This window comes from Lathyrus oleraceus, chromosome 4 (genome assembly GCF_024323335.1).
Source record: "Lathyrus oleraceus cultivar Zhongwan6 chromosome 4, CAAS_Psat_ZW6_1.0, whole genome shotgun sequence".
NCBI classification, from domain to species: Eukaryota; Viridiplantae; Streptophyta; class Magnoliopsida; order Fabales; family Fabaceae; genus Lathyrus; species Lathyrus oleraceus.
The window spans coordinates 346,170,628-346,314,806 of NC_066582.1; the positions used below are offsets into that span (position 1 = coordinate 346,170,628).

The 144,179-nt window shown below is 38.3% G+C and overlaps 4 protein-coding genes across 4 annotated transcripts; 3 read left to right on the top strand and 1 right to left on the bottom strand.

The window, feature by feature from the left end:
- The first annotated feature begins 21,626 nt into the window (after window positions 1-21,626).
- LOC127075405 (SNF2 domain-containing protein CLASSY 4) lies at window positions 21,627-25,957 on the top strand. Its single transcript, XM_051016876.1, has 3 exons — window positions 21,627-23,354; window positions 23,549-23,692; window positions 23,925-25,957. The coding sequence occupies exons 1-3, from the start codon at window positions 21,747-21,749 to the stop codon at window positions 25,866-25,868; spliced, it is 3,696 nt and encodes a 1,231-aa protein (XP_050872833.1). The 5' UTR covers window positions 21,627-21,746; the 3' UTR covers window positions 25,869-25,957.
- Window positions 25,958-35,988: 10,031 nt separating this feature from the next.
- Window positions 35,989-36,586, bottom strand: LOC127137370 (uncharacterized mitochondrial protein AtMg00820-like). The gene is made up of 2 exons (XM_051063839.1): window positions 36,501-36,586; window positions 35,989-36,340 (listed from the first exon to the last, which is right to left on the bottom strand). The coding sequence occupies exons 1-2, from the start codon at window positions 36,584-36,586 to the stop codon at window positions 35,989-35,991; spliced, it is 438 nt and encodes a 145-aa protein (XP_050919796.1).
- A 14,054-nt stretch (window positions 36,587-50,640) lies between these two features.
- LOC127137371 (uncharacterized) lies at window positions 50,641-51,627 on the top strand. Its single transcript, XM_051063840.1, has one exon. It carries the CDS (start codon window positions 50,641-50,643, stop codon window positions 51,625-51,627), a length of 987 nt encoding a protein of 328 aa, XP_050919797.1.
- Window positions 51,628-53,161: 1,534 nt separating this feature from the next.
- On the top strand, window positions 53,162-72,926 carry LOC127137372 (uncharacterized). The gene is made up of 2 exons (XM_051063841.1): window positions 53,162-53,393; window positions 71,866-72,926. Exons 1-2 carry the CDS (start codon window positions 53,162-53,164, stop codon window positions 72,924-72,926), a joined length of 1,293 nt encoding a protein of 430 aa, XP_050919798.1.
- Window positions 72,927-144,179: the final 71,253 nt, after the last annotated feature.

Consider the following 144,179-nt stretch of genomic DNA (forward strand, 5'->3'; position numbering starts at 1 on the left):
GACTGAGTGTGCCGAGAACCAGAAGGTCAGGTTCGGTACGCATATGCTGTCAGAAGAAGCTGATGATTGGTGGGTTGCTACCCGCACTGAGTTGGAAACTGCTGGGAATGCTGAAATCACTTGGGCTGTGTTCAGAGAGAGATTCCTGAGGAAGTACTTTCCAGAGGATGTCAGAGGAAAGAAAGAGATAGAGTTTTTGGAATTGAAGCAGGGTAACAAGTCTGTTACTGAATATGCTGCTAAGTTCACAGAGCTGTCGAAGTATTACACTCCCTATAATGAGGCTGCTGGAGAATTTTCGAAATGTGTGAAGTTTGAGAACGGGTTGCGTCCCGAGATCAAACAGGCTATTGGATATCAGCGGATCAGAGTGTTTTCTGACTTGGTTGACTGTTGCAGGATTTTTGAACAGGATTCCAAAGCCAGAGCAGAGAGCTATCAGCAAAGGGTTGATAGGAAAGGCAAGAATCAGAATGATCGTGGAAAACCGTATGTAGCTGGCAAAGGTTTTCAGAAGCAGAGTGGGATGAAGAGGCCTAGTGGGGGAGACTCTAGTGCCCCTGCTAAGTGTTATAGATGTGGTCGGGCTGGACATCGTGTCCATGAGTGTACCAGTGCTGAGATGAAGTGTTTCAAGTGTGGCAAAGGTGGTCATTTGGCTGCAGAGTGTCGGTTGAAGACTGTAACTTGTTTCAACTGTGGAGAGTTGGGTCATATCAGTCCACAGTGTCCTAAGCCGAAGAAAGAGAATCAGTCAGGAGGCAAGGTCTTTGCTTTATCGGGTTCTGAGACTTCTGCAGATGATCGTTTGATCAGAGGTACGTGTTATATTAATGGCTTTCCTCTTGTAGCTATTATTGACACAGGTGCTACTCATTCCTTTATATCTTTGGATTGTGCTGTGAAACTTAAGTTAGAGATATCTGAGATGCATGGAAGTATGGTGATTGATACTCCTGCGAAGGGTTCAGTGACTACTACTTCAGTTTGTTTGAATTGTCCTTTGAGTATTTTTGGTAGAGACTTTGGGATAGACCTTGTGTGTCTTCCACTAGTGCAGATTGATGTTATCTTGGGAATGAACTGGTTGGTGTTTAACCGAGTTTATATCAACTGTTTTGATAAGACTGTGATCTTTCCTGAGATTGAGGAAGGAAAGAGTTTGTTTCTATCAGCAAGGCAGGTGAATGAGGAAGTGGCAGATGGGGCAGAGTTGTTTATGCTGTTAGCGACCTTGGAGGCTAAAGATAAACTGGTGATTTGCGATCTAGCCGTGGTGTGTGATTTTCCTGATGTGTTTCCGGAAGAAGTGAATGAATTGCCGCCAGAACGTGAAGTTGAGTTCTCGATTGATTTGGTACCTGGTACTAGACCGATATCGATGGCTCCGTACCGTATGTTTGCTGTTGAGTTAACTGAATTGAAGAGTCAGTTGGAAGATCTGTTGGATAAGAAATTTATTCGTCCGAGTGTGTCACCGTGGGGTGCACCAGTGCTATTGGTTAAGAAGAAAGAAGGTACTATGAGGTTGTGTGTGGACTACAGGCAACTGAATAAAGTGACGATCAAGAATCGGTATCCTTTGCCGAGGATTGATGATTTGATGGATCAATTGGTTGGTGCGAGTGTGTTCAGCAAGATAGATTTGAGATCTGGGTATCATCAGATACGTGTGAAAACTGAGGATATTCAGAAGACTGCTTTCAGAACAAGGTATGGACATTATGAGTATTCTGTAATGCCTTTTGGCGTGACTAATGCGCCTGGAGTATTCATGGAGTATATGAATAGGATTTTCCATCCGTACCTAGACCAGTTTGTTGTGGTGTTTATTGATGACATTTTGGTGTATTCGAAATCTGAAGAAGAGCATGCTGAGCATTTGAGAGTGGTTTTAGAAGTTCTACGAGAAAAGAAGTTATTTGCTAAACTCTCTAAATGTGAATTTTGGTTAGAAGAGGTTAGTTTTCTTGGTCATGTGATTTCAAGAGGCGGTGTTGCTGTTGATCCTTCTAAGATAGAAGCGGTATCTAAGTGGGAAGCTCCGAAGTCAGTTTCTGAGATAAGGAGTTTTCTTGGACTTGCCGGTTATTATAGGAAGTTCATTGAGGGATTTTCTAAGTTGGCGTTACCGTTGACGATGTTGACCAGAAAAGGGCAAGCGTTTGTTTGGGACTCAAAATGTGAAGAAGGTTTCCAAGAGTTAAAGAGAAGGTTAACTATTGCTCCTATTCTGATATTACCGAGTCCGTCGGAATCATTTGAGGTTTACTGTGATGCTTCATTGTTGGGCTTGGGTGGTGTGTTGATGCAGAATAAGCAGGTTATAGCTTATGCTTCGAGACAGCTGAGGGTTCATGAGAAGAACTATCCGACACACGATTTAGAGTTAGCAGCTGTAGTGTTTGTTCTGAAGTTATGGAGGCATTACTTGTATGGATCAAGATTTGAGGTTTTCAGTGACCATAAAAGTTTAAAGTATTTGTTTGATCAGAAAGAGCTGAATATGAGACAGAGGAGATGGTTAGAGTTTCTGAAGGATTATGACTTTGGTTTGAATTACCATCCGGGTAGAGCAAACGTAGTGGCTGATGCATTGAGTCGGAAATCATTGCATATGTCTATGTTAATGGTTAAGGAATTGGATTTGATTGAGCAGTTTAGAGACTTGAGTTTGGTGTGTGAGAGTACTCACAAGAGTGTTAAATTGGGAATGTTGAAGTTGAAGAGTGGTATTCTGGATGAGATCAGAGAGGGTCAGAAATCCGATGTGTTTTTGGTTGATAAGTTGACTTTAGTGAATCAAGGCCAAGGTGGTGAATTCAGAGTTGATGAGAATGGTGTTTTGAAATTTGGTAATCGGGTGTGTATTCCGGATGTTACCGAACTTAAGAAGAGTATTCTGGAGGAAGGACATCGTAGTGGCTTGAGTATTCATCCTGGAGCTACGAAGATGTATCATGATTTGAAGAAGTTATTTTGGTGGCCGGGAATGAAAAGAGAAATTGCGAGTTTTATTTATTCCTGCTTGACTTGTCAGAAGTCAAAGATTGAGCATCAGAAGCCGTCTGGGCTAATGCAACCGTTGGCTATTCCAGAGTGGAAGTGGGATAGTATCAGTATGGATTTTGTTTCTGGTTTGCCGAGGACAAGTAAGAATTTTGAAGCTATTTGGGTGATTGTTGACAGATTGACAAAATCGGCTCATTTCATTCCGATCAGAATGGATTATCCGTTAGAGAGATTAGCCGAGTTGTATATTGAGAAGGTTGTAAGTTTGCATGGTATTCCGTCGAGTATTGTTTCGGACAGAGATCCTAGATTTACATCGAAGTTCTGGGAAGGTTTGCAGAGGGCTTTGGAAACTAAGCTGAGATTGAGTTCTGCATATCATCCGCAGACTGATGGTCAGACTGAGAGGACGATTCAGTCATTAGAGGATCTTTTGAGGGCTTGTGTTTTGGAAAAGGGAGGTGCTTGGGATTGTTATTTGCCTTTGATTGAGTTTACCTACAACAATAGTTTTCATTCGAGCATTGGTATGGCACCGTTTGAAGCTTTGTATGGTAGGAGATGTCGGACGCCTTTATGTTGGTATGAGTCCGGTGAGAGTGCTGTGGTTGGACCGGAGATTGTTCAACAAACTACGGAAAAGATTAAGATGATTCAGGAGAAGATGAGAATTGCTCAGAGTCGTCAGAAGAGTTATCATGATAAGAGGAGGAAGTCACTTGAGTTTCAAGAGGGAGATCATGTGTTTCTTCGTGTTACTCCGATAACTGGTGTTGGGCGAGCTTTGAAGTCGAAAAAGTTGACACCTCGATTTATTGGTCCTTATCAGATTTTGGAGAGGATAGGGGAGGTAGCCTATCGTATCGCTTTACCGCCGTCGCTTGCGAATTTGCATGAGGTTTTTCATGTGTCTCAGCTGAGGAGGTACATTCATGATCCGTCGCATGTAGTCCAAATAGATGATGTACAGGTGAGAGATAACCTGACTGTTGAAACATCACCTATGAGAATTGAGGATCGAGAGTTGAAGCAGTTGCGGGGTAAAGAGATTGCCTTGGTGAAGGTAGCTTGGGGAGGACCAGCAGGTGGCAATGTGACTTGGGAACTGGAGAGTAAGATGAAGGAGTCTTACCCAGAGTTGTTCGCTTGAGGTATGTTTTCGAGGACGAAAACTCTTTTAGTGGGGGAGAGTTGTAACACCCCGATAATAATATGATAATTATTTAAATTAAGTTAATAATATATTTATTAATTTAATTAGATAATTGGATTATTATTATTATTATTATTTTGGAATTATTGAATTATTATTATTATTGGAATAATAATATAATTTGGAAAATATATAAGTTGGAATAAGGAAAAGAGTTTCATTTGGAAAATAAGGTTTTCACGTGAAACTCAGAGAAGCGGCTGAAAGAGGAAAAGGGGCAAGAGGCAGAGCAAGAGGAAGAGGGTTGAAGAAGAGAAGAGCTTGGAGCTTAAAGATTCGCCGGATTAACTCAGGTAAGGGGGGTTTATCGTCGTTTAATGGGTATTATGGGTTAGCATGTAATGGGTAGTGATAAACCGTGAATTGACCCTAATTGGGATTTTGAAATGCTGAGAAATTTTGATGAATAAGTTGTGTTAGACTGTAATTGAATCTGTGTTTGGGTTAGTTGTAAATTCCCGAACGTATAGCTTTTTACGGAATTGGAATCGGAGGTCCGGAAGTCCTCCAATGGCGGAAAATGCGGAGGATTCTGCATTCTGCCTTGAGTTAGCGCAGGAACAGCTTCTGTCTTGCGTTAACCGGTTAACCCAGGGTGTTAACCGGTTAACACTGTTTTGAATTGTGAAAATGTGTTGTTTTGCTTGCGTTAACCGGTTAACCCAGGGCGTTAACCGGTTAACACTGTTGTGATTGCTGAAATATTGCTGTTTGTGCTGCGTTAACCGGTTAACCCAGGGTGTTAACCGGTTAACACTGTTAAGTTTTGGGACAGGAAGCGTGTTGTGCTGCGTTAACCGGTTAACCCAGGGCGTTAACCGGTTAACGCTGTTGCAGAGTGGAAAAAGTGTTAATTAAAATGTTGTGTGCCTAATTGGTGGTTGCCTATATCGGTGTGTGATATAGTAGGGATTATTTCCCGCTGTTTTGAGCAGTATAGGTATTAGTAGAGTGTGCTAATACTGTGTTTAATTATTTGACATGATATGATGTGTTGATACATGTGTTGATGATGTATGATGATATGCATAATGCTGTGAATGTATATATTATGCATGTATTTGTGAATGGACTGTTGTATGGCTTAGAGTGTGAGCATATGTCCATTGTGAATTGTTGTTGATGTTGCATTGCTAGATGATTAGCGTGCATAGCATAGCCTGTGGGGCTGTAGCTAATTCCCATGGTGAGGAATTAGTGAGTGAATCATTGTGAATTGTTGTTGATGTTGGCATACTAGGTGATTAGTGTGCATAGCATAGCCTTCGGGGCTGTAGCTAATTCCCATGGTGAGGAATTAGTGAGTGAGTCATTAGATCTCAAATGAGTGGGACTAGTGAGCTTAGTAGCCGTATCTGGATTGATCGGTGAGCTTGAACTATATGTTCAAGAATAGTCGGTACCGCATGTGTGGAGTCTCATTGCATAATGTATGTATGGCGTATAATATGAATGGATGTATTCCAATATTATACGTGTGGTTGTGTTGACATTGAGTATGAGTATGATTGAGTTGATGTTGCCGTTGCTGAATGTGTAATCTGATTGGGTGATGAAATGTGTTATTTACTTAACATGACATGAAAATTTATAATGCTTATTATATCGATTGAGGAACTCACCCTTACAACTATTTTTCAGGTAACGAGCAATGAGTTGAGTAGAAGCTAATACTTGGAGTCTAGTGTAGTCTCCTTAGTGGGTCATGCTCTGATAGATGTAACATCGGGATGGGATGTTTTGAATATTTTATTGATTGGTTGTGAACCATTTTACATGTAATATGTTACATGTTTTGAATGATAATTTGATCTCTATCCGCTGCGTATTATGCAACTGTTTTATTTGATAAATAAATGAGCATGACAAGCTACTTTGGTGAATAGTGTGGAATGTTGTGTGACACCCTTGGATGCATAATTACTCTGATTTATATATGTTGTTATTTTAATTAAATAATTGGGGTATTTTAGAAGGGTGTTACACCAAGTGGTCAGCCAAAATACTACCTTTAATAGCTTTCTGAGCTCGATACTCGATATCATATTCAGATAACAACATCTGCCAACGGGCAATCCTCCCAGTTAAAGCAGGCTTCTCGAAGATATACTTGATTGGATCCATTTTGGATATCAACTAAGTTGTATGATTCAACATGTACCGGCTTAAGCGCTTAGCAGCCCAAGCCAAAGCACATCATGTTTTCTCAAGCATTGAGTATCGAGACTCACAATCAGTGAACTTCTTACTCAAGTAGTAGATGGCATACTCTTTCTTCCCCGATTCATCTTGCTGACCTAGGACACAACCCATTGAGTCTTCAAGAACTGTTAGATACATAATCAATGGTCTTCCTTCTACAGGCGGAGACAGGATCGGAGGCTCAGACAAATATTCTTTAATAATGTCAAAAGTTTTCTGGCAATCCTCGGTCCAATCATGGGACTGATCTTTCCGGAGGATCTTGAATATCGGCGCACATGTGGCAGTCATGTGTGATATAAATCTAGAAATGTAATTCAAGCGGCCAAGGAAACCTCGGACTTGCTTCTAAGTTTTGGGCGTAGGCATCTCTTGTATTGCTTTGACCTTTGCAGGATCAACCTCAATACCTCTCTCGCTAACAATGAAGCCCAATAACTTGCCGGAACGGACTCCAAATGTAGACTTGTTGGGATTTAGACGAAGCTTGTACTTCCTCAGACGCCGAAAAAGCTTCAACAGGTGTTCTACATGTTCAACTTCCGTTCTCGACTTAGCAATCATATCATCGACATATACCTCGATCTCCTTATGCATCATATCATGAAACAAAGTAGTCATAGCTCGTTGATACGTGGCTCCGGCGTTCTTCAAACCGAATGGCATCACTCGATAACAGAAGTGAGATGAAGATTGGAAGTCAAGAAAATGAACAAAATATTTTTAGGCATTTTTAATATTCAAAATAAACTTGAATTAAAATAATAAAGAAAGGTCAAACTTCAAAATTACTTCAAATCAACCTTGAAAGGTCCAAGTGATTTATCCCAAGTTCAACAAGGTCAAACAAAGTTTGACAAAAAAATTCAGCATTTTTAAAAGTCAGAAACTATTTTTTATCAATTAAAAATGAATAAAAATAACCTAATTGAACTAAAATCTCAAATAAATCTCAAATCAGTTAAAAAATTGATGAGAATATTTTTCATAGATCCATCATCATTCAAATAGGTTGAGAAAATATTTTTGTATTTTTTGAATATCAGAAACTATTTAGAATGAATTAAAAATAGCCAGAAAAGAGAAAATTTACAAAAAATATCAAATGATAAAATCATCGACATATACCTCGATCTCCTTATGCATCATATCATGAAACAAAGTAGTCATAGCTCGTTGATACGTGGCTCCGGCGTTCTTCAAATTGAAGGGCATCACCTGATAACAGAATGTTCCCTAAGGTGTGATGAATGTTGTCTTCTCCATATCCTCGGGTGCCATTTTGATCTGATTATATCCGGAAAATCCGTCCATAAATGAGAAGACTTTGAATTTAGTTGTATTATCTACCAACATATCAATATGTGGTAGTGGAAAATCATCTTTCGGACTCGCTTTATTCAAGTCTCTATAGTCCACACACATCCGGACTTTTCCATCTTTCTTAGGCACGGGCACAATATTGGCCACCCATTGAGGATATGTAGAAGTCACCAGAAACCCCGCATCAATTTGCTTCTGAACTTCCTCCTTGATTTTTACTGTCATATCGGGATGAGTTCTTCTGAGCTTTTGCTTCACAGGCACGCACTCAGGCTTCAAAGGTAGGAAATGTTGCACGATATCAGTATCTAGACCAGGCATGTCTCATATGACCAGGAAAAGACGTCGACGTATTCTCGTAGCAACTCAATCAACCCCTTCTTAACAGACTCTTCCAGGAGTGCCCCAATCTTCACTTCTCACACACAATACTCAGACCCCAAATTGACTGTTTACAGATTCTCAAGATGCGGCTGAATGATCTTCTCTTCATGCTCAAGTAGACGGGTAATCTCGTCAGGAATCTCTTCAACATCATCTTCTTCCGCCTCAAATACAGGGAATTCAAAGTTGGGAGATGGTGTCGGATCAATATGTTCAATGGGTTTGATTAATCTGCATAATGATTTTGGATATAAAAGAGACTTTAGAATTCAAACAAGTAAATCATTATGCAGATGAAAAGATTGATTTTATTCTTATTTTTTAGGGTTTTTTTGTGATCACCAATTTCATGCAAAAAACGAAAAGGGAAAATAATCGGAAAAACAAACAGTTAACATGAATTTATTGGATGAAAACATCATTGTATTTATGCGTCGACAATGTTGTCACTTCTCCTTTTGGCATGGGAGAAGGGTTTTCAAACACAATGAACATTACTTTGACTTATGGATAACTGTCGGAATATCCACAACGACCCAATTATTGCAGACCCCTCCAGGGATGATGAAATTTCCAGAATCCTCTTCGTCCTCTTCCAAAATGGCAGCAACCTCTTTGCCTTGACCGGTGTGGATGAATCCTCCACTCTTGAACAAACCTTGCTTGTTGAAGACCCCAGAAGAGTAGCCTATGCCAGCCCGGGACTTGTTGTCTTCCAACTTGATCATTTGCCCCAAATCGGCAGTTGCACCATGCTCAATGGCCAACTTTGCATCTTTGTAGGAAGCAAATGAAGGAGTTCTCTTCTCAATAGGTTCAGCAATAGATAAAGCTTGGAACGGAGTTCCAACTTCATCCTCAGCATCTATATAAGAGAAGGAAGACAAATGGCTTACCAGGAGAGCCTTTTCTCCCCCTACCACCACCAGCTTCTTATTCTTTACAAATTTCAGTTTCTGGTGTAGGGTGGATGTCACAGCGCCAGCCTCGTGAATCGACGGTCTGCCTAAGAGACAACTATACGATGGGTGAATATCCATAACTTGGAAGGTAATCTGGAAATCACTTGGTCCGATTTTGACTGGGAGATCAACCTCTCCAATCACAGTTTTGCGAGACCCATCGAAAGCCTTCACAACTACTCCACTCTGCCTCATGGGAGGCCCCGGATATGACAACTTCACGAGAGTCGTCTTCGGCAATACATTTAATGATGACCCAGTGTCTACCAGCAGATTGGACATGGCGTCATCCTTGCAGCTCATAGATATATGTAATGCCAAGTTGTGGTCTCTTCCTTCCTCGGGGAGATCAGCATCACAAAAACTCAAGTTGTTACAAGCGGTGATGTTTGCAACAATACTTTCAAATTGTTCTATCGTGACGTCGTGATCCACATACGCCACATCCAACACCTTCTGTAGAGCTTCTCGGTGTGGTTCTGAATTTAATAGTAGTGATAACACAAATATTTTGGACGGTGTTTGTAGAAGCTGGTCTACAACATTGTACTCACTCCTTTTGATGAGTCTCAGCATCTCATCACAATCTTCTCTCGTATTGCCACTCGAGCCAGCAGAAGTAGGAGTTTTCAACATAGAGGAGGGTTTAGCAACAAGTGCCGGATTTGGAGTGCTCACAGCATTCCCAATCGGGCGTTCAACAAAATCAGTATCAACTTGAGGCTTCAACGGAGCTGAAAATACACGACCACTACGGGTCAAGCCACTAACGTCAGCAATATTAACGACGGATGAAGAGGGCAGGGACACTTCTTTCCCATTTTCTACTGCTACAGCATTGTAGCGATAAGGAACTGCTTTTTTGGAGGAGTACGGTACAGGGCCGGCTGGCTTGATGATGAGAGTATGAGAAACCTTTTGCTTGCTACCATCATACTTGATGACAACAGGCTCAGGTATCCGGAACATCGGAGAAATTACGTTGACTTCGAGAGCATCTTCGTCAACATTTCTGTTCTGAAGGATCTCAATGACTCCCTCATCCAGCATCTCTTGAACATCTCTGCGCACCTGGTGACATCCTCTCTGATTAACAGAGCATACTCGACATTTATCATGGTCATGCTCATAATGGCTATAATCACACAGCAGGCGATGCATCTCAACCAGTGATTATCGGATATGACTGACGTATTTAACTTTGTATTTGCCAGGACAGTCCTGGACCATATTAACAGACTTCCCATGCTCGGGCAATGGGTTCTTCTTCACATTCGGACCTACGTCCTCAAAAAACAAAATCCCGCTTCTTACAAGGTCTTGCACCTTGGTCTTCAAGGGATAACAATTCTCCACGTCATGTCCGGGAGCACCGGAATGATATACACAATGAAGTTCTGGCTTGTACCACCACTGGGGGTTAGTAGGCACAGCGGGAGGGTCTCGCGGAGTGATTAACTTTCTATCGATCAGAGATGGATAGAGTTCAGCATAAGTCATCGGAATTGGATCAAAGGTGACCCTCTTCCTCTCGTAGCTGGTACTGGCATTTTTGTTGTTATTTCGAGGCTGGTAGGCCTGCTGTTGTGGACGCTGTTGTTGTTGCTGATATTGCTGAATTTGTGGTTGTTGATAATGTTGGGCTTCCCTGAAAACCGGTGTTATATGAGCCACATGATGCTGGTTGTTGACTGGGCGAGCAGTCTTCCTCTTCACAGAGGGTCTTCTCTTGACATGGGAAGACACGGCATGTGCCTCTCCCTCTTTTTTCTTCGCAAAGCTTCCATATTTCTTTGCTGAAGAGCCTTCATCTCGAGTCAAACGTCCTTCACGGACCCCCTCTTCCAATCTCATTCCCATATTCACCATCTCGGTGAAGTCTGAGGGAGCACTGGCTATCATTCTCTCGTAGTAGAATGAACTCATGGTCTTTAAGAAGATCTTGGTCATCTCTTTCTCCTCAAGGGGTGGCACTACCTGAGCTGCCAATTCGCGCCACCTCTGGGCGTATTCTTTGAAGGTCTCTTTCTCTCTCTGAGACATTTCCCTCAGTTGGTCCCTATCAGGAGCCATATCCATATTGTATTTATATTGCTTGACGAAGGCCTCGCCAAGATCGTTGAAAGAGCGGATGTTCGACCCTTCCAGACCCATGTACCACCGGAGAGCGGCACCGGACAGACTGTCTTGGAAATAGTGGATGAGCAATTGATCATTATCAGTTTGTGTCGACATCTTGCGAGCGTACATCACAAGGTGGCTGAGAGGGCATGTGTTTCCCTTATACCTCTCAAAGTCAGGCACTTTGAATTTAATAGGGATCTTCACGTTGGGCACAAGGCACAACTCAGCAGCACTTTTACCAAAGAGGTCCTTCCCTCTTAGAGTCTTCAGTTCCTTGTGAATCTCAAGGAATTGGTCTTTCATGTCATCCATTTTCTCATAAACGTCTGGGCCCTCAGATGGCTCAGAATGATAGATGGTATCTTCAACCCTTGGCAATGTGTGCACGACGGGAGGTGGCACTGAAAGGACCGGGCTAGATGCCGGCAGAGAAGCAAGAGTTGGAGCAAAACCCTCTGGCATAAAGTTGGCGGGCATTCCCCAAGGGAAACCGGATGGCATAGATGGCACAAAGTGGGTTGTTGCAGCAGGCACAGTAGAAGTTACGACCTCAGAAATGACCATCCTCTGGGGAGGAGTTGCAGGTGTTGGAGAAGACTGGCTCTAAGCGGCCAAGAATGACTCCATTAGGGCAGTCAATCTGGCTACTTCCTCCTTCAGCTCGCGGTTCTCTTGTTCCAAATGATCCATCAGTCTTGAGGAGTTGGCTCTGGTGTAGTACCGGTGAGTCAGCTTGTCTTCAAAATAAATGAAGAACACAGAGTTAGACCACAGAACGAGAAGCCGGGAACAAAACCTGCTTATGCACATGATGCATGTAATGCTTGTGCATATGATTTGTTTTTTACATTTCTATTTGCCAATTTTGGGAAACATTATACTTTTATCACATATGGAAACATCTCATCAATAACATCTGGAAAATATCCTTTTTTTACACCAAAGGAGTACAACATTGGTAACCAAATACAAGAGAAAAGGAAAATAATCATCCTATGGATCCCTAGAAACAATCATCTAAAGCTCGAGACACAGGAAGAGAAGATGCGCGAAGCCTCTTCACCTCCTCCTCATAGGCTGCCTCCATATTTGCCTTCTCTTTGGCAAGTTGATCATACTTCCTCTTCCAAAACCTGGAAGACTGAGGAAGTAGAGAAGTCCATGCATCGCTAGGATCATCAATAACCTGATGCTCGAGAAACTCAATTAAAGCATCTTTCTCCTTAATCTGCTGAAGCAACTCTTCTCGTTCACGGATCCAAGCACGTGAGCGGTCTTCATCTCTCAACTCCTCTACTCCTTGGTCAGGGAGGGTTGAAGGCCCAGCCATAACCAAGGGTGTAGGTCTCGGATACTCGTACGGCATGAGGTACTCAGAAGCTCTCTTCCTAACCCAGGAAGTGTAAGGCTCCAAAGCGACACAATTCTTAGGTCCTAACTCCTTCCTTCCTTTCCTATGAATCTTGCGCCAAGCGCGGACCATCCTAGCTTTTAAGCCTTGGGGATCTTTACCCTCCTGAAAGAACACACCCTTTAACAGAATGTTATTGGGTTTATCCTTTAGGGGGAACCCAAGCTGACGACGTGCCAAAACAGGGTTGTAGCTAATCCCACCATATGTACCAAGAAGAGGTACATTGGAGAATTCACCACAAGAGTCGATAATTTGCACGCCATCATACACATGGTTGTACCAAGAGATATCATCATTAGTGAGAGACATAAGTCTCATGGACCACCGTCGACATCCCTTGTTTTCCTTGAAGGCGACCGTCTGTGGTAAGTGAGAAATAAACCACTTATACAACAGAGGCAAACAGCACACAATGGCACCACCACCCTTTGCATTCCTCATATGCAAAGAAAAGTAAGTGTCACCCAACAGAGTCGGAACGGGATTAAGAGTAGAGAATATCCGAATAGCGTTCACATCTACAAATTTGTCGATGTTGGGGAACAATACTAACCCATAGATGAGAAGTAGAAATATGGCCTCGAAGGCGTCCTCACTCATGGCCTTCCCATACAAAGTAGCTTGAGCAATGAGGAACTCAGAAGGGAGACCTTGAATTCCACCTTTGGTAGTCATATGAGCACCAACCAGAGATTCATCTATATGCAACATATCAGCTATCTCTCGAGAAGTAGGAATACTCTCCAAGGCACTGAACGGTAACTGATCTAGAATAGGTATACCCACAAGATAGGCATACTCCTCAAGTGTAGGCAAAAGCTGAAAATCCGGAAACGTGAAGCAACGGTACAAAGGATCATAAAACTGTACCAATACACTCATCAACCCTTCATCCACCTGAGTAGTCAGAAGAGGAAGAAGCTTCCCAAAACGAGCTTTAAAACCAAAAGGATCTAATACATAGGATGTCAAATTCCTTAGCTCTTTCAAGTCTGGTTGTCTGAAGCTGTACTTCTTTGTATTCCTTCTTTGTCTTTCCATGTCTGAAAATTTGCAAATAGACCTCTTAAGTTCCTTGAAGATTTTCTTATCATTTTGATGATATGGATGCAAATGGGTGCATGGATGCATGAATGCAACAATCACACTCAAGGATCAAGCAAAGCACACCAAACAAAGGTCATGGGATGGATCATATCATCCCTAATATCAATCATCCATTTTGGTGGATTATGGTTTACACCTTATCAACACCCAAGTTCCATTGATATTAAGGATACATGAACGGATCAACCACGAATCAACGGTTTGTTGCAAGTCATGAGCACGGAGTCTAGGTTTAGAACCACCTAAAGGGAGTGTACTAGGGTTTAAACCTGCCAAACATGTTCTACAAGAGGTTCCCATAGTCATAATCCCATCTTTCGGATATTATCGGAGAAACGACTACTCATATTCCAAAAATATTCTCAAGAGAGACTCTTATGAGTGTAGTATCACGTAATAATCGTATCAAATCTTACATTTGAGCGACTTTCGCACTACGTCCTAAGAATAGGCCAAGATGGGCTTGGTAAACTAAGGTCCTTGGCTTCTAAGGTCTATATTGGAAAGAGTAATGTCTAACCACAACTACTTGTGTGACATTATTGATCCCAACATGACCTCCACCAAGTGAATGGACTTGCAAGCCAACTTGTTAAGGAATAACTCCACACAAGTCAACAAGACTATGCCATTCTCCTATCCTAAGTGCACTCGAGTTCGGGTATAGAACTCATCTCACAAAGATCACGAAGCATACAAGGAATTAATATTCAAGCAATTCAATCATTACATACAATACAGTAATCCCAAATTGCACAAAAATATGTCACAAACAAGATACAACACAATACAACAAAATATGAAAAGTAGGCAAAACCCACTAGGCAAAATCACTCCCCAGCAGAGTCGCCACTTTTCTGTAGCGGGGTATTCGTTACCATTAGAGATATTGACTAAATTCAAGGTAAACCATACAAGTCGAGTCACCACCGCACTTCTATTTATCCAAAGGAATGGTTAGAAAGCGAACAAAAACCTAAAAGTTTTATCAAATCAAAAACTAGTAAAAATGTCAGAGATCTGGGTAAGGGGGTTGGTTATGCAATGGGAAGGTTTTAAGCACCCAAAACATCCTAGGTACTCCTAGGGAGCCCTTTTCACATTGGCTGTAAGGTTGGTATTTTGTGAAAAAATTGTTTGTGCAAACATGATTGAAGAGATGAGAAAAGAATGTACAAGTTTATTTATATTTTGTGTTTGGATGGATAAACCCATTGCCTACGTACCATCTTAAAAAGATTAGGATCAAAACCTCGTAGTTCGGGGTAAAAATCTCAAAATGAGTGGGTGAATTAATTTGTCCAAAAGCCTTAAGGTCTTTTGTTATCCAAGGGAGAAAACTCAACCTAAAACCACAAATCCACCATGTGAGGGTAGCTTCAACATGCTAGTGAGGGGTTAACCCTATAATAAGCATGGAAGACTCATTGTCCATCACTAAGGATATAGGTGAGTATTACATCTACCTCAAGGATAACTCAAACCTAACAGCTAAAGGTGATGAAAAATTTGATTAAAAAGGTGGCCATTGAAACCACAAAAAGACATTTGAATGGGTTATATTTACCAATGAGAAGTATTTACAAAAATATGGTCAAAGTGGATTTAAAGATTCAATTCGAAATAAGTGTTAAGAAAAGAAAGTTTGAAAATCAAAAGCATAAGGCTTAGGTTTCTAATGTTGAAAACAAGTGTTAAATGTTTGCACAAAAGTTTTGGCTTGGGTTAGAGTGGAGAGAAGAAGAAGAATGGCTAAAATCCTAATCATACAAGAGGTGAGGGATAAGAAGTAAAAACCACAAATGGAGTTCCTCTCTTGAGATCATATTGATGATCCAAGTAGCTCCCATCCTTTGGAATAAGCAATCACATAAGCATAAACTCAAGCAATCAACAATCAAATGAACTCTTGGAAAGCTCCTCAAGGTATCTTGGATCCCTCTCTCTTAGAAGCTCATGGTAATGGTTCCTCAATTTGGATCAATTTGAAATCCCTAGCACAAGAACACACACATTAAAAGATTCTAGCAAACAAACAAGGAATGGACAAGAAGAGTTTAGAAGTTGGTCCTTTCAAGGTCATCTTCAACATTAAGCATTCTAAAGGCCCAATGCCTATTTGCTCTTTGAATTTTATAGCACTCTAAAGGCCCAATGCCTAGTTGCTCTTTGACTCCAAATTTGCATAGGTAAAGTCCTAAAGTCTAAGTCCATTTTGTCCAATTCTTTGCATTGTGGTCAACAACAATCAAAACAAAACACAAGCATAAATGATATATACACAATTATATGTGCTCAAGTGAGCAAAAGGCAAATTGCATTAACATAAACATGTGCTCAAGTGAGCAAAGGAAAAAAGCAAATGAATAATATGTACAAGAATAGTAAATGGCATAAAAGTAAAATGCAAAAAAGGTAAATGTTAATGGTTAATGGTTAGTGTTAGTAGTTAGTGTGCCATTAGGCAAATTTAGCGCTATGTTAAGCAATCGTAATTGGACTTATGTAGAAGTCACAACTATCTGAGGCCGGTCAATAATAATGTAGGCAACAACACAAGTTAGAAGTCTTGATTAGTGAACCAAGTTCCAACAACTTGCCATGCCAAAAAGAAAAAAAAGAATTGATCTTGTATTGGTTTAAGTCCTTTGCATGATTTAGGAAGCAACCTATCCTTAATGCAAAGCCATTCATTTGATCAATTGATCAAGATGAATTAGATTTGAATCAAGGAAGATTAAGCCTCCCTAATCAATGCTAACTTATCAACCTTTAACTCATTGATCAAAAAGAAAGAAGAAGAAGAAGAAGGAGATGAAGAAGAATAATGGATAATGAAAATGGAAAGAAATAAGTGCATTAAATGAAATGGAATGTACCAATCATCAAGTATTGACCAATGACATTGAGGGTCATGGTCAAACAATCAAAAACAGAAGTGAGATGAAGATTGGAAGTCAAGAAAATGAACAAAATATTTTTAGGCATTTTTAATATTCAAAATAAACTTGAATTAAAATAATAAAGAAAGGTCAAACTTCAAAATCACTTCAAATCAACCTTGAAAGGTCCAAGTAATTTATCTCAAGTTCAACAAGGTCAAACAAAGTTTGACAAAAAATTTCAGCATTTTTAAAAGTCAGAAACTATTTTTTATGAATTAAAAATGAATAAAAATAACCTAATTGAACTAAAATCTCAAATAAATCTCAAATCAATTAAAAAATTGATGAGAATATTTTTCATAGATCCATCATCATTCAAATAGGTTGAGAAAATATTTTTGTATTTTTTTAATATCAGAAACTATTTAAAATGAATTAAAAATAGCCAGAAAAGAGAAAATTCACAAAAAATATCAACTGATAAAATAAAAAATATTAAAAATCATTTTTAGAAACTAGAATTAAAAGGAGAAATAATGCAATTGGTCCCATATTTTTTGGATTAAAAATGAAGAAGTTATGAATTTTTGAAATAAAAGGAAATTAAAGAAAATAAAAGAAATAAAAATCAGAAAAATGAAAAAGAGAAAAAGCGTGAGCCGTCTAATGGTGATTCATTATTTGACGTGGATCATCACACGGCTTGGAAGCGCGTGTTCACCATACACGCGGGTCAAACGCATCACACCATGCCAAATGAAAAGTCATAACAATGAACGCACGTGATTGCATCTGGGAAAATGAATGAACGATCCAAATTAAATCTGGATACCAGACGGTGGCCAGCGCCACCGTCTTCTCCGACCAAGCTCCGGCCACGTTCAAAAGTTGTAGAGCAATAAATGGCAACCAAATGGCACGATCCATACATCAAAATGAAGTTGGGGTGATGTACATCACCCATGTAACATTGAATTGTACTCAAACTTTCTATAGAATAAGAAATCTGAGTTGGAAAATTCAGGTACATAAACTGAAGTTCATCAAAACACAAAATCAAAGCCACCACTGGCTTGCCTCTCAAGTGAGGACTTCAAAAATGCAAATGGACACAAGCAACACACAATATTCAGTGAGATTCGAAGCAAAACAGTTGAGGTATAAACCTTTGTAGAGCAGCTTTCAACAGCACAATTCAACCAATCTTTTGCTTGCAGCTTGATCTGGATGCTTGGTAAGAGAGCTGGGCTTAGGAATAAGTATTGAAGATCAACTAATTTTGTTGAAATTCAAACTTGAAAATCAGAAGTAAAAATGAATATTCCTTTGGTGATGGCTAGGTTTTGATTTCTGCAGCATTTCAGGTTGATTCAGGGTCTCCAATTGAATGAGATGGTGCTTCTATTTATAGATGGAAAGGCAAGGCAAGGGTGATCAAATGCGTGTGCATGAAGTTGGGTCCTCCATGCATGGGCCTGTACAGGCGCATGTGAGGCCCGAGATCAAATGCAAATGCAAGCTGAGCTCATTCTGAAGTGAAATGGTCGTGCATTTTGAATGGCATTTGCTTGTGCATGAAGCTTCATCATGAATTGCATAATTGTGCCTAAAACTTCATCTCTTCGAAAATGCCAATTAGAAAATCCAAACATAAGCATGTGGGTAATGGTTGGAAAGGCCTTGACATAAGGAACAAATGTTATGTTGAACAAAAACTCATTTGAGATGTGGAAATTTATGAAAACAGGCCATGAAGTTCATAGTGTAAAACATGCCTTTGAGAATTTTGTCAAATTGAACCAACTTCAAGCCCTTCTGTTTTGATGATGCAAGCCTCAATTGGAAAAACCTCCAACATCAAAAGTGTAGATATTTTCAAGACAATCAAAATGGACTTAAATTTTGCATCATTTGGATTTTTGATGAAGACGTTATGGGCACTTGAAGTTGGACTTTTTTGCCTTTCAATGCATTTGGTCCAAAGTGACCTATAATGTTTTGCATTATCACATGTATTTCTTTTGACATTTTGAAATTTTGTTCAAAATAACATTTGAAGTAGACATCTTAAGATTTCCAATGCATTTGATCCCACCTAAAACTCATGAAAAATTAATGAGTTATGTTCTTGGGAAGTTGACCCAAAATTAGGGTTTCAGTCAAAATGACCTATAATGTTTTGGAATGGGAGATGACCTTCCAAGCTTCAAATCAAATTTTGATGAACATGAAAGTTGTTCATATTATCCTCAAGAACATTTTTTCTATTGGGATAATCTCCATTTGACAAACACATAAAAAGTTAGGTCTCAGTGCATTTCAAAATAGTTAGATGAATTGACTGATCAACTTCTCAAGTCCACAACTGATATCTTGATGAATTGATGATTGAGGACACTCAAATAAGTTCAAATATGCATGAAATGATGAATTAAAGAACTTCCCTTGATTGTATTTGGCCATGGGTTGGGGTTGTTTCATGAGCAAGGCATTGTGGATGATCAGATGAATTAGGGTTTCCTTGGGACACAAACCTCAAACCCTTTGACTTGTTTTGATCAAAATGATGAATTGAGATACTAGGGAGGCATATTTGATGGATGAGAGCTTTGGGGACCATTGTAATGCTTGCTTTCACCTTCTCTTGGCCATATCTTTGTACAGAGGATCACCTAGAAGCTTTTTGACCTTGTGATTGCTCAAGCTACAAACAAGAAATGTTAGTGACATATTTTTGTGCTTTTGGTTAGTAAATAAAATGAGAAAAGCAATGATACATAATTCAAGCATGCTTGGTGATCTCAAACCACTCACAAGAGGTCCCACCCAAAGGCAAAGGGAACCAAGATGCTTATGATCCTTGAGGCTTTGCAGATGAAATGCTATGATGCCATGAGGGATCTTAGGGTCAAAATTGGGGTCTTACAGCTGTCAAAATATGTTAGCCTGTTGTTTAAGTTAGCATGTCAAATTTGGCCAGTTTGTTGGGCCAATTGTTTAGTATGTTAGTTGAAAGCTAGGGTTTAGCTTTCTTATAAATAACATCTTAATAATCACTTCTCCATCAATCCATGATAATTCTAATCAGAAAGAGAAAATGGCGTGGTTGACATTCGATTGTAAACATTGTTCCTTAATGTGTAATTGAATCAAGAATATAGTTTTTTAACCACTTTGAATTGTCTTTCTTTTTTCTTTTACTCTGTGATTTTCTTGTTAATCAAGAAATCAATCATACTCTGTTTTATGGGCATTGCTTTCACAACAGTTTAAAATATCAATTTTTAGTATGATTAACGTCGTTGTTTTGATTTCATCACTGTAATTCTGATTTGCATGAAACCAACGTCAAAATGATCGGGTAAACATAACTGACATTTTACTCAAATTTAATTCCTGTTTTGGAGTAAGTTTATTTTACCTAATTCAAAATTGGTAATTTTTGTGTATTTTAATATTCTATTTTTAATTTTTATTCATAAACATCCAAAACGAAACGGGGGGAGTATGAAGAGTCAAGAGAGCGAAAATCTGGCATTCGAACTCAAATTAGCATGTGGAAACATGATAAAAATAATATCTTGTTCATTGTGACATTTAAATGTGGTTTGGAAGCAAAACACACAATGTAAGGAAACTTTTCCATATTGATTTTAACGAGACTAATAGTTATATATTATAGAATAAAAAAATATAATACATAATTATTCTAAACAGAAAAGAGAATTAAAGTATAGTTTTATTCGATAAATTTCAATCTTTGTTAAAAATATAAATGCTAGTTTTATATACAATATTTTTGGGTATGATGATGTGATGTAGATGAAATGATGATGTGATGTAGATGAAATGATGATGTGATGTAGATGAACTGTTCTAATTAAAAATTTATTAAAATTGATTAAAATTGATTATGTTTGGAGATGGATGATTTTGTGAAATAAAATTTAAAATGATGTATTTTAATGAGAGTTTGTGGAAGGTATATCATTGTATTTCATGGCATATGCATATCTATCCTATGTGGCGGGTTGCCAATGTGACAAGCTTCATGTGTGGCCGATATTTTCCCATTGGTATCGAAGTATTTTGTATGGAAGTTGTTTGTATTGCAGTTTTATATCCGGATCATTTAGATTTAAGAGCATGCATATTTACACCTAAAAATATTTGTAAAATAATAACTTTTTGTAGATTTGATTTCTCTTAAAATGTTATGTTTTGTTTGATTTGATATGGATGATGGAAGATTGACTTCTAACCAATAATATATTAGATATTAATGAGTTCAAGATGTGAAGATACAAGGATAAAATATTTTCCGGAATTAGGGATTTAATAAAGAGTTTTGATCTTTATAATTTTATTTATAAAAAAATATCATTTTATTATCAAAATTTATATTATCAAAATTTTAGAAAGAATTTGTAATGTCTTAAATAGTTATTTTAATAATTTTTATTAAATTATAATTTTTAGGAATTATTATAAATGATTATTTTATTTAAATACAACAAATGTTCACATGTATTTTTTTTTAGAACGTAGTAAAGGTGCAAAATTTTATGAAGATTGACCCTTAAAAAATTTACAAATATATTTCTGAGTTCGTTTCTTTTGGGCTTTTTAGTTTGTTATTGTATGTAAAAAGAAGTTGTATATTTTTATATCATTCTTATATTTATTTATATTCAAATATTTTTATATCTTTCCTACTTTTATTAATATTCAAATATTTATAAACTTACTTATATAATCTTGATTATTAAATATCATTAAATGTATTAAGATGATATATCTATTAATATCTTATATATATATATATATATATATATATATATATATATATATATATATATATATATATATTTGACCTATGAAAATCTTTTCTTGTTTGGCGCCAATTCTTGTGTGCCGTCTTCACCTAATATCTCTCCCTCTGTCTTGCACACCAACGTGCGATTCTTGTTCTGTCTTGCACACCAACGTGCGATTCTTGTTCTGTCTTGCACACCAACGTGCGATTCTTGTTCCTTTCAATTTAATAACACTTTTTCTCCCCTAACGCACAACGATTTTTCTATATTTTGTTTGTTGATCTTGTTCTTTTGTCTGTAATAATGGCTGGTGGTGTTTCGAGTCGAACTCGTAGCAAGAATGTTCAGTTGTTCAAAAGTCTTTCCCTTGATGGATCATCTTCTTCTAAATTAAAGCGTAGTAGAATGAATTATGAAGATGAAACAGGTTTTGACCCTGCTTCTTGTTCTAAAAAAACTAGGGTAAAAGAAAGGCCTTTTGTCTTGTCTCAAAATATTAAGGTTATTTGCATTGATGATGATGATGAGAAGATGTTTGAGGGTGGCGGTGATGTCAAAAGAAAATTAGGGAGTGATGAAAGTGGAAGAATTGATGGGTTTGATGCTAAAAAAAAAGTAGAGAGTGTTGGAGGAAGTCATGATGACTCTGTTGATAAAGATGAAAACCTTGTTGATGAAAACTGTGATTGGACATCTGAAAACCCGATTACAAATTCAGATGATGAATCTGAATCTGATGAAGATGAAGATGAAAGTGAGACTAGTGATGAAGAATTTCAAGTTAATGAAGTGCTTGAAGTTTCTGATAGTGATAATATCAATTCTTCTTCTTATGACAATGATGATGATGAAGAGGAGGAGGAGGAGGAGAAAGAAGAGAAGAAAAATGTTTGGAGAAAATACTTCAGTGTGGTGGAGGAGCTGGTGAGAGAGGTGAAAGATGAAAAAAGTGGAGTGAAAGGTGGGGAAAGTGGAATTTCGGAGAGCAATAGTATTGAGGAGGTAGAGATTGAGAATAGTTCTTCTTCTGTACACAATCAAGAATCGGAGAGTGCATATTATGGTAGTGTAACAACCTCTAGTGCCTTAGAGAAGAAGGGTTCTTTTGATCCTATGAAAGCTTGTTGTTCTTCAAGCCTGAATGAAGCTTTCTCAGAGACAACAAAATCAAAAAGTGTGGAAAATGTCTCTCTTGTTGATGATGATGATGTTAATGAAAGTGTGAATGTTGATGATTATGATGAAGGAAAAGAGCAATGTGTCCGAGGATTAGGTGTTGAAAGAGTTTCTTTATTTCAAACGAAGCAAGAAAAGCTGGGGGATTCAGATAAGCACACAATCATGGAGAGCAAAGAAAGGGAACATGAAGGTAGAGCTAACATATGTAATGATGAGAAGACGGAGAACAAAGAAAGGGATCATGGAGGTAGAGTTAACATCTGTAATGGTGAGAAAAAGGAACCCATGGAGAACAAAGAAAGGGATCATGGAGGTAGTGTTAACATCTGTAATGGTGAGAAAAAGGAATTCATGGAGAGCAAAGAAAGGGATCATGAAGGTAGAGTTAACATATGTAATGGTGAGAAGAAGGAATCCATGGATAACAATGGTTTGATGAATCAAAGGGATAAAAGCACACTTTTTCTGCCAAAGGAGTTGCGTTTAACTAAACGCCTTGCTGAATTCTACTGGGGCAACAAGACTACAGTGAAGAATGATGATTTCATTGTGATGGAGGTGAAGGGTGATGTGGTTGATCAGCAGCCACCACTGGTTTCTGTTGAGACGCATCCATTGATATGGAGCCTTAAGAAGGTGAAAAAAATCCAAAAGACCAAAGAGGAGGAGGAGGAGCAAGTGTTATGGGATGAAATGAATGCATCACTTAGAGAAGAAGAAGCTGAATCTATGGTAATCCACCTCTTTAACAACATTTTAATATCAATTTGTCAACTATAGGTTTAGTACATAAGCTGATTTTGATTTTAAATTTAAATTGTTTATATGCTTAAACTTTGGTCTAAATGATATCTATAAGAAACTCAATGAAAACTGTAAGGAGAAATCTGTGACAGTGATTAATTTAAGTGTGTTACAATCTGCAGATTGGAAATTTAGGGGAAAATGGAAAAATGGCAAGTCCATATTCTCTCTGTGAACATAATACTTTTCTCGACGAAGAGATTGGTGTATATTGCAAATTGTGTGGTTTTGTTGTCACTGATATCAAACATGTGTCACCACCAGTGGTAAGCATGGTTTTATGTCGATTTATATATAAACTAACTTGCTTAATATTTTCATCTTGATTTTGATTAAAAAAATTTGAACACTTTGATATGCGATTTAGTACAAAGGGTTGTTTAATTGTGGCAATAGCACTCTAGCATAGTGGAGTTTAAACAATAGAGATTGTTTTTTCACTGAGATATGTTGATAAGATGCACTGAGTTTTACATACTTGTATTGCACATGACACAGGTTGATAGATTTCCCAACGAAGGTTCGGGAAAAAGAGCTTCGATTGATAATTCAGTAAATGTCTCACGCTTTGATGGATCTCAGTTCAATGTTTCTGATGGCGGTGACTCAGAGGCTAATCATTTCTCTCATGATAAAGGCACAGTTTGGGACCTAATTCCTGATGTGAAACAAACTTTATATCCTCACCAACAAGAAGGATTTGAGTTCATTTGGAAAAACTTGGCAGGAAACATCAATCTTCCCGAGTTGAAGTACGCCGATCCTCACAGAGAGGGTGGCTGTATTATTTCACATGCTCCCGGAACTGGAAAGACAAGGTTGACCATAGTGTTTCTCATGGCTTATTTGAAACTTTTCCCCGACTGTCATCCTGTTATTGTTGCTCCTGCGAGTTTGTTACTTACTTGGGAAGATGAGTTCAAAAAATGGGACATTGGGGTTCCATTTCACAATTTTAACAATCTTGAATTATCTGATAAAGAGTATGAAGATGCTGTTAATGCAGATAATTGGTATAATTTACCTCATAGTAAAGATGCAACCCGAAAGGCGAAACTGATTTCATGGTTTAAAGAAAAGAGCATTATGGGAATCAGTTACAATTTATACGAGAAGCTAGCCGGAGGAGGAGGAGAATCCGAAGATAAGAAAAAGAAAAAATATGCAAGTGTGGAGAAGAGAAAAGAAAACAGTGATATCGGAAAGGTTCTACGCGAAATTCCTGGTTTGTTGGTGTTAGATGAAGGACACACACCAAGAAATCAAAGAAGTCGTATTTGGAAGGTATTGTCGAAGATTCAAACAAAGAAGCGAATTATACTTTCTGGAACTCCTTTCCAAAACAATTTCTATGAACTTTACAACACTTTGAGCTTAGTGAAGCCTTCTTTTCCTAACACCATACCGCGTGAGCTGAAGAAGTTTTGCCAGAAGCAGGAAACTAAAAAAAGGTCGAAAGAATGGAGCTGGGAACCAATTTATGGCAACACAACAGAAAATCCTTGTGACAATAAGATCATGCAATTGAAGTTTCTAATGGATCCCTTTGTTCATGTTCACAAAGGCGCGATCCTTCAAAAGAAGCTTCCTGGACTAAGAGATTGTGTGGTGGCTTTGAAGCCGGACCCTTTGCAGAAACAAATTCTTGAGAGCATTCGAAGTTGTCAAAACACATTGATCTTCGAGCATAAACTGACAATGGCATCTGTCCATCCATCTCTTTTGCTCGAATGCGGTCTTTTGGAAGAAGAGGAATCTGTTATTGACAAGAAGCGGTTAGAAAAGCTTAGATTGAACCCCTACGAAGGCGTGAAAACAAAGTTTTTGGTGGAGTTTGTGAGACTTTGTGATGCTGTTAATGAGAAAGTTCTTGTGTTCAGCCAATATATCCGTCCTTTAAGCTTAATTAAAGACCAATTAAACATGGCTTTTAATTGGAGCGAGGGGAAGGAAATGCTGTACATGGACGGAAAGGTTGATCTAAAGGACAAACAATCCTTAATCCATAGCTTCAATGATGAAAATTGCCAAGCAAAGATTCTCCTTGCATCGACAAAAGCTTGCTCCGAGGGAATTAGCTTAGTTGGAGCTTCAAGGGTGGTGCTACTTGATGTTGTATGGAATCCGTCTGTAGAACGACAGGCTATAAGCAGAGCATATAGGATTGGACAGAAGAAGGTTGTATACACTTACCATCTGCTCACTCAAGGGACTACTGAATACCTAAAATATTGCAAGCAGGCGGAAAAGGATTGGTTATCTCAACTTGTTTTTTCAACTAAAAATACTGATAACGATGAGTTAAAGAGCTGTGCAGTGGAGTTTGAAGATAGAGTTCTTGATCAAATGAAACACCATGAAAAGCTCAAACACATGTTTGGTGAGTGTGTGCTACAGCCCAAGGAGCGCGATTTTGTTCACAGTTTCGGCCGTTCATTATGATGAATGTAATTTTTTTTTTTATCAATCCACTTATTTTTTTATGTATAGGACAAGAAATAATTTCAGAGGTAAGATTATTCATGCTTCTAGGATTTTTTTTTCTTAACTCTTCTTAGTATACACGATGAATCAATAATTTATTTTGACATAAGGATTATTGAAACAAAAAACATACATGTTCTTATTTCTACCTTTTTTTTATTAGCTTTATTTCTCACTATTTGTTTTATTCAATTCATGCTTCTAATTAACTCCTTATTTGGTTTTACAGTTTCTTTAACATAGTAATATAGTAATATGTATCACTAACAAAATTCTGTTTAGCGAAAATAGGATGCTTATTCTCTTAGGCCATTGTCTAATATATAAATTACAAGCTAATCACAGGTCCTAAAATACAACTGTCTAATTAAGTATATTAACATAAATCCCAAAATATTGAGTCTCTTAATTGCCAAATCACATGTATTAAACATCTCTCTCTCTCTCTCTCTCTCTCTCTCTCTCTCTCTCTCTCTCCCTCCCTCCCTCCCTCCCTCCCTCCCTCCCTCCCTCCCTCCCTCCCCGGAATTGATGTTGTCCCAAAGCTTTGATAAAAATATCTACTAACTGTATATGTGTAGAAACATTCGATGTCTGAATATTATCGTAAAGTAACTCATTTTTTATAAAGTGGCAACCCACTTCGATATGCTTCGTACGCTCGTGAAAAACTGGATTTTTGGCAATGTGCATAGCTGCCTGGTTGTCACAGCTGAGTCGCGTAGGTCCTTTATGCAAAATCCCAAGATCAAAAAGTAAACTTTTAAGCCATTTTAGTTCACAAGTGATTGTAGCCATAGCGCTCCAGCCGAGGAACGTAAGACGGTGTGTTGTTCCTTAGTTTTCCAGGATATGGGGGAATGTCACGAAAACACAAACTAGTCAGTAGTTGAGCATCGAGTTAGGGGGAAGCCTGCCCAATCAGAATCACACCATCCATGCAACTGGAAGTTAGATGTCTTGCTAAGTCGTATACCTTAGTCGGAGTTTCCTTTAAGATATTTGACAATGTGAAGCACTGCATTCCAATGATCCATATGAGGTTGTTGTATGAATTGAGACAAGGTGTGAACACATTAAGATATCTCGGGTCTGGTAAATCACAAGAAGATGAGACGTCCAACTAACCGTCGATAGCGTTCGGGTTGGTCAAGGGGACTCCCGTTGCGAGACCAAGCTGATGATTTTGCTCAAGGGGTGTTGATATAGGTTTGGCACCAAGTAAACATGTTTCTTGAATTATATCCAAGGCATATTTGCGTTGACATAAGAATATCCCGCTTGAGTTCCTTGCAACCTCTGTAACACCCCAATCAAACTAAGCTAATTATTTAATTTAAATTAATATTTTATTTATTAATTTAATTGAATAATTGGAATTTTTGGATTATTATTATTTTATTATTATTTTGGAATAATAATTATTGGAATAATATTATTGGAGTATATAAGTTGGAATAATAAAAAGTCCCAATTTTTGGAAAAAAGATTTCACGTGAAAAGGGAAAAGAGGCAGAAAGGGCAAAAAGCAAAAGAACGAAGGTTGAAGGAAGGGAAAGCTTGGAGCTCAGAGACTGCCGGATTTACTCAGGTAAGGGGGGTTTATCGTCGATTAATGGGTATTTTGGGATAATATGTCATGGGTAGTGATAAGCCGTTAATTTGACCCTAATTGGGATTTGTAAATGTTGAAATGATGTTGGATGAACTGTGCTGAAAGTTGAAATTAAATCGGTATTTGTGTGAGTAATGATTTTCCGATCGTATAGCTTTTTACGGAATCGGAATCGGAGGTCCGGAAGTCCTCCAACGGCGGAATTCTGCATTCTGCCGTGTGTTAGCGCAGGAATTGTTGTTTGGTCTGCGTTAACCGGTTAACCCAGGGTGTTAACCGGTTAACATTGTATTGAAATGTGAAAATATTGAGTTTTGCCTGCGTTAACCGGTTAACCCAGGGCGTTAACCGGTTAACACTGTTGCGTGTTGCCAGAAAGTGAGTTTTGCCTGCGTTAACCGGTTAACCCAGGGCGTTAACCGGTTAACACTGTTGCAGAAGTGAAAAATTGTTGTTTTAATTGTTGTGTACCTAATTGAGGGTTGGCCTATGTTGCCTATGGTGTAATAGGGATAAATTCCCGCTGTTTTGAGCAGTATGTGCAATATTGAAATGTACTAATATTGTGGTTGTTGTTTGGCATAATCTGACATGCTTATGTGATGAAATATTGCTGATGTATAATGATGTATATGATGCGGTGAATGTATATATATTATGCATGATGTTGTGAATGTATGCAGTTGTGAATAGACTATTCGATGGCGTAGAGTGCGAGCATGTGTCTGTTCTTGAGTTGTTGTTGATGTTGTATTGCTAGGTGATTAGCATGCGTAGTTTAGCCTTTGGGGCTGTAGCTGATTCCCATGGTGAGGAATTAGTGAGTTGTGAATTGTTGTTGAGGTTTGCATACTAGATGATTAGTGTGCATAGTCTAGCCTTTGGGGCTGTAGCTAATTCCCATGGTGAGGAATTAGTGAGTGAGGCATTAGATCTCAATGAGTGGGACTAGTGAGCTTAGTAGCCGTATCTGGATTTGATCGGTGAGCTTGAACTATATGTTCGAGAAGAGTCGGTACCGCATTTCATGGAGTCTCATTGCATAATGAATGCATGGCATAGCCTGTGGGGCTGTAGCTAATTCCCATTGTGAGGAATTAGTGAGTAAATCGTTGTGTTGTGTTGTTGGTGTTGAATATGGTTTGAGGATTATACATATGATATATATTATTGTTGAATATGATGTTTGGACGGATATTGCCGTTGCTGAATGCGTAGTCTGGTTAGGGTGAATTGATGTGTTATTTACTTAGCATTACATGTTGTTCTATAATGCTTATTATATTGATTGAGGAACTCACCCTTACAACCTATTTTTCAGGTAACGAGAAATGAGTTGAATAGAAGCTAACGCTTGGAGTCTATAGTAGTGTCCTATGGGTCATGCTCTGGTAGATGTAACATCGGGAGGGAACCTTTTCATTGTATTGTTGGAAATTGTTGAATTAGTTTACATGTATGGTGTTACATGTCTCATGCTGATGTTGAATTCTATTCCGCTGCGTATTATGCAACTGTTTTATTTGATAAATAAATGAGCATGACAGGATGTTTTGATAAATGTTGTGAAATGATTGTGTGACACCCTTCGGGGCATAATTACTCTTATTGATAGGTTATTATTTTAAATTAAATATTTTGGGGTATTTAGAAGGGTGTTACATTAGTGGTATCAGAGCATAGTCGGTCGAGTCGAGTCGTAATTATTCTGTTTCCCCTGTACGGTATAGGTGTTGTGTAACCCTATCAGTACTCATTGTTTTAGTTTGTTGGGTTTTCAGAATAGAGATGGCTGGAAGAGGTAGAGATGATGCTGCAATTGCTGAGGCTCTGGGTAAGCTAGCTGGAGTACTTGGAGGAAATCCGAATGTTGTGGGAATGGGAGCTGCTCGTCAGTTGAGTGAGTTCCAGAAGAACAATCCTCCAATGTTCAAAGGAGCATACGATCCAGATGGTGCTCAGAAGTGGTTGAAGGAGATAGAGAGGATCTTCAGAGTAACTGAGTGTGCTGATAACCAGAAGGTCAGGTTCGGTACACATATGCTGTCAGAGGAAGCTGATGATTGGTGGGTTGCTACCCGCACTGAGTTGGAATCTGCTGGGAATACTGAGATCACTTGGGCTGTGTTCAAGGAAAGGTTCCTGAGAAAGTATTTTCCAGAAGATGTCAGAGGAAAGAAAGAGATAGAGTTTTTGGAATTGAAGCAGGGTAACAGGTCGGTTACTGAGTATGCTGCGAAGTTCACCGAGCTGTCAAAGTACTATACTCCCTATAATGAGGCTGCTGGAGAATTTTCGAAATGTGTGAAGTTTGAGAACGGGTTGCGTCCTGAGATCAAACAAGCTATTGGATATCAGAGGATCAGGGTGTTTTCTGACTTGGTTGACTGTTGCAGAATTTTTGAACAGGATTCCAAGGCTAGAGCAGAGAGCTATCAGCAGAGGGTTGATAGGAAGGGTAAGAATCAGATGGATCGTGGAAAACCGTATGCAGCTGGCAAAGGTTTTCAGAAGCAGAGTGGGATGAAGAGGCCTGGTGGGGGGGACTCTAGTGCTCCTGCTAAGTGTTATAGATGTGGTCGGGCTGGACATCGTGTTCATGAGTGTACCAGTGCTGAGATGAAGTGTTTCAAGTGTGGCAAAGGTGGTCATTTGGCTGCAGAGTGCCGGCTGAAGACTGTAACTTGTTTCAACTGTGGAGAGTTGGGTCATATTAGTCCACAGTGTCCTAAGCCGAAGAAAGAGAATCAGCCAGGAGGCAAGGTCTTTGCTTTATCGGGTTCTGAGACTTCTGCAGATGATCGTTTGATCCGAGGTACGTGTTATATTAATGGCTTTCCTCTTGTAGCTATTATTGACACCGGTGCTACTCATTCCTTTATATCTTTGGATTGTGCTGTGAAACTTAAGTTAAAAATATCTGAGATGCGTGGAAGTATGGTGATTGATACTCCTGCGAAGGGTTCAGTGACCACTACTTCGGTTTGTTTGAGTTGTCCTTTGAGTATTTTTGGTAGAGACTTTGGGATAGACCTTGTGTGTCTTCCACTAGTGCAGATCGATGTTATCCTGGGCATGAACTGGTTGGTGTTTAACCGAGTTTCTATCAATTGTTTTGATAAGACTGTGATATTTCCTGAGGTTGAGGAAGGAAAGAGTTTGTTTCTATCAGCGAGGCAGGTGAATGAGGAAGTAGCAGATGGGGCAGAGTTGTTTATGCTGTTAGCGACTTTGGAAGCTAAAGATAAACTGGTGATTTGTGATCTGGCTGTGGTGTGTGATTTTCCTGATGTGTTTCCGGAAGAGGTGAATGAATTGCCGCCAGAGCGTGAAGTTGAGTTCTCGATTGATTTAGTACCTGGTACTAGACCGATATCGATGGCTCCGTATCGTATGTCTGCTGTTGAGTTAGCTGAATTGAAGAGTCAGTTGGAAGATCTGTTGGATAAGAAATTTATTCGTCCGAGTGTGTCACCGTGGGGTGCACCAGTGTTATTGGTTAAGAAGAAAGAAGGTACTATGAGGTTGTGTGTGGACTACAGGCAACTGAATAAAGTGACGATCAAGAATCGGTATCCTTTGCCGAGGATTGATGATTTAATGGATCAGTTGGTTGGTGCGAGGGTGTTCAGCAAGATAGACTTGAGATCTGGATATCATCAGATACGTGTGAAAACTGAAGATATTCAGAAGACTGCTTTCAGAACGAGGTATGGACATTATGAGTATTCTGTAATGCCTTTTGGTGTGACTAATGCGCCTGGAGTATTTATGGAGTATATGAATAGGATTTTTCATCCGTATCTAGATCAGTTTGTCGTGGTGTTTATTGATGACATTTTGGTGTATTCGAAATCTGAAGAAGAGCATGCTGAACATTTGAGAGTGGTGTTGGAAGTTCTACGAGAAAAGAAGTTATTTGCTAAACTGTCAAAGTGTGAATTTTGGTTAGAAGAGGTTAGTTTTCTTGGTCATGTGATTTCAAGAGGTGGTGTTGCTGTTGATCCTTCTAAGATAGAAGCGGTATCTAAGTGGGAAGCTCCGAAGTCTGTTGCCGAGATTCGAAGTTTCCTTGGTTTGGCTGGTTACTATAGGAAGTTTATTGAGGGATTTTCTAAGTTGGCGTTACCGTTGACGATGTTGACTAGAAAGGGACAAGCGTTTGTTTGGGACTCAAAATGTGAAGAAGGTTTCCAAGAGTTAAAGAGAAGGTTGACTACTGCTCCTATTTTGACGTTACCGAGTTCGTCGGAATCATTTGAGGTTTACTGTGATGCTTCATTGTTGGGTTTGGGTGGTGTGTTGATGCAGAATAAGCAGGTTATAGCTTATGCTTCGAGACAGCTGAGGGTTCATGAGAGGAACTATCCGACACACGATTTAGAGTTGGCAGCTGTGGTGTTTGTTCTGAAGTTGTGGAGGCATTATTTGTACGGATCAAGATTTGAGGTTTTCAGTGATCATAAAAGTTTGAAGTATTTGTTTGATCAGAAAGAGCTAAATATGAGACAGAGGAGATGGTTAGAATTTCTGAAGGATTATGATTTTGGTTTGAATTACCATCCGGGTAAAGCAAATGTAGTGGCTGACGCATTGAGTAGGAAATCATTGCATATGTCTATGTTAATGGTTAAAGAATTGGATTTAATTGAGCAGTTTAGAGATTTGAGTTTGGTGTGTGAAAGTACTCACAATAGTGTTAAATTGGGAATGTTGAAGCTAACGAGTGGTATTCTGGATGAGATCAGAGAGGGTCAGAAATCTGATATGCTTTTGGTTGATAAGTTGACTTTAGTGAATCAAGGTCAAGGTGGTGAATTCAGAGTTGATGAGAATGGTGTTTTGAGATTTGGTAATCGGGTGTGTATTCCGGATGTTACTGAGCTTAAGAAGAGCATTCTTGAGGAAGGACATCGTAGTGGTTTGAGTATTCATCCTGGAGCTACGAAGATGTATCATGATTTGAAAAAGTTATTTTGGTGGCCGGGAATGAAGAAAGAAATTGCGAGTTTTGTTTATTCCTGTTTAACTTGTCAGAAGTCGAAGATTGAGCATCAGAAGCCGTCTGGGCTAATGCAACCGTTGGCTATTCCAGAGTGGAAGTGGGATAGTATCAGTATGGATTTTGTTTCTGGTTTGCCGAGGACAAATAAGAATTTTGAGGCTATTTGGGTGATTGTTGATAGATTGACGAAGTCGGCTCATTTCATTCCGATCAGAATGGATTATCCGTTAGAGAGGCTAGCCGAGTTGTATATTGAGAAGATTGTAAGTTTGCATGGTATTCCGTCGAGTATTGTTTCGGACAGAGATCCTAGATTTACATCAAAGTTCTGGGAAGGTTTGCAGAGGGCTTTGGGAACTAAGCTGAGGTTGAGTTCTGCATATCATCCGCAGACTGATGGTCAGACTGAGAGGACGATTCAGTCATTAGAAGATCTTTTGAGAGCTTGTGTTTTGGAAAAGGGAGGTGCTTGGGATTGTTATTTACCTTTGATTGAGTTTACCTACAACAATAGTTTTCATTCGAGTATTGGTATGGCACCGTTTGAAGCTTTGTATGGTAGGAGATGTCGGACACCTTTATGTTGGTATGAGTCCGGTGAGAGTGCTGTGGTTGGACCGGAGATTGTTCAACAAACTACGGAAAAGATTAAGATGATTCAGGATAAGATGAGAATTGCTCAGAGTCGTCAGAAGAGTTATCATGATAAAAGGAGGAAGTCACTTGAGTTCCAAGAGGGAGATCATGTGTTTCTTCGTGTTACTCAGATAACCGGTGTTGGTCGAGCTTTGAAGTCGAAGAAGTTGACACCTCGATTTATTGGTCCTTATCAGATTTTGGAGAGGATAGGAGAAGTAGCCTATCGTATCGCTTTACCGCCGTCGCTTGCGAATTTGCATGATGTTTTTCATGTGTCTCAGTTGAGGAGATACATTCATGATCCGTCGCATGTTGTCCAAGTAGATGATGTACAGGTGAGAGATAACCTGACTGTTGAAACATCACCTATGAGGATTGAGGATCGAGAGTTGAAGCAGTTGCGGGGTAAAGAGATTGCCTTGGTGAAGGTAGCTTGGGGAGGACCAGCAGGTGGCAATGTGACTTGGGAACTTGAGAGTCAGATGAAGGAGTCTTATCCTGAGTTATTCGATTGAGGTATGTTTTCGAGGACGAAAACTCTTTTAGTGGGGGAGAGTTGTAACACCCCAATCAAACTAAGCTAATTATTTAATTTAAATTAATATTTTATTTATTAATTTAATTGAATAATTGGAATTTTTGGATTATTATTATTTTATTATTATTTTGGAATAATAATTATTGGAATAATATTATAGGAGTATATAAGTTGGAATAATAAAAAGTCCCAATTTTTGGAAAAAAGATTTCACGTGAAAAGGGAAAAGAGGCAGAAAGGGCAAAAAGCAAAAGAACGAAGGTTGAAGGAAGGGAAAGCTTGGAGCTCAGAGACTGCCGGATTTACTCAGGTAAGGGGGGTTTATCGTCGATTAATGGGTATTTTGGGATAATATGTCATGGGTAGTGATAAGCCGTTAATTTGACCCTAATTGGGATTTGTAAATGTTGAAATGATGTTGGATGAACTGTGCTGAAAGTTGAAATTAAATCGGTATTTGTGTGAGTAATGATTTTCCGATCGTATAGCTTTTTACGGAATCGGAATCGGAGGTCCGGAAGTCCTCCAACGGCGGAATTCTGCATTCTGCCGTGTGTTAGCGCAGGAATTGTTGTTTGGTCTGCGTTAACCGGTTAACCCAGGGTGTTAACCGGTTAACATTGTATTGAAATGTGAAAATATTGAGTTTTGCCTGCGTTAACCGGTTAACCCAGGGCGTTAACCGGTTAACACTGTTGCGTGTTGCCAGAAAGTGAGTTTTGCCTGCGTTAACCAGTTAACCCAGGGCGTTAACCGGTTAACACTGTTGCAGAAGTGAAAAATTGTTGTTTTAATTGTTGTGTACCTAATTGAGGGTTGGCCTATGTTGCCTATGGTGTAATAGGGATAAATTCCCGCTGTTTTGAGCAGTATGTGCAATATTGAAATGTACTAATATTGTGGTTGTTGTTTGGCATAATCTGACATGCTTATGTGATGAAATATTGCTGATGTATAATGATGTATATGATGCGGTGAATGTATATATATTATGCATGATGTTGTGAATGTATGCAGTTGTGAATAGACTATTCGATGGCGTAGAGTGCGAGCATGTGTCTGTTCTTGAGTTGTTGTTGATGTTGTATTGCTAGGTGATTAGCATGCGTAGTTTAGCCTTTGGGGCTGTAGCTGATTCCCATGGTGAGGAATTAGTGAGTTGTGAATTGTTGTTGAGGTTTGCATACTAGATGATTAGTGTGCATAGTCTAGCCTTTGGGCTGTAGCTAATTCCCATGGTGAGGAATTAGTGAGTGAGGCATTAGATCTCAATGAGTGGGACTAGTGAGCTTAGTAGCCGTATCTGGATTTGATCGGTGAGCTTGAACTATATGTTCGAGAAGAGTCGGTACCGCATTTCATGGAGTCTCATTGCATAATGAATGCATGGCATAGCCTGTGGGGCTGTAGCTAATTCCCATTGTGAGGAATTAGTGAGTAAATCGTTGTGTTGTGTTGTTGGTGTTGAATATGGTTTGAGGATTATACATATGATATATATTATTGTTGAATATGATGTTTGGACGGATATTGCCGTTGCTGAATGCGTAGTCTGGTTAGGGTGAATTGATGTGTTATTTACTTAGCATTACATGTTGTTCTATAATGCTTATTATATTGATTGAGGAACTCACCCTTACAACCTATTTTTCAGGTAACGAGAAATGAGTTGAATAGAAGCTAACGCTTGGAGTCTATAGTAGTGTCCTATGGGTCATGCTCTGGTAGATGTAACATCGGGAGGGAACCTTTTCATTGTATTGTTGGAAATTGTTGAATTAGTTTACATGTATGGTGTTACATGTCTCATGCTGATGTTGAATTCTATTCCGCTGCGTATTATGCAACTGTTTTATTTGATAAATAAATGAGCATGACAGGATGTTTTGATAAATGTTGTGAAATGATTGTGTGACACCCTTCGGGGCATAATTACTCTGATTGATAGGTTATTATTTTAAATTAAATATTTTGGGGTATTTAGAAGGGTGTTACAACCTCCACGCCAAGAAAGTATTTTAAACTCCCTAAACCAAGAGTTGTACTCCATGAGTCATCAAGTTGAAGAGAGAGAGTAATCAGAACATGATTGCTAGAATCCAAATTTCAACAAAGCAGCGGATAGTTTAGCAAACCAACATGGAGGGGCTTGCTTCAACCCATATAGAGATGTGCACAACTTGCAAACTAATCCCGGTGAGGACATGTGAAAGCTTGGAGGTAATTTCATGTATAGATCTTCCTGATGATCGCCATGGAGGAACACATTGTGAACACCCATTTAATGAATTTCCCACTGCTTCGCGGCTGCCACAGCAAGAACAAGACGAACATTGACCATTTTGACAACAGGAGCGAATGTCTCACTATAGTAGATTCCTTCTACTTGATGATTCTCAAGAATGACCGGTCTTACCTTGTATCTTTCAATGGTGTCGTCTGAGTTATATTTAATTTTGTACACCCACTTGCAACCGAGAGGTTTCTTCCCAACCGGCAAAGGTTGTAAAATCCAGGTGCAATTTTCTTCCCAAGCTTGAAGCTCTTGCTGCATAGAGAATCTCCATTTACTGTCTTGTACGACTTCAGAAAAATGAACGGGCTCGTGTTCAACTGTAACAGCAACTATGAACCTGCAATGTTTTTGAGAAAAAATTGCATAATTTATGTAATGAGTTAGCCGCTAAGGTGCACCTGAAATATGCTACGAAGAGGGTGAAATGGGAGATGCGCTTAATCTCTGCGTAGTATGAGTCACACGAGCACACAGTCTAACTGAAAGCATCTTGATACAGTGACCTCTTCCCAAATCTTCCACAATCTCTGTTAATTGATTCCAAAACTATAAGGTTAAGATGAGAATTGGTAGATTCATCCATTGGAACCCGATATTGGGCCAGTTTGTTTTATCTTTAAAAAATGGATTTTTTCTTTGTATTTTTTAAAATGGATTTGATAAAATTATTTTTCAAAATATTACAAGTTTTTCTAAATTTATTGTTTATAAAGTAAATGATTGAATTGTTCATTGTATAACATAAATATACATTATTGAAGATCAAAACATAGTCAAAATCACAATTTAAAAAAAATGTATCTCAAAAATGATTTTTAGAAAAAGCTATTTGAAATAGCTTCAAAATTAAGTGATTTTTTGAAATTTTGATAATCAAAAAAAGTTTCGATAAAATGATAAAATACCTAAAATAACATTTTAAGAATAACTATTCAAACAAAAAATTTTTTTGAAGCTTTTATGAAAATTTTCTTTGTAAATTTTTTTTACACTAAAATATATAACACTATAAAAATCATTATTCTTTTGAAGCCTTTTTGTTATGACTTATACCAATCTACCTACTTGATTCGCTTGACCTAACTTGACTGTTCGCCTCACCATCATCATAAAAAAAATGGTTCATCATAAAAAAAATAATGGTTCCTCCACGGATGCATTATTCTCCTTTTCGTTTGTATTAGCATAAGTAAATTCAGACTCAGAGAATTTAACATCAGGTGATACAAAATAACATTGAGTGTCTAAATCAAACAATTTCTACATCTTTTTACCACAAGGATATCCAACAAAAATACATTTTCTGGTTCGACTAGCAAATTTATCACTTATTTTTCCTAAGTTGTGAGCATAACATAAGCAACCGAAAACCTTAAAATGATCATACGAGGGGCCCTGTCCATACAACATTTCACATGGTGTTTTTCCTTGCAACACTGGTCTAGGTGTGCAGTTAATTAAGTACCCAGTAGTTAAGACACACTCTCCCCAAAAAGAGATAGGGAGGTTACCTTGAATTCGTAGGGCGCGAACAATATTAAGGATATGTCAGTTTTTCCTTTCTACCCGTCTATTCTATTGTGGTGTTCCTGAACAAGAGGTTTGGAAGACGATTCCATGCTCACGAAAATAATTTTTCAAACATATGAGTTCAGTTCCATTATCACAACACATCATTTTAACCGCTTATCAAATTGTCTTTCAACCAAAGAAAAAAATTATTTCAATGCCAGTGACACTTTCCTTTTATCGATCAATAGATAAATCCATATGGCACGAGAAAAATCATCCATATTGTCAAAAATTATGATGCGCCACAAGAAGAGGGAGTTCAATAAGGCCCCTATAAATCACAGTGTATCAAATCAAAACTACTAACAGTATTATAAGTGTTTAATGGAAAAACATCTCTAGTTCGCTTAGCTCGAAAACATACATCACAAGCTTTATTTTCCAACTCACTTGTCTTATTCACTCGATTAGAAGCTAAATGAGTGATCTTTAAAGAAGGATGTCCCATGTGTTGATGCCACAAATTAAGATGACATATTCCACTAGTCTTATGTGTCTTTTCATGTCGAATACCTTTGAAGAAATACAACCCATCTATTTGCTCACATGCTCCGATCAACATCTTTGAAGTGTGGTCCTGAATTACACATAAGGTATCAGTGAAATGAACAACACATTTTATCTCAACAGTCAGCTGAGGAATAGATATCAAATTACAGCTAAATTTTGACACATAAACCACATTGTTGTTGAATTGTAATTCTTTATGTCGAAGCAGGTTGCTCGACAGAAGCAAGGAAGTGTCGAACCACCTAATGTGTTGAGTTGTGTTAGTGTGTCGAAGTGTCGAAGCATATTGCTTCATACAGGATTTCGACTTAGGCCTATTTTAGTAGTGTTAACTATTTTGGATTTTTATAATTTTGGGCTTTAGCTTGAGGTCCAAGTTAACCTAAATCTATAAATAGGGAGTAACCCTTATTCTTGTAATGAAGTGAATACAATATTCATAACCTTGTAATTCACATTATTTTACAGTTGCAAAGTGAATAAGAAGTTTTCCACAGTTTGTGGGCAGAGAGAAACTCTGCAGTATTTTTAATTCTTCTTCTCCTTCATCGTTCTTTACACTCTTTCTTTCTCCATTATTCTTTTCTTTTCATTGCTATTTTATGGGTAATAACAATCTTGTTCATCAAGATTGATTGAAATTCTCCATAGGTTTTGGGGGATTTCCAACATTTGGCATCAAGAGCTCTGGTTTAATCGATTTGTGGGAAGAAAATCACCATGGCAACGAATCATCCAAACGAGCATTTTCCAGCAAATCTTCCGATTCTCAAGAACAACAATTATGAGAATTGGTGCAAGCAGATAAAGGTTGTGTTCTGTTATCAAGATCTTTGGGATCTTGTGAAGGAAGGAGTAGCAACACTTGCAGAAGCCGCGACAGATCAAGAAAATGTTGCACATAAAGAATTGAAGAAGAAAGATTATAAAGCTCTCTTTATAATTCATCAATGTGTTGATACAGATAACTTCGAAAAGGTTAGTGATGCAGAGTCAGCGAAAGAAGCATGGGAAATTCTGGAGAAATTGTTTGGGGGCGCGGAGAAGGTGAAAGAGGTGAGGTTACAAAATCATAAAATGACGTATGAATTGTTTCAGATGGTAGACAATGAAAGCATAACTGATTTCTTCACCAAGGTTATGAAACTGGTGAATCAAATCAAGGTATGTGGAGAAGTGTTGACATTAAGATCTGTTGTTGGAAAGATCTTGAGGTCGTTGGCTCCAAAGTTCGACCGTGTGGTAGTAGCCATAGAAGAGTCGAAAGATTTGTCAAAATTGACAAAGGAAGAGCTTCAAGGGACACTTGAATCTCATGAACAAAGAATGGTTGAAAGAGCTGCAGGAAAGTCGAAAAGTGATATGGCTTTGCAGGCTCAATCAGCAAAAGAAAGAAAAGGCAAAGGAAACTGGAATGACAACAAAGGCATAGGAGGTTACAATAATTCGACTGGTCGAAATCAGCAAGAAGGAAACTTGAGAAAATCCTGGAACCAATGCATCCAAAGAGGTGGTGTTGTAGGTAGAGGAAGAGATGGTGGTCAAAATCCAGACAAGAGTCACATTCAGTGTTACAATTATCAAAGGTATGGTCACTATTCTAGTGATTGTCCATAAAAGCAGAAGAATCAAGAAAGTTATGCAAAGCTGGCGAAACATGAAGAAGAATAGACGTTGCTGATGGTTACAACAAGAGATGAAGAGAGATTCAAGGAACAGTGGTACTTGGATTCAGTATGCTCATCACACATGTATGGAAGGAAATATTGGTTTGTCAACATAAAGCCCTCAATGAAGAACATGGTTAAATTTGCAAATGACAACACTCTAGCAACTGAAGGTGTTGGTAATGTTCTGATTATGAGGAAAGATGGCAAGAGGTTAATAATTTCAAATGTGTTGTACATACCAGGCATGAAGAGAAATATGCTCAGATTATGGCAATTAGTCGAAAAGAACTACAAGGTGTCGATCGAAGATAAGATGATAAGAGTTCTCGAATCAAATGGAAGGTTGATCTTGAAGGCTCCAATGTCTCAAAATAAAACTGTAGATGTTTAATTGGCTGCATTGTATGGTAAAACACTAGCTGGATTCTAATGTCTTAACTGATGTCATGACATGCTGTGGAGGTGTTTCTTTGAATGCATTGTATGTTAGAATATCTAGATGTACTCTGATGTCTTGGCTAATGTCATGACATACTTGAGTAGTATACTGCAGGTTTAGCTAATACAGGATTTATTGAATGTCAAACTGGATGTTATGACATTCATCCCTGTCAGCAGATACTGAGGAATAGAACAGTTGGTGTTCTGTTAGAACTCAGTATTTATTTTCAGTCTGGTTATCAAGGAAATACCAGACCTGGCATAAGGCTTACTGTCTGAATGTCAAACTGGATGTTATGACATTCATCATTGACATCATATACTGAACAATAGGCAGAGTGGTTTTCTGCTACACTTCAGTATGTATCTCAGTCTGTCTTCAGGAGGATAACAGACCTGACATAAGGCTAATTGTGTAAATGTCAAATTGGATGTCTTGACATTTATTAATGTACGCTGATACTGAAGTATGGACAGATTGGTTCTGTACAGTACAACAATTTTGTACAGTCTGTTTTCAGGAAAAACAGACTTAGCATATGGTCCTTGATTTGGATGTCAAACTGAATGTTGTGACATTCATTCCTGACAGCGTATGCTATATTGTAGGTTGTTTAGTTTTTCTGTTTCAGCATTTTTCTCAGGCTATTCTTCAGGGATTCAACAGCCAAGAGAAAATCCAGGAAACCAACAACCAAGCTACAATTAATGAACCTAACAAATAGCCTATTTGTTAGTAACCTAGATGTGGAATTTAGGGGAACTCGCGTGACCTTAAATTCAGGAGAATACAAGTACAAGGCCCAAGTGCTGCAATATAAAAGGATGGCAATCCTTCTTTCAGAACTGGGGTTTTTGGCGTGAAGTTTTTATTTGTTCAATATACTTTCCTGCTGTATTTTTGTGTGTCTTGTATTAGACGTATCTTGTAAGCCAAGCTATTATCACATAGATGATTGCATTGGTATAGGGTGTTCATTGAGTTGTAAGTGTTGTATCACTCTAAGCTTTTAAGCGTGAGTGCTGTGTATCTTGATTAAAGCTGTTAAGCACAATCAAGAGTTTTTTGAAGTGTGACTTCACAAGTGTCTTTAATAGTAATTAAAGGTTGTAATCACTGAGGTGATTGAGGGGGAGTGAGTAGGAACTCTGATCTTAGTGTAAGATTGAAATTGCATTGGGTAGGTATTAAGTGATAGGGTTAAACAGTTGGTTTAAGGTCTGAATTAATACTACTAATAGTGGATTTCCTCCCTGGCTTGGTAGCCCCCAGACGTAGGTCATGTTGGACTGAACTGGGTAAACAATTACTTGTGTTATTTACTGCACTTACTTTTAAGTTCTGCATAATTCTTGTCTGCGCAGAATCGGATGTCATAACAACCCGTGTGACATCGAAAGTTTGATAACTAGAATTTCAAAAACCTTCAAGGTTGAGCTTAATGTGATGGAGCATAAGTGCCTTGCAACAGCAGCCAACAGAGATGAATGGATATGGCATTATAGACTTGGTCATCTCAATTTCAAAGACATCAGAGATTTGAAGAGAAGAAATATGGTTTCAGGATTACCAGAAATCGACATTCCAAACAAAGTGTGTGAAGAATGCATGCAGGCGAAGAAGCATAAGAACAACTTCAGTAAGGATGTAGGAAGCAGGTCGAAGGCAATTCTTGAAGTCATATACTCTGATGTATGTGTTCCTCTCCAGGTGGATTCGATTGGAGGTAACAAATACTTTATTACATTCATAGATGATTTCAGTCGAAAACTATGGTCTTACCTGATCCAGAAGAAAAGTGAAGTGATCGAGGTATTTGCCATGTTTAAACCTATGGTTGAAAGACAGAGCGGTCGAAAGATCAAGAGTTTGAGGACTGATGGTGGTGGAGAATATGTGTCAAAAGACTTCGATACATTATGTGTGAAAGAAGGGATTGTGCATGAGGTGGTATCACCATACACTCCATAGTTTAATGGGGTCGCAGAAAGGAAGAATATAACCATTATGAATATGGTTAGAAGTATGTTAAAAGACAAGCATCTACCCAAAGAATTATGGGGATAAGCTGTGTCGACTGCGACATATATCCTGAACAAATATTCGATGGAGAAGCTAGAAGGAATCACGCTAGAAGAATGTTGGTCTGGTGTCAAGCGTAGCTTGAGTCATATGAGGGTGTTGGATCTATAGCACATAGACATGTGCCAGATCAGTTGAGAAGAAAACTTGATGACAAGTCGAGTTAGATGATCCTGATGGGATATCATTCGACTGGAGGATACAAGTTGTTCGATTCAGTGAATAAGCAAGTGGTGATTAGAAGGGACATGATCATAGATGAGCTTAAGGAGTGGGATTGGACTGAGAATGTCAAGAAAGATTTAGTGAGAATCTTTTGTGATGAACTAGCTAGTGAAGTTGAAAAAGAAGTTCGACAGGAAGAAGTCAGAGGTGAAGCAGGCCCAAGCAGACCTCAGAGAACAAGACACATGACTGCAAGGTTGCAAGAATGTGTGATTACATCAGATGATGTGGTCAATGAAGAATGTGAGTTGGTAAACTATGCTTTCTACGCATATGTTGAACCATTCAATGCAGTTGAGGCATTGAAAGATTCGAAGTGGATGGAAGCAATGGACGAAGAACTGAAGTCAATTGAAGTCAACAACACTTGGTCACTTGTCGAATTGCCCCAAGACAAGAAGGAAATCGATGTGAAGTGGGTATACAAGGTGAAGTTGAATCCCATAGGAGAAGTGACTCGACATAAGGCGAGGATTGTGGCGAAAGGATTTCTTCAGAAAGAAGGAATCGACTTCGATGAAGTTTTTACACCTGTTGCTAGGATCGAAATAATCAATTTGGTTGTCGGTCTAGCAAACATGAAAAACTAGAAGATGTGTCAGATGGATGTGAAATATGCATTCCTTAATGGCCCCTTAGAAGAAAAAGTTTATGTTACACAACCAGCTGAGTTTGTGAAACAAGGCGAAGAAAGAAAAGTGTACAGGCTGCATAAAGCCCTGTACAGACTTAAACAAGCTCCAAGAGCTTGGAACAAGAAGGTATATGGCTTTCTAAGGGAGAAGGGATTTGTAAAGTTCACAAGTGAACATGGAGTATATATAAGATTTGGGTGACATTTCATATTTCCTTGGCATCGAATTCTACAAGAGTGGTAGAGGTTTGATGATGCATCAAAGAAGGTATGCGGGAGAAATACTCAAGATATTTGAGATGCAGGATTGCAACCCAACTTCGACTCCAGCTGAGCCCAAATTAAAATTGTCGAAAGATTCAGATTCAGATGATGTCGACCCAACCCAATATAGAAAACTTATTGGGTCACTTCAATACCTTTGTCACACAAGTCCCGACTTAGCATACAATGTAGGTATGGTGAGTAGGTTCATGCAAAAGCCAAAGGTATCACATCTAGCAGCGGCGAAGAGGATACTAAGGTATCTGAAAGGAACTCTCGACTATGGTATTTTGTTTCCTGCAACTGATGAAGGAAAAGAATGCAAATTAGTGGGATACACCGACTCAAGTTTGTTGTAGTGATGCTGAGGATCGAAAACCCACAGTTGGCTATGTGTTTATGCTAGGTGGTGCACCAGTTGCTTGGAGTTCGATAAAAGAGTCAATAGTGGCATTATCATTGTGCGAAGCAGAACATATAGCTACTTCTCTTTGTGCATGTCAAGAAACATGAATGGAGAATCTGGTCGAAGAGATAACAACAAAGAGTCATAGAGCAATTACCATGAAGATCGATAGCATGTTAGCTATCAATTTGGCGAAGAATCTGATAGCACATGGTCGAAGCAAATACATCGAGATGAGGTTTCATCATCTTCGAGAGCAAGTAGCAGATGGGAAGATGAATATGGAAAACTGCAGAATTAAGAATCAGATTACAGACATCATGACGAAGGGAGTCCAGGTCGAAGTGTTCAGAAGACTAAGAGTTATGATGAATGTAGATAGCTTAGACACAATGAATTAGGTGGTGTATTGAATTGTTATTCCTTGTGTCGAATCAGGTTGCTTGAAAGAAGCAAGGAAGTGTCGAACCACCTAGTGTATTGAGTTGTGTTAGTGTGTCGAAGTGTCGAAGCATGTTGCTTCACATAGGATTTCGACTTAGGCCTATTTTAATAGTGTTAGCTATTTTGGGCTTTTATAGTTTTGGGCTTTAGCTTGAGGTCCAAGTTAACCTAAATCTATAAATAGAGGGAGTAACCCTTATTCTTGTAATGAAGTGAATAAAGTATTCATAACATTGTAATTCACAGTATTTTGTAGTTGCAAATTGAATAAGAAGTTTTCCACAGTTTGTGGGCAGAGAGAAACTCTGCAGAATTTTTAATTCTTCTTCTCCTTCATCGTTCTTTACACCCTTTCTTTCTCCATTGTTATTTTCTTTTCATTGTTATTATGTGAGTAATAACAATCTTGTTTGTCAAGATTGATTGAAATTCTCCATTGGTTTTGGGGGATTTCCAACAACTATCAATTTTTAATCCCCCATTAAGGACCATATACCCTTCTTTAGTGGCTAATACTTGTTTTCCATATGGGAGTCCAACTCGGCAATCTGTTACCTCCCTTATCTCATGCAAGATTTTTATATTACCTATCATGTGGTTCATAACTTATCTCATGCAAGAGTTTTGTATTACCTGTCATGGGCAATCTGTTACCTCCCTTATCTCATGCAAGAGCTTCATAACTTATGACTGGGGCAATCCTTGCAGATTCTCACAGACGGGGGCATGACTAACTAATGAAAGAAGACCATTTGTGTATGTTGGAGTTTGTTCAAAGCAAGATCCACTATGCGTAAGAGACTTCTAAGTTCAAGACGAATGTCGGGGAGTCACGCTAGACACATCCCCTAAACCTTTCAATAGAAGTCCTTGATCCTAATTGATAAACCCAATGGTTGTCGGTACCCTCAGTTCTCTATCCTCCAGATATTTCCTACCATATCGTCTAACCAAAGCCTGACCGCGCATCAGCATCTTGCATAAGCTCTCGTCTCATTGCATCATGAAGCGCGTAGCATATTCCATTAAAATGGAGCATTACGCTAGACAAAATAATTGCATGAAATTCTTTCTCGAAGTATAAAAGAATCCTCCGTTGAGACATTCTTCCTCCCCAATGAAAAATCCTCATGAAACTCTCGAGCAGTATTCCTCGAATGTTTTCCCAAAATAATTCTCTTTTGTGTTGCCTTTTGCAAGTACCCTTATGAGTCTTCCATCAGTCACTTACCTTTTATAAGTCTCTTTTGGCCTCGTGCCAGTCCTCCTTGCCTTTCGCTTGGAGAAGATAATTGAGATAACTTACCTTTTCTGAGTTTATTTCGTTGTTGTATGCTCGAAATCACGTCTCCCTCTCGTTTCCTTTCGCACGAGTTGGGTACCTTTGTCAGATCTTTGCTTCCCGTTTGTTTAAACGAATGTTATAGGTTTGGTGAGTCCCGGGGTCGGGTAGCCATTATTTGAAAACGTCATCCCCGCCGTTGTGCCTGAGGGAAGATATGAGGTTTTCATGCCTATTTGCAAAGTTCCCCACCTGTCAGAGTGTGCTAAAGCCAAGATTCGTCTAGAAAATCCCCTGAGCCTAGGTTTGTACCTAGCAGGTCTTGTTTGATTGTCTTCCTTGTGCAGATGTCCATGACCTTTTCTACGGTTACTTACCTTTTGTAAGTACTCTCATGCCTTTTCTACGGTTACTTACCTTTTGTAAGTGTCCTTTGCCTTTTGCATTGGAAATTTTCTCTTGACAAGGAGTCGTTTCTACCTTTGGTATGAGATAACCAACCATTCCTTTCTTCTTAACCTTTCGTTGAGAAGTTTCTCACTACCTTTTGTATGAGAAACCATCCTTTCTTCTTAACCTTTCGTTAAGGAGTTCTCACTACCTTTTTTATGAGAAATCCAATCTTAACCTTTGGTTGAGAAGTTTCTCACTACCTTTCGTATGAGAAATCCCCTCTTTCTTCTTAACCTTTCGTTGAGAAGTTCTCACTACCTTTTGTGTGAGATCCCTAGTAGACCGTGTGTCTAAGAGCTCTCCGTTGAGAAGTATTTGGAAATTTCTATCCCTCTAGATTAGGAGTCGTTGCTACCTGGAGGTCTTTCTCTGTTGAGATGTCTTTGGAAATTTCTATCCCTCTTGATTAGGAGCCGTTGTTACCTACAGGTCGTTTCTCCATTGAGAAGTCTTTCGGAAATTTCCATCCCTCTTGATTAGGAACCGTTGCTACCTAGAGGTCGTTTCTCTATTGAGAAGTCTTTGGAAATTTCATTTCCTCTTGCTAGGGAGCCGTTGTTACCCGTTGCACGAGAAGGTCATTTCTCTGTTGAGAAGTCCGTATGCCTTTTTCCTTCATTGTGTTTGGAAATTTCTTTCTCTCTTGCTGAGGAGCCGTTGCTACCTGTCGCACGAGAAGATCATTTCTAAGTTGAGAAGTCTGGTCTATTTTTTTCCTTAACTGTGTCTAGAAATGCCCATCCCTTTTGATAAGGAGCCGTTGCTACCTATTGCACGAGGAGGTTATTTCTCAGTTGAGTTGTCCGTCCCTTTTTTGTAAGATGTCTCTCTGCCTATGGCAGAAGACCTTGTTCCTATTCCTTTTGTTCCGGCACTTGCATTGGCAAACACCTGATTCTATTACCTTCGTGGAATCCTGCAAGGATGTTGCAATCTTCGGCTATATACCAAAACTTGTTGGCGAAGGTAAGAATGGAAAAAATAATGAATGAAAAAAGAAAAGAATGAAAAATATAGAGAAAGACGAAAAAAGAGATCGAGCATACATTGCATACATAGCATAGTGCATACCTCACGCACATCTTCACAAAACATCCCTTTGTACAGATAACCCATTTCCCCCCACAGACATTTCAGCTGATCCCTAACGAATTACCATATACAGAGCCCGTGCACTATCTATTGAACAACTTTCCATAAATACCCTTACCTTGCATCTCACTCATTCCGTTCGTTCCCTTTGGTCAAATTTCTTGGTTATTCTAGTATTTAATCCTCTCTTACCATGTAGGTTTGAAAACCGTTGTTATTCATACCTCTAGGTTTGAGAAAATTAAATAGGGACAACTGTCATACCCCAAAATTTGCCCCCTATTTTTTGCTTTTTCTACCAAACCCGAGATTCTAACCTCATTCATGTCTCATTCATATTCATCATTCATTTATGATTAACATTTACTAACAAGCATCATAGACTCGAGGCTTGTGGCTGATAAAAAATAAGGTTTCTTGGCCTGATAAAAAATAACGTGGGTTGTAACCCTAATTCTTGATCTCAAAGGATTTTGTGGTTGGCTTGTGTAAAAGATCTAAACCGTGATTGATACTTATGGTTTGAGATGTTGTTGGTAGAGCTTTGTGCTTTATTTAAAACCCTAAACAGGGGTAAGTGGCGTTCAAACGCCTTGCTTGGAATACGCTTGGATTGGTGGTTGGTCAAAGGCCTAGTTGATGGATACTTGAGTCCTTGGAACTGGGATGTTGGAATTCAGTCCACCTAGAACCCTAGCTTGTTGGTTCATAAGGGTTGTGAGACTCCTTACTGATGTGTGCTTAAGACCTTGATCAAATGTACTTGAAGTTGTTGGTTTGGTTTGAGGATTGTATAGTCCTAGCATGGGACGAATCATTTGGTCATTACGATCTGCATCACGTCACTCATTAAGTCCATTAGAGGATCATGGTTTCACAGTGTCAATCATTCAAATCATCCATTTGATTCTTGACTTCAAATGTCTTGTTGCATTTATTCATCAGTGCATTCATACTTTCATTCATTTCCTTTGACCACTGTCCATTTTCAGTCAAGGTCATTTACCCATCATGGTGTGTATTATAATAGTCTCTGATTCTGGATATGTCATCATGTGCTTAAATCTAGATTTATTTCCATTTGAATTTCCATGTGAAATCATACTTGATCATTGCATACCGCCAAAGTGTCCAAAATCATTTACTCATTGTTTCAAGTTAATTTGGATAATTCAAGTTAATTTGGATAATTCATCTTGATTTGGGAAAATTCAAATTGATTTGGAAAATTCAAGTTGATTTGAATAATTCTAATTGATTTGGATAATTCAGGAAGATTTGGAAATTCAAGTTGATAATTCATGTTGATTTTGGAGTCAAACCGACTTTAGTAATTCGAGTTAAACTTGGAGACTCGAGTTGATTTTTTTGGAGTCATTTTTTGGGGCCATGAATGGTTATTCGATAGTTGACCCATCTCTCTCTATCACTTTTTATAGCATAAACAAGCTCTTAAGCCCATTCACTCCTTTTTTAAGCCCATTTGTCCTTTTTTAAAAATGTCCAACAATTACCCAATTTCCATATCATTTTGTAAATCCAGTTTTAAAACCAAACAAACCAAGTCCATTTATCCATTACCATATTCAATTAATCAATTTTCTAATCATTATCCATTAAACCATTTAATGTCCAATTTTAAACCAACTTCATATCATATCCATATCTAGATCCATTATCCACTTTTATAAAATTCATTTACCATTAACCATTATCCTCATTTACACCCATGATCACATAAACATTCCAATGCATAAGCCATATAAGAACCGCCACTCATCTATTACATCATGCACTACATGGCCATTTCCAACATGAAACTATACCAGTTCCTTTCCATATTTCAATCGCATGTTCATAGAAATCCATTATAATACATAGTCAAATCCCTTTTACAATCATAAAACCATTATCCAATAATGTGTTACATGCCCAATAAGAAAATGAAATGAAAAACAGTTGGAATTGAGAAAGGAGCATAGCAAGTTGCACAAGCCAAAAGCCAACGCACTCGCGTCCTAAACTGCGTCGCTTGTCACCCTACAGAATTAATAGATTGGGACAGCAGTTAATTGAAGCATACCATAATGAAAACCGAAGTCTGCATTAAAACATTATGACCATACATGTGACAAGCTGTGTCTGATGGCAATATTCCAACAACGAGAGACTGGATGGATAATGTATCGGTGAAGATGGTGTCGGTAACCGGAGAACCAATCCAGAGGTTAAGTGCTTACTTATTGGAAGGGCTTAGAGCAAGGTTAGAATCTTCTGGAATCCTGACCTATAAGGTTTTGAAATGTGAACAACCGAACCACCTGCAGTCAACGAAATCTGTTGCCACAACCGAGCTCGACGGTGCCGTATGCAGCAGGCCGACAACAGCAACACGGTTCACATTGGCAGTAGTAGGAGTCACCCTGCATAAGCAAACTGCACGATTAAGTCAAACCAATTCTAACTAGTTCATTCTAAGTTTCGCATATAACTCACAAACACTAACATCCAAAACAACCAAAACAGATCCCATGGAGTACCACGGATGTTAGGGGTGCTAAAACCTTCCCCTTGTATAACCGACTTCCTTACCCATTTCTCTTTCCCCTGGGTTTTATCGGTGTTTTCCCTTCCCTTTGGGGATAAATAAAGTTCGATGCCGACTCTGTTGTATCTTTGAGCATGCGATGGGCTCGAGTATAATTCGCGTAGCTTCAGTTGGCGACTCTGCTGGGGACCATTTCCTAAGCAAGTCAAGCCCATTTTTGTTTGCTTTCTTTGCGTGTTTGGGTGTTTACCTTCATTGCTTTACTCGCTTTATTTTTGTTATTTATTGCATTACTTTATTGCTTTCAATATTCATATGTTGTATTCTGGATATTATATGTCATATCTGTTGGGATGGGATGATACTATGTGAGAGAAGCTCTACACCCGAGCTTGAGTATGCATACAGGATAGATTCGTGGATAGTCGTGTCGGCCTGCGTTTTGCGCATTGGGTTGTCACGAGAACCACACTCAGACTAGACTCACTTGAAAATACTTTTGTCCTGTGAGAATTCACTACGGCAGGGTATTTTCATTTGACTCGATAACTCTAGGAGACCTTTTAGGGACCACCTTTGAGGACTAGTACACATCTGTGAGAGGGCTATTGGGTTTTTATGCAGGAAACCAAGACCCTTCATACCATTGATCTCTTATATACGTCGGACCTTTGATCATACATTGAGTTGCATGGACAAATTATTATCCAGGTTTCCCATATCACGTTAGACCTTTGATCCTATATTGAGTTACATGCACAGTTTATTATTCAGATTTCTCAGATCACATCAGATTATTGATCTTATGCTGAAGTTATCTAGACTGTCTAGGTCATGTCGGACCTTTGATCTTATATTGTGTGATATGGCCAGATCATCCAGAATATCCAGATTATACTGAACTGTTGAATCTATGATGCTTGCATATCATTACGTCATTTTGAAATTAATTTTTACATGTCCATTTCCATGGAATTCCAGAGACAAGTCTTTGTTTGAGTGATCATTAGAGAATGAATCCTATTAGAAGAGGTGTTTATAGCTACATGTTTGTGGAACCTTCTTTGAAGACATTGAGAGGATTAGGAGCTCGCCTGGTTCTCAACAACAAAGACAAGTTCAAAGATGCCTATGGGAATCTCCTAGGCATGCTTAACACTGAGGTCAACATTACAGCTCTTCACACTCTGGTGCAGTTTTACGACCCTCCTTTGAGATGCTTCATGTTTCAGGACTACCAATTGGCTCCTACTTTGGAGGAATACTCACACATTCTGGGAATTGAGATTAAGGATCAGGCTCCCTTTGTCCCTATAAAGGAACTTCCTAAGCCTCAACATCTAGCGGAAATCCTTCACATAGGGAAGAAGGAGGTGAAGCTCAATCTTAAACCTAAGGGTGGTACCCATGGGTTTGCCTTGAAGTTTCTGGTTGACAAGGCTATTGAATTTGCTGAAGCTGGGAGTTGGGATGCCTTCAACACTATCTTTGCTTTGATCATATATGGGATTGTGTTGTTCCAAAATATGGAAGACTTTGTTGACTTGGCTTCTATCTACCTCTTCATGGCCAAGAATCTCGTTCCTACTCTCCTTGCCGACACGTACTATTCCATCCACGTGAGGAATGAGAAGAAGAAGGGGATTATCGTGTGCTATACCCCGATGTTGTATAGATGGTTTACTTCACATCTACCCAGCAAGGGTCCTTTTGTTGATAACGAGGGAAATCTGAAATGGTCTCAAAGGATCATGTCCCTCACATCTGAAGACATCTCGTGGTATTCTAGAGTGTATGTCGTTATTAAGATCATCATGGATTGTGGTAATTTCCCCAATGTACCCCTTCTAGGTACAAAGGGAGGAACTAATTATAACCCAAGGATAGCGTTGCGCCAGTTGGGCTACCCGATGGTAGACAAACCAGATTCCGAGCTTCTAAAGGAGTTTTTTCTGTATGAAGGGGTTGACAACTCAGAGTTCCAGAAGAGGATTGTCTGAGCCTGGGGAGATATCCATCGCCATGGAAGGGCCGAATTGGGAAAGAAGAATTGTATTGCGAAGGAAGCCTACACTCTATGAGTTAAGAAGAGAGCCAAAGAGTTTTTATTGCCATTTCCACCTGAACCTTCCATGATCATTAAGCCAGTTGAGCTTGTTGTTGCTCCTAACTCAGAGGTTGACAAACTCAAGGGGATTATCGAAGCATTAGAGAAGGAGAATGTTGATCTCCGATCTAACCTAGGTAAGCTCACCTTGGAGAAAGAGAACCTGAAGTTTAAGCTCAACCAGAAAAGGGACCGAGCAGCTAAGACCGCCAAAGAGATCCAGGAAGAACAAAACAAAAGAAGGAAAGCAGGTGATGCTTTGAAGGGTTCCATCGAAAGCCTTTCTGTGAAGAAGAAACAACTTGCTGCAGCACAGTACAAAGTATGTAAAACTGAAATCAACTGCCAGGAGCAGCTCAAGAGGTTGCAAAGCCAGCTAGAGACTTGCCAGAAGGAGCTGAAAGAGGAGAAAAACCGGGCTAAGAAGCTAGAATTTTCTTTGTCTCAACATCAGTTTGACTTGGATAAGAGATTCGAAGAGATCCGTGACTTGAAGAGGCAAGCTCACAAGAACTTCGAAAGTACTAAGTTGCTCGATCAAGAGGTCACTCAGTGGGAGAGGAAGAGTTGTCATCTTCAGGTCCTTCTAGACCAGAAGGAGGATTTATTGCAGGATCTTCTGAATGGACCTAATCATACATTGATGCGTAACCTCGTCAAGGATGCGCAATACTGGAATGATAAGCATGCCCGTTTGGCTCAGTTTGTTGTTCATGCATTGGAAGATCTGCCCAAGCTGTTGGAAGATGCTTATGATGTTATATTTCCGCATGACACTCCCTGGGCTGTATTTCACTTTGTCTCTGTTTGTAGAGTTGTGTTAAAGAGGTTTTAGGACGATCTTGTTGTAGCTCATTGAGCAGATTATTGATTCGTATTATGTATCTGTTGTTGCTTCCTTATTGAATAAAAATGTGTTGTTTCCCTTTATTTGGGCATTATCTTCTATCTCTACTCTTATACTCTATGATCGCTCGTAAAAACAATGCTCGAGTCTCAAAGATTCCCTGGAAATAAAAAATGATAATAAAAACTTTTTGCATACATGCATCATTCATACATCATATTGCATTTCATAAATTCGAAACCAATAAACTCATCATCACTTGAACCTTCACAGACGAACCACTTCCATCAGAGCTGATTACCCAACAACTGTCTTGAACTAGAAGAATGTCAAAGATTACCATGGAAGAACTCAAGAGAAATCAGGAAGCGATGAAGTTTGAGATCAACCAGCTGAAGACTCAGATGGGTCTGATCATGGAGATCCTGCAGTCAATGATGAGGAAGGAAGGCAACTCCATGCCAACTGTTGTGCCAGATATGGTCACTCCGGTGAATGTGCCTAACCCACTCCACATCAGGAGCATCCTCGTGGATTTCGTCCACACCTTGGACCTCCAAGAGCTCTCTATCAGCAACTGATGTATGCTATTCCTACGGGTCCTCCACCGATGCAGTATCGACAGCCTTGCGCTCCGCAACGACAGAATCATTATCAACAGAAGTTGAAGAAGCATGAGAGGAGTTTTGATGTCCTTCCCATGTCGTACAGTCAGCTGCTTGCTCGCCTACTTCAAGACTCTTTGCTGCAATATAGAGAATTGGGACCTCCCCCAACACCTCTCCCTTCGGACTATGACGCCAATGCTAGATGTGAGTTTCCTTCTGGAGCGCCTGGACATATGGTCGAAAGTTGTAAAGCTCTGAAGCATAAGGTGCAAGATTTGATTGATTCGAAGGTCATCATGTTCACAACGCAAGGCCTGAACATAGTGCACATTCCTATGCCTCCATATGAGGGCCCATCTGCAATGTCGTGACCAGTGCAAGAATCTGCATCTATGGGAAGAGTTTAAGAAGGATCTCCTTGAATATTGCCATGTTGTTTTAGTCTGAGGATATGAAAATAAGGCCGATCATGCCAGCAGTTACTAGTTTTGTCCAATCATGTTCATGTGCAATTTTCTTGATTGTCATTTGTAACATTCATGTGTAATAAACTCATTTGTTTTTGAATAATAATGACTTTGAAATGAATATGCATATTTTTGAAGCGATCCATTCGTTTCACTCATACTTTATTTTGTCAGTATCTAACTTTTGTTTGAGCAAAATCAAAAGGAGGATGATGAAATTAAAAACACGAGATCAGTACTTGTATGCTTTTGAATAAAACCCTGCTGATGATGTAAGGCATTGTTTCAAATCCCAAACACCAGAGATATAAGGAAGATTATCCCTAGTCAACCCCTTTGGGCCTCGTAGTAGGAGTTTCTTTCGTTAACATATAAAACCCTCAATTTCAAGTCGGGGCAGGGTAGTCATCAGCTAATTTGACCATGCGTTCAAATTCCAAAGAAAAAGAGGAGTGTCCTATCTGAGGATCAACCACCTTTTATACCTCACAAAAGGTCATAAACCAATTTCCTAACGGTTATCCCTCGCCAACAGAGGAATGAGGCAATCACAACCCCTTCCAACCAATGGACAGATGTCACACGGTTTGTTTCAACAAAAGAGAAACAAGAGAATAAAGAACAAAAAGAAAGAAATCCCTCTAAGTCGAAAACTTGAGAACAAGTGACTTAGGTAAAAAAATTCCGGGCATCCCTGTGGATTGTAAATCTGAACCAATCCAGCAAAAATAGGGAAATGAAGAAAACACAACAGAAAAAGGAATCAAAAGGAAATCCTCAACAAGAACAAATTCGTGTGGCTACCAAACCAAACAAAGAAAGGTGACTGCCACACTGAAAACCTTGCTGGTTCATTAATCTCCACTTCAAAATCCCTTTTGGAAGATGAGCGTTTGCGTCGAACTAGCTGAACGTAGGACTGTTAAACATCGCGAAGAACGGGTGGGTTAGGATAGGTTTGAGCCTTAAATCCTTTCTTTCTGAAACCGTGAACCAGGTCACGTTACAACCTTCAAAAGACCTAATTGAAGCAGAGTTTATTTCGAAAGCATACAGTCGGTACGATCATGTTAAAACTGACTCTTTAATGATTCGCTCATCATTTGTGCTGATATTGATATGACATTCTAAAGTAGTGATATATTCATTGTATGTTATAATTCCAGTGAACATGCTTGGAGTTCAAAACAGCATAAACATGACATTGCCATTATCATTTTCAAAAATGAACATGTGTTACACGTGAGTAAGCACTTGACATCAAAAGGATTTCCATAATGAACGTGCATTGGAAAGCTTGAAGAGAAGGATGCCTAAAGACTTTGTTAAGCGGAGGCCAATTACTTCAACTTATTGAATTGTACGATAGAACACCTGAGAACTCCGTTGAGCAGAGACAAGTCGCCTTGATTTGACCGTACTCAGAGAGATAAATGCCTAAGACTCCATTGAGCAGCGCCAAATTATTTTTTGATCAATCACAACAAGTGATGAAAGCGTGAGACTCCGTTGAGTAGCGACCAGCCACTTCATGTGATTATATCAAGGAACAGAATGTCCGAGAACTCCGTTGAGTAGAAGGACAAGATGTTTCATTTTTTAATTAATCTGAGACAGTTATGTCAAGGAATTTCAACAAGATTCAATTAGTCTGAGACAGTTACGTCGAGATTCGGCGAATCTCTCCAAAGATCAGATATACAAGGGGTAAGTCACTCTAGTTGATCGCATCATAAGACCAAAGCATGAGACTCCGTTGCGCAGGGGCAAACTATTTTGATTGATCCTATCAAGTGCAGAACGCTTGAGACTCCGTTGAGCAAGGGCAAGCCATTTCATTAGATCATATCAAGAAGTAGAAAGTCTGAGAACTCTGTTGAGCAGAGAGACAAGACACTTCAATTTTCAGTCAATCTGAAGCAATCACGTCGATAAACCTCCCAAGATTCAGTTGATCTATGGAAGTTACGTCGAGATTCTACGAATCTCTATAAGGCATGTTAGTCGGGGGAATTCCCTTAGAGATCGGCCAACCAGAGGAAAGCTTATTTCAAGACTCATGCTAGGGCAAGCTACCCCAGGAACCAAAGAAGTCATTCTCTCCCAGATAGTTAATAAGAAGAATACAGTTCCAAGACACTGGGGCAAGTCAGATCCAGATAGTACTATGATAAAGCTGCTTCATAACTTGTGACAGGGGCAATCCTTGCAGATTCTCACAGACTGGGGCATGACTGACTAATGAAAGAAGATCATTTGTGTATGTTGGAGGTTGTTCAGAGCAAGATCCACTGTGCGTAAGAGACTTCTAAGTTCAAGAAGAATGTCGGGGAGTCACGCTAGACACATCCCCTAAACCTTTTAATAGAAGTCCATGATCCTAATTAATAAACCCAATGGTTATCGGTACCCTCAGTTCTCTATCCTCCAGATATTTCCTACCATATCGTCTAACCAAAGCCTGACCGCGCATCAGCATCTTGCATAAGCTCTTATCTCATTGCATCATGAAGCGCGTAGCATAATCCATTAAAATGGAGCATTACGCCAGACAAAATAATTACATGAAATTCTTTCTTGAAGTATAAAATAATCCTCCGTTGAGACATTCTTCCTCCCTAGTGAAAAATCCTCATGAAACTCTCGAGCAGTATTCCTCACAGGTTTTCCCAAAATAATTCTCTTTTGTGTTGCCTTTTGCAAGTACCCTTATGAGTCTTCCATCAGCCACTTACCTTTTGTAAGTCTCTTTTGGCCTCTTGTCAGTCCTCCTTGCCTTTCGCTTGGAGAAGATAATTGAGATAACTTACCTTTTGTGAGTTTATTTCGTTGATGTGTGCTCGAAATCACGTCTCCCCCTTGCTGCCTTTCACACGAGTAGGGTACCTTTGTCAGATATTTGCTTCCCGTTTGTTTAAACGACTGATATAGGTTTGGTGAGTCCCGGGGTTGGGTAGCCATTGTTTGAAAACGTCATCCCCGCCGTTGTGCCTGAGGGAAGATATGAGGTTTTCATGCCTATTTGCAAAGTTCCCCACCTGTCAGAGTGTGCTAAAGCCCATATTCGTCTGGAAAATCCCTTGAGCCTAGGTTTGTACCTAGCAGGTCTTCTTTGATTGTCTTCCTTGTGTAGATGTATGTGACCTTTTTCGACGGTTACTTACCTTTTGTAAGTACTCCCATGCCTTTCGCATAGGAGACGATCCCTTCTTGCTTACCTTTTGTAAGTGTCCTTTGCCTTTTGCATTGGAAATTTCTCTTGACAAGGAGTCTTTACTACCTTAGGTATGAGATAACCAAGCATTCCTTTCTTCTTAACCTTTCATTGAGAAGTTTCTCACTACCTTTTGTATGAGAAACCATCGTTTCTTCTTAACCTTTCGTTAAGGAGTTCTCACTACCTTTTGTATGAGAAATCCAATCTTAACCTTTCGTTGAGAAGTTTCTCACTACCTTTCGTATGAGAAATCCCCTCTTTCTTCTTAACCTTTCGTTGAGAAGTTCTCACTACCTTTTGTGTGAGATCCCCAGTAGATCGTGTGTCTAAGAGCTCTCCATTGAGAAGTATTTGGAAATTTCTATCCCTCTGGATTAGAAGCCGTTGCTACCTGGAGGTCGTTTCTCTATTGAGATGTCTTTGGAAATTTCTATCCCTCTTGATTAGGAGCCGTTGCTACCTAGAGGTCATTTCTCCGTTGAGAATTCTTTTGAAATTTCCATCCCTCTTGATTAGGAGTCGTTGCTACCTAGACGTCGTTTCTCCGTTGAGAAGTCTTTGGAAATTTCTATCCCCCTTGATTAGGAGTTGTTGCTACCTAGAGGTCGTTTCTTCGTTGAGAGGTCTTTCGAAGTTTCTATCCCTCTTGATTAGGAGCCGTTGCTACCTAGAAGTTGTTTCTCTGTTGAGAAGTCTTTGGAAATTTCATTTCCTCTTGCTAGGGAGTCGTTGCTACCCGTTTCACGAGGAGGTCATTTCTCTGTTGAGAAGTCCATCCACCTTTTTCCTTCACTGTGTTTGGAAATTTCTCTCTCTCTCTTGCTAAGGAGTCGTTGTTACCGGTCGCACGAGGAGATCATTTCTAAGCTGAGAAGTCTGGTCTTTTTTTTTCCTTAACTGTGTCTAGAAATGCCCATCCCTTTTGCTAAAGAGTTGTTGTTACCTATTGCACGAGGAGGTTATTTCTTAGTTGAGTTGTCTGTCCCTTTTTTGTAAGATGTCTCTCTGCCTAGGGCAGAAGACCTTGTTCCTATTCCTTTTGTACGGCCACTTGCATTGGTAAAAACCTGATTCTATTACCTTCGTGGAATCCTGTGTGGATGTTGCAATCTTCGGCTATATACGAGAACTTATTGGTGGAGGTAAGAATGGAAAAAAGAAAGAATGAAAAAAGAAAAGAATGAAAAATATAGAGAAAGATGAAAAAAGAGATCGAGCATACATTGCATACATAACATAGTCCATACGTCACACACAACTTCACAAAACATCCCTTTGTACAGATGACCCATTTTCCCCCCACAAACATTTCAGTTGATCCCTAACGAATTACCATATACAGAGCCCGTGCACTATCTATTGAACAACTTTCCATAAATACCCTTACCTTGCATCTCACTCATTCCGTTCGTTCCCTTTGGTCAAATTTCTTGGTTATTCTAGTATCTAATCCTCTCTTACGATGTAGGTTTGAAATCCGTTGTTATTCATACCTCCAGGTCTGAGAAGATTAAATAGGGGCAGCTGTCATACCCCAAAATTTGCCCCGCATTTTTTGCTTTTTCTACCAAACCCGTGATTCTAACCTCATTCATGTCTCATTCATATTCATCATTCATTCATTACTAACATTTACTAGCAAACATCATAGACTTGAGGCTTGTGGCTGATAAAAAATAAGGTTTCTTGGCCTGAAGATTTTGGTGTCGCTCATCACGTGGGTTGTAACCCTAATTCTTGATCTCAAAGGATTTTGTGGTTGGCTTGTGTAAAAGATCTAAACCCTGATTGATAGTTATGGTTTGAGATGTTGTTGGTAGAGCTTTGTGCTTTATTTAAAACCCTAAACAGGGGTAAATGGCGTTCAAACGCCTTTCTTAGCATACGCTCGGATTGGTGGTTGGTCAATGCCCTAGTTGATGGATACTTGAGACCTCGAAACTGGGATATTGGAATTCAGTCCACCTAGAACCCTAGCTTGTTGGTTCATAAGGGTTGTGAGCCTCATTACTGATGTGTGCTTAAGACCTTGATCAGATGTACTTGAAGTTGTTGGTTTGGTTTGAGGATTGTATAGTCCTAGCATGGGACGGATCATTTGGTCATTACGATCTGCATCATGTCACTCATTAAGTCCATTAGAGGATCATGGTTTCATAGTGTCAATCATTCAAATCATCCATTTGATTCTTGACTTCAAATGTCTTGTTGCATTTATTCATCAGTGCATTCATACTTCCATTCATTTCCTTTGACCACTGTCCATTTTCAGTCAGGGTCATTTACCCATCATGGTGTATATTACAATAGTCTCTGATTCTGGCTATGTCATCATGTGCTTAAATCTAGATTTATTTCCATTTGAATTTCCATGTGAAATTATACTTGATCATTGCATTCTGCATAAGTGTCCATAATCATTTACTCATTGTTTCAAGTTAATTTGGATAATTCATGTTGACTTGGGAAAATTCAAATTGATTTGGAAAAAATTGATTTGGATAATTCAGGTAGATTTGGAAATTCAAGTTGATAATTCATGTTGATTTTGGAGTCAAACCGACTTTAGTAATTCGAGTTAAACTTGGAGACTCGAGTTGATTTTTTTGGAGTCGTTTTTTTGGGCCATGAATGGTTATTCGATAGTTGACCCATCTCTCTCTATCACTTTTTATAGCATAAACAAGCTCTTAAGCCCATTCACTCCTTTTTTAAGCCCATTTGTCCTTTTATAAAAATGTCCAACAATTACCCAATTTCCATATCATTTTGTAAATCCAGTTTTAAAACCAAACAAACCAAGTCCATTTATCCATTACCATATTCAATTAATCAATTTTCTAATCATTATCCATTAAACCATTTAATGTCCAATTTTAAACCAACTTCATATCATATCCATATCTAGATCCATTATCCACTTTTATAAAATTCATTTACCATTAACCATTATCCTCATTTACACCCATGATCACGTAAACATTCCAATGCATAAGCCATAAAAGAACCGCCACTCATCTATTACATCATGCACTACATGGCCATTTCCAACATGAAACTATACCAGTTCCTTTCCAAATTTCAATCGCACGTTCATAGAAATCCATTATAATACATAGTCAAATCCCTTTTTCAATCATAAAACCATTATCCAATAATGTGTTACATGCCCAATAAGAAAATGAAATGAAAAACAGTTGGAATTGAGAAAGGAGCATAGCAAGTTGCACAAGCCAAAAGCCAACGCACTCGCATCCTAAACTGCGTCGCTTGTCACCCTGCAGAATTAATAGATTGGGACAACAGTTAATTGAAGTATACCATAATGAAAACCTGAAGTCTGCATCAAAACATTATGACCATACATATGACAAGCTGTGTCTGATGGAAATATTCCAACAACGAGAGACTGGATGGATAATGTATTGGTGAAGATGGTGTCGGTAACCGGAGAACCAATCCAGAGGTTAAGTGCTTACTTATTGGAAGGGCTTAGAGCAAGGTTGGAATCTTCTGGAATCCTGATCTATAAGGTTTTGAAATGTGAACAACCGAACCACCTGCAGTCATCAAAATCGGTTGCCACAACCGAGCTCAACGGTGTCGTATGCAGTAGGCCGACAACAGCAACACGGTTCACATTGGCAGTAGCAGGAGTCACCCTGTATAAGCAAACCGCACGATTAAGTCAAACCAATTCTAACTAGTTCATTCTAAGTTTCATATATAACTCACAAACATTAACATCCAAAACAGTCAAAACGGTTCCCATGGAGTACCATGGATGTTAGGGGTGTTAATACCTTCCCCTTGCATAACCGACTTCCTTACCCATTTCTCTTTCCCCTGGGTTTTATCGATATTTTCCCTTCCCTTAGGGGATAAATAAAGTTCGATGGCGACTCTGTTGTATCTTTGAGCGTGCGATGCGCTCGGGTATAATTTACGTAGCTTCAGGTGGCATACACTCTGTTCAATTTAGGTAAGGGGTCAGTTGCAACAATTAGAGTGCATCGTACCATAAATGACATCATCTAGGCCCATGAAGAATTGATTGACTTTCTCTTCTTCTTGTTATTTCTCCAATCTGCCTTTAACATCACACGTGCAACCTGCACATGTACATAGAGGGACTTACTGATAGTTTGCAAGCTCATCCTACAGTTTTTTTCAATTTTCTATAGTATGCTACCATGGTCATCCCGGTCTGCCAACACTCTGCAAAATCCATTTTTATTTGTTGAATACTAGGGTTGTTCGAAATATATAATTGTCCCTTAATGTTCTCCCATAATTTTTTCATGTTATGTTGATATGAAATGGTATATCGCAGATTTGGTTCTACCATGTTCAACACCCATAACACTAACATGAATTGCAGTGTCCACCAATCTTCCATGTTATAAGAACCTTCTTTTGGTTGTTTAATGGTTCCTTCGACATACCCTCATTTTTGTCGCGCACAGAGAGATGTACGTATGGCTCAGGACCATTCCTCATAATTCTCCCCTTTCAATTGAACCTGAGTAATCAGGCTTCCTGGATTATCATTAGAGTTCAAATCATAGGGAGGGGAGTCTTTTTGACAACCTGAACCTCTTCCTCTGATTTTTACCATAGTTTACCATAATTTAAAACAAACATTACATACAACATTGTCATACAACATTGTCATACAACATGATAGTACAAACCATAGTTTTAAAATATTTCTATACAACATTGATCCATTCATGATTATCGCGACACAAAAAATAACTGAGAGCATCGCACGCTTGAAGATACAACAGAGTTGTCACCGAAATTTATTTATTCCATAAAGGAAAGGGAAAATAATGATAAAACCCAATGGGAAGATAAAAAGGGTAAGGAAGTCGGTTATGCAAGGGGAAGGTATTAACACCCCTCACATTTGTTGTACTCAATGGGAACCATTTTGATTGTTCTTTGCACGAATGAGTGTTATTATCTAAAGGTTACTTGCGACAGAGGAAAAGTAATTTTATTAATTAGTGTGCTCACCAAGGATTTGCACCCTCGTGCCTACGTATTCTCATAGTGCAATGAGAAAATCAGAGCTTCGTAGTTCGTGGTAGAAAACTACAAATGTGTTGGTTGATTTTAGGGAACGATTATAATCATATCCTAGAAGTGTGTAAACGTTAGCTAATTCTGATCATTGTTCAGATGCTCTAAGCTTTTAGTCTGATTGTTAAGGAACACATTATAACGGTTCTTTTATGAAAAAGAAAGAAAATTGTCTTGAAAAGATTTGTGTGACAAGAGAAAATAAGAGTTGCTTGAATTGAATACAATAGAAATTGCTTAAATTGCAAAGGAGTTTGAAGTGTAAGAGGAAGAGTAGGAAAATGAGGAAAGTTTTGTTGAGGTGTGGTAAAAGTGTTGTTTGAACCAAAATTATGTTGTTTGAACCAAAATTATGTTGTTTGAACCCATGAATAGGTATAGCTGAACCAAAGAGTGTGGCATTAACCAATAGATGGTGTTGCCAATGCAAAGTTGTAGGATTTTGCATATATCCGGAAGATCAAGACCTACAAAAAAGGGGTTGCCAGAGAATGAAGCTCCATATGACAGTGCATGTTAGTTTCCAGAGCATGAGGCTCCATATGACAATGCATGAAGGTTTCCAGAGCATGAAGCTCCACAGGGTAATGCATAAGGGTTGCCAGAGTATGTGGTTCCAAAGGGTAATGCATGAGGTTTGCTAGAGCATGAGGCCCCATAGGGCAATGCATGAGGTTTTCCGAAGCATGAGGCTCCACAGGAAAATGCATGGTATTTTGGTTCAGAGATGGGTGTTTGAGCATGAGGTGCTTAACCCAAAGATGCATGGATGTCCAAAGAATGTAGTATTTGGTCCAAAGAGTAGTGTATTATTGATGAGTGTAATAGATGTTGATTGTTGAATTGTCTATCGAGAAGAAGACTTGAAAGTAATTTGACTTGAATTGCACTAAAGTTTATGAACGAAGGCGAATACTTTGAATAACTGGGGCCTACGTCCCGTACCCAAAGATACTCAGAACAAGGATATGAATAATCCCTCTCATTCTTTCCATTGCTTAAGGCTCGTAGCGCATAATTTATATCATAACTATCAAGTGTTGAAGATGAATTTTTTTGTTGTGCTTGATGTCTAGAGTCTTCAGCCTTGCATGATGATGTCTTGGGCTTATGTTTTACTTGAAGAATCAGGTGCAAGTGCCAATGTAAGGACTAATCCTATCAAATGATCAAAAGGCTTATGATCACTTGACTGGATAGGGGAAATAGATAAAATGTGAAGTGGTTAATTAATCAAAGATGACTTTGATCAATCAATCAGGCAATGGATCAAGATATCAAGCATATGGGTTTTCATTAAAGGACTAAAAGCATAAAGGAATTAAGATGCTAACCATACATATTAATTTCCGAAATTAAAACTAAAATGCTAATCAAAATCTAATATTACATGTGTATTAGTTCCTAAAAATCTAAATTGAAAATAACTTCTCAAACTAAAGATCTAATGTGGATTATCTTTTTTTATCTTCAAAGTAATTTTCTTTTAAGCAAAATAAAATGTGTTCTAAAGGCGTTAAACCGTGTATTTTTTCATAACAAAGTAAGATATATAAAAAATAAGAAAAATGTACTAATTAAGATGCAAAAATGTGATTTAAAAACTAAAACTAAAAATAAATGATTAAAAAGGAAGAAAAGAAAGAAAAAAAGCAAGGGGTGCAATGTGTAGACAAACAATGTGTAGTAAGCAATATGCTTGGATTGGGCTCAAAAAGCCCAAAGGAGTAAATGTAACAACCAAAGGGGTGCAAGGTTATGTAGGGTGCAATTACCAATTTCTGTGGGTCTGAGGGATTTAAGCCCAAACCATCATGCCAAGTGAAAGGGAGAAGAGTTCAGAAACTCATTTCCCATGTTTCATTCTTAAACACATCCATAGGCAAGCATCCTCGCCTGAGACCGATACCTCATCACGTCGGAAATCGCCTTAGGCGGCGGAGGTCTAAACACTTCCCAACATACCTCTAACCACTCATCCACCCTCCCTCTCTCTCATTCTCACATTAGAATCCCTGAATTCCTCACCAATATTTTGAATCGAAGCTAAGTAACTATGAACCCTAAGTGTTCAATTCAAAATTAAATGACCATTGCAGACGAATCGGAGCCCAAATTTTAGGGGTTTGGCTCTCCTGTTGATATGCTGCATCACAATGAATGCTTTAGTGAAAAACGAGGGAGAAGCGAGGGAGGGCTTACCTAACAAAGTAGCTCCGATGGCTCTTCTATATTGGCGTTTGTCAAAGAAATCCAAAGATCTTCTTCTCTAGGTATCGTGCTATTGATTTCTTTGCTTAAACTGTGAGTTGTATATTAATCTTTAATCTTCTTCTTCTCTGATGTGTAGTCTGTAGGTGTGTTATTATTGTTGCTCTATCTGCTTGAGAGTGAGGGGTCGGGGGGTAGAGTTCAGAGAGAACTCAAAAAGAGTGTATTGAGAGAGAGAAAGAGCAGAGAGAATTGAGAGTATTTTTAGTGGAATGTGGTGGTGATTGTGATTGTTTTTGAATTTGAGAGTGATGAGGAATTATATAGAGGATGATGATGTAACTGATTTGGGCAGGTTGGGCAGAGGTGTTAACAAAGTTATGGCACAGTTAAGTCTAAGTTGGATTGAGTAAAAAGTTTTTTAGATGTTAGGGTTATGTTAATTTCTGTTAAATGTTAATAAGATGAATCTAGTTAGTGAAGTATTAGTAGTGATTTGAATCAGATTATAAGTGAGTTAATTAGTCATGTGGGATTGCTTGAATTTGAATTGCCATGGACTGATTTTGGATCAATGGGCCTTTTTAGAAGTGATCTCAGTTATGAAGTTTGTTAGTTATATCAGTTAGAACATGTTAATGATGTGGTTACATTCCTTGATTTTTTGATGCAGAACCTACTGTCAGAAATTAAATGAAATGCTTAGAACTTGCTGAATATTGAGATGTCATGCTAATTAGTATGCTAGGACTATTAGACTATGATTCTTGGTTTAGATATATGCTTATTGTGACACTAAGTGATATGCTTGACTGTAACTGACTTGTTCTTCTATGTATTAAACTTCATTGGTCTGAACGATGTACATATGGAAATGAATACATGCTTTTTGTTAGTGACTTATATTGGAATTGAGTTGAGATAAGTTTGTCATACCCCAAAATTTGCCCCCCAATTTTGCTTTTTTACCTAACCCGTGATTCTAATCTCACTCATATCTCATTCATGTTCATCATTCATTCATGGTTAACATTGACTAACAAACATTATAGATTCAAGGTTCATGGTTGACAAAATCAGGGATTTGGCTGGAAGATCATGGTATTGTTCATCATGGGGGTTGTAACCCTAATCTTTGACCTTGATCTTATGAAAGCCTATGGTTGAAGGAGCTTTGCGGTTTGACAGGAAACCTTAATACTTGATCCTGAAGTTGGTAACCCTAGTGGTTTATTCTGAGGATCAAAAACATTAAATTAGTTCATGGCACTGATGGATTGTTGGGTTTGATATTCTTGGTTATTGCCTGACATTTGACCTTTAACCTAACTAAACCCTTACTACATGGTTTGATTTGGTTGGTTCCAAGCATGTATGCATTTGTATTCCACTATATCCCATTTGACCCCAAGTCACCTCAACCATTAATTCCATTTGATTTTCATTGATCCAAAGTTCATTGGTTCATTTTGATCAAGTCATGGCATGATCATTAGGTCTTGCTATCATCCATTCACAAGATACGTTGGTTCTAATAGGGTCACGAGCATGCATTCTTAACCAGAGGAGTCCAGTTCATCATCCTCTTGCATCAGTTGACTTCTGGTCAACTGTTGACTTTTTGGTCAACCAATTGACCAAAGTCAACTTATCATACTTGACCATGGCATTTGGCATAAGTATTAACGAACATTTCACATTGTTTCAAATTGTTTTTAGAAATTCAAATTAATTTTACAGTTCAAATCAATCTTTTAGATTCACATTTTGATAAAGGGGCATGGTTGTGTTATTTGGAAGTGAGCCCATTTGTTCTTCACTCTTTATTTTTAAAACAAAATTCAACATAAAAATTTGCAACAAAAATCCATATTATATCCAATAATAATCATGTTATCCATTTTTCAAATCCATCTCATTTGTCCAAATTATCCAATTCCAACATTTACCGATACCCAAACTTAAACCCATTTTACAAATTCTTAAGCCCATTTTTATTTTCCAAATCCATTCATTAATCCAACCTAACATTCATTTAGTTAACCCAATTTCAAAATCCAAAACCTATCCCAGGGCCATTCTTTTACACACTTGAAGGAAAATCTTATCACTACTTTAAAATGCAAGATGGGATTGTTCACGTATATCCAATTATAGATTTAAAATAAGAACTTTTTCCTGATGCCGATGCAACAACCTTTTTCACTGACTTCAAACCATATTACAATTTCATTACTAATCCAATTACAAATTCACACACATCTTACATAAACCATTACAACACACTATTCAAAATCCCATTAAAATTCCAATCAAATTACGGGCAAGTTTGTTTTATCTTTAAAAAAATGAATTTTTTCTTTGTATTTTTGAAAATGAATTCTACAAAAATATTTTTTAAAATATAAAAGTTTTTTTAAATTTATTTTTTGTAAATTAAAAGATTGAATTGCTCATTCAATAACATAAATATACATTATTGAAGATCAAAACACAGTCAAAATCATAATTTTTTCAAAAAATTGTATCTCAAAAATGATTTTTATGAAAAGCTATTTGAAATAGCTTCAAATATTAAGTGATTTTTTGAAATTTTGATATCCAAAAATAGTTTCGATAAAATGATGAAATAACTAAAATAACATTTTAAGAATAACTATTCAAACCAAATTTTCATTTGAAGCTTTTATGAAAAGTTTCTTTGTAAATTTTTTTTACATTAAAATCTGTAACACTATAAAAATCATTTTTAAAAAAAGCCAAAACAAACGGACCCTACATCTAGCCATACATTCCAATTTCCAGCATAAATCCAAATTTACACATTTCAACCACAAGCCATGCAGTGTTTTAAATCTGAAATTCCAAAATTACAAAACCCACCAAATTACAACCAAATGCAAAAATCCAAACATTTCCAATAACTCTTCATGAATCTCACCCTTCCATTTACACATAAATAGAAAATAATAATGAAATTAGTAAAGGCGGAGAATTGAAGTGAGCCTTCTGGACAAGTTCCCACCTGTTCCACATCTCAAATCTTTCTTGAAGGATTCTAGGAAAGTCGCATCCTCCATTCCGGGAAGGTCCTAATAAGGCGGGGCGAGCATCGTATCTAGCTGCAAGAAAGGAGCAGTCTGCACTCAAGGCGGTGATTAGATGCATAGAAGAATACAAACTTGAGGCTGAATTGTCTGTCGAGAGTTTGAAGAAGCGACTTGAATAGTTGGAGAAGGTCAAGCCTGAGAAAGGAGGCAAGTTGTTGTCCCTGCACAAATCATTCACAAATTAACTCCACATTCAATTTCTAACTTACTGTCATGCTAACATTGAATAATAGTAATTTTACATTTCATTTCACTTGAATTTCGATTAAACTTGGCTCCAATTAACTTTTAAATCTCTAACTATAATGTGAATCTATGGGGGAATGAACATTTCAAACCAACTAACTATCACCTAACTGCAGGACTAAACAGATACATAATTCCATTTAACTAGAATTTCATTTCACTTGAATTTGACACTTCATTTCATTGTAACTAATCTAACCAACTTTAGAATTTCTAACTAATAACTGAATTTCATTTTGAATTTCATGTGAATTTAAGAACAGAATCAAGCCTTATATAAGAGTCCTCACCTATCTTCAACGGAGAGTTTTTCTTTTTCTTCATTTTCTGCAAATTCTCTCCATTCCGCAATCACTTCTCTCTACACCAATTGCTCCTAATCATCGGCCATGCAATCCCTCGACATCTCTTTCTCCCTCTTGAAAATTGTGTGGTGCTGCAACAATAGCCATAACAGGATCAATCTCTTAACAGAAGCACATATTTTTCAACACAGAAGTTTCAGAATCGATTTCAACACACACACGCTTCCGAAATCAAAGGAAATTCACACTCTCTCATCAAAGAGAAGAGTCCAGAATTGCAACAAGAATTTGTAAAGAAAAAAACATACACAAATCTCGCACACAAGGATTCACATCAAATCAGATTAACAGAAGGAGAAGAAGAAGAATCAATTGGAACTCAAACGGAAAACATCATACCTGTTCAATCTGGTACGTATTTCGATTAGTTTTCAATACTGCTTCTTTCTGTTAGCGCGCATGATTACAAAGCGACTAGAGTTGCGAGTTTTCAAATCTTCGAGCGAGAGGAACGACGCGAATCACGGAGTGCTACGGATAGGCGAATCTTCGAATCTGCAACGAAGCGGAACGCTATGTTGCGAATCGATGCAAGGAAGTTTGAGTTGTCGCACCATGACTCAAACGCGCGGTCGTGAGGATAAACACGCAACGTTTACAAGACTTCAACGATGAATCCGGTTTAGGCTTCTTGATCTGAAGTTATGTTGTTCTTTGTTTCTTCGATCGTACTATTGAAATCGAAAGGGGAGAAGAACTTGTATCATGTTTTTTATTCCGCGTCAGATCGATTATGAAGGCATTTGGCGCCGTGTTGCCGAGTTCGCGTGGGTTGGGATTAGGGATCCATTTCTTGATCGTCTGAAGTTTGATTCTGTTTGGGCCTGGGGCCCAAACGATTTCCTATACACACCTCATACACAGGCCTGCACATCCAACAAGTTCTTGGCCCAATCCCTTCCTTTTTTTTTGTTAATTAATTAGAAGATTTAGGTTAATTAGGATCTTTAGGGATAATTATAGCTTTAGTGTAATTAGCTTAATGTTAGAATTTAATTTTAGAAAACACAATAGTTTAGAATTTACCATTGATTTTTAATTAGAATTTACCATTGATTAGAATCTTAATTCAATAACCATATTTGTGAATAATGATTGTTTTGCCCCTAGGTTAGAAATAGCCCATTTTTGCATGTTCCCCCAGTTTTAGGCATTGTGAAAATAATTTCAAACAAACACTAACCCTTTAGGTAGTTGTACACTTCATTCAACTAATTTTTTCCCACCAATTAAGTTGATAAAAGTACGCTTTGATTGACTAAATCCTTTAACTGTGCTTAATTTCCCAAGCTTAGTCAAGTGATCAAAAGACCCTTGATCACTTGATAAAGCAAGTCCTTATGATCAAGATGTTGGATACTGGATCTCCAAGTTCAATCAAGATACAAAGATCAAGATCGAGAGTTCAAGCAATTCAAATCAATACAAGACAGGACTACTATTCAAGCACTACAAAGATCAAAACTCCCCGCTTGTTAATCATGATCCATGTTGTGTGTCATGAGTCTTAAGTAATAGAGAAGGAATGAGACTAGAGAATTCCTACCCCCATTCTGAGTATCTTTAGGTGCGGGACGAATGACCCGTTCGCTCATTGTATTCACCTCTATTCATAGGCTTTAGCACAACTCGATTCAAGTTGATTAACTAGCCTCTTCATCATTCAAAGACTACCCTTCATCGTGGGAAGCTGCAAGGAAATTCAAATTCAACACTCATCGATTGTGATGCAAATTGCATGTCATAAGCTTTAAGTAGTAGAGAAGGAATGGGACTGGAGAATTCCTACCCCCATTCTGAATATCTTTGGGTATGAAATGAATGGCCCAATGCTCACTGTATTCGCCTCTATTCATAGACTTTAGTGCAATTTAAATCGAATAATTGATAAGTCTTTCTACACAGACGTGAAGCACAGATTGAAGATCAAACTGAAGATCAGAACCAAGGATCAGACTTCCACCGTTAAGGGTTTCTCTTTCTATCCTTTTGTTCTCCCATTAAAACTAAAACCATTTTGTGAATAAACTCAAAAACAATTAACCCTACGATTATGATTATACGACACGAGCCTTAAGCAATGAAGAAGGAATGGGACTGGAGAATTCCTACCCCCATTCTGAATATCTTTGGGTGCAGGACGAATCACCCAATTGCTCACTGTATTCATCTCCATTCATAGACTTTAGTGCGATTCGAATCATGACTCCAATTTCATAATAAAAGCAAACCCACCTCATCAAACTCAGTTTTTCCTTTGGGATTCTTCTTCTGTTTAAAACCTTTTCAGAAAGGACATGTTACTTCCGTTCTACCGTGAACGACGCTTAAGCCTCCATGTGCGAGCAAATAATTTTTAACTGCTAGAGTCTGATCCGAGTTCATCCATTCTACCGCAAACAGACAGACGCTTAAAGCTCTCATGCTCGAGCATACAATCAATACTGTCCACTAAAAACAATTAACACATCCGTCCTAGTTCCACGAACTACGAAGCTCTGATTTCCTCATTACATGAATGAGGATACGTAGGCACGAGGGCCCAAATCCTTAGAGAGCACAATTATTTATGACCTTCATTTTTTACAATTATCTATTGACCCCCATTCCCTTTTCGCGAGTAATCGTCAAATAATAACACCTATTCTTGCAAAGAACATTGGATGTTATGGGTGTTAATACCTTCCCCTTGCATAACCGACTTCCTTACCCATTTCTCTTTCCCCCGGGTTTTATCGATGTTTTCCCTTTCCTTCTGGAAATAAATAAAGTTCGATGGCGACTCTATTGTATATTTAAGCGTGCGATGCGCTCGGGTATAATTTGCATAGCTTCAGCTGGCGACTCTGTTGGGGACCCTTTCCTAAGCAAGTCGAGCCCAATTTTGTTTGCTTTCTTTGTGTGGTTATGTGCTTATCTTTATTACTTTACTCGCTTTATTTATGTTATTTACCACATTACTTTATTGCTTTAAATATTCATATGTTGTATTCTGGATATTATCTGTCATATTACCTATTGGGATGGGATGGGATGATACTATGTGAGAGAAGCTCTACACCCGAGCTTGAGTATACACACAGGATAGATTCGTGGATATTCGTGTCGCCCTGTGTTTTACGCCTTGGGTTGTCACGAGAGCCACACCCAGACTAGACTCACTTGAAAGTACTTTTGTCCTGTGAGAGTTCACTATGGTAGGGTATTTTCATTTGACTCAATGACTCTAGGAGACCTTTTAGGGACCACCTTTGAGGACTAGTACACACCTCTGAGAGGGCTATTGGTTTTTATCCAGGAAACCAAGACCCTTCATACCATTGATCTCTTACATACGTCGGACCTTTGATCCTATATTGAGTTACATGGACAAATTATTATTCAGATCTTTCAGATCACATTAGATTATTGATCCTATGATGAAGTTATCTAGACTGTCTAGGTCATGTCGAACCTTTGATCTTATATTATGTGATATGGCCAGATTATCCAGAATATCCAGATTATACTGAATTGTTGAATTTATGATGCTTGCATATCATTACATCATTTTGAAATTAATTTTTGCATGTACATTTCCAGGGAATTTAAGAGACGAGTCTTTGTTTGAGTGATCATTAGAGAATGGATCCTACTATAAGAGGTGTTTATAGCTACAAGTTTATGGTACCTTTTTTGAAGACATTGAGAGGATTGGGAGCTCGCCTGGTTTTCAATAACAAAGACAAGTTCAAGGATGCCTATGGGAATCTCCTAGGCATGCTTAACACCGAGGTCAACATTACAACTCTTCACACTCTAGTTCAGTTCTACGACCCTCCTTTGAGATGCTTCACATTCCAAGATTACCAGTTGGCTCCTACTTTGGAGGAATATTCACACATTCTAGGGATTGAGATTAAGGATCAGGCTCCCTTTGTCCCTACGAGGAACTTCCTAAGTCTCAACATCTAGCTGAAATCCTTCACATAGGGAAGAAGGAGGTGGAGGTCAATCTTAAACCTAAGGGTGGGACCCATGGGTTTGCCTTGAAGTTTCTGGTTGACAAGGCTATTACATTTGCTGAAGCTGAAAGTTGGGATGCCTTCAACATTATCTTTGCTTTGATCATGTATGGGATCGTGTTGTTCCCAAACATGGAAGACTTTATTGACTTGGCTTCGATCTACCTCTTCATGGCCAAGAATCTCGTTCCTACTCTTCTTGCAGACACATATTATTCCATCCACGTGAGGAATGAGAAGAAGAAGGGGACTATTGTGTGTTGTACCCCTCTGCTGTATAGATGGTTTATTTCGCATCTACCCAGCAAGGGTTCTTTTGTTGACAACAAGGGGAATCTGAAATGGTCTCAAAGGATCATGTCCCTCACAGCTGAAGACATCTCCTGGTATTCTAGAGTTTACGACGGTGTTGAGATCATCATGGATTGTGGTAATTTCCCCAATGTACCCCTTCTAGGTACAAAGGGTGGAATTAACTATAACCCGAGGATAGCATTGTGTCAGTTGGGCTACCCGATGGTAAACAAGCCAGATTCTAAGATGCTAGAGGAGTTTGTTTTGTATGAAGGGGTTGACAACTCAAAGTTCCAGAAGAGGATTATCCAAGCATGGGGATATATCCATCGACATGGAAGGGCCGAATTGGGAAAGAAGAACTGTATTACGAAGGAAGCCTGCACTCAGTGGGTTAAGGAGAGAGTCAAAGAGTTTTTATTGCCATTTCCGCTTGAACCTTCCATGATCATCAAGCCGGTTAAGCCTGTTGTTACTCCTATTTTAGAGGTTGACAAACTCAAGGGGGCTATCAAAGCGTTAGAGAAAGAGAATTCCCATCTCCGATCTAACCTAGGTAAGCTCACCTTAGAGAAAGAGAACCTGAAGTCTAATCTCAACCAAAAAAGGGACCGAGCAGCTAAGACCTCCAAAGAGATCCAGGAAGAACAACACAAAAGAAGAAAAGTAAGTGATGCTTTGAAGGGTACTATCGAAAGCCTTTTTGTAAAGAGGAAGCAACTTGTTGCATCATAGTACAAGGTATGCAAAATCGAGATCAACTGCCTGGATCAGATCAAGAGGCTACAAAGCCAACTAGAGACTTGCCAGAAGGAGCTGAAAGAGGAGCAAGACCAGGCTAAGAAGTTAGAAATTTCGCTGTCTCAGCATCAGTTCGACTTGGACAAGAAATTCGAAGAGATTCGGGAGCTAAAGAGTCAAGCTCACAAGAACTTTGAAAGTACCAAGTTGCTCGATCAAGAGATCACTCAGTGGGAAATAAAGAGTCATCATCTTCAAGTCCTTCTAGACCAGAAGGAAGCTTTCTTGTGGGATCTTCTGTACCTGTTATTTCCTTAATCTTGAATAAAATGTGTTGTTTCCCTTTATTTGGGCATTATTTTATATCTCTACTCTTATACTCGATGATTGCTCGTAAAAATAATAGACGAATCTCGAAGATTCCCTGGAAATAATAAAATAAAATAACAGTAAAAAGAACTTCTTGCATACATGCATCATTCATACATCATATTGCCTTTCATGAATCTAAAACCAATGAACTCATCTTCACTTAAACCTTCACAGACGAACCACTTCCATTAGAGTTGATTACCCGACAACTGTCCTGAACTAGAAGCATGTCATAGGTTACTATGGAAGAACTCAGAAGAAATCAGGAAGCAATGAAGGTTGAGATCAACCAGCTGAAGACTCAGGTGAGTTTGATCATGGAGATCCTGCAGTCAATGATGAGGAAGGAAGGAAACTCCACGCCAACTGTTGTATCAGAAGTGGTCACTCAGGTGAACATGCCTGACCCCACTCCGCATCAGGGGAAGCCTCGTGGATTTCATCCATAATTCGGACCTCCAAGAGCTCTCTATCATCAACAGATGTATGTTATTCCTATGAGTCCTCCACCGATGCAGTATCGACAACCTTACGCTCCATAGCGACAAAATCATTATCAGCAGAAGTTGAAGAAGCATGAGAGAAGTTTTGATGTTATTCCCATGTCGTACAGTCAATTGCTTACTCTCTTACTTCAAGACTCATTGCTGCAATATAGAGAATTGGGACCTCCCCCAACACCTCTCCCTTCGGGCTATGATGTCAATGCTAGATGTGAGTTTCATTCTAGAGCGCCTAGATATACGGTCGAAAGTTGTAGAGCGCTGAAGCATAAGGTGCAGAATTTGATTGATTCGAAGTCGTCGTGTTCACACCGCAAGGCTTGAATATAGTGAACATTCCCATGCCTCCAAATGAGGGCACATCTGCAATATCGTGATCAGTGCAAGTGGAAGCAAGGGTAGATATGAAGAGTCTACATCTGTGGGAAAAGTTTGAGAAGGATCTCCTTGAAGATCATCATGTTAATCTGTTACCAACTTTATAATTTCTAGTCTGAGGATCTAAAGATAAGGTCGATTATGCCAGCAGTTACTAGTTTTGTTCAATCATATTCATCTGTAATTTCCTTGATTGTCATTTGTAGCATTCATGTGTAATAAACTCGTTTGTTTTTGAATAATAATGACATTGAAATGAATATGCATATTTTTGAAGCAATCCATTCGCGTTCACTCATACTCTATTTTGTCAATATCTAACTTTTGTTTGAGCAAAATCAAAAGGAGGATGATGAAATTAAAAACACGAGATCGACACACATATGCTTCTGAATAAGACCCGGTTGATGATGTAAGGCATTGTTTCAAATCCCAAATATCGGAGTTATAAGGAAGTTAATCCCTAGTCAACCACTTTGGGCCTTGTAGTAGGAGTTTCTTTCTGAACATAAAACCCTCAATTTTAAACCGGGGCAGGGTAGTCGTCATCTAATTTGGCCGTTCATTCAAATTCCAAACAAAAAGAGGAGTGTCCTATCTGAGGATCAACCACATTTTACCCCTCAAGAGAGGTCGGAAACACCAAATTCCTAATGGTTGTCCCTCACCAACAGAGGAACGAGGCAGTCACAACCCTTTCAAACCAAACAAACAGATGTCACACGATTTGTTTCAACGAGAAAAGAAACACGAAAAAAAAAGCCCGCTAAGTCAAAAACTCGAAAATGAGTGACTTAGGAAGAAATTAGGGCATCGCCGTGGATTGAAAATCTGATTCAATCCAGCAAAAGTAGAGAAATGAAAAAAAAAACAGAGAGAGGAATCAAAAGAAAATCCTCAGCAAGAACAAATTCGTGTGGCTACCAAACCGAATAGAGGAAGGGTGACTGCCACACCAAAAACCTCATTGAATCACTAATCATTACTTTAAAATCCCCTTTTGGAAGATGAGCATTATGTCGAAATAGCTGAACGTAGGACTGAAGAACATCACGAAGAACGGGTGGGTTAGGATAGGTTTGAGCCTTATATCCTTTCTTTCTAAACCCATGAACCAGGCCATGTTACAACCCTCAAAACACCTAATTGAAGCAGAGTTTATTTCGAAAGCATACAGTCAGTACGATCGTGTTAAAACTGACCCCTTGATGATTCACTCATCATTTGTGTTGATATTGATATGACATTCTTAATCAGTGATGCATTCATTGTATGTCATAATTCCAGTGAACAGGCTTGGACTTCAAAACTGTATAAACGTGACATTGTTATTATCATCTTTACAAATGAACATTTGTTACTCATGAGTAAGCATTTGACATCAAGAAGATTTCCATAATGAATGTGAATTGGAAAGCTTGATTATTACACCATAAGAGAAGGGTGCCTAAAGACTTTGTCAAGAAGAGGCAAAATTATTTCAACTAATTGGATCATAAGATAAAATACCTGAGAACTCCATTGAGCAGAGACAGGTCACCTTGATTTGATTGTCCTCCGAGAGACAAACGCCTGAGACTCTGTCGAGCAGGGACAAATTATTTTGATTAGTCATACCAAGTGTTGAACACATGAGTCTCCGTTGAGCAACAACCAACCACTTCATGTGATTATATCAAGGAACATAACATCCGAGAACTCCGTTGAGCAGAAGGACAAGATGTTTCAAGATTCTGTCAATTTGAGACTGTCATGTCAAGAAATTTCAACAAGATTCAGTTAGTCTGAGACAGTTACGTCGAGATTCGACGAATCTCTCCAAAGATCAGATATTTAGGAGGTAAACCACTCCAGTTGATCGCATCAGAAGACCAAACGCCTGAGACTCTGTTGAGAAGTGGCAAACTATTTTGACTGATCATATCAAGTGCAGAACGCCCGAGTCTTCGTCAAGTAGGGGAAAGCCATGTCATTGGATCATATCGAGAAGAAAAATGTCTAAGAACTTCGTTGAGCAGAAAGACAAGACACTTCAATTTTCAGTCAATCTGAAGCAATCACGTCGATAAATCTCTCAAGATTCAGTTAATCTAAGGAAGTTACGTCGGGATTCGATGAATCTCTATAAGACATGTTAGTCAGGGGCATTCCCTTAGAGATCGGCCGCTCAGAGGCAAGATTTTTCCAAGACTTGTACTGGGGAAAGCTACCTCAGAAACCCAATAAGTCGTTCTCTTCCAGATAGTCAATAAGAGGAATACAACTTCAAGATACTAGGGTAGATTAGATCGAGATAGTACTTCATAACTTATGACTGGGGCATTCCATGCAGATTCCCAACAGGCTGGGGCATGACTGGCTATGAAGGAAGATCTTTTCCATACTTGTGAGACTGTTCAGAGCAAGATCCACTGTGCATAAGAGACTTCTAAGTTCAAGATGAATGTCGGGGAGTCACGCTAAACGCATCCCCTAACCTTTCAACAGAGAACCCGATCCTAATTGATAAACTTAGTGGTTACTAGTACCCAATGTTCTCTATCTCCAAACATTTCCTGTCATACCGTCTAACCAAAATCCTGACCACGCATCAGCATCTGACATAAGCAACCATGCATTACATACCATTGCATCTTGAAGCGCGTACCATATTCCATCAAAATAGAGCATTACGCCTTGCAAAATAAACATATGCATAACTTCATGAAAGTCTTTCTCGAAGTATAAAAGAATCCTCCATCATACATTCTTCCTCCATAGTAAGAACATCATCATGATACTCTTGAGTAGTATTCCTTGCAGGTTTTCCCGAATTAGTTCTCATTTGTGTTGCCTTTTGCAAGTACCCGTGTGAGTGTTCCGAGTCTCTTTCGGCCTCGTGCCAGTCCTCCTTGCCTTTCGCTTGGAGAAGATAATTGAGATAACTTACCTTTTGTGGGTTTATTTCGTTGCTTTATGCTTGAAATCACGTCTCCCCATTGTTGCCTTTTGCACGAGCAGGGTACCTTTGTCAGATCTTTGCTTCCTGTTTGTTTAAACGCTTGATATAGGTTTGGTGAATCTTGGGGCCGGGTAGCCATTGTATGAAAACGCCATCCCCGCCGTTGTTCCTGAGGGACGATATGAGATTTTTGCACCTATTTGCAAAGTTCCCCACCTGTCAGAGTATGCTAAAGCCCAGATTCGTCTGGAAAATCCCTTGAGCCTAAGGTTTGTACCTAGAGGGTCTTATTTATTGTTCTGCCTTGTGCAGATGTCTGTGACCTTTTTGACGGTTACTTATCTTTTGTATGAGAAATCCCCAACTTTCTTCTTAACCTTTCATTGAGAAGTTTCTCACTACCTTTCGTATGAGAAATCCCCTCTTTCTTCTTAACCTTTCATTGAGAAGTTCTCGATACGTTTTGTGTGAGATCCCCGGTAGACCTTGTGTCTAAGAGCTCTCATAGCATATTGCACGAGAACCTCATTCCCATCTTCTTCTTAACCTTTCGTTAAGGAGTTCTCATCACCTTTCGTGTGAGAAGTTCGACTATCTTCCTTCCTAAACCTTTATTTGGAAGCCCCCATTTTCCCTTGCTAAGGAGTCGTTGCTACCTGTTGCATGATGAGGTCCTTTCTCCGTTGAGAAGTTTGCCCGCCTTTGGAAATTTTTACCCCTCTTGCTAAGGAGTCGTTGCTACCTGTTGCACGAGGAGGTCGTTTCTCCGTTGAGAAGTCTGTTCACTTTTTTCCTTAATTGTGCTTAGAAATTCCCATTCCTCTTCCTAAGGAGCCGTTGATACCTATTTCACGAGGAGATCGTTTCTCAGTTGAGTTGTCCGTCCTTTTTTGCAAGACGTCTATCTGTCTATGGCAGAAGATCTTGTTCCTATTCTTTTTGTTCGAGTACTTGCCGTTGCAACCACACATTTCTTTTACCTTCGGGGAATCCTGCATGGATATTTTAATCCTGGGTTACAAGCCAAGAACTTGTTAGTGGAGGTAAGAATGAAAAAGGAAAAAAGAATGAAAGAAAAGAATGAAAGAAAATAATAAAATAGGGAAAAGAATGAAAAAGAAGAGAATGAGAAAATATAGAGAAAGACGAAAAGAAGAAATCGATCATACATAGCATATTGCATACTTCATGTATACCCTTACAAAGCATCCCTATGTATAGCTGACTCATCTTCCCCACGGACATGTCAGCTGATCCCTAACGAATAACCATATACGAAAGCCTATACGCCATCCATTGAATAACTTTCCATAAATACCCTTACCTTACATCTCACTCATTTCATTCGATCCCTGCAGGAAAATCTCTTGGTTATTCTAGTATTTAATCCTTTCCTACCATGTATGTTTGAAAGCCGTTGCTATTCATACCTTCAGGTATGAGAAGATTAAATAGGGGCGACTGTTATACCCCAAAATTTGCCCCCCATTTTTGCTTTTTTACCTAACCCGTGATTCTAACCTCACTCATGTTTCATTCATGTTCATCATTCATTCATGGTTAACATTGACTAACAAACATCATAGATTTAAGGTTCACGGTTGACAAAATCAGGGATTTGGCTGGAAGATCATGGTATTGTTCATCATGGGGGTTGTAACCCTAATCTTTGACCCTGATCTTATGAAAGCCTATGGTTCGAGGAGCTTTGTGGTTTGACAGGAAACCCTAATACTTGATCATGGAGTTGGTAACCCTAGTGGTTTATTTTGAGGATCAAAAACATTAAATTGGTTCATGGCACTGATGGATTGTTGGGTTTGATATTCTTGGTCATTGCCTGACATTTGACCTTTGACCTAACTAAACCCTTACTACATGGTTTGATTTGGTTGGTTCCAAGTATGTCTGCATTCGTATTCCACTGTATCCCATTTGACCCCAAGTCACCTCATCCATTAATTCCATTTGATTTTCATTGATCCAAAGTTCATTGGTTTATTTTGATCAAGTCATGGCATGATCATTAGGTCTCGCTATCATCCATTCACAAGATACGTTTGTTCTAATAGGGTCACGAACATGCATTATAATCCAGAGGAGTCCAGTTCATCATCCTCTTGCATCAATTGACTTCTGGTCAATTATTGACTTTTTGATCAACCAATTGACCAAAGTCAACTTATCATACTTGACCACGGCATTTGGCATAAGTATTAACGAACATTTCACATTGTTTCAAATTGTTTTTAGAAATTCAAATTAATTTTAGAGTTCAAATCAATCTTTTAGATTCACATTTTGATAAAGGGGCATGGTTGTGTTATTTGGAAGTGAGCTCATTTGTTCTTCACTCTTTATTTTTAAAACAAAATTCAACATAAAAATTTGCAACAAATATCCATATTATATCCAATAATAATTATGTTATCCATTTTTCAAATCCATCTCATTTGTCCAAATTATCCAATTCCAACATTTACCTATACCCAAACTTAAACCCATTTTACAAATTCTTAAGCCCATTTTTATTTTCCAAATCCATTCATTAATCCAACCTAACATTCATTTAGTTAACCCAATTTCAAAATCCAAAACCTAACCAGAGCCATTCTTTTACACACTTGAAGGAAAATATGATCACTAGTTTAAAATGCAAGATGGGATTGTTCACGTATATCCAATTATAGATTTAAAACAAGAACTTTTTCCTGATGCCTATGCAACAAGCTATTTCACTGACTTCAAACCATATTACAATTTCATTACTAATCCAATTACAAATTCACACACATCTTACATAAACCATTACAACACACTATTCAAAATCCAATTAAAATTCCAATCAAATTACATCTAGCCATACATTCCAATTTCAAACATAGCTCCAAATTTACACATTTCAACCACAAGCCATGCCGAGTTTTAAATCTGAAATTCCGAAATTACAAAACCTACCAAATTACAACCAAATGCAAAAATCCAAACATTTCCAATAACTCTTCATGAGTCTCACCCTTCCATTTACACATAAAAAAAATCTAATGAAATTAGTAATGGCGGAGACTTGAAGTGAGCCTTGTGGACAAGTTCCCACCTGTTCCACTTCTCAAATCTTTCTTGAAAGATTCTAGGAAAGTCGCGGCCTCTATTCCGGGAAGGTCCTAATAAGGCGGGGCGAGCATCGTATCTAGTTGCAAGAAAGGAGCAGTATGCACTCAAGGCGGTGATTAAATGCATAGAAGAATACAAACTTGAGGCTGAATTGCCTGCCGAGAGTTTGAAGAAGCGACTTGAACAGTTGGAGAAGGTCAAGCCTAAGAAAGGAAGCAAGTTGTTTTCCCTGCACAAATCATTCACAAATTAACTCCACATTCAATTTCTAACTTATTGTCATGCTAACAGGACTGATAATTGAATAATAGTAATTTTACATTTCATTTCAATTGAATTTCGATTGAACTTGGCTCCAATTAACTTATAAATCTCTAACTGTAATGTGAATCTATGGGGGAATGAACATTTCAAACCAACTAACTATCACCTAACTGCAGGACTAAACAGATACATAATTCCATTTAACTAGAAGTTCATTTCACTTGAATTTGACACTTCATTTCATTGTAACTAATCTAACCAACTTTAGAATTTCTAACTAACAACTGAATTTCATTTTGAATTTCATGTGAATTTAAGAACAGAATCAAGCCCTATATAAGAGTCCTTACCTATCTTCAATGGGGAGTTTTTCTTTTTCTTCATTTTCTGCAAATTCTCTCCATTCCGCAATCACTTCTCTCTGCACCAATTGCTCCTAATCATGGGCCACGCAAAAGCACAAATTTTTCAACACAAAAGTTTCAGAACCGATTTCGACACACATAGGCTTCCGAAATCAAAGGAAATTCACACTCTCGCATCAAAGAGAAGAGTCCAGAACTGCAACAAGAATTTGTAAAATAAAATACACAAATATTGCACGCAAGGATTCACATCAAATCAGATTAATAGAAGGAGAAGAAGAAGAATCAATTGGAACTCAAACGAAAAAATTCATACATGTTCAATCCGGTACGTATTCCGATTGGTTTTCGACACTAGTTCTTTCTGTTAGCACGCACGATTACAAAGCAACTAGAGTTGCGAGTTTTCAAATCTTCAAGCGAGAGGAACGACGCGAATCACGGAGTGCTATGGATTAGGGGTGGCAAAATGGATGGATTGGATGGATATGGATTGGATCGTCAATGGATGGATCAAAACAATCCATTATCCATTAACAATCCACTAAAAGTTTTTTAAAAATATCCAATCAAATCCATCCATTAAGAATAAAAATCCATCCAATCCATCCATTATCATATTTTTAGTGGATGGATATCCATCCATCCATTTCTTTTTCCTTTAAAATTTTTCTTTTTTGAAAAAAATCACTTATTTTTTTGAAAAATTTATTTATTTTTTATTTTTTTAATAAAACAATATCAGCTTTTTTCGAGAAAAATCATTTTTTTCAAAAAAAAATATATTTTTGTATTTTCGAAAAAAATAATTTAAAAATTGTTTTTTTTCGAAAAAAAATATTTTTTTTATATTCGTAAAAAAATAAATTTTTCGAAAATAAAATCAAAATTTGGTATTTTTCAAAATTATTTTTAAATTTTTGAAAAAAATGATTTTTTGTATTTTCAAAAAAAAAAATTTTTTTTCGAAAAAAATAAATTTATATTTATTTTAAAAAAAAAATATTTTTTTTCGAAAAAAATAATTATTTTTTATTTTTCAAAAAAAAGAATTAATATTTGAAAAAAGTTATTTTTTTAAAATTAGATAAAAAAATCCATTGGATCATTAAAATGTGTTGGATGGATTGGATCAATCCATGCTTATAATGGATGGATTGGATCAATCCATTAACTTAATTTTTTATGTAGTGGATGGATTGGATGAATTTTTTGATGGATGGATTGGATGGATTTTCTCTAAATGGATCCAATTGTCACCCCTACTATGGATAGGAGAATCTTCGAATCCGCAACGAAGCGGAACGCGACGCTGCGAATCGATGCAAGGAAGTTCGAGTTGCCGCACCATGACTCAAACGCGAGGTTGTGGGGATAAACGCGCAACGTTTACAAGACGTCATCGATGAATCCGGTTTAGGCTTCTTGATTTGAAGTTATGTTGTTCTTTGTTTCTTCGATCGTACTATTGAAATCGAAAGGGGAGAATAACTCATATCGTGTTTTTTCTTCCGCGTCGGATCGATTATGAAGGCATTCGGCGCCGTGTTGCTTAGTTCGCGTGGGTTGGGATTAGGGATCCATTCCTAGATCATCTGAAGTTTGACTCTGTTTGGGCTTGGGGCCCAAACGATTTCCTATACACACCTCATACACAGGCCTGCACATCCAACAGGTTCTTGGCCCAATTCCTTACTTTTTTGTTGGTTTTTTTTGTTTGTTAATTAATTAGAAGATTTAGGTTAATTAGGATCTTTAGGGATAATTAGAGCTTTAGTGTAATTAGCTTAATTAGATTTAGTTAGAAATACTAGATTTAGATTAATATGGTAGTTAATTAGTTTAATTAGGACTTAATAGATCTTTAGAAATTAGTTAGAAATAAAGATTTAGAATTTTATAGTTTAATTAGAAATGTTATATTAGATTAGAAATTTTAGAAATTAGATTTAAATAGAATGTTTAGGAATATTAACCTTGATTAGAAGTCGGATTAACTTTAGAATTAGAATAATTAGGATTTCAAGAAATGAGTAGAATATACTTAGAATTTAATAGATTTTAGAAATATTAACTTTGGTTAGAAATTGGACTAATGTTAGAATTTAATTTTAGAAAACAGAATAGTTTAGAATTCACCATTGATTTTTAATTAGAATTTCCATAGTTAAAACCTTAATTCAATAACCATAATTGTGAATAATGACTGTTTTGCCCCTAGGTTAGAAATAACCCATTTTTGCATGTTCCCCCAGTTTTAGGCATTGTGAAAATAATTCCAAACAAACACTAACCCTTTAGGTAGTTGTACACTTCATTCAACTAATTTTTCCCACCGATTAAGTTGATCAAAGTACACTTTGATTAACTAAATCCTTTTAATGTGCTTAATTTCCCAAGCTTAGTCAAGTGATCAAAAGACCCTTGATCACTTGATAAAGCAAGTCCTTGTGATCAAGATGCCGGATACAAGATCTCCAAGTTCAATCAAGATACAAAGATCAAGATCGAGAGTTAAAGCAATTCAAAACAGTAAAAGACAAGACTATTATTCAAGCACTACAAAGTTCAAAATTCCCCACTTGTTAATCATGATCCAAGTTGTGTGCCATGAGTCTTAACTAATAGAGAAGGAATGGGACTAGAGAATTCCTACCCCCATTCTGAATATCTTTGGGTGCGGGACCAATGACTCGTTTGCTCATTGTATTCGCCTATATTCATAGGCTTTAGCACAACTCGATTCAAGTTGATTAACAAGCCTCTTCATCATTCAAAGATTACCCTTCATCATGGGAAGCTGCAAGGAAATTCAAATTCAACACTCATCGATTGTGATGCAAATTGCACGTCATGAGGCTTAAGTAGTAGAGAAGGATTAGGACTGGAGAATTCCTACCCCCATTCTGAATATCTTTGGGCATGGAACGAATGACCCAGCGCTCACTGTATTCGCCTCTATTCATAGACTTTAGTGCAATTTAAATCGAATAATTGATAAGTCTTTCTACACAGACGTGAAACACATATTGAAGATCAAATTGAAGATCAGAACCGAGGATTAGACTTTCACCGTTCAGGGTTTCTCTTTATATCCTTTTGTTCTCCCAGTAAAAACTAAAACCATTTTATGAATAAACTCAAAAACAATTAACCCTACGATTAGGATTGTACAACACGAGCTTTAAGCAATGAAGAAGAAATGGGACTGGAGAATTCCTACCCCCATTCTGAATATCTTTGGGTACGGGACGAACGACTCAGTTGCTCACTGTATTCATCTCCATTCATAGACTTTAGTGCGATTCGAATCATGACTCTCATTTCACAATAAAAGAAAACCCACCTCATCAAACTTAGTTTTGCCTTTGGGCTTTTTTTCTGTTTAAAACCTTTTCAGAAAGGACGTGTTACTTCTGTTCTACCGTGAACGATGTTTAAGCCTCCATGTGGGAGTAAATAATGTTTAACTGCTAGAGTGCGATCTGAGTTCATCCATTCTACCGCAAACAGACAAACACTTAAAGCTCCCATGCACGAGCATACAAGCCAGTCGATAGTAGAACGCGAACGTTAATATTATCCACTAAAAACAACTAACGCATTTGTCCTAGTTCCACGAACTACGGAGCTCTGATTTCCTCATTGCACGAATGAGGATACGTAGGCTCGAGGGCCCAAATCCTTGGCGAGCACAATTATTTATGACCTTCATTTTCTACAATTATCTATTGACCCCCGTTCCCTTTTCGCGAGTAATCTTCAGATAATAACACTTATTCTTGCAAAGAACATTCAAAATGGTTCCATGGAGTACCATGGATGTTAGGGGTGCTAATACCTTCCCCTTGCATAACCGACTTCCTTACCCATTTCTCTTTCCCTCGGGTTTTATCGATATTTTCCCTTTCCTTCTGGAATAAATAAAGTTCGATGGCGACTCTATTGTATCTTTGAGCGTGCGATGCACTCGGGTATAATTCGCGTAACTTCAAGGTTATGTTAGGATTTGTAGGTTATGCATGTTAACTATTAATATGAGTTTACGGGATGTTGAAAACATAGAAAATGAGTTAATTTTTACATCATGTTGTACATTTCTTACATGTTGGAATTTATTCTTGCAGAGTTGGTGTATGCTTGGCTTGGGCATGGTGGTGGCAAGGTTTGAAGAGTTAGGCATGGCATATCATGTATTACTTGGCCATGAAGAAAAATCGGGTTTGAAAAAAAATCAATGGAAGAGTGAATACCAAAGTGAAGTTGAAGTGGAGTTAGGTTTTAGGGTCAATGTTAGGGTTAGGTTGACTTTGGTCAATTGTTTGACCAAAATTCAACTATAGGTCAAACTTAGGTTTTTTGTGAAATTTTGATTTAGACTCTTTGTGTAATATGATTTGATATTTATGTAATGGAAATGTCTTCTTTTTTTAAAATGAACTGTAACTTATGCTTCAAGTAACCATGCTTTTCCCTCCATAATTTGGATTTGAAAACTTTGAATTTTTCTTAAATATAAACTTGAATGAATCTTGGATTTGATTTACCTTGAATAACCTTCTCTTTATTGTATCCCCTTGACTAAAAACCATGCAAAGAATCCCACAATAGTCAATAGTAATCACTAAGTAGGCTTTTAATGAAAATGATCACCAAAGGCCAATCTTGACAATGACTTCCAAAAGAAATTGTCCATAGTGCAATCCAAAGTCCATGGTCTAAGAATTAGAGTTTCACAAGAGTTAATCCACAAAGAATGAGCCTAACACCATTGTTATGCCAAAACAGTCAAGGCATAACATAAGCTTAATTCACTAGCTTTGATCAACAACTTTGTATCATAAATAACAAGACCCTTTGAATCAATGATGTTATTCAAAACATGTAATTGTAAATAAATGTCTTATGATGGATGATCGGGGCATGTGAATATGCAGCTAAAATGAGCCATGGGCCAGATGTAAAGTGAAAAAAGCATGGCAAATTTTGGGGTATGACAATGACATTACAAACAAATTTTAAAAATATAGGTGATACAACACCAAGTAATCCTGACCCTACATAGACAAAATACAACACTAAGATGATACAATACCAAAAATAGGCCATAACTCATGACAACACATAGATAAAATATTGATATAAGACCTTGCAAATTACATAGAAAAAAGTATATCATAATTCATGACAATACATAGAACATACTCCAATATGTGTCTAGCATAATCTTCATTAAAATAATTGGAGCTTATAAATTGGAGCTTATAATTGCATCATTGTATCTTATCTCCAAAAATATTAATTATATGAACAAAATACATTTAAAGTACCTAAATTCTTAATTGTAATATATCATTCTATTATCTAGTTCGAAACTTGCAATTCCATTTTTCATTAGTCATTATGTTGAAAAGGGAGGTGTTTTGAATTGGAACCAAAATTAGGTGGAGACTGATGAAACAAAGATATGATGTGGTGGAGTGAGCTTCCCGTATGGTGGAGCAGGGGTGAACCTTGAAGGTTAGAACTCCAATGATAAAGTCAGTGACTGAGCGAGGAAGTATTTTGAAGGTATGAATGAGAGAGCACCTAAAAATGGTGTGTGTTAGGCTTTATATACCGCGAGCGGTTAAAACCATCCCCATGTGATTTAAAACCTTACACGTGGGACTGTTTGGTTGTATCTAATGGTGGACAATCCTTTGAGGGTGGGATCAAGTACAGGTCCCCTGGTTGCGAGTATTCTGAGCCGTTAACATCTTGGTAAGCATGCTCTTGGACTAGGATTCATCATGATTGGGCTTTCCTATCCTTGGTCATGTGGCCAACTCGAAACAGTTGCCCCTAAGATCTATTATTGCACAAATATGGAAACACCTTTTAGAGTACCATATTATCATCCTCGTCGACTATGGTATTTGTGACAGATTCTTAACTTAAAGACGTGGAAACATTTTGAGAGTGAGAGCAGTTAACCTTGGGAACAAGTACATTAAATGCAAGTCTTCTAACTAAAAAAAATTCATGATCATTTTAACATGTCTCCCTATATCTCCAGGGTAAGGTGTGAAACTGCGCTTTAGGGTGCTCAAGTGTCGTTATGATCTTGATATAACTTGTTCGGTGATTTGTCTACTTCAATCCATTATATAAACGAAAATCCTCCTTAGAGGTTACGTTTCACCCTTTATGCAAACTTTATCTCTCTCTCTCTCTCTCTCTCTCTCTCTCTCTCTCTCTCTCCCTCTCTCTCTCTGCCAATTCCAATCATCCTTCCCTGAGCTCCGATAACATCTTGCTTTGTCTTTTTTTTTCCATTTCAAATTTCATAACCCATTTGATCTCTCACATTTTGAGCGGTTTTTCATTGTATCTTAACCTTAACATATCTTGTTTTTTCCAAGTACCATTTACTATTGTCGCTTCCTACTTTTTATTTTTTGCAATGGCCAATTTAGGTGATGAAGTTTCAAACATTATTTATAGACATACCCAATGACGATGACATTAGTGACGCCATATCTCGCACACAAGTGGTAAGCCAAAAAATACAAGTTATTGCTCTTTTGACATTTATTCACCCTTTTTCCAATCTCACAGTCCTTAGTGACAATTTTGAGTTCAGGGAGAGTTATATCGAAAGTGGTAGTGAACCCGTGAATCTCCACTTTTATGGAAACACAAATAATCCTTTAGGAGAAGTTAAAGGGGTGATCTTGAATTGTCCCTTTAACGGAGAAGTCGGGCATGGTCCCTCCTCTCCTGTGTTTCCTATAGCAAATTTTTGAGCTTGTTGAGGCGTATCGGGATGATCTAAGGGCTCATTCCTACATTAAAGTCTTTAGGTTTTTGATTTCCTAGAACTTAGCTTTAAGGAAGTTAGGGAGAATCTTAATTTTCTGGGGTTGGTGTAAGTCTGAGAGACCAATAGTTTTATTAGAATTTGATACTTGTATCAAATATCTATTAATAATAAAACATTAATTTATTTTGTTTGTTTGTCCGTTTAATGAAGCATTAAGTTGACATAATTTTGAGACCTCATTAAACATAAAGATAGTATTCTTAAAGTATATATAGTCAAGTATTATTGTGAAGTGGGATAACAATAAAACATTGAGATTGTTATGTGGATCGACTACTGATCACATCTTACATATCATGGATAAAGAGTTGTCAAGTTTTCACATACGTATAAATATTAGGAGTAATATTTGTACTTGATTGATCCATCATGAAAATACTAAATAGAATGATATGCGAGCTTCATAAGTTATTCTCAAGGTGATAATGGTATCCCTTCGACCTGAACCTAGGGACCCTTGATGCGAAGTTGTGTAATTTATTTCTGATTAAAATATTTTCGTAACAAGATGACCATAAAGATGATTGATGGATACTCCACAAATCATGTTGAAGGACATGAGTGACCTAAATGTAATTTGTCTATTTTATATAACATGATAAATATCTAAGGGCCCAAATATTGAACTGGACAAGGGTCACACGCCCTTTAATAGAAATAGGCACGTGGGTAAAAAGGTATTGTTCCAGGCCAACCATATTGATCCTCGACAAACCACTCTAAAGAAGTTGTGATCCTTATACAACCTTCTTATCACAAGAGAGATATCCTAAAGATAAATACAGGGGATCCAAATCACTGATACATCTAACGGATCTCCGCTACTCACTATCATACCCCCAAATCTGCCCTCCCCTTTCTTCTTTTCATCTAACTTTTGGCTAGAGATTCGTCTTTACTTATTTATGCCTTATTCATGTGCATCATTCATTCATGTTAACACTTACTAATAATCATCATAGATTCAAAGTTTGTGGTTTACAAGATCTAGGGTTTGCTTGAGGATTAAGCCCCAGAGTTGTGATATTGCTCATCATTTGGGATCATTGGGGTGAAACCATAATTTCATGATCTTTGGGACCTTGGTTCGTGGAGATCAAAACATGGTATTCATTTGCGCATCAAAGTTCTTATTTTGGACTTTGCACCTATGGATCTTGTGATTGACCTTTTGAGCATTGATTTGACCATTAAACCCTAATCACGGGCCCATGTCTTGGGATGTGTTTATGGAGCTTTGTGCTTGGTTTGAAGACCTTGATTAGATGGTGTGCATCATGAAACTATAATCAGGGATGCTTGGTACTTATGTGCCATTTTGATTTGACTATTAACCATGAGATTAACTGAAACCCTAATTCATGAGGAGGGGGGTTTTAAGCATCATGTCATGGATCATCTGTAACATCATAATTTTTCATACCTTAAATAATATATCTAATTACATTTGAGATTTTAACATCGCTAATTATTACAAACTAAACATTGAAACTAGCAGCTATAATAAATTTATCAATTAATTACTCTTTATTTTATTATTAATATTATTATTCGATTTGAATATCATCGTTTTATTTTACAAACTAAACTTTGAAATTATTACTTTAAATACTTAATTTTAAGTTAATTAACTATCCTTATTATTTTTATTATTATTACTTTTGTTGTTTTTGTTATTATATTATTTGATATTATTTTATTTGAATATCGCCATTTTACTCTACAAACTAATCTTAAAAAAAATAGTAAATAAAATAACCTTAAGTTAATAAATGTATTAAATAATTATCCTTGTTGTTGTTATTATTATTATTATTATTATTATTATTATTATTATTATTATTATTATTATTATTATTATTATTATTATTATTACTATTATACTTATCATTTCATTTTATAAAAGAAATATATATTTTATTTTTTCTATTAATATTTTACATGATCTTATGTCATGAAATAGTAGGAATTCAAACTTCCATACATTTCTCACCAACTATTTTCACAAAGTCATATTAGAACATATATGGAAACTACTCATGTAAGACTTATACATATTTGATAAGGATATATTTACTAGCAAGAGTTGAAAAGTTAGAAAGGTTGGGCAAAAGGAGATAAATTTATATTATTTTAATATCTTACAACTAGTATAAATAGGGGTCTTTCTCACCCCATTTGCATTCATTCATTCACAAATCGTCTTTCTTACCTCTCTATGTCTTTCCTTCTCTAGTTTCTCATATAGAAATATTAGTTTTAGTTGTCGAAGTTCTCACGGTGTCCGTTTGTAGCTTTTAGAGTTATTTTGGGGTCAAAGTTCTTCTAAAGTTTTAAAGAAGTTTTATACGTCAAAGTTCTGCTCAAATCATTTTCATAAGTAACCGGTAAGCCGTTATAATGTCCATTTTATTTTAAATATATTATTTTAATTATGTTATTTATATAAAGGTTATTTTAAGATTTCGATTTAAATTTTCGTTCAGACGTCGAGATATTGAACTTATAAAGTCCAAGATAAATTTTACCATTTTAAGTTGTTATAATGCCCAAGTATTATTATAAAATTAAAATATTATTAGGAATATACTCTTGATAATTTTCTAAAACAAACAAATGCAAACGTAAGTATATTCTAATTTATATTTGAATTTAATAATTATTTAAATATAGTGAAGGTTATTATTAAATATTTATAAATAATTAAATATTTTAATCTGTAACGGGATTATGTTTAGTTAACCGTAAATTATATTATAATTATTTTATAAATTTCGTATAATTCAACGGTTATTGTAAATTATGTTCTGGGCAAACATCGAAGAAAACGCTTGTGGACCTTCAACAACGCTCAACAACATAAGGTGGGAGCAAGGTCTTGTATACGTTGGGACGCTTAGCGTAAAAAAGATTAATATATATGTGTGTAGTGGTGACGCAAGCCCTACTAGCGATAAATAAGTAAGAAGAGCCTATTCTCGAATAATGATTTTCCCAAATCACTAAGCGAGGATACGTCGACCTTTATTATTTATCTTAAGAATGATCTATGACAATTTGAGGTTGTATTGTGCTCGTATTGTTTGATTAATTGTCTAATTGATTATTTTATTTATACTTGAATGCTTGTGATTGATAGACTAAGAAAATGATCTATTAAGGAGAGAAACAACAACATTTATTAGATATTAAGTGTTAGATCCCCAATAAAAGAAGGGAAGTTTGATACATTGAGTAGTTGTATTCGGTTGGGTTCTGGCTAAGGAAAATACTTGGTCGACTATGTCCTTTATGGTCCACCTCTCTTACCTGCTTACGCAACCTGAAAAATACAGTGCGCGAAAAAAACAACCGGCGAAAGAAAATGACAGAAGAGTCGCCACCGTGCGTTATTCATCCCAAAGGAGGGAAAGGAAACGCTCGAAGTAAACCTGAAAAAGGAAAGGACAAGACGGGGTCTCGCAACCAAATCTTGGGTTCGGGAGTCGGTTATGCGAAGGGAAGGTATTAGCACCCCTACGCATCCGTAGTACTCTACGGGATCCACTTTTGTAGTTCTTGTCTAAAGGGTGTGAGTTTATCTTGTGCTGTTTACCAAAAAAAAAAGGGTTAAATGAAAATGACTCGCGCGGATGTCGCATCCACTGCATACGTATCTCATCTGAATATGAGAATCAGAGTCTTCGTAGCTCGGATACCTATGGGTTGGGGGGATGTGTGCTCGCTAAGACATCGCGTCTTATGCCTACGTATCTCATCTGGCCTGAGAATCAGAGTAAAACGTAGTTCGGCTAACTATGGGGTTATGGATTGGGTTTTGGACGAACGACGTCACTACGCAATCTACCGGATGCTCGACCTTTGGAGACTTACTCGCCTGTAGTAGAAGGAGTTAACGTGTTGCTTTGGGTTTTAGGGTTTGGGATGCTCAAGGGCAAAAAGGCAGTCCTTGATGAAGGAACCGCGTTACCTGCAGGGATACGAACACATACAAAACAAACATGTATAAAGTAAATGTGCCAACAAGGGGCTCAGAAGTAAATAAAAAAAAGAAAACAAATGCCTCCTATCGAGGTCTTCCAGCTAAGAAGGCGATAAAATGCGGAAAAGAGGTAAAAGTACCACACAGATGAAGATCCGAAGTAACAACAATTAAAGGAGTAAGAAACCCAGGGACCTCCCAAGCTAATGCCATCAAAGAAAAGTGAGTCAGTACAGGTAATCGGAATGAACCTCCAGGGGGTATCCCACAAATAAAGTGGGAAAACCACGCAAACCATCTCTGCAAGAGTCTGTGAGCCCTCACAAAAACTCAACAAAAGGGTTAGTGAAACACGATAAGCATTTTTTTCATGAATAACAGTATGGTTTCAGAAACCTCAAACCCTGTGGCACACATTTCAGAAATCATGTGATTAAACATTCAAGGCATAGGTTTCACCCATTCATGCATAATTAAACCCGTGGGCAAAAACATAATGAAATTCATCCATCATACCTCATACATTCAGATGATCCAAATTAAGAGCATAAAATCATGGGAATGAGGCAAACCTGATGGGAGAGACCGGTTGAAATCAAATGGCATGGCTGGGTTTGCAAGGCAATGAAAGTGTGTGAGTCAGATTGAATTTTTCAGAGCTGCCTGGGGGTTACTCTGAGTTCTCTGTCAGGTTTCTCTCCAGGTTTTGTCAAGGATTTTGTTTCAAGGAAACCTCAGAGTATTTTGCTTCTCTTCCTTTTTCTCAAGTGAAGCCTTGGTATTTATAGACTGAATTTCATGGTTTTGTGGGCTCAAATGAGAGAGACCCAAGTCCAAAATTTTATTTATTTATTTATTATTATTTTTATTTTATTTTATTTTTATTATTTTTTTTTTATTTCGTTTTATTTTTCATTTTTTTTTCCATTTTTTTTTTCGGATCTAATTCTGATTGACATGATGAAATGCAATATGAAATGCTAAATGAATGCATGAATGAGGAGGGCAAATTTTGGGGTGTTACACCTGGGAAGCCAACCATACATTATTCACTGTATAAATTGAACTGATTATATAGAGATAATGATCAAGCCAAGAAGAAATAGACAAGACATTTAATGGATTTGGAACTCAACCGAAGTATCTAGATAATAAGTATGACATGAAAGGTTGATACGATATTTCCCAAATATTAACTTAATACTTATGGTTGAGAGTTACTACAAGATGATTGAGTGATCATATAGACTTGCATTGAGGAGTGTGTAAGTCTACTGTCGTGCGATATGAGGAAGAAAGATTTCTACTCTGCTGAAGGGAAGAGAGGTGACTCTCAACAAGCAATCCACTTGGTAGGATAAACCACAAGGGGTTCCGGAGGGAGGAGATACAGTCATGCCAGGAATATGGACAAAAATCTTACCCTTTTGGGGATCGTACCACCCTTGGGAGAGCACTGAGAATCTCCTAAGTATCCTTTCATCATTGTGAATGTTCACTTTGTTTAAAAACAAATTATAAAAAAATTGATCATTTAAAACAATGATATTTTCTTAATCAAAACATGCAAAACATTTGTTGAATAGAAACAGATAAGAGTGCCAATAATTGGATAAAAGGCTCAAATTTATTTGATAGAATGGTAGTCTGCGAATGGCAAGACTCCATAGATCTTTACAAATTTGAAACTGGTGATATATATTGGAAAAGGGCTACGTTGAACATAATGACCATTCCTCCACCAATTCTGAATCCGATGTATTTGAAGCTTTGGCTGATAATGAGCAAGGATCTCTGACGGACGACAGTTGTAGAACAAAGTCTTGTCAGGATGCAGTTACTTGCCAAATCCCTAATTTTTGCCTAGATTGCCCCAGGACGAGGTACTCAATCTAGCGGGATACATATATCATTATTATATATTTTTTGTGTCTCTAACTTTTGCCTGGATCGCCCTTTCGGGTTTTCAATCCACCGAGACGCTCATTTTTGCCTAAGCCGCCCTTTCGGGTTTTCAACTTAGCGAGCTATTTAGTTTTTATTTTTTTAGGCGAAGTATTTCTTGACTGCATCTGAATTCACAGGACGAGTGAAATCCTCCCCATCCATAGTTGTAAGTATCAAAGCACTGCCTGAAAAGGCTCTCTTAACAACATACGGACCTTCATAGTTTGGAGTCCACTTGCCCCTGGAATCGGGCGCGAAAGACAAGACTTTCTTGAGCACAAGGTCACCTTCTCGGAACATACGAGGCTTGACCTTCTTATCAAAAGCTTTCTTCATCCTCTGCTGATATAACTGACCATGGCACATGGCAGTCAATCTCTTCTCTTCAATAAAATTCAGCTGGTCATAACGACTCTAAACCCATTCAGCATCAGTCAACTTGGCTTCCATCAAGACTCTCTTTGATGGGATCTCCACCTCTACAGGGAGTACAACCTCCGATCAAACCGAAGGGCATCACTCGATAACAGAATGTTCCCCAAGGTGTGATGAATGTTGTCTTCTCCATATCCTTGGGTGCCATTTTAATCCGATTATATCCGTAAAATCCGTCCATAAATGAGAAGACCTTGAATTTAGCTGTATTATCTACCAACATATCAATATGTGGTAGAGGGAAATCATCTTTCGGACTAGCTTTATTCAAGTCTCTATAGTCCACACACATCCGGACTTTTTCATCTTTCTTAGGCACGGGCACAATATTGGCCACCCATTGAGGATATGTAGAAGTCACCAGAAACCCCGCATCAATTTGCTTATGAACTTCCTCTTTAATCTTCATTGCCATATCAGGATGAGTTCTTCTGAGCTTCTGCTTTACAGGCACGCACTCAGGCTTTAAAGGTAGGAAATGTTGCACAATATCAGTATCTAGACCTGGAATGTCTTCATACGACCAAGCGAAGATGTCGACATATTTTCGTAGCAACTTAATCAACCCCTTCTTAACAGATTCTTCCAGAAGTGCCCCAATCTTCACCTCTCGCACACAATCTTCAGACACCAAGTTGACTGTTTCTAGATTCTCAAGATGCGGCTGAATGATCTTCTCTTCATGCTCAAGTAGCCGGGTGATCTCATCAGGAATCTCTTCAACATCATCTTCCTCTGCCTCAATTACAGGGAATTCAAAATTGGGAGATGGTGTTGGGTCATTATGTTCAATGGGTTTAGAAATCAACCTGCATAATGATTTTGGATATAAAAAGCTTTTAGAAATCAAACAAGGCAAATCATTATGCAGATGAGAAGATTGATTTTATTCCATTTTGAGGTTTTATGTGATCACCAATTTCATGCAAAAACAAAAAGGGAAAATAAATGGGAAAAACAAACATTTAACATGAATTTATTGAATGAAAATATCATTGTATTTATGTTGCCAACAATGTTATCACTCCTCCTTTTGGCATGGGAGAAGGGTTTTTAAACGAAGTGATCATTACGTTGACTTATGGACAACTGTTGGAATATCCACAGCGACCCAATTGTTGCAGACCCCTCCAGGGATGATAAAATTGCCAGAATCCTCTGCATCTTCTTCTAAAACGGAAGCATCCTCCTCATCTAGACCAGTGTGGATGAAACCTCCACTCTTGAATAACCATTGCTTGTTGAAAGTACCAGAAGAAAAACCTATGCCAGCCCGGGACTCGTTGTCTTCTAACTCAATCATTTTTCCTAAACCAGTGGTTGCACCACGCTCAATAGCCAGCTTTGCATCTTTGTAGGAAGTAAATGAAGGAGTTCTCTTCTCAATAGGCTCAGCAATAGATAAAGCTTGGAAAGGAGTTCCAACTTCAACCTCAGCATCTATATAAGAGAAGGAAGACAAATGGCTAACCAGGAGAGCCCTTTCTCCCCCTACCACCAGCAGCTTCTTGTTTTTCACGAATTTCAATTTCTGGTGTAAGGTGGATGTCACAGCGCCTGCCTCGTGAATCCATGGTCTGCCCAAAAGACAACTATACGATGGGTGAATGTCCATAACCTGGAAGGTAATCTGGAAATCACTTGGTCCGATCTTGATTGGGAGATCAACTTCCCCAATCACAGTTTTGCGAGACCCATCGAAAGCCTTCACAACTACTCCACTCTGCCTCATGGGAGGCCCTTGATATGATAACTTTGAGAGAGTGGACTTTGGCAATACGTTCAATGATGACCCGGTGTCCACCAGTACATTGGACATGGCGTCGTCTCTACAACCCATAGATATATGTAATGCCAGGTTGTGATCTCTTCCCTCCTCAGGGAGATCAGAGTCACAAAAGCTCAGGTTGTTACAAGCAGTAATGTTTGCAACAATGCTATCGAATTGCTCCAAAGTGACATCGTGATCCACATATGCCAGATCCAACACCTTCTGCAGAGCCTCTCGGTGTGGTTCTGAATTTAAGAGTAACGATAACACAGATATTTTGGATGGCGTTTGTAGAAGTTGGTCTACAACATTGTACTCGCTCCTTTTGATGAGTCTTAGCATCTCATCACAGTCTTCTTTCACATTGCCACTCGGGCCAACAGAAGTAGGAGTTTTCAGTACGGAGGAGGGCTTAACAGCAAGTGCCGGATTCGGAGAATTCACAGCGTTCCCGATCGGGCGTTCAACAAAATCAGCATTAATTTGAGGCTTCGGCGGTGCTGAAAATACACGGCCACTACGGGTCAAACCGCTAAAATCGGCAATATTCATAACAGAAGAAGAGGGCAAGGACACCTCTTTCCCATTCTCTACTGCTACGACGTTGTAGCGATAGGGAACTGCCTTTTCAGAGGAGTAAGGCACAGGACCAGCAGGCTTAATGATCAGAGCGGGAGAAGCCTTCTGCTTGCTACCATTGTACTTGATGATAACAGGCTCGGGTATCCGGAACACTGGGGAGATCACATTGACCTCAGGCTCATTTTCATCAACATTCCTGTTTTGAAGGATCTCAATGACTCCTTCGTCCAGCATTTCCTGAACATCCTTACGCACCTGGCAACAACCCAATCGGTTAACAGAGCAGACTCGGCATCTATCATGGTCATGCTCATAATGACTGTAGTTACATAACAAACGGTGCATCTCGACCAGCGATTGTTGAATATGACTGACATATTTGACCTTGTATTTGCCAGGGCAGCCCTGGACCATGTTAACAAATTTCCCATGCTCGGGAAATGAGTTCTTCTTCACATTAGGACCTACGTCCTCAAAACATAGAATACCACACCTCACAAGGTCTTGAACCTTGGTCTTCAAAGGGTAACAATTCTCCACATCGTGGCCGGGAGCACCAGAATGGTAAACACAATGTAACTCAGGCTTATACCACCACTGGGGGTTAGCAGGTATAGTCGGTGGGTCTCTCGGAGTAATCAACTTCCTTTCTATCAAAGAGGGATATAACTCTGCGTATGTCATAGGAATAGAATCGAAGGTGACCCTTTTCCTCTCGTAACTCGTGCTAGTTTGATTACTGTTTCGAGGCTGGTAGGCCTGCTGCTGCGGTCGGTGCTGTTGTTGCTGATATTGCGGATGTGGTTGCTGATTGTTACTATGTTGCTGATACTGTTGATTGTCTCTGAAAACAGGTGCTATATGAGCCACCTGGTGCTGGTTACTGGCGGGACGCACAGTCTTCCTCCTCACAGAGGGTCTTCTTGGTTTCTCATGGGAGATCACAGCATGTGCCTCTCCATCTTTCTTCTTTGCAAATGCCCCATAACATTTGGCAGAAGAGCCTTCTTCTCTGGTTAACCGTCCTTCACGGACCCCTTCTTCTAGACGCATCCCCATATTCACCATCTCGGTGAAGTCAGAAGGAGCGCTAGCAATCATCCGCTCATAATAAAAAGAACTTAAAGTCTTCAAAAAGATCTTAGTCATCTCTTTCTCTTCTAGCGGAGGCACGATCTGTGCTGCCACCTCTCGCCACCTCTGGGCGTACTCCTTAAATGTTTCTTTGTCCTTCTGGGACATGGCTCTCAATTGATCCCTATTGGGAGCCATATCCATATTGTACTTGTACTGCTTGACGAAGGCCTCGCCAAGATCATTGAAAGATCGGATGTTCGTACTATCTAAACCCATGTACCAACGCAGAGCGGCACCGGACAGACTATCCTGAAAGTAGTGGATGAGCAACTGGTCGTTGTCGGTCTGAGTCGACATCTTCCTGGCATACATGACTAGGTGGCTGAGAGGGCAGGTATTTCCTTTGTATTTTTCAAAATCAGGGACCTTGAATTTCATAGGGATCTTCACATTTGGAACCAAGCAGAGTTCGGCAGCAGACTTGCCGAAAATATCCTTCCCTCTGAGAGTTTTTAATTCCTTGGGAAGCTCAAGAAATTGATCATTCATAGCATCCATCTTCTCATAAACATTTGGACCCTCAGACGGCTCAGAATGATAGATGGTGTCGTCTACCCTGGGTAAAGTATGCACGACAGAAGGAGGAAGGGCAAGGACCGGGCTAGATGCCGGAAGAGAAGCAAAGGTAGGAACAGGACCCTCAGGCATGAAATTGGGAGGCATCCCCCACAGGAACCCGGTTGGCATGGCTGTTGGAGCAAACTGTGCACTGGCAGCGGGCACAGTAGAGGAGACAATCTCGGAGATAACTGTCCTCTGGGGAGGAGTTGAAGGTGTCGGAGAAGACTTGCTCTGGGCAGCCATGAGTGACTCCATTAGGGCAGTCAATCTGGCCACTTCCTCTTTCAGCTCACGGTTCTCTTGTTCTAAGTGATCCATAAGTCTTGAAATGTTGGCTCTAGTGTAGTACCGGTGAGTCAGCTTGTCTTCAAAATAAATGAAGGACACATAGTTAGACCACAGGGCAAGGGACCGGAAACAAAACCTGCTTATGCATATGATGCATGCAATGCTTGTGCATATGATTTGTTTTTTATTTCAAAGGAACTTTAGAGTTTTATTTGCAAATTTTGGAAATATTAAGCATTTTAGCACATACGGAAATATCTCATCAAATAATATCAGGGAAATGAAGTGCAGCATCGTCAATCATATACAAGAGAAAAGGAAAATAATCGTCTTATGGATCCCTAGAAACAATCATCTAAAGCTCGGGACACAGGAAGATAAGATGCGTGAAGCCTCTTCACCTCCTTCTCGTAGGCTGCCTCCATATCGGCCTTCTCTTTGGCGAGTCGATCGTACTTCCTCTTCCAGAACTTAGAAGACTGAGGAAGTAGAGAAGTCCATACATCATCAGGGTCATCAATAACCTGATGCTCAAGAAACTCAATCAACGCATCTTTCTCCTTAATCTGCTGAAGCAACTCTTCACGTTCACGGATCCAGGCACGTGAACGGTCTTCGTCTCTCAACTCCTCTACTCCTTGATTAGGGAGGGTTGAAGGCCCATCCATAATCATAGGTGTAGGTCTCGGATACTCGTAAGGCATGAGATACTCAGACGCCCTCTTCCTAACCCAAACAGTGTAAGGCTCCAAAGCGATGCAATTCTTAGGACCCAACTCTTTCCTTCCTTTCCTATGAATCTTGCGCCAAGCGCGGACCATCCTAGCTTTCAAGCCTTGGGGATCTTTACCATCCTGAAAGAATACACCCTCTAACAGAATGTTATTGGGTTTATCCTTTAAGGGGAACCCAAGCTACCGACGTGCCAAAACAAGATTGTAGTTAATCCCACCACATGTACCAAGAAGAGGTACATTGGAGAATTCGCCACAAGAGTCAATAATCTGCACACCATCATACACATGGTTATACCAAGAGATATCATCATTAGTGAGAGACATAAGTCTCGTGGACCACCGTAGACATTCCTTGTTCTCCTTGAAAGCGACCGTCCGAGGTAAGTGAGAAATAAACCACTTATACAACAGAGGCAACAGAGGCAATAATAATAATAATTCAATAAAAACCTAACAATCGAAGTAACAGAGTATATCGATTCTCGGAAGGCACGCATTTTCCATTTACAACTAAATTGACTTTCAAGTGTACAAACAATATGGCAGAATATGAAGCTTGCACTATAGGGCTTAAAGAGGCCATTGATCTCATAATCAAGTACTTGGATGTCTATGGAGCTTTAGCTTTGGTGGTGAATCAAATTAAAGGTGAACGGGAGACGAATCAACCTGATTTGATACCATATAGAGATTATGCGAGGAGGAATTTAACTTTCTTTACAAAGGTTGAGTTTCATCATATCCCTCGAGATGAAAACCGGATGGCAGATGCTCTTACAATGTTGGCTTCCATGATTGTAGTGAAATATTGGAATGAAGTTCCCAATTTAACTGTGATGCATCTTGATAGGCCAACTCATGTGTTTGCTGCTAAAGAGGTCAAAGATGAAAAGCTGTGGTATTATGAAATCAAGTGTTTCCTCCAAAGTCAGGTTTACCCATCTGGGGAATCTTTGAAAGATAATAAGACTTTGAGAAGATTATCCGGCAATTTCTACTAAAATGGTGATGTTTTGTATAAAAGAAACTTCGATATGGTTCTGCTTAGATGTGTGGATAGACACGAGGCAGACTTATTGATGGCTGAAATCCATGAAGGTTCCTTTGGTACTCATTCCAATGGACATGCAATGGAGAAGAAGAAGTTGCGAGCAGGTTACTATTGGCTGACAATGGAATCTGACTTTTGCAAGTTTATGAAGGAATTCCACAAGTGTCAAATATATGCGGATAAGATTCATGTTCCTCCAACACTATTGAACGTCATTTCCTCCCCCATGGCCCTTCTCCATGTGGGGAATTGATATGATTAGCATGATTGAGCCCAAGTTTCGTACATACATCGTTTCATTTTGGTGGCAATTGATTACTTCACAAAGTGGGTTGAAGCGACATCATATGCGAATGTGACCAAGAAAGTTGTTGTGAGGTTTATCAAGAATCAGATCATACGCCGTTATGGTGTGCCAAGTGTCGCAACCCGAAAAATACGGTGTGCGAAAAAAACAACCGGCGAGAAAGAAATGACAGAAGAGTCGCCACCGTGCGTTATTTATCCCAAAGGAGGGAAAGGAAACGCTCGAAGTAAACCTGGAGAAAGGAAAGGAAAAGACAAGGTCTCGCAACCAAATCTTGGGTTCGGGAGTCGATTATGCGAAGGGAAGGTATTAGCACCCCTACGCATCCGTAGTACTCTACGGGATCCACTCTTGTTGTTCTTGTCTAAAGGGTGTATGTTTATCTAATGTACTATTTACTAAAAGAAGGGGTCAAAGAAAAAATGACTCGCACGGATGTCGCATCCACTGCATACGTATCTCATCTGAATATGAGAATCAGAGTCTTCGTAGCTCGGCTACCTATGGGTTAAGGGTAAGTGTGCTCGCTAAGACATCGCGTCTTATGCCTACGTATCTCATCTGGAATGAGAATCAGAGCAAAACGTAGTTCAACCTAACTACGGGAATAAGGGTCTCGATTGCAACTAGGGCAAGAGAAAAGGAAAGTCTCGATCGCAACGAGGGCGAGAGAAAGGATCGCAACGAGGGCGAAAGAAAACAAGGATTAGTTGTTAGTCGTTAGTCAAACTCGGCAAGACATCGCATCTTGTGCCTACGTATCTCATCTGAACATGAGAATCAGAGTTGCCGTAGTTCGGCTCACGCACGCCAAACAAACAAACACACAAGCAGGCAAACATGGAGCCTGAGTGCCAATCACTGGACTTACATCAGCATCCGAACCAAAACACACACAAAAAGGCAAACGTGGAGCCCGAACGCCAATCACTGGACTTACATCGGCATCCGAACCAAAACACACACAAAAAGAAAAAGAAAGGTGCCCGGAGTGGTCTCGCACGACCACCTGCCTACATACCTCGTCTGGAACAAGGATCAGGGCGATGTAGTTCCCCTACATAGGGGTTGCCATCTGAATATGGACTTACAAAGGAGGACACCAGTTGTGTCAAAGGAGAGTGGGCAATGTGTTCACGTCCTGGCAGTAGGTGTCGCAGCTCGCTGAATCGAGTCTTAGGCAGTTACCTCTTTGCAATAGAACGGACTACATGCCACAAGATCGGAGACGCTCGGAAAGGTCTAGAAGTGGGGGAAGCTCTGCCCTAAAGTTGTCATGCAATGTGTACTTAAGTGTTAGGATTTACAAATGGGAATATCTACCTAATGTTAGCATGCAAAGAATATGGGAATTCTACCTATGTTATCATACAAAAGGATATGGGAAACCTACCTATGTTAGCATGCAAAGAATATGGGAATTCTACCTATGTTATCATACAAAAGGATATGGGAAACCTACCTATGTTATCATACAAAAGGATATGGGAAACCTACCTATGTTAGCATGCAAAGAATATGGGAATTCTACCTATGTTATCATACAAAAGGATATGGGAAACCTACCTATGTTATCATACAAAAGGATATGGGAAACCTACCTATGTTATCATACAAAGGGTTCTATCTAATGGGTGCTACCTAATCGGAACAAGAATCGACGAATGGAGCAAGGAGAAGTGTTAGGGATAAGGGTAGATGGCGATGCATGAAGCAATCGACTTACAAGGTTGATGGCGATGCATAAAGCAATCGACTTACAAGGTTGATGGCGATGCATAAAGCAATCGACTTACAAAAGGGTGGATGAATACGTGCTGGTTTTGTTAGGTTTTGAGAAAAGTGATTACTCGACGTTGGATCGAGGTTTTGGTCTTGTTTTGAAATGATTATCGGATGTTCATTTTATTTCTTGTATTAACAGATGGATAAAGAATGAAAGAATATTATACATTTCATGGGAGAGGGATACATTTGTTATGAATGGGGGTTGACATGGCAATCAAGCAATATAAATATATGCCTCAAACACCATACAAGTAGGCCACAGTTAATCAAACAAGTAAGATATAAACAAGTATATAATCGAATCAAATAATCAAAGAATGAAATAATAAAGCATTAAACAATGTATGAGTGTAAGTGCAAAGGAACCGGCTCATTGTAAGAAAGCCCAAGAGTAAGCTATGTGAGGTCGATGGCGATGCTTAAAAAGCAATCGACTTACAAGGGTGTAAAAATGGGCTCGATATTAAATCGAGAAAGTATGATTTTTATAATTTTAAAAAAAATGGTTTTGAACTAAACTAAAATACAACAACTATGCATTATCAACAAAATGAACATATGAGTGTAATAAAGGCATAAACATAAAAAGAAACTAAAATGCTAAAAGAAAAAAGTAATATAGCTAAAAGAAATAAAATGCCAAAAAAGGTCACACATGAGTATTGAACCCACCCCACTCAAGAATATGAACACTGCCCTTCTCCAACAGGCCACTCATCATTATCTGCTACTAAGATACTACGTTAAATATATGAACCGGGCTAAAAAAATAAAATAAAAAAGATTTTAAAAAAAATAATAAAAAAAATAAGAAAAACAAGATAAATATTTTTATGGTTTTTGTATTAAAAACAAAATAAATTAGATAATAAAAGAAAATTTAAAAAAAGAAAGAAAAAAAACGAAATGGAGACAGGAACTCGTCTTCCTCTCTTCTCCCCCACCTCACGAGCTCAACCTTCCCCAACAATGGCCTTCTACCTCAGCATCTCTAAATCGAGATCTTTCTCTGCTCTCAGTCGTCACCTCCCTTCGCTTAACCTCACTCGCTTCTCACAATCTCTCATTCGCTTTCAAGCGCTACCCACGAACTTTCTCACGCTCTCAACAAACTCTCTCAAGCGAAGATTTCTCCCTGCTCTCAGAATCACTATCCCTCAAACTTACCCAAACGTCTCTCAAATGTACTCAAACGAACCCTTTTTAATCACTCTCAGCTCTCACAAAAAAAATCAAACAACAAGCATAAAGAGAGAGGAAGAGAAGTCCTTACAGAGTGTCACTGCAGTGGTGGTGAAGGATGCGAAGAAACTGGCCTCCAGGTAAACGAATTTGGGACTTTAGGTTTCCTCTCAGATTTTCGCCTCCTTGTTTCTGTTGTTTTCTTCAAAAATCCCCCTCTCTCTTACTGATTTCTCTCCTTTTATATTTCTGTGAATTAGGGTTTCAAAGGTGCCTTGGGTAATCCAGAAGAGTAACTCTGCAAAGCACTTTTGATGTTCAGAAACTGGATTGACCCCTTTGATGTATGGATTTGAGACAGGTAATCTGGGCATCTGAGCATTCCTCTCTGTTTTTGTTTTAATTCCAATTGGGATATTTCTGGAATTTAACTGCCTTGCTGTTAATCGTACATTTTTTTACTGCAGTGAATTTGGTGAGCTTGGTGACAGAACTAGTCTCAAATTCTTCATTATGGAATTCCACTACAGTATGTGTTCTAGGGACTGCAACTTCAACCTGCCAATCATCTGTTTTGGGATGTTGAAGATGTTCAACATCATGTAGTAAAGGGCAGTTGATAGAGTATACTTGAGTTGTTTGATTCTTCCCTCTCGACAGTTAACGTTTAAAGGAAGGAATCCCAAGTGTTTGGAGGTTTATCATATGGTATCAGAACTGATCATCAGCGTCTCAAAAAAGGCCACATACAGAGGAACTAACTTGAAAAATGTGAAGCATTGTAGAGTGCAGCCCCGAAACGTCGCTCTCAAAGCTAGTGCCGAAGTCCAAGTGGTGAAACATCGCTCTCAAAGGTAGTGTCTAAATCCAAGTGGTGTCTAAATCCCACATCAAGTAGTCTATGATGTTCGTTGGAGAGTGCCTGGCGCATATTTGGATTACCAGTGAGATTGGCAAAATCATGATGAGCCATTACCATTACCATGCAACTGATTTTTTTTCAAAATTGCCATCCATGCAAACATAAGGCATGATTCCTTGTCTGCAAACTTTTAAGATAGGATTTCACAGGCGGCGGTGCTTAGATGCTTATCAGAAGATTTCCTTCCACCTGTTACTCTTCAAATCGAAACAAGAAGTATGCATACAATTGTGGTGGCATCACCAATACGACTTATATTCCGAGAAACTCCACTGATGCAATTCACTAAGCATTAAAGAGCTCACCGGCAGAGGGCGGAGAACCAGTGATCAAGCAGTACCAAGTTTACAGTCCTAAGATGAATAACTTTGCACAAACCGAAAACCTTTCAGACAAAACGATTCAGTCTTCATGTAACAAGAATCTTTACGATACATCAAGACTTGGGATGATTTTGGTTAATTATTTGGCTTGACCCTTCAACTGTATGCTTTTTTTCACTGAACTGTTTTTCTTCGGATTGAGTGTAATCTGCTTAGCCATCTCCAAATTTGCAGATTTATCAACATAGACGTGACAAATTCCGTCAGCATGACCTAGAACAGGGATTTTCGTGGAACTTTTGATATCAGAAACAAGTTTGTTGCTGCCTCTTGGAATCACCAGATCAATCACATCATCCAACTTAAGTAGCTCGGGTATTTATGCTCTTGATGTCACAAGTCCAATAAGTTTTGAACCAACAGTATCTGATATAGCTTCAGTAATTATTTTGTGTAAAATTGCATTTGACCGCTTAGCCTCTTTTTGCATGGATGCTGCAACTTGCTCGCCGTGTCCTTGAGGGAAGTAAACAGCAAGACTTCCAACAGGAGGTATAGAAACCAATGGCCCGACATAAGCATGCCATAACTCTGAATTTATCGTCTTATTCCAATGAGTTGAGTCATCGAAGCAGGTGCGGCATGGCCTCTGTTATGTCCAGGAAAGTGAAAAGAAACAGCATTTTGTTCAGCTGAGGCTTTCAATGCACTCACTAGAGGAGGTAGACCTCTCGGCGGAAGCTCGGGTGAATTACTGCATTCAGCGGGTTTGTTTACGATGGATACATTGCTCGCCGTCCCAGTGTTCTCGTTTTGTCTGCATTTGGGAAGTGTAATACTTCTTACCTGAAAGCAATAGGATAGAATCGTTGGCGAAGGTTTGAAACTCAATTTGTTGGGAAATTCTGAAAAAATGGGAAGGTGAAAAGCAGTTTGTGTTTTTTCCTTGTGCAGGTCACAGGTTGTAACTTTGGTGAAATTCGTTGGATGGTTGGAAGTTCGGTTTCACGAGCAAGGCATTTAGTAGCCTCCAATGCATTGCCGGTTTGAGTTGCAGAAAAAGGATGATAAGCTACTGCTAACATACTGTCAAGATTGGAACTGAAGGTTAATTTAATTGGAATATTAATGAACTTCCATGCTATTGGTTTCAAATTGAAGTCAGCTTGTGACCATTGTGTCTGCTGCTAACTTTGTTGTTTGTTGCAGGTTTGGGTCGTATGGTTAGATGCAGGACCTGATGGAGTGCATGGTGTGCTTCTACATCGTAAGACTGCAAATGAACAATCTCTGGTCACATGTGCAATTGTAGCAGAAGAGACTGAACATGTTCATAGCTCATAATGCCTTGTCTTTGTTATATCTAGTTCTTACAACGACATCTCCGCAAAGGACATGTGGAATGAAGTTAAACAACACGACCCATTTGACCATCTGAATTCTGCTGAAACATCATGGACTTCAGAACCAGGATCATCCATTGGAGAAGCTATTGCGGCAACCGTGACATTTTCATTGGCATGGGACAACCCTGAAGTTAAGTTCCATGGAGGACGGGTTTATAATAGGCGTTACACCAAATTTTATGGTACTAAAGGAGATGCTGCTGCGGAGATAACGGTGTTGCCACGAAAATGCCAATGTTGCTACGAAATATTAGTGTTGTTTATAAACTGTTGTAGAAACCATGCTGCAAAGCGCAATGCTGCTGTAAGGTACCGTACTACACGAAACGCCCGCTGCAGCGGATACCATTGCAGAATTGTAGTGCTGCCACCGAAACACAGTTTTGCAGAACCAACCCTCAAAGCCAATTGGAAAACCTATTAATCGTATCACATCAACATCATTATATAGAGATGCCAAACTTCTTAAGGGAAGAATTGACACAAGTCCAAGGCCATTGCAAGTTGGTGAATTGTAATCAACAGGAATTACTTGAAGCTGAGATGTTTGTTCATTTAACCTTAGTTAACGCCATGAAGGATTGTTTTTGCATAATTTGACTGCTCTTGTAGGCATGGCATGAACATAAACGTGGTTGGCCAAGGATAACTTGCAAATGAAGCACTCATGATGGAAGCAAGCAAACATGAACAATGGAGTGATGGATTAAGGTTCATGATGGAAGCCTTAGGATTTTAGGATGCAAAGAGGTTGCGTTGACTTTGGTCAAAGTTCATTTTTTTTGTATCTTTCTTGTAAATGGAATTCAATGGACAATTATGGGTTAGGGTGAAATTTAGGGTTTAAAGAATTTGGGTTGACTTTGGTCAAAGTTGACCAAAGTCAACAGTTGGTCAAAAATGCCAAATTTGTATTTTCTTATATGGAATCACATGTAATGGTTTAAAATGGATGAAAAGGATTGGAATGGTTTGAAAAAATGATTGGAGATTGTTTTCACAATTGGCTTGAATGTTTGACTCTTGAGAAGAAAATAACTTGACTGATAATGTGTATGAACAAAACCATGAAATAAGACCATAAGGTTATAGTATCCATGAACCAATAACATGACTGGCAAGTGGTTAGAAACACAAGAAACTTGGTTGTTCAGATGACCCAGACCATAGAGGTATCCACAATCACAACACCATGACTTTGGATCAAAACCAAACCTCATGTAAAACCAAAGTTAGGTTAGGCCAAGCATGCCAAACAAACATAAAAAATTCAGGAGCAAAATCGGGGTATGACACCAAGTAAGATCATTACTGATAATGGATCAAACTTGAATAATAATATGATGGAAGCTCTTTGCAAAGACTTCAAGATTGCACATCATAATTCTTGTCCCTACAGACCTAAGATGAATGAGGCTGTTGAAGCCACAAACAAGAACATCAAGAAGATTATCCAGAAGATGGTTGTAACGTATAAAGATTGGCACGAGATGCTCCCATTTACTTTGCATGGATATCGTACATTCGTCCTCACTTCAGCAGGGGCAGCCCCTTTCTCTCTTGTATATGGTATGGAAGCAGTGCTCCCCATAGAGGTTGAAATTCCTTCGTTGCATGTGCTCATGGAAGCCAAGTTGACTGAGGTTGAATGGTGTCAGACCAGGTATGATCAATTGAATTTAATTAAAGAGAAGAGATTGATCCCCTGTGGAGTATAGTATTTATTCCCAAGCCGATCTTATATTTGGTTTCCGGAAGAACTTCGGTTTCCCCACCAATCGCCATCATATTCTCTCCCAGTCAGAGTTTCCTCCTGGTTTCTGAGCAGCTATTTGTGTTTATCCCCTGCATGGTTATCTCCCATTTGATATGGTGTTGACCTAAAATTCCCCGCAGGCTTGATAACAGTTTTCCTCAGCATATCTCCTCCTTCCCTAGCTAGGGTTGAGCCTTTGGGAGGTTGATCTCTCTTTTCTCTAGCAGCTGTCTCCCTCTCTTTGGATTGACCGAGAATTATATCGATGATTCAAATCTGCGACACTTTTGTATCCTTTGCGATCGTTTTGTTAGCATAATCATCATATATACATATACATATACACTCATATAATTTCATTATCACATCATCACACTTGTTGATTCATTCTCGTGATTTTTAATTCTCTGTTATGGTGGTACTTTATCCCCATGCAAGATTGTAGAGTGTCAGCCCTTTAAGCAAAAAGACTTTAACCTTTCTCTTTTCCCCCACTGAGTTATTTCCTCGTGGACAATGATTTGTTTCAATTTCCTCCCCAGTTGATTATCTGGATGGAACCACTCCCCTTGAGCTATGTCCTTATTGGGTTGAGTCTTGATTGACCTTTTCTTTCTAGATCTTACCTAGATAGATGATTTGGGTCCCCTAAGAGTCTATTACCCAATAACTGGTAATATTCTTCTTAGTTTTCATTTTGTTATTTCTTGCTCAATACCCGACAAAAGTAACCATTTTTCTCCCCAGTAGATTCATTTTCATGTTTCCCCAAGAAGTATATCCTTGATATGTTCATCCTAACCGATGACTGATATTTTCTTCCCTTGCTTTGAGTTTATCCTTAATATGTTCATCTTAACCGGTGACGGATATTCTCATATTTGGTATTCTACCCAGTAAAAAGGTAGTTGTAATCCCTATTTTGTTCCCCGGAGAGTCAATCCTTGATATGTCCATCCTAACCGATGACGGGTTTCCTTCTCTTGCGGTCTTCTGCCCAGTAACCGGTAGTTATAAATCCTGCTTTTCTCCACTTGCAAAGTTTATCCTTGATATGTTCACTTTAACCGGTGACAGATATCCTCTTTGTGGTCTTCTATCCAGTAACTGATAGATATAATTCCTATTTCTCCCCTCGGAGTCTATCCTTGATATGTTCATCCTAACCGATGACAAATATTCTCTTTGATTGGTATTCTATCCAGCATTCGATAGATGTAGTTCCTACTTTTTGATGAGGTAGTTTATTCTTGATATGTTCATCCTAACCGATGACGAATATCCTCCTTAACATTTCCAGGAAAGTCTATCCTTGATATGTTCATCCTAACCGATGACGGATTTTCTTCCCTTTGAGTCTATCCTTGATATGTTCACTTTAACCAGTGACGAATATTCTCTCTTTTTGGTCTTCTTCCCAGTAACTGGAAGTTGCAAATCCTATTTTTCGGCTTTTCCCCAGGAAGGCTATTCTTACCCAGTAACTGGTAATGAATGCACTTCCTGGCGGCCCTCAGTGAGTCATCCTTGATATGTTTACCCTAACCGGTAACGGGTGTCTTTGCTGTCAGAATTTTATTAACTCTTTTACCTAGTAACAGGTAGTGGATAATAAATTTCTTCTCCTCCTGTGTTGAAGTTTATTTCTTCTCCAATTGAGTTGAGTGCGCATTTCCTTAGTGAAATCATTGTTTCTGCATGACTCAAGTATTTCAGTTTTACTCTGATCTACCTGTTTCCCTTGCAGACGTTCCTGTGTCTCCTCGGCTGAGTCTTTCCATTTTCATGGAATTCCTCTAGCCTGGCCTACACATAACCTTTTTTATCCCCCAGAGTCTCTGTCTTCCCAGTAAGTTTTCCTTATGGAATGCATTATTCTCCTGCGGACCTTCGGTCTCTCTGTTTTATTTTCCTTTGTGGCAATATGAGGATACATTATAGGTCATTTTGGACCAATACCACTGAACAAGTGATTTTCCTCAACTTCAAAAATGCATAACTCACTCATCCTAAATCCAAATTATGTCAAATTTGTGACCATTGTGAAGGTTTTTGAAAGAGCTACAACTTTTGTGAAGACATTTTCTCATTTGGAGCTCACATAAAAAGTTAGGCAAGGTGGAATAATTGAATATGTGACTTGACACTTAGAAAATATTTTGACATGTTGAAATTTCCAAACTTCCACCTCAAAATTCACCATGATACAAGTTCCAAATGGAAAAGTGTTAAAAATAAGAGTTGTTCCTTTTGATCTAAGCTTTCCAAAGAGTCCTAATTCACTCATTTTGGACAAAGTTTTATGGGTCTGCGCATGGCTTAAACAGGAATGTATCAGTTGGCAAGATTCATGACTCAAATGTTCAAACAAATTTGACATGCCATCCAAGCTTCATGCATACCTCATTTCAGTTGATTGTGGACCTAATTGGATTGCTTCATGGGCCTGCACATGCCCATGCAAGCATGTGCATTACATTGCCATTTTGGAGAATTTTTCAAGTGTGCAAATAACACTTCTCATTGCTATAAATAGAGGTCAAATGCCTCAGTTCAAAGGACCTTGCGCGCCAGCTTTGCCCCCAACCTTATAAACCCTCTTAATTCAAAGGAAAACCTGAGAAATTTTAATTGAAATTTGAGTTTGAATCTCACTGTTTGGAGATTCAAAAACTCTAGGATCTAAAGCTTTGCATTACTCTTACGCCACATCCACAAGCTCCATAAGCAAGATCAAGCATGAATTGAAGCAAGAGAGATCCAGTTCTACACAACATTGAAGGTATTTTTCCAGATTTTTTTTCTCTTCAATTCTCTCTCAATTTTCATCAATACTCTTGGATCCTTGGTTGTCTGAAGTACTATCAGTGTAGGCAAGAAGATTGAGTTGCTTTGAGGTCAAATTGAAGCAACTCAGTTGACACACCTCAAAATTCAACTCCACGTATCTCTATATATATTTGGAGTTAGTTAAAATTGAGATGATATTCGTGATCCAAACCCTTTTTTCTTTAAGATCGTGTCCTCTTTTTTCATTTATGATGTGGTGATGATTGAACCAGTCTGACCAGGGTCATCGGAGAATATGACCGACCATTGGCTCCGGCGATGCGCTAGAAGTGTTCAGAACCATTAGACGAGTTTAAAATGTTTTAATCAGGAGCGTACATTGTGATTCCCAGCGTGTGATCAGTTGACTCAAGTGCATCATGGAATGCGCGCTCTCCACCACTTGATCTTCCACCTCAATTAATGAGGGAGATCAAGTGGTCCACGTTTTTTTGATTATCTGATTTTTATTTTTATTCCTTTGATTTTCATTAATTCATATTAATTTTATCATTGATCCAAAAAATATGAGAGTTTCACCAAAAAAACTTAAATAAAATCCTCTTTCATTTTTTGAATTAAAATTATTTTTTGGATCATTATTAATATTTTTCATGATTTAATTGATTTTGTGATTTTTTTTAATTGTTTAAAAATACTTTTAAGTTTCCAAAAAATTTGAAAATTTTTCTCCAAGGTCCTTTGACCTTGTTTGACCTATGATAAATCTCATGGCCATTTCATTGGTGTTTTGATGAGGTTTTAGGAAATTGACCAACCATATTTAATTTAATGCATTATTTTTAATTGTTTAAATGCCAAATTAATTGTGTTGAGCCATTTTAATTAACTCTGTGAGTTTAACTTGTGTTGTTGGGCCTTGGTCAAGGTTGATTTGACTTTGTTAGGTTAAGATCAATGGATTTAGGGGATTGATGGAATGTACATTCCATCTCCCAAATTGAATGAATGATCTTAACTTGGTAAAAGTCTTCCTTTGTCCAATTTGAGTTTGATCCATTTCCCCTCCCTCTTCATCTCATTCCCCTTCTTTATGCATTCATGTCATGGACTTATAATATCTCTATATCCTAAGGCTAGTTGATTGCAAAATCAACATAAGTATGGATGAGATTAGGTCCCCCACTTTGCATATTCTTTTTGTGTGTGGTATGTTTCATGAGCATAGTTCATCATACTATGTCTCTAACATGCATTAACACCAAAATTCCATTGCCCGACCTCAAATAGTTATGACTTCTATATAAGTCCAATTACGATTGCTTAAGATCGCGGTAAATTTTGACCCAAAAGGTATAGCATTCTAGTTAGTGAGATTGTGAGTCTCCCCTCTTTCATGGTATTGTGTGGAAACTTGGCCTTTTTTCTTTCCTTTGTGTACCAAGGGGAACCCAAGTTAACGATGAGCCAAAGCATGGTTGTAATTGATTCCTCCTTATGTACCAACGAGGGGCACATTAGAGAATTCACCACAACTATCGATAACATCTAAGCTACTCAATGTAGAATCATACCAAACAATATCATCATTAGTGAGAGATATAAGTCTCTGGGACCATCGTCAACATTATTTGTTCACTAAGAAAGTAGTTGTCAGAGGTAAGTGGGAAATAAACCCATTGTATAGGATAGAAACACAGCACACAATAGTCCAACCACCTTTAGAATTCCTCAAATGCAAAGAGAAATACATGTCACCCAACAAAGTCGGAACATGATTCCCAATCAAGAAAATTCTGATGGCGTTAACATTAACAAAACCATCAATGCTAGGGAATAAATTTAAACCATAGATGAGAAATACAAAGATAACTTCAAATGCATCAATGCTACCGGCTTGAGAAAAGACAGTAGCTCTACCAATGAGGAACTCAGAAGTCAACCCAAAAATACCTCCTTTCTTCACCAAATGAGAATCAGTCTCAGATTTCTTCAGATGAAGAGCTTCAACTATGATATGAGATCTGGGAATCTCCTCCAGTCCACTGAAATGTACTTTGTCAGATACAAGTATACCCAAGAGATGGGCATATTCCTCTAACGTAGGCACAAGCTGATAATCAGGAAACGTGAAGCACCGATAGAGAGGATCATAGAACTGAACCAACACACTCAGAAGTCCTTCAACCAAATCAGCAGATAATACAAACAAAAGCTTCCCATGACGTTGCTTGAAATCCAAGAGATCTAATACAAAGGATGACAATTTCCTTAGCTCTTTCAAATCAAGACATCTAAAACTATACTTCTTAGTGTTCCTTCGTCCATAATCCATGGTCTGAAAATATTTGCAAATAAGACCTTAGTTCCTTTAAATTCATCAAGAATTCTTATCTTTGATACTGTCAAAAGCTTTGTGGAAATCCTCGGTCCAATCATAAGACTGGTCTTTCTGAAGAAGCTTGAAAATAGGGCACATGTGGCAGTCATATGCGTTATAAATCTTGAGATATAGTTCAAGCGGCCGAGAAAACCTCTGACTTGCTTCTTAGTTTTGGGTGTAGGCATCTCTTGTATTGCTTTGACCTTGGCAGGATCAACTTCAATACCCTTCTCACTGACAATGAGGCCCAACAACTTACCAGAACGAACACCAAAAGTACACTTATTGGGATTCAAGTAGAGTTTATACTTCCTCAAATGCTGAAATAACTTCAACAAATACTCAATATGTTCTTCTTCATTACTAGATTTAGCAATCGTATCATCAACATAAACCTCAATCTCTTTATGCATCATATCATGAAAAAGAGTGGTCATAGCTCTCTGCTATGTCGCACCAGCATTCTTTAGACCTAAAGGCATCACTTTATAGCAGAATGTTCCCTAGGGTGTAATGAATGTGCTCTTCTCCATATCTTCAATTACCATCTTGATTTCATTATAACCGGAAAATCCATCCATAAACGAGAAGACTTTGAATTTAGTTGTATTGTCTACCAACATATCAATGTGTGGAAGAGGGAAATCATCTTTCAGACTGGGTTTATTCAAATATCTGTAATCAACACACATGCAGACTTTTCCATCTTTCTTAGGAACATGCACAATATTGGCCACCCATTACGGATACTCGGAGGTAACAAGAAAACTGACATCAATCTGCTTATGCACTTCCACTTTAATCTTCACTACCATATCATGACAAATTCTTCTCAATTTCTGCTTGATTGGCGGGCACTCTGGCTTCAACGACAATCTTTGCTCCATAATCTCAGAGTCCAAACCAGGCATATCTTGATAAGACCAAGTAAACACAATATAATAATATCAAAGAAGAACAATCAACCCCTTCTTAGCTTCTGGACACAGTCGGGACCCAATCTTGACTTCCTTCACATCATCATCGGAACCCAAGTTGACTAGTTCAATCTGATCTTCAAACAGATGAATGACTTTCTCCTCGTGCTCAAGCAAACAAGACAATTTGTCAGATACTTCTTCATCACCATTCTCTTGCTCGACTTCAAACACAGGGAAGTCAAATCTTGGAGAGGGAGTAGGATCGTTATATTCCATGGGTTTGAGCACCAACCTGCATAATGATTTGATATTTTGATTTTAGAGAAGTAGAGTGAAAACAAATATTATGCATATGGAAAGATTATTATTTATTTATGTTTTTTATGATTACCATTTTCAAGAAAAGCAAAAAAGTAAAAATAAAACATCATAGATATGGATGAATAAAATTGTATTCCATTGATGATAATAAGGAAAATGAAAAACAATGTTCACTTCTCCCTTAGGCATATGATAAGACTTTTTTCTAAAAATAATAAAAACAAATTACTTAGAATAATGAATTACATTAGGAACATCAACAGCAACCCAATTGTTACAAGTCTAGCCATGCGTCACAAACTTGGCGCAAGCTTCGTCTTCATCACCGTCTTCAACAATTGCAGTTGAGTGTTGATCATTCTCATGAATGAACCCTCCACTACGGAAAACTGGTTGCATAACCTTGACTTTAGCGTTGAAAGGCTCTGGTTGAAATCTGAGTCCTTCCCTGTTCTTGTTCTCGGAGTTTTCCACAACACGACCCCACTTATCAATACTACCAGCCTGAATAGCTTCTTGTGCCTCTTTTAAAGAGGACATGGGTGCCCCAGCTTTCTTCAATTCATCAACAATGGATAAATCTTGGAACGGCGTTCCAACTTCTTCCTCAGAATCAACGTAAGTAAGAGATGAAAAATGGCTCACCAATAATGTCTTCTCCTCACCAATGACGTCAAGCTTGCCGTTCTTCACAAATTTCAGCTTTTATTGCAACAAAGTAGACGTCACAGCTCCAGCTTCATGAATCTATGGCCTTCCCAACAAGCAGCCATAGGTCGGGTGTATATCCATTACCTAGAAAGTCATTTAGAAATCACTCAGACCTATCTTCATTGGAAGGTCCACTTCTCCAACGACAGTTTTACGAGAACCATTGAACGCTTTGACCACTACGCTGATATACCTCATTGGGGCACCTTGATAGGAGAGTCTTGATAAAGTTGCCTTCGATAATACATTTAGGGATGACCTAGTATCAACCAAAACATTGGAGATAGTGTCCTCCTTGCAATTCATAGAAATATGTAGAGCCAAATTGTGATTCCTGCCTTCCTCCGGAAGTTCTTCGTCACAAAAGCTCAAATTGTTACAAGAAGTGATGTTGGCAACAATGTGGTCAAACTGATCCACAGTAACATCGTGTTCATCATAAGCCTGTTCCAACACTCTTTATAATGCTTCTCTGTGTGCCTTTGAATTCATTAACAATGATAGCACAGAGATCTTTGATGGAGTTTGAAGCAACTGCCCCATAATGTTAAATTCACTTCTTTTAATCAATCGTAACACTTCATCATCATTGTTAGCCTTCAGTTTGCTAGAATCACCATACTGACACATTGGAGAACTAACCGGATTCACTGCAAGAATCTCTACCTTCTTACCCTCTGACGCGTCTTCCACAACCTTCGGAAACATTGGACCAAACACACGACCACTACGGGTCACTGTCGCATCACGCGAAAAACCGGCGGGAAAAGAAAGAAACAACAGAGCCGCCACCGTGCGTTATTTATCCCAAAAGAGGGAAAGGAAACGCTCAGAGTAAACCTAGGAAAGAACATGGTCTCGCGACCAAAGAGAATGGGTTCGGGAGTCGGTTATGCGAAGGGAAGGTATTAGCACCCCTACGCATCCGTAGTACTCTACGGGATCCACGCACAAAAGGAAGGAATATTGGTTGCTAAACACTGCTCACACACACACACACTGGCTGAAAGAGACAAGAGAAACTGACTGAAACTGACTCGGCAGGATGTCGCATCCTGGGCCTACTTAGTCTATCAGGCATAGACATCAGAGTCGAAGTAGTTCGGACTGGGGAACGACACATGCTCTCTAGGATATCGCATCCTATGCATACGTATCTCCTTGGACGAGAGAAGAATCAGAGCATTCGTAGCTCGGCTGACACGCACACAAACAAACAAGACACAGGAAAACGTGGAGCCTGAATGCCAATCACTGGACTTACATCAGCATCCGAACCTAAACACACACACACTGGAACCCAAATGCCACTCGATGGACTTACATCGGCTTCCAAGCACACAACAACACAACAAGTTGATAGGGAGTCGGGGACTCGAGCCTATAACTGTCAAACACACACAAAAGAAAAGAAAAGGCGCCCGGAGAGATCAGCTCAATCTCCTGCCTACATACTTCATCTGGTATGAAGATCAGGGCGATGTAGTTCCCCTACGCAGGGAAAAAAGAAGGACTAGCCTAACCAGATAACAGAGGGAGACACAACACTAGGGAGACTACGACTCGAGCCTAGATGTTGTCATGCAAAGTCGTCCCTAAGTTAAGGTTTCTAGCTAAATGGCACAAGGGCCAACCTATCCTAGACATGACTTGCACAGGAAGCAAACCACACATAACCTAACTTGCACAGGAAGCAAGGGTCTCGATTGCAACTAGGGCAAGAGAAAGGGGAGGTCTCAATCGCAACGAGGGCGAGAGAAAAGAAAATTAGTGTTAGTTGTTAGTCAAACTCGACAAGACATCGCATCTCGTGCCTACGTATCTCATCTGAACATGAGAATCAGAGTTGCCGTAGTTCGGCTACGGAGGGACAAAGGACTCGATTGCAACTAGGGCAAGAGAAAGGGAAAGTCTCGATCGCAACGAGGGCGAGAGAAAGGAAAAGGCTCGATCGCAACGAGGGCGAGAGAAAGGAAAAGGCTCGATCGCAACGAGGGCGAGAGAAAGGATCGCAACGAGGGCGAAAGAAAGGATCGCAATGAGGGCGAAAGCAAACAAGGATTAGTCTAAACTAAACCTAACTTGCACAGGAAGCAAGTCAAACAAACATACAAGCACAGGTAGCACACACTATATACACACAAGGGGCTCACACAAGGGTTAGGTTTTAGTCGAGGGGTCACATCAACCTCAACAAACAAACCTCTGGAATGGGGTGAATGTTGCTCTTAACCTTGCCATTGAGGGGCTAAGGTGAAGCAGATGAAAGGAGATGAGGGGTGTGCCTCATTGCTTCTATCCCTGGCCAGGGAGAGCATTTGACAAGAATGTGTGGGTTCAGAAAGTGGGAACCCTTCTACACATTTGATACTGACTCAACTGTGCAATTGCACAAGATCTTGGGTTTTTATCTGTAATGCATCAACACAGTGGTGTGAGCAAAACAGAAGACACACTGAATAGCAGGGGATAGGTTGCTTATCCCTTGGTTCTGCCAATTGCCTCTTCACTTAGGAGGTCTTTGACTCTGTACAAGGACAAATTAAACATACACAAACATTGCCTCTTAAGGAGGACTTCAGACAGTTGCCTGGCCAAGTAACAGGCCAGGTCTTCCAGACTACATGAAGAAAAAGGAATTATACCTCAAGCAAGTTGCTAAATAGCAAAGCAAAGCAAGTTCAAAGAACTTAAGCAACTAATGGTACATGAAATGGTCAAACAAATCAGTACACAGTTCAACAGTCAAAGCAAAAGGAATTGGGAAACAACAGTCAACACAGAGGGACCAATGTGCAAAGCACAAGACTCAAATCATATGAGTCAAGCCACCTACAAAACCAAGAGGTTAGACAATGATATTCGAACAAGCTTAATCAAAAGAAATTGACCTCATTGGTCATTTGGTGTTCAACCTGAAAACATAAGCTCAACAGTAAGTAACTGGACCACTAGGACAAGCCTAGGGTCAAAAAGGAATGAGAAAGTCAAAACAGCAAATGAAAGTCAACCAAAATCAAGTTCAAACATTTAAGAAGCAAGCTCAATTGGTCTCAAGTTTATATCATGCATCATCATCAATTCACAAGCAAAAGAAGTCAAAGCATGGCAAGGGAGGGCTCAAAGAAGTCAACAGAATGACTTGCATCAAAAGTCAACTCAAACATTTTCAAAAATCACCAGATAAATCATGATCAATCCTAACACCTAGCATGGTAAGCATGTAAAATTTCATCACATTTGGGCAAGTGGAAGGCAGTCAATGAAAATCATAAAGTCAAAGCAAATTTGAACATGCTCAATGAAGTCAACAGCAAGACTTAGCTCAAAATCAAACATGGTCAATTCCAAAAATCACCAAATAATTCATGCTCAATCAAAATCCATAACATGACATGCATATGAAATTTCAGCTCAATTGGATCATGGGAAGATGGTCAATTAAAATCAGAAAGTCAAACAATTTCAAACATGTCCAAAGAAGTCAAACAATCATACATTAACTTAAAAAAAAACATAACTCAATGACAACAGATTAGAAATGAATGGGATCAACACCAATGCAAAGCTTAAGATGTCTAGTATGCACATGTAAAATTTCATGATCATCCAATAAAGTATGAGAATTTCCCAAATAGAATGGCAAGATGTGTCACACAAAGTCAACATTTGACTAGACAGGGTAGAAAAATCTCAAACAAATAGGAAATGGCATAATTAATTCCAGGAAAAATCACAAGTCAACTAGACATATAAGAGAAGGTGCATGCAAAATTTCACATTAATTGGAGGTCAGGAAGCATGTCAACAAAAATCATGAAATTGCATATCAATGGTGTGACACAAATTGTCACACCCTAATTCAAAAATTCATAACTCAACAACCACATATGATAAATTCAAGAACTCTACATCAAAACAAGCATGAATGAGTGTAGATTAACCACAAAAAATTTCAGAGTCATTGGATGCATCATTACAATTTCACAAAAGGATTGGCAAAAGGTATGAAATATGCATACATGTCAAGAACCCTAATACCATTAAAACTCCAGCCATCCAAAAAATCATTAAAAATCATGATAAAATAATAGACATTCATGTGAATATGATGAAAAAAGTTTCATGAATTTTGGATTTGAAATGCACGAGTTAGGATTTTTGTAAGTTGAGGTATCAATTTGGAATAAATAAACAAAATGGACATGGTTTACTAGGTCAACAAGGTTGACCGAGTGGCATTCTGGTAATAACACCCTCATTAATCAAAACGGTGCGCACAGGGGAGGCAGAACGAAATGTTCTGATTGGCTGGCCTCAATCAAACAGTAACATGCACACAGGCAATACGTGAACAGGGATTTTCTGGAAAAATGCATTTCTAGGGTTTGTAAACTACAGTAGAGCTTCATCTCCTTCATTCAAATCGTGGAAAATCAAACTACCCAGAACATGAAATTAAGCACGGAAATCAACACAACAAACATCCAGCATCATAAATCCAGCAAGCATTAACATTAATTCGAGCTAAACATCAAGGAATCTTGCAAAACAAAAATGACTAACAAACTTTAAACTCAGATCTCTCCCAGCATAGTTAACCAATTCAAATGATACAAGGTTCACAATACTCAGCAAGGCAAGGACTACACAAAACATGGCAACATTTTGAGAATAATAGAACTCGAAACCTTACTTGATTTGGAAGAAATGGAGGAGACAGTTGTTGTTTTGATGATACAAGCTCAAACAGAGGTCCACAAAGCTTCCAAAAGATGTATGGTTGAATGACTTTAGCTCAGTGATGCTTGAAACAAACCGATTCAAAATCTGCCATGGAAATGTGCTTTGAAAAAACAGAACACTATGAGGCTGCTACAGTTGGTGTTTAGTGCTTGAGAAGGCTTCCAAATGTTGTCCAGATGATGAAACAACCAAAGGATGCTCGGGCTCTCTGAAGGTTTTGCTCAGAAATTGCAATTGGTGAAAAATGCAAATCGAGAGAGAATGAGAGTTTTTGAGCTTTGGGAGGCTGCAGCTAGGGTTTTTCTGACAGAGAATGAGTTATATATGGACTGTTTAAGGTTGGTTAAACAAATGCTAAGCAAGGTTAACTTAAATGAAGTGAATTGCAACTTTTGCTAATTTTGAACATGGTTCATGGAGGTGTATGATTCTGGCCGAGTTTGGGCCTCAAACAAGTTTTAAACAACATTATAAACAAGTCCCAAATGGCCAAATGTGTTAAAAAGGGCTAAATCAAAAAGTCAACTTTTTTCCACACTTGAATTTAAATAAGACAAGTCCAAAAATGCCATTTTGCATGATGAGGTTTTAGCACATGAAATTTACATTTTTGGAAAGAGGAGACTAAATGTGGTTTGTAGGAAAAAACCCCACCAAAATTGGCCAAATGGTTTGAGAGATATGGCCTTTTGAAGTTCAAGATTTTGTGAAAATGAATTGATCATATCTCGCCAACCATACATGGGATTTGAGAGTTCTTGGACTTTTTGGAAATGGGAGGACAAGATCTTCAGCTTTCATGTTGGTCAAAAATTCATTTGAAGCTTGTATCATGATGTAAGTTTAAGATCAAGAAGTTTCCATTTTTGGCAAATTTGAATTACAGGTCCAGTTTCTATTTTTGGAAATTTTCTGATTGGCTTCAAATTCTTCAATGATGTTGATTGCCATGATATATGAGGCCTATTGGGACATGAATAAGCTCTATCAAACCAAATCCATCCATCAAAACCATAAAATCAACCACAGTTGACCAACTTTGACTTTCTAGGGTTTCTGACTGATTGTGCATGAACTGAGGGCTTCTGAACATCCAACCTTTGACTTAAACACTTCAAATGGACCTCCAAGTCATGTGAACAAATTGGGCCAACCCTGGGGCCTTGGCTCCTTGAGAAACACCCTTGCTTGCTTGGTTGACTGATCTCCTGATCAGTTTGACCTAATTTCTTGATTGGCTTGCACTTGAGGCAACTGGGACAATGCAATGCTATGCAATGGACCATGATATGCTATGACCTAATATGAAAATGTATGTACAATGGTAGGTGCAAATTTAAGGTGCTACAGCCACCTTCATAGTATCTGCAATATTTACCACTGAGTCTGCAAGTGGCAGAGGAACCTCTTGACCATTTTCAGTCATTGTGGCATTATAGTGGTACGAAACAACTTTATTGGATGAGTAGGGGACGGGGCCCGCTAACCATATTACTAATAGCGATACCGATCTGTTGACATTATTGATGCTGCTATCAAATTGAATAACTACCCGCTAAGGGGTCTTGAATATTGGAACTATCACATTCACATCATTGCCCTAATGACGGGACTGGAAAATTCAGATAAGACCTTCATCCATCAACCTCTGAATATCCCTCTTGACAATAACACATCCCTGAGGGTTCACACTGCAAATCACACAACCGTCATGGTCGTGTTCACATTCACTGACCAAACAAATATCTTTATGCATATCCACTAAAGATCTTCTGATATAGCGGACATCATAAATCTTGAACTCATAGGGACAACCGTCCACCATGTTCACTGATGCGTTACCATGAGGAGGTAACCGATTTGCTTTGATGTTTGGTGCTCTATCCTCAAAGGACATCATACCACTCTTCACAAGCTTTTGAACTTCATATTTTAGAGGATATAAATTATCTATATCATGACCAGGGGCTCCCTGGTGAAAAGCACAATGAAGATGAAGCTTGAACCACCATGGTAGTGACTCAGGAATTTGCGGAGGGTTTCTTGGCTGGATAAGATTCTTGAGTACCAAAGACAAATATAACTCTGCATACATCATATGAATAGGTTCAAAAGAGACCTTCTTCCTCTCAAAATTTTGTTGATGATTGTTGTTATTGTAGTTGGCTCTTTGTTGTGGTTGTTGTTGATGTTGTTATTGAATTGGAACTAATTGATTATTGGAATTATTGGAAAAAACCGGAATTACTGATGAAACCTGGTGTTGATGCTGGAGGGATTGAGAATTTTTCCTTACAATAGGCCTCCTATGCCTCGCTGCTCACACTGCATTAGACTCTCCCTTCTTCCTCTTAGAGAAACTCCCACCATATTTCTTACTGCTTGACGCTTCATCTTTAGACAAACATCCTTCACGGAATCCTTCCTCTAATCTCATCCCCATGTTTACCATCTCAGTAAAATCATTAGGGGAACTTGCAATCATACGTTCATAATAAAATGAACTCAGCGTCTTCAAGAAAATCTTGGTCATCTCTTTCTCTTCCAAGGGTGGACTAATTAGAGCAGCAAGCTCTCTCCATCTCTGGGAATCATCTTTGAATGTCTCCTTATCCTTCTGAGACATCAACCTTAATTGATCTATATCTGGTGCCATATCAATGTTGTACTTATACTGCATGACGAAGACCTCACACAAGTCATTGAAAGTACGAATGCTAGCATTGTCCGGGACCATATACAATCTCAAGGTAGCTCTAGTTAAATTGTCTTGGAAGTAGTGAATCAGTAGTTCATCATTATCAGTTTGGGTAGACATTTTCCTGGCATACATAACAAGATGGCTCAGCGGACAAGTATTCCCTTTGTACTTTTCAAAGTCTAGGACCTTGAATTTCACCGATATTTTAACATTGGGAACCAAACAAAGTTCAACAACACTCTTTCCAAATATATCCTTTCCTCTTAGAGTTTTCAATTCCTTGCGCAGCTCAATAAATTGATCCTTCATTTCATCCATCTTCTCATACACATCCAGACCTTCAGACGGCTCAGAGTGGTAGATAGTCTCCTCAACACGAGGAAGAGTGTGAACAATAGGAGAAGGCACATACATGACCGAGCTAGATGCCGGCAGAGAAACAAAAGTGGGTGCATACCCTTCTAGCACAAAATTAGGTGGCATTCCCCAAGGGAATCCAGTAGGCATAGTGGGAACAGATTGACTGGCAACAACAACAGGAACAGTTGATGAAGCAATCTCTGATATGACATTCCTCTGAGGAGGAGGAGTTGTAGGAGGCGAAGATTGTTGGTTTTGAGCAGCAATGACTGACTCCACCAGCGCTGTAAGTATGCCGATCTTATCCTTCATCTCTCTGTTCTCTTGCTCTAAGTGCTTCATTCTTCGCAAACGATTAGCTCAAGTGTTGTAATGGTGAGTCATCTTGGCTGATACACATAAGAAGAATTGATATGACACTTGGCGGAAGAACCTTGTTATGCAAATGATGCATGAAATGCAATGTTTTTTTGATTATTTTTAATTTCAAGGAATAAATGAAGTATTATTTACAATTAATAATAATTAATAATATCAATTCAATTGATCATAAAATCTCTTTTTATTCATAAAATTTTGGAAGGATTACACTGAGTACAATTTCAGAAACCAAAATACAAATAAAAGAGAAAAGGAAACTATCATCCTAAGGATCCTTAGCAACTGCATTAGAAGATCTAGCCAAAGGAGTAAATTTCCTATGGATGCGTCGAATCTCTGACTCAAAGGATGTCTTCATCTGAGTCTTTTCAAGGACAAGTTGATCAACAATCTTCTTCCAAGCACCAGAAGGCTAAGGCATGCTAGAGGAAAATAAATCCTCTAGATTTCTCTGTCTTTTCATTGCATGATCCTCAAGAATCTCAATAACTGCATCTTTGTCTTCCGCCTCAAGTTGCAACTCTTCATCCTTTCGACTCAAAGCATGGAACCGTTCTTCCCACATATCTTTCTCTTGCTTCATCTTGGTGAGTGTGTCTTCTAACTCCTTTATATCTTGGTTAGGGAAAGTTGATGGCTCAGCCACAACCAAAGATATAGGTCTTTCACAAGCGTATGACATCTTCAGCTCCAAAGCTCTCTTCTTCACCCAAATAGTGTAAGCTTCCAAAGCTACACAGTTGCATGGACCAAGCTCGGATCTCCCTTTCATATGCATATTGTACCAAGCATACACCACTCCATTCTTCAGAAGTTGGGGACCTTTACCCTCTTAATATAATATACCTTCTAACTAAATGTTATTAGGTTTATCTCTCAAGGGGAACCCAAGCTGACGAGGGGTCAATGCAGGGTTGTAGTTAATTATTGCTTATGTACCAATGAGAAGCACATTAGAGAATTTACCACAACTATCAATAATATCCAAGCTACTCAATGCAGAATCATACCAAATAATATCATCATTAGTAAGAGACATAAGTCTCTAAGACCACCGTAGACATTTCTTGTTTTGAAAGAAAGTCGATGTCTAAGGCAAGTGTGAAATAAACCACTTGTACAGGAGAGAAACACAACACACAATAGTCCCACCACCTTTGGAATTTCTCAAATGCAAAGATAAATACATGTCACCCAACAGAGTAGGAACATGATTTCCAATCAAGAAGATTCTAATGGCGTTAACATCAACAAAATCGTCAATGTTAGGGAACAAGGCTAAACCATAAATGAGAAAGACGAAGATAACTTCAAAAGCATCCAAGCTGCGGGCCTCAGCAAAGACAATTGCTTTACCAATGACGAACTCATAAGTCAACCAAAGAATACCTCATTTCTTCACCAAATGAGCATCAATCTCATATTTTTTTTAGATGCAGAGCCTTAGCTATGATATGAGATCTGGGAATCTCCTTTAATCCACTTAAAGGTACTTTGTTAGATACGGGCATACCCAAGAGATGGGCATAGTCCTATAACGTAGGCACACACTAATAATCAGGAAAATTGAAGCACCAATAAAGGGGGTCATAAAACTGCACCAAAACACTCAGAAGTTCTTCAACCACATCAGTAGATAACACGGACAAAAGCTTCCCATGATGTTGCTTGAAGTCCAAGGGATCTAATACAAAGAATGACAATTTCCTTAATTCTTTCAAATCAAGACATTTGAAATTGTACTTCTTAGTGTTCCTTCGTCCACAATCCATGGTCTGAAAATATTTTCAATAAGACCTTAGTTTCCTTGAAATTTACTTATGTGATGAATGTTATGATCCGCATGAATGCATGAATGCAACAATCACACACAAGGGATAACACATAAGGCAAACAAAAACAAAGGTCAAGGGATGTGTAGCGGTAAATTCATGATCATCAAGCTATGGATAAGCTAGACATCAATAAAACCAGAGTTACCACCGCGCTTTTATTGTTCCAAGGGAAAAGGGAAAAGTACGAACAAAACCCAAAAGTAAGAAGTTTTCAAATCAAAACTAATAAAATGCCAAATATTACAGGTAAGGGGGTTGGTTACACGGAGGGAAGGTGTTAGCACCCAAAGTGTCCTAGGTACTCATAGGGAGCCCTTTCTTGTGTGCATATGTATTTGGGACAAAGTGATGTTTACAAACAAATAGAATGGGGGGATGAGAAAGGAATTCATTAATTATATTTTTGTGTTTGACAAGACCTTAAGACTTGTGCCTACGTACCAACATGAAAATGACGGATCAAAACCTCGTAGTTGATGGTATAAATTTCAAAATGGATGCATTGTTTTTAACAAAAATTATGTTTGAAAGGCACAAAGGCCTAAAAATGGTTTGAATGAGTTAGTTCATTTTGGATTTTGAAAATTTTAAGTCAAGTATAGTTAAGTTTATTTACAAGTTTGATTTAAGAAAAGAAGTTAAAAATGCAATGGCTTAAGGCCAAAGTTTCTAGTTTGCAAAGTGGTCTAAGTTTAGAAAATGACAAGTTAAAATAAAGAAGTTTTAAAAGGGGGAAGAAATTTTGAAATTAAAGAGATGGGGAGGAGATGAAGAGACTAATCCTAAGCACAAATTTAAAAGTTAAGAGTTGAAAAGATCTGACCGATGGGTAGAAATCCAATAGGAAAAAGTGCCATATAGAAACCCCAAATTCCCTTGGATATTAGAATCAAGCAAAAAACAATGCATACAATATTATCTTGAAGAGCAAGGCATCAAATAAAGATAGCCTCATCCATGCTTTAGCCACTCCATGATCTTCTTCAAATTTGCTCATGTAACAGATGAATTCCATAAGTCATAGGTTCAAAATAACAGCTTCACCATGATCATATTGCAGATGAATTCAGATGGATCTTCAATGATGTATCAATGAAGTTTCAAATTGCAAGCACTTGGTTACATGAAGATTGGCATTGGCCAAGTACTTTTGCATAGGGATGTTGCCTAAATCCTAAGTCCAATTGTCCAAGATCAAACCAACAGGCCACACAAGAAGTTTTTTAGGGTTTTTGTTCTTATTATGTACATTAATGGTCAAAGACCACACAAACAAGTAAAGTATACACAAACAAAATATCACAAAATATGGTCCAAGTGGACAAAGTGAAAATGACATTTACATAAACAATTAGAATGGTATGAATAATGGGAAATGGATATAGACTTGAAATTAAATGGCATTGAAGTAAATGGGTTGAAATTAAATGTTAGTTGTTAACGAGTTAGAAGTTAGTATTGTTTTTCTTTTGCTTTTTAAGTCATTCTTTTGAGAACACTCAACCCACTTATCCCAAGCATGGATCCTTGAGCCAAGACATCTTCCAAAGGAAGGAAAAAAGGCCAAGTTTCCACACAGTACCATGAAAGAGGGGAGACTTACAATCTCACTAACTAGAATGCTATGCCTTTTGTGTCAAAAATTTAGTGCTATGTTAAGCAATCGTAATTGGACTTATGTAAAAGTCACAACTATTTGAGGTCGGGCAATAGAATTTTGGTGTTAATGCATGTTAGAGACATAGTATAATGGACTATGCTCATGAAACATACCACACACAAAAAGAATAGGCAAAAGAGGTGGCCTAATCTCATCCATACTTATGTTAAATTTTCAATCAACTAGCCTTAGGATTTTGAGATGGCATAGGCCAAATGAAATGAATGCATAAATAAGGGGAATTAGATGAAGAGGGAGAGGAATGAATCATAACTCAAATTGGTCAAAGGATGACTTTTACCAAGTTAATATCATTCATTCATTTTGGGAGATGGAATGTACATTCCATCAATCGCCTAAATCCAATGATATTAACCTAACAAAGTCAAATCAACCTTAACCAAGACCCAACAACACAAGTCAAACTTACACAAACCATCACAAGAGGTCAACACAATTATTTGGCATTTATTCAATTTAAAAATACTAAAATAATGCATTTAAATTAAATATGATTTGTCAAATTCCTAAAACCTCATCAAAACACCAAAGAAATGGCCACGAGATTTATCATAGGTCAAACAAGGTCAAAGGACCTTGGAGAAAAAAAATCAGAATTTTGGAAACTTAAAAGTATTTTTAAATAATTAAAAATAATCACAAAATCAATTAAATCATGAAACATATTAATAATGATCCAAAAAATAATTTTTATTCAAAATATGAAAAAGGAATTTATTTAAATATATTTTGGATCAATATTAAAATTAATATGAATTAATGAAAATCAAATGAATTAAAACAAAAATTAGAAAAACAAAAAAAAACGTGGACCAGTTGATCCCCTCATTAATTGAGGTGGCATATCAAGTGGATGGAAACGCGTGTTCCATGGTGGAACTTAGTCTGCGCGCCACACGCGTGGTAATCAAAACCAACGTCTAAGATTAAAACATTTCAAATGGATCCTATGGTCTGGAGACGTGTCAACACACCGCCGGAGCCAGAGCTCCGGTCTTCTTCTCCGGTGGACCTAGCTGAACTGGTCCACCCTCAACCATCACCAAAATAAAAAAGGAGGACATGATCTGAAAGAAAAAATGGCGTAGAGCACGAATCTGACCTCAATTTCAACTAACTCCAAATATATAAAAAGATATGAGGAGTTGAATTTTGAGGTGTGACAATTGAGTTTCTTCGATTTGACCTCAAAGCAACTCAATCTTCTTGCCTACATTGGTAGGACTTCAGATAACCAAAGATTCAAGAGAATTGAAAGAATTGAGTGAGAATCTAAGAGAAGTTTTCTGAAATTTACCTTCAATGTTGTACAGAAATAGATCTTGCTTGCTTCAACCTTGATCTGATCACACTTGAGAAACTTGCAGGAGAGGTTTGGCAATGGTACAAAGCTTTGGATCCTGGAATTGCTGAATCTCTGAACAGTGAGATTCGAACTCAAATTTCAAGTTAAAAATTCTCAGGTTTTCCTTTGAATGGTGAGGGTTTCAGTTGGGGGGAAAAGCTGACGTACAAGGTGTCTGAATTAAGCTCCAAGGGCCTGTATTTATAGCAATTGGGACTGATATCTGCACACTTGAAAAACTGCTAAATTTGGACATTTCATGCACAAGCTTGCATGGGCATGTACTAGACCATGGAGCAATCCAATTTGATCCACTTGCAACTGTTCTGAAGTTCAAATGAGGCTTGGATGTCAAGGCAATGTGAAATGGGATTTTTGGCATTTGATTTCTTCCAATCATACAGACCTGTTAAAGCCATGCGCAACCCTAGCAAATCTCATCCAAAATGCATGACTTGGGTTCTTTGGAAAGCTTAGATCAAAGGGAATAACTTTGATGTTGGACACTTTTTCATTTGGAACTTGGATCATGGTGAATTTTGAGGTGGAAGTTTGGAAATTTCAACATGTTGAAATTTTTTCTAAGTGTCAAGCCAAATATCACAATATTCCACCTTGCTTAGATTTTTATGTGAGTTTCAAATTAGAAACATGTCTTCATAAAAGTTGTAGGTATTTCAACGAAATTCAAAGTGGTCACCAATTTCATGTCATTTGGATTTATAATGATAGAGTTATTTATTTTTGAAGTTGAGGAAAATTACTTGTTCAATGGTATAGGTAAAAAATGACCTATAATGTATCCTCGTATCACATGCTCATAAAAATTGAATTAGATCCCACTCAAAACATCAAAGTTGAAGTATACATCTTGAATTTGATTTTTCAATTTTGAAATCTTTCATCTCATAAAAATTGAGCAAGTTATGGCCTTGGGAAGTTGACTTTCAAATTAGGGTTTAGACAAAATGACCTATAATGTTTCAACATAGAAAATGACTTTCCAAGCAAAACTATCTCTAGGTCTACACATGAGAGTTATTTGTAATGTCATTTAGAGTAACTTTTATCTTGGAATCATTTTCATATGGTGAAAATTGTAGGATATAGGGTCTAGGGAGACCCAGTTTTGATTAGATGAATTCATCAGGCCAACCACCACCAACCAACTTGCTAACCTTCAATTCTCTTGGTTTTCTAGGCTCATGGTAGATCATATATGCATAAGATGATGAATTTTGAAGTATCCTTTGAGAAATTTGATCAATTGGTGAGATATCTTGTTGGAGAAGTTACTTAAGATACCTAGTCAAACTAGGGTTTCCAAGGCAAATCACCTCCAAACTTTTAAAGAATACTTGATCAATATGGCATGTAGAGATCATTGGGATTCATATATTATGCTTTGAAACATTTGTGGGTAAATCCATGGTTGTGATTTTAGTCATGAGGGTCTCAAACCCTTGATATGGACTTGATAGATCAATGAGGATCATGTGCTACCTACAAAAGAGTTAGGCAAATGCAAAGACATATTTTTGTTATTTTGGTTAGTAAAATGATAATATACAAGTATGATACAATCACATGGTGCTTGGTGATCTCTCCCAAAATAAACCCAATGAGAGAGGGGTAAGGAGGATGCCAAGTATGATCCCAATGCTAATGCGTATGATGAAATTGCATGAGGGATCTTAGGGTCAAAATTGGGGTCTTACAGGATGGATCGAATCATCATCAAGATCAATAATCCATTTTGGTGGATTATGTTTTTCACCTTATCAACACCCAAGTTCCATTGATATTGATGACACTTGATTAGATCCACCAAGAATCAAAGGGTTTGTTGCGTGTCACGAGCATGGGGTCAGGTTAAGAACCATCCCAAAGGAGTGTACTAAGGATAAAAAACCTGTAGATCACATTCTAAGAAATTCCCAGAGTCTTGATTCCATCTATCAAATATTACAGGTTAGGATGACTGACTCATCAACCTGTAATATTCTCAAGAGAAACTCATCTGAGTGTAGTATCTCGTAACAACTGTTATCAAGTCTACACCTGAACAGTCTCCGCACTATGTCCTAAATAGGCCAAGTTGGGTTAAATGTTCTACGGTCCTCAGCTTCTCGGACTCCCAGGTTGGAAAAAGTAATGTCTATCCACAACTAACTCGTGTGACATCAATAATTCCAAAAGGGTCTCCACTTAGTAGAAGGTTCTCAAGCCAAATTGTTAAGGACTACTCCACACAAGTTGAACATGACTATACCATCCTCCTACCTTAATTTCACTCAAGTTCGGGCTAGAACTTATCTCACCACTCAGAGATCACCAAACACAACAGACAGATTATATCACATAAACAAATATACAAACATCAAATATACAAATATATACACATAAAAAGTAGGCTAAACCCACTGAGGATTACTCCCCAGCAGAGTCGCCACTTAATTTCTGTAGCGGTAAATTCATGACCATCAAGCTATGGATAAACTTGACGTCAATAAAACCAGAGTCGCCACCGCACTTTTATTGTTTCCAAAGGAAAGGGGGAAAGTACGAACAAAACCCAATGATAATAAGTTTTCAAATCAAAACTAATAAAATGCCAGAGATTACATTTACACAAAGGGAAGGTGTCAGCACCCAAAGTGTCCTAGGTACTCCTAGGGAGCCCTTTTTATGTGCGTATGTGTTTTTGGTATAAATGATGTTTGGTAATAAATAGATTGTGGGAATGAGAAAAGAATTCATTGATTATATTTTTGTGTTTTCCAAGACCTTTTGTCTTGTGCCTACGTACTAACATAAAAATAAGGGATCAAAACCTCGTAGTTCGTGGTAAAAATTTCAAAGTTGGTGAATTGCTTTTAATAAAAGTTTAAATGAAAAGGGCACAAAGGGCCAAAAGTTTGAATGAAGTTATTAGTTATTTTTGTCTTTTGAAATTTTAAGTCAATGTGATTAAGTTTATTTACAAATTTGATTCAAGAAAGAGTTTGAAAATTCATTGGCATAAGGCCAAAGTTTCTATCATTAAAATAAAGTCTAAGTTTAAAAATCACGAGCAAATAAAGTTTTTGGAAAGAGGGAGAGGTTTTGAAATTTAAGAAGTGTGAGGAGATGAAGAGACTATCCTAAGCACAAATTTAAAAGTTAAGGGTTGAAAAGATCTGACCAATGGGATGCAATCCAACAGACAAGAACGTCATTTAGAAACCCATTTTCCTTTGACTTTAATCAAGAAATAATCAGTAAGCAATGAACACTATCCAGACATCATGAAGATCAAGGCATCAAATAAGGATAGCCACATCCAAGTAAGCAATTCCCATAGTTAGCAGTCTTCTTTGTCTTCTCATGTACCAAATGAAATACTCCTTGCTCAACTCAAAGCAAAGCATCAAACACAAGGTCAAAATAACAATTAGCATAAAGAAAAAGTAACAGATGAATTTAAACAAATCCCAACACTTGTATCAAATGAAATCACACTTCTCAATAGCCCAGTCTCATAATGTTGGCATTGGCCAAGTCCTTTTTGCACAGGGAATGTTGCCTATCCTAAGTCGAAAAGTCTAGACCAAGTTCAACAGTCATTCATATGTTTTTTAGGGTTTTTCTTATTATTAGGTGTTTTATGGTCCTAACACCACAAAGAAAACCAAAACACACAAACAATATATATAATCACAAGATATGGCTCAAATAAGCAAAGTGAAATTAGCATAAACATAAACAAGTTATATGAAATGTAAATGGCAATGAATGATAAATGACTTAAATTAAAATTGCATAAAGTAAATGACTTGAAAATAAAGAAATATTAGCAAGAGTTAATTAAATGTTAGTTAAAAGTTAGTCAAATGTTAGTGGGGATTTTTTTTTTAAATTTGATTAAGTCATTCTTTGGAGAACACTTAACCATTCATTCACAAGTATGAATCCTTAAACCAAGACATCTTCCATGAGAAGGGCTCCAACTTGGATAATTCAACAAGTATGCCACTAGCTCCCAAGGAGAAAAGGTCAAGTCTCCACATAATTCCATGAAGAATGGGAGACTTATAATCTCACTTACTAGAATGTTATGCCTTGAGGGTCAAATTTAGCTATATGTTAAGCAATCGTAATTGGACTTATGTAGAAGTCACGACTATCTGAGGCCGGGCAATAAAAAATTAGGTGTTAATGCATATTAGAGACTTGGTATGAATAATCAAACTCCTAAAACATACCACACACTAAAAGAAAAGATCAATAAGGAGGGACCTATCTTAGTCATACTTGTATTGATTCATCTGACACAAAGTCATTGATGAATCAATTAGCCTTTAGACATTAGAGATTTCATTGGTAAATGAGGGAATGGGGAAGAATATGGATGAAGATGAAGAGGGAGGGGAAGATAGAAACATAAATTGATCATGCAAGGAATTTCATCAAATCGAAACCATCCATTCATTTTGGGAGATGAAATGTACATTCCATCAATCCCCTAAATCCAATGGTTTTGATCCCACAAAAGTCAAATCAACCTTGACCAAGGCCCAAATAGAAATCAAACATCACAAGACCATAAAAATGGCTCAACAATATTTTTAAACATTTAATCAATTTAAAAATTAATTAAAATATATTTTAATTTGGTAAAAACCTAAAATCCCTACAAAATACCAAATAAATGGCCAAGGGATTTATCCGAGGTCTAACAAGGTCAAAGGACCTTAGACAAAAAATTTCACTATTTTTGAAAATGTCAGAAGTATTTTTAAACAATTAAAAATATGCACAAAAACATTTAAATCATGAAAAATATCAAAATTAATCCAGAAAATATTTTTAATTCAGAATATGGAAGATAAAAATATTTAAAGATTTTTGGTGAAAGTCCCATATTTTTTGGATTAAAAATGAAATTTCTATGAATTAAACAAAATAAATGGATTAAATGAAAAATTAGAAATAAAAAAAGAAAAAAAAAAAAAACAAGGGCCATCAGATCTCCATCATTAATTGAGGTCGCAAGTCTGATGGCCACGTGCATGCTATCCATGGTGGACTCAAGTCAATGCAATGCACGCGTGGTAATTAAAAGGAATGACTCAAGTTAAAACATTTAAACATGATAAGATGGTCAAGAGGCATGCCGACACATCACTGGAGCTAGGGCTTCGAACTTCTTCTCCGGTGGACCTCACCAGACTGGTCCATCATCAACCACCACAAAAATAAAAAACAAGGACATGGATCCACAAGAAAAATGCTCAGGAACTCGAATCTAGCCTCAATTTTCTCCACTTCCAAGTATATTGAAAGATACAGGGATTTGAATTTTGAGGATCATGAACTGAGGTTCTTCGATTTGACCTCAAAGTAACTCAATCTTGTTGCCTACGTTGGTAGGACTTCAGCCAACAAAAAATCAAAGAGAATGGTGAGGAATTGAGAGAGAATCAAAGAGATGAGTTTCTGAAAAATCACCTTCGAGGAGCTTGAATCTTGCTTCCAATTGGCCTTGACTTGACTTTAGAAGCTTGCAGGAGTTAAATTGGATCAAAGAATGGCTTGGATTCTTGGATTTTCAACTTCAAAGTAGAAATGAAATTGAAACTCGATTTTCAATTGAAAAACTTCAAGTTTATCCTCTAACGGTGAAGGGTAGGGTTGCAGGATCAAAGCTTGGGCAAGGTGTCCTCAATTCTGAGCAGAATGGGTTGTATTTATAGGCTATGCAATTGATTTCCACACACTTCCATCAAAATGCCAAAAATAGTAATTCTCACTTGCATGGATGCATGGGTGTGTAATAGGCCCATGAAGTGATGTCAAAAGTTCCAAAGTTGATCATGAGCAATTTAGAAAGTGTGTCATGAAGTCATACAATTGGAATTGGGAAATGATCATGAGATTCATCCAAATGGAACCTTTAAGAAAAACCATGCGCAAGTAATTCAATCCTTGGCTAAATGAAGTGATTTTGGACATTTTGGAAAGGTGAGATTAAGGGGAACAACTTTATTGTTGAACACTTTTCCATTTGAAGTTTGGATAATGATGAATTTTGAGGTAGAAGTTTGGAAAATTAAACATATAAATTTTTCTAAGAGTACCAAGTCAAATGTTCACTTCTTCCACCTTGAATAACTTTTCCTATGGACTTCAAATGGAAAACGTTCCTTCATAAAAACTGTAGCTATTTCAAACCTATTTAATTTGGTCATAAATTTGACCTAATATGGATTTGGCATGAAGGAGTTATGCATTTTAGAAGTTGAGGAAAATTGCTTGTTCAATGGCAATGGCCCAAAATGACCTATAATGTTTCCTCTTGGCACATGCCCTTGAAAGTAGAATTTGAAGTTTCTAAAATAATCAAAGTTGGAGAGGACATATTGAAATTGTTCATGAAACTTGGATGGCCTTCATCTCATAAAAATTGAGCAGGTTACGGTCTTTGGAAGTTGACCTCCTAACTAGGGTTCAGACAAAATGACCTATAATCTTTCACCATAAATAACGACTTTCCAAGAAAAACTTGTTGGTGTAAGCCCTAGAGGCCAATACTTTTGGTACTTGTATCGAATTATTTATTAATTAATAAAAAGGCTTTTTCTTTATTATGGTTGATTAATAAAGTCCCTGGAATAGATAGTCCGTTTAATGTATTAAGTGTGACTTAATCATGAGAGCACATTAAACATAAGGACACTATTCTTAAAGTATCCGTAGTTGAGCTTTAGTGTGAAGTGGGATAACATTAAAGCATTAAGACTATTATGTTTGTATACTGATGATCACAACTCATGGATCATGGATAAAGAGTTATCAAGTCTTAAACATAGGTATGATTATTAGGAGTAATATTTATACCGGATTGACCCGCTATGAGAATACTATATAGAAAGTTATGCAAAGTGTCATAAGTTATTCTCATGGTGATAATGGTGTATACCACTCTTCGACCTGAAACCACTATGGATCCTAGATGTAGAGTCGAGTGCTTTATTGCTGATCTAACATTATTCGTAACTGGATAACCATAAAGACAGTTGATGGGTACTCCACGAAGCATGCTGAGGGATATGAGTGTCCTAGATGGAATTTGCCCATCCTACGTAACAGGATAAATGTCTATGGGCCCAATATTGAATTGGACAAGGATGACACGGTCTATACCTTGTGTTCAATATAGACATAAGGGCAAAGGGGTAATTATACACATAATTATTATCACAGGAGGTTTTGTTAAATCACATGACATTTTCGTGTCTTAGGTAGCAGTGATGTGTTGCTAGATACCGCTCACTGTTTATTATGTTAAATGCGTGATTTAATATAATTGCCAACATCGCGAAAACCTACAGGGTCACACACAAAGGACGGATTGATGAAAGATAGAGTAATTAAGGAATACCGTAATATATGGTGCCCTTAAGTAGAATACGAAATATGGTAAGGTATCAAATACTTAAGTGATTTTGGCATATTATGAGATATGGGCAAAATGCACTTAAGTGGATTTTTTGGCTTGAAGCCCACACATGTGGTTCTATAAATAGAACTCTTGTGCATAAGCATTGTATGGGAATACAACACAACTGAAGAGTTGGAATTTCGTATCTCTCTTTCTCTCACTCAAAGCCTTCATTCATAACAGCTAACACTGCGATTGAAGGAATCCGTTCGTGTGGACTGAGTAGAGACGTCGTCATCGTTCAACGTTCGTGATCGCCCCGTGGATTTGTATCCAAGGTTTTGATCGTTACAAGAGATCTGCACCAAAGGTTTGAATCGCCACAAGAGGTAACGATTCTATCACTGATCATGCCCATTCGTAAGGATCACTAAATGGAGAAATTTTTAAATTCCGCTGCGCCTTGGATGGCAATTCTCCATCAGTGGTATCAGAGCCACTTAGGAAACCATGAATCTGATAACTGTTTTTGTTCTGTATTAATATGATTAAAGACAGAATGAATCAAAGATTAAATTGAGATCGATCAAGTCATATATATGATATATGTAATCTTGATGCAAAATACATTATATATGATATAGTGTTCTCGTTTCGTTCATTCAAACACTCAATGATTGTTTTCCTTTGAGCGATCAATGGTCATTTACTTCTTGATCCGACATTAGTATGGTGAAGCAATGACGTGTTAATCAATCATACTGAATTAACAATCGAGATGTGTTTGACGGTCTGAAATTGGTGCATCAGGGTTAGTGACGGCACAAGGGTTGTGTTGTCAGAGAGTTATGCAATTGGGGTTATGACTGCACAAGAGTTGTGCTTTCTGAACACTTTTTGGAACCGTGTTAACCGGTTAACGCATATGGTTAACCGGTTAACGCAATACAAAATAAAATTTTGAGTTTTTCAAACAGTGTTAACCGGTTAACGCTTTTGGTTAACCGGTTAACGCAAGACGGAAAACATTTTTCCAAGAGATTTTCAAACAGTGTTAACCGGTTAACGCTTTTGGTTAACCGGTTAACGCAAGGCAAAATTCACCCGTTAGTGTTTTAAAGTATCAAGTGTTGATGTGAAAAACGACGTCGATTTTAAATGAACACCCATTCCCGCTGACCGGGCAGCGGACCCCCGGCTAACTCTGCGTAGTGTGATCGGTCGTCGAGATTTAATTTAATTTTAATTAATTAAAGGAATTAATAATAATAATAATAATAATAAAGTGTTTATTATTGTCTTGTGGTGATCAGTTATGGCCTTAGTTTTCCTTTATTCTGCTTTGGGTTTTAAAATACGACCTGCGTGTCGTGCCTCTCTCTTTATCTCCCAAATGTAACTTCTTTTCTCATCTCACTCCCTCGTATGTAAAACGAGTTTCTTTCTGTAATGTAATGATATGAAGAAAGCAAAGAAGTCAGTGCCAAAGGAGGACAACCTTGAAGATCTTGCTTGGAGAAGCTTAGATCGTTGTAGGTTAGCTTAGGTTCTCTCATTGGCTTGGGAGAACTATTGCGTTAGGGGCCATAACTGTTTCATTATGTATGTATGTATGTTGATGCATGTGAATGTATGTTGATGCATGTGAGAGACAGTTTATATGATAAACAAGCCGGTGAGATCAGAAAAATTGCAATTCCCTCAAATTAAATATTAAGTTTATGCTTTCCAAGTTTTAACACTCATCAAGACTAGTAATGGATAATGTAGGTTTCGCCTACGCGAGGTGCATGTTCTATATTAGTAAGGTGCGATGGGATAATTGTAATATCCAACTGTTAAAACAATGGGTCAAACTTAACTAAACAAATTATAATAAGATTATAAATGTTTAGAAGCAAGAGTTGGGAATGATCCATATGATGGATTGGAATAAAGAGTTATTCAACCAACTGAAATTTTCGAGAGTTGTATGAGATACAATTGGAAGGAGTTCCTACCTAAATAACCTAGTTTTGTGTAATCCGCCTACGCGGACTTAGAACAAAGTGAAATACGGATCTCGACCCACTAGAAAATCTTCCAACGGGATTTTCCGAATCAAGTGATGAGGGTCATTTGTTTTGAGTAAAATAGTGGGAGCATATTTAATTAAAGGCCTAATGAAATATGTCAATGATACTTATATTTTCATTAATCCTTGTGTAGATTACCATGACAACAAACACCTCTAAAAACATATTGCGATCAAACCTTAACAAGGAAAAATTGTCTGGGACAAATTTCCTGGATTGGTACCGAAACCTGAGGATTGTCCTCAAACATGATAAAGGGAAAGGCAAGGAAGTTGCCATACCCAAACCCACTAGTGCTGCTTTAAAGCCTAGTGGAGGCATAGAAAAAGAAGGCACCTGCTTCCATTGCGGTAAGACCGGACACTGGAAGAGGAACTGCCCAAAGTACCTGGAAGATAGGAAGAATGGAGTAGAGACTCCAACTTCAGGTATTTTTGTTATTGAAATAAATTTGTCTACTTCTGCATCATGGGTATTAGATACTGGATGCGGTTCTCACATTTGTATAAATGTGCAAGGACTAAAAGGGAGTAGAAAATTGGCAAAAGGTGAAGTCGACCTACGAGTTGGTAACGGAGCAAAGGTTGTTGCCTTAGCCGTAGGAACTTATGAATTGACTTTACCTAGTGGTTTAATAATTCAGTTAGATAACTGTTATTATGTACCTGCAATTAGCAGGAATATTATTTCCGTTTCTTGTTTGGACAAGTTCGGTTTTTCGTTCATAATAAAGAACAATTGTTGTTCAATTTATTTGAATGATATATTCTATGCTACTGCTCAAATGAACAATGGATTATATGTCCTTGATCTTGAGATGCCAATTTATAACATTAATACTAAAAGGATGAAACCTAATGAGTTAAATCCAACTTACCTTTGGCATTGTCGATTAAGCCACATAAATGAGAAACACATTTCCAAACTCCATAAAGATGGACTCTTTGACTCTTTTGATTATGAATCATATGAGACATGCAGATCTTGTTTAATTGGAAAGATGACAAAGTCTCCATTCACAGGAAAAGGTGAAAGAGCTAATGATCTTTTGGCCCTCATACATACTGATGTATGTGGACCACTGAACATACCAGCCATAGGAGGTTTTCAGTACTTCATCACATTCACTGATGATTTCAGTAGATATGGTTATGTGTATTTAATGAAACACAAATCAGAGTCCTTTGAAAAGTTCAAGGAATTCAAGAATGAAGTACAAAACCAACTAGGTAAGAATATTAAAACTCTTCGATCAGATCGAGGTGGTGAGTATTTAAGCCTAGAGTTTGATGACCATCTGAAAGAGTGTGGGATCCTATCCCAACTCACTCCTCCTGGAACACCCCAATGGAATGGTGTGTCTGAGAGAAGAAATCGAACCCTGTTGGACATGGTCAGATCCATGATGAGTCACGCCGATCTTCCAAGCTCCTTTTGGGGACATGCGCTATTGACAACAGCTTACACACTTAACCGTGTTTCATCCAAAAAGGTTGATAAGACACCATATGAGATATGGAGTGGTAAGAGACCATATATGTCTTACATGAAGATTTGGGGTTGCAAAGTTTATGTGAAACGACACATTTCAACTAAGCTTTAGCCCAAATATGGCAAATGCTTATTTGTGGGGTATCCTAAAGAAACAAGAGGATATTACTTCTACAATCCTTCTGAGGGCAAAGTGTTTGTCGCTCGAACTGGAGTTTTCCTAGAAAAGGATTTTATTTCCAAAGGAACCAGTGGGAGGAAAGTAGAGCTTGAAGAAATTCAAGAATCACAAAGCATCGATACACCTATGGAGGAATTAGAGCAGGAAACACAAGTGGTTGTGGAAGAGCAACCTGCTCAAGTAGAACAAGACCTGCGTAGGTCAGGCCGGATACGTCACCTACCTGAGAGATATGGATATCTCATAACAGATCAAGGTGATGTAGTACTCACGGATCAAGATGAGCCTGTGACCTACCAAGAGGCCATAACTGGTCCCGGGTCTGAGAAGTGGCTAGAAGCCATGAAATCCGAAATAGATTCCATGTACACAAACCAAGTTTGGACCTTGGTAGAGCCTCCTGTAGGAGTTAATCCTATAAGATGCAAGTGGGTCTTCAAAAAGAAGACTGACATGGATGGTAAGGTACATACCTATAAGGCAAGACTGGTTGCAAAAGGATATAAACAAATTCATGGGGTTGACTATGATGAAACCTTTTCACCAGTTGCAATGCTTAAATTTGTTCGAATTTTACTTGCTATCGCTGCATATCATGATTATGAAATATGGCAGATGGATGTCAAAACTGCTTTCCTTAATGGGAATCTTCTTGAGGATGTGTACATGACACAACCTGAAGGATTTGACATACCAGAAGAAGCCCAAAAGATATGTAAGCTACAAATATCAATCTATGGATTGAAGCAAGCTTCCAGAAGCTGGAATCTTCGTTTTGATGAAACGATAAAACAATATGGATTCATCAAGAACGAAGATGAGCCTTGTGTCTACAAGAAGGTTAGTGGGAGCATGATCGTTTTCCTGGTATTATATGTAGATGACATATTACTAATTGGAAACGATGTCCCTACCCTGCAACAAGTAAAGACTTGGTTGGGGAAATGCTTTTCTATGAAGGACCTAGCTGAAGCAACCTATATATTAGGAATCAGAATCTATAGAGATAGATCACAAAAACTACTTGGCCTAAGTCAGAGTACATACATAGACAAAGTGCTGAGACGCTTTAATATGCATGATTCCAAGAAAGGATTCATACCTATGCAACATGGCATGTGTCTATCAAAAACATAATCCCCTTCAACTAAGGAAGAAAGGGATCACATGAATAAGATTCCATATGCATCTGCAATAGGATCTATCATGTATGCCATGTTATGTACTCGACCAGATGTCTCGTATGCTTTAAGTGCAACGAGTAGGTACCAATCTGATCCTGGTGATGCCCATTGGGTAGTTGTCAAGAATATCCTTAAGTACTTGAGAAGGACTAAGGACTCATTCTTGATATATGGAGGTCAGGAAGAGTTGGCTGTAATTGGTTACACCGATGCTAGCTTCCAGACAGATAAGGATGACTTTAGATCGCAATCTGGTTATGTGTTTTGCTTGAACGGTGGCGCTGTGAGCTGGAAAAGTTCAAAGCAAGATACAGTTGTTGATTCTACAACCGAGGCCGAGTATATTGTTACCTCAAGTGCAGCAAAGGAAGTTGTTTGGATAAAAAAGTTCATTAGTGAACTTGGCATAGTCCCTAACATTGTGGATCCCATTGGTCTCTATTGTGATAACAATGGTGCTATCGCACAAGCTATGGAGCCTAGATCTCACCAACGATCCAAACATATACTTAGGCGTTATCATCTCATTCGAGAGATAATAGATAGAGGAGATGCGAAAATATGTAGAGTACCTACACTTGACAATATTCTTGACCCACTAACAAAGCCTCTTGCGCAGCAGAAGCATGATGGCCATACTAGATCAATGGGCATTAGGGGTATGCCTGATTGGCTCTAGTGCTAGTGGGAGATTGTTGGTGTAAGCCCTAGAGGCCAATACTTTTGGTACTTGTATCGAATTATTTATTAATTAATAAAAAGGCTTTTTCTTTATTATGGTTGATTAATAAAGTCCCTGGAATAGATAGTCCGTTTAATGTATTAAGTGTGACTTAATCATGAGAGAACATTAAACTTAAGGACACTATTCTTAAAGTATCCGTAGTCGAGCTTTAGTGTGAAATGGGATAACATTAAAGCATTAAGACTATTATGTTTGTAGACTGATGATCACATCTCATGGATCATGGATAAAGAGTTATCAAGTCTTAAACATAGGTATGAATATTAGGAGTAATATTTATACCGGATTGACCCGCTATGAGAATACTATATAGAAAGTTATGCAAAGTGTCATAAGTTATTCTCATGGTGATAATGGTGTATACCACTCTTCGACCTGAAACCACTATGGATCCTAGATGTAGAGTCGAGTGCTTTATTGTTGATCTAACATTGTCCGTAACTGGATAACCATAAAGACAGTTGATGGGTACTCCACGAATCATGCTGAGGGACATGAGTGTCCTAGATGGAATTTGCCCATCCTGCGTAACAGGATAAATGTCTATGGGCCCAATATTGAACTGGACAAGGATGACACGGTCTATGTAACACCCCGATAAAATATGATAATTATTTAAATTAAGTTAATAGTATATTTATTAATTTAATTAAATAATTGGAATATTATTGGATTATTATTCTTGGAATAATAAAGTTGGAATATATATAAAGGTCCCATTTGGTAAAAAGGGTTTTCACGTGAAAGCAGAGAACACGTAACATTGAGAGAAAGAGAAGAAACTGAGAAAGGGAGAAGAAGAGGCTAGGGCTCAAGAGGAGAATTCACGATTGTTGAAGGTCAAAGAATCAATTGCCGGATTAACTCAGGTAAGGGGGGTTTATCGTCGTTTAATGGGTATTATGGGTTAACATGTAATGGATAGTAATAAGCCATTGAATTGACCCTAATTGGGATGAGGAATGCTATAAATGGTGATGAATAAGTTATGTTAAAACTGTAATTGAATCTGTATGTGGGTGAGTCGTAAATTTCTGGACGTGTAGGTTTTTACGGAATTGAAATCGGAGGTCCGGAAGTCCTCCGACGGCGAGAAATGCGGGAAATCTGCATTCTGTTTTCGTGTTAGCGCAGGAACAGCTTTCTGTTCTGCGTTAACCTGTTAACCCAGGGTGTTAACCGGTTAACACTGTTATGATTTAGAAAATTAATTTCTGTTCTGCGTTAACCGGTTAACCCAGGGTGTTAACCGGTTAACACTGTTAAAAATTGCCAGAAAGCGTGTTCTGTGTTGCGTTAACCGGTTAACCCAGGGCGTTAACCGGTTAACACTGTTTGGAAAGTGGAAAAATTGATATTCAAATATTGTGTACATATTTGACGTTTGGCCTATATTGGTGTATGATATAGTAGGGATCATTTCCCGTTGTTTTGAGCAGTATAGGTATTAGTAGAGTGTGCTAATACTGTGATTTATTATTTGGCATGATATGAATATGGTTCTGTGATAAATATGCTGATGATGTATGATGGTATGCATAATGCTGTGAATGTATCTGTTATGTATGCAATTGTGAATGGACTGTTTATGGCTTAGAGTGTGAGCATATGTCTATCTTGGATTATTGTTGATGTTTGCATGCTAGGTGATTTAGCGTGTATAGCATGGCCTTTATGGTGGTAGCTAATTCCCATGGTGAGGAATTAGTGAGTGAGTTGTTGTGGATTGTTGTTGATGTTTGCATGCTAGGTGATTTAGCGTGCATAGCATGGCCTTTATGGTGGTAGCTAATTCCCATGGTGAGGAATTAGTGAGTGAGTCACTAGGTCTCAAATGAGTGGGACTAGTGAGCTTGATAGCCGTATCTGGGTTTGATCGGTGAGGTTGAACTATGTGTTCACGAATAGTCGATACCGCATGCATGGAGTCTCATTGCATAATGTATGTATGACGTATAATATGAATGGATGTATTCCAATATTATACGTGTGTTTTGTGTTGTGTTGTGTTGAGTATGATTATGAGTTGATGTTGCCGTTGCTGAAAGTGTGATATGATTAGGGTGATGAAATGTGTTAATTTACTTAGCATTACATGATATTTTATAATGCTTATTATATCGATTGAGGAACTCACCCTTACAACTATGTTTCAGGTAACGAGCAGTGATTGAGTAGAAGCTAGTGCTTGAAGTCTAGTGTAGTTCCTTAGTGGGTCATGCTCTGGTATATGTAACATCGGGACGGGATGTTTTACCTTGTTTTCATTTGGTTGTTGAATAATTTTACATGTAATGTGTTACATGGTTTGCATATCCGCTGCGAATTGTGCAATATTTTATTTTGATTATTAAATGAGCATGACAAACTATTTTGGTGAATGGTGTGAAGTGTCAAGTGTGACACCCTGAAATTGCATATCTACTCTGATTTATATTTGTTGTTTTAATTATTATTGGGGTATTTTAGAAGGGTGTTACATTAGTGGTATCAGAGCATAGTCGGTCGAGTCGAGTCGTAATTATTCTGTTTCCCTGTATGTGATAGGTGTTGTGTAACCCTATCCGTACTTATTGTTTTAGCTTGTTGGGTTCTCAGAATAGAGATGGCTGGAAGAGGTAGAGATGATGCTGCGATTGCTGAGGCTCTGGGTATGCTAGCTGGAGTACTTGGAGGGAATCCGAATGTTATGGGAATGGGAGCTGCTCGTCAACTGAGTGAGTTCCAGAAGAACAATCCTCCAATGTTCAAGGGAGCATACGATCCAGATGGTGCTCAGAAGTGGTTGAAGGAGATCGAGAGGATCTTCCGAGTGACTGAGTGTGCCGATAACCAGAAGGTCAGGTTCGGTACGCATATGCTGTCAGAGGAAGCAGATGATTGGTGGGTTGCTGCCTGCACTGAGTTGGAAGCTGCTGGGAGTGCTGAGATCACTTGGGCGGTGTTCAGAGAGAGATTCCTGAGGAAGTACTTTCCAGAGGATGTCAGAGGAAAGAA

Coding starts and splice junctions, on each gene's coding strand:
- LOC127075405 (XM_051016876.1), top strand. CDS start 21,747: ATGGCTGGTGGTGTTTCGAGTCGAACTCGTAGCAAGAATGTTCAGTTG. Junction 23,355..23,548: donor AAGAAGAAGCTGAATCTATG/GTAATCCACCTC, acceptor TACAATCTGCAG/ATTGGAAATTTAGGGGAAAA. Junction 23,693..23,924: donor AACATGTGTCACCACCAGTG/GTAAGCATGGTT, acceptor CACATGACACAG/GTTGATAGATTTCCCAACGA.
- LOC127137370 (XM_051063839.1), bottom strand. CDS start 36,586: ATGGATGAATCTACCAATTCTCATCTTAACCTTATAGTTTTGGAATCA. Junction 36,341..36,500: donor AGATTTGGGAAGAGGTCACT/GTATCAAGATGC, acceptor AAAACATTGCAG/GTTCATAGTTGCTGTTACAG.
- LOC127137371 (XM_051063840.1), top strand. CDS start 50,641: ATGAATCCTATTAGAAGAGGTGTTTATAGCTACATGTTTGTGGAACCT.
- LOC127137372 (XM_051063841.1), top strand. CDS start 53,162: ATGTATGCTATTCCTACGGGTCCTCCACCGATGCAGTATCGACAGCCT. Junction 53,394..71,865: donor CTATGACGCCAATGCTAGAT/GTGAGTTTCCTT, acceptor TCCTTCACATAG/GGAAGAAGGAGGTGGAGGTC.